Here is a 144,179-nt window from a genome sequence, read left to right on the forward strand (position 1 = left end):
GTCCACTGAATTTCCTTAAAGCTACAGGAGTTACTGGTTACATACAGGTTAAAAATGTAGTCCTTTTACTTAATGACCTGACTGCTTCTTCCATCAATGTTGAGACTAGGATAGTATATAATATAATACTGAGGTCAGGAGTCCAAAATTCCCCTCCACCCGACCACCAACCAAACTCCGTGAGAGAAAAGTATCTGACATTTATTTTTCATAGAATTTGCTTAGTTATTATTTTAACTCCCTACATTATTGTCTTATTGTTGTTTCAAATCCTTACTGACACGTTTTTTACTGATATGTAATCTGGTGAATCCTTTTAATTCAACCTAATCTGTGTAAAAACAGTTGCATTTAAGTTATTTAAGTTTAGCAAAGTATCAAATCAGTTTTAGCAGCACATATGTAATCATATAATGGTAACTCCTTCCTTGTCATGTCGTTAGCCCCTACAAATTTGCAGAAATATGACCGAGGACATGACCTCGGTGTCCTCTGTGGCAGCTATAGCTGCAGTCCTGCGGTGAAGAGTCAGTTACCTTAAACCTCCGTCTGACGCGACTCTGTAGGTGGGGCCAGTGGGTTTAAAAGGTCACCGCCGGAGGTCAAAGTTTATACAACATTTTCCTAAAGGAGGAGTGAATCAAAAACACAGTGAAGGAAAGACAGGCTGACCCTTGTCTCATTGTGCAGGGCGGCGGAGGAGGAGGAGGAGGAGGGAGAGGGGCTTTCCATGGCACTGCGGGCCGAATACAATACCATCTTTGAGTCAAAGACAGATTGCTGCTGGTGGTAGATAGAACAGCAACACAGTCTACCTCTGTGGCTGCTCTGTGGCTTCACTGAATAACAAATGTTAAGGAAATTTACCTGCACATGTCGAGCTGCGATAAGTCTATAATCTGTGGAAGATCATTTCCGCCAAAGTCATGATAAAAAAAACCCCTGCAAATAACTATGACTCATTATTTTGAGAAAGGTCTGTATTCTGTTGTGATACCAAGTCATTATGTTGATGTATTAAGTCATTATTTCGATAAAGTTTGTCATTATTACACCTTCAGAAGAATAAAACAGTTTTTAAATTATCTGCCCTAAAAATCAGTTTATTAAAACTTCCGTTTTGCAGAAAGTTATTTTAGGGGGTCATTTTACGTTTTAAACCCCTCAGTCATGTACTTTTGACATGAGTGGCTCTGACCTCTGAGTCTTGTGGTGTCAATCATGTCCCGTGCCAGTTGACACACACACACACACACACACACACACACACACACACATACACACACTCCTCCTGACTGACTCAGACCAGCGCTGACCCTTAACTCCAGTGTTGTGAATGATTGTGGTCTGCCTTGTAGCATGGATACACCAGCGAGGGACTCTAAATATATCCAACTGGTGTGTCTGAAGCGCTCCGGCATGAAGATCATATACTTACACTGGAAATCTACACCTAACTCCATTACTTTCTCATCTATTGTGTGTGTGTGGGCGTGTTACTGCTTCTCTGTCACATTTACATGTTGAGCATTTATCTGATATTTTTATCTAGAGCAGCTTGCAAATCGTCTTCACTGTGTGGTGCCTGTGTGCTGCTGTGTCTATCTGTTCCTCTTCTTTTAACATTTACAGTTTAAGCATTAAAATGTCATTCTTCTGCAGAATAATAGTAAATTAACCACCAGCAAGTGGACAAGAGAGACCTCCTGACACATTTATCATATAGAAATCAGATATGTACATTAAGGAATATCTTCAAAAATGCAGATCAGCCTAAGTGGCTACAAATCATTTGAGCTCCAGTATTACGTTTGGGTTTCAGCACGCATTCCTCGGTCACCTGTTTTCTCTTAGCAGCACATGTCACAGAGTGAGTGAAGATAAACCCAGCTGCTTTTCGTATTCATTTCAGGCAGCACTTACCAGCCCCTTTTAACTCCAGCCAGCCTTCAACTCTAAGCTCTCAAATCACCAGGGGCTGATATGAAAATAAACAATTTGTAGTATAGCGGATGATGCTGGGGAGTATTAGCATATTCAAGGATCCGGTCTAATTCTTCCCTGTTGGAATAAAGGGACGATTATTAAGGAAACCCATTTCTGCTTATTGTGATGAAAAAAACTAAGACATTTTAATGACAAATTTGTCTGAAATAACTGCTTCGTATCTCAAAATAATGAGTTTGTTTCTAGAATAATTAGTTATATCTGAAAATAATGACTTAGTATCTCAAAATAATGACACAGTATCTCAGAATAATGACTTAGTATCTCTTAATAATGACTTAGTATCAAAAATAATGACTTAGTATAAAAAATAATGACTTAATATCGAAAATAATGACTTAGTTTCTCTAAATAATGACATAGTATCTCTAAATAATGACATAGTATCTCTAAATAATGACATAGTATCCCAAAAGAAAGACTTGGCATCTAGAACTAATGAGAAGGGCAGGCCTATTTCGCTGCTTTTTTTTTAGAAGGGCCAGATTTGAAAAAAGCATTTCCTATGTGTGACTTGTTAGGAATTTAGGAATTTAAATGTATAAAACGATGCACCTTTTAATTTTTTCCTTCACTTTATTAGTTTTCGCAATTAGAAAAGAAACATGATTCACAAAAGTAGAGGAAAAAAAGAAAGCACCTTTATAATCCTCTCCCATTGTTGTTTTTGTCAACACCGTGTTGCATTTTAACATCTTTTTCCATTCAGTCTGACTCGTGATTTCCCTCTGTTTTAACAACCCGAGATCAAACATTTCAAATAATAAAAGTCAGTGCTTAACAACAGACATAACCAATGAACAGGGCTAATTACCCTCCTAATAAAATCATGATATAAACAATGTAAACACCCATAAACTGAGGTCAGTCCAGAAGCTGCCAATTGAATAGGCCTGATGTAAGATCTCACGGTTATAAACAGAGGTGGCTGCAGATTAACACAAAAAACATTAGATATTAATGAGTCAGTAAATTAGTATGTCAGTATATTTTGATGCCAATCCCTTTGTACTTTTACTTAAGTACAATTTAACAATTTTGTGTTCAAGACTTTTACTTGTAACAGAGTATTTCTACACTATTGTATTACTACTTTAACTTAAGTAGAAGATCTGAGTTCTTCTTTTATGGTAATAAATGTACTTAAGTATCACAAGTACAGGTAAAAATTAATTATACATATAAAACATAACTGTAATCTGAGTATAAAGTACAATATTTGTGTCTGAGATGTAGTGGAGCAGAAGTATAAAGTTGCATAAAACAAAAGTACAGCAGACTACTTGAGTAAATGTACTTAGTTACATTCCACCCCTGTGTTGTTGCCTTTGCCTGGCCTCTCCTCTTTGAAGTTTCTTCCTTGTTGAGTAAATTCAATGCCATGCATGACCTATTTTTTTTATACTTAAGCTTAATTATTAGCCTTCAGTTTTCCCTGAAGCATTAATCATATTATGTATAAACCACTTTTGTTGGTTACTTCATATCTTTCACATCATTCATTTGCAGTAGAGCGTTACAGGTTAACTACCACCAGTGTGGCAAAGCAGCACCATCTAGTGGCAAAATACCAGACATGACATCCATATATTTAAAGTTCCCTTCCACTCAAATATGTGTTTTTCTTTTTGTTCCCACAGTTGGATGTTTGAGTTTCGCTGCGCGGTGCGATGAGCTCAGTGAGAGTCCCATTTTCACGGGCGGGCCTACAAGCATGATTTGTGACATCACAAATAGTTTGGAAGGTGATCTTGTTCTAGTATTCAACTTGCAAATCCTCCAGCACACATACGCCGATAATGGGCTTTACAGTGAAGTAGGAAACACCTGTTGTCCAGCAGGAGAACTTATATTTATAGAGTCTGGTTTTTAAAGAAGCAGAGGTTATGTCAAAGCTTAAAAGTAGAGTAATTTCAAACATGTCTGGAGGAGATTTTTCAAGAATGCCCTGCAAGCACATGGCAGTGTCTCACACATGCACGGATCCTACATGCGTCCCTATTTGTGTATTTCTGCTTCAGCTGTATTGAATAGTGTTTGTGCTTCTGCAACATGTCCTAAAATTGTTGCATCACAGGCCGCAGAGGTATATTTGTGATGTTAACAAATCAATTAACAGTGCCCCCTGGTGGGCAGTTACAGCTTCATTTCTGCAGTTGAGCCCCATTATGTTCTGTACAATGCTTGCTGCTCTGCTGTGGGACCACTATCAGTGTGATGTAATTGACCTTGAGTGCCATCAGGATGGTTTTAAAATAGCCAACCTGACTTGCACCATAAGGTCAACGTGAGGACTTGTGCTGCAGGAACATTACTGTAAATGGAATTTGGCTGCAAGTTAAAATAAGGTGAAACTATGTTTATTTATTTAAGATACATAAATGCAATTATTAATCAGACATATTTGCACGGGGACAAAGAGATGAAGATTAAAGTGAAACCTGGTGCTTTTTGACTGCTTGGATATTTAAGTACTGAACTCATGTCAATATGGGCTTAATTATTGTCTCACTTTTCAAAGAATAGACAAACACACATATATGTTTTAGGTTATGGAGAGGATTACTAAGTCCTTCATCATAAACATTATTAATTAAAAATGTGCTCAGGATGTAGTTCTCCTACATCCTGAGCACTACATCCTGTAGTGCTCATAACTCAAACTTCATAAAGTCCTGTGTGTAATTTAACAAATTAACAATCTACCTTAAATTGTGTTATGCAAATTCACACTGGTCAAACACATTCTTAAATTTGATCTCATTTGGATGGAAGGGGAAAAAACTGATAGCATCCCCTCTACTAAACTGCCGTAGTGCACCGTAGAGTTTAAATTCTAAGCAGCAGGTGGAATATGAAACACAGGTTTCCCTGGTAAAAGAAAATGTGATCCTTGTTCTTTCTGTTTCTGTGGGAACTTTCAACTTTTTGGCACATCACGGCTACAAAGAGGACACGTATATAAATATGGAAAAAGATAAGAGATATTAATTCACAGTTATTTTATACATTAATTAATATGCTGGGTGCATTTCAGTCACATAAAATTTTACAAAAAGTATTAAAGTAAAGTAAAAAAAAAAAAATAGTTTAATAGTTCTATGAGAACAGAGGGTTCTGCTTTCAGAGAGGTTGAGCAAATACTTGGGTCTGAAATAAAACGTGATGTAACTGGAATCCAGCTAATTTGATGCACATCAAGAAGAAACTGTGAATTAATATAGACTCACTGATGATTTATTAAGTGTGAAATAATCACATCATATTTCTGCAGTGAGCAACAGGAATGATCCATCCTGCATTCATTAATGCATTAAATTGTCATGAGTCATGCACTGGTTAAGCTTTATATGATTTGTATGCTTATTGTAAAGTGTTCATGGTTCAAATTCTTTTAAATGTTGATGATATTGTAGGCATTCAAAGCAAAAGTCTTTTTCTATTTTTGTAGAAGATTATGCAACTCTTCTGGTGGTAAGTAGATTACAATTACTCAAATTGAGTTCAAAGTAATTTTACATTTAAATTTAGTGAAATTTGATCATTTTATAACAGAAAGGTATGTCAGCTCTTGCTCCATGTGGCTTGAGGGCAACTGACCCTTATTAAACCCCCCTTCCTTTGCACTCTGTGCTCCAATGACAGTTGAACAAGCTCAGTACCTTGGTCAAATTTCTGTTTCTTGTACTTAGATATGTTATGTGTGAGGCTTGTCTACAATGAAAAGAAGACTACATTTTGGAGATGGTTAAAAGCTGTTGCTGGTGGACCTGTAAAAGCAACATAAATTCACATCTTAAGATAACTAGCAAGCCACATTATTATTGCAGTATACAACAATACAAAAAGTTATAAATTAATTTTTAATTGACTTTATCAGTACTTTGTACACATTAATTTCCCAATAAATAGGCATATTCTATACCTTAAAAAAGTCCATCAAAATGAACCCTGGTTCTCACCGGTCACACAGTTGCTGGATGGTGGGAATTATTGAATTTGATACATTCACAAAGGCCCTGTTTGATTGATTGACACCAAATTTTCCTCCACACCTGCACTGTTTTTTAGTTGGTTATAGAGGTTATTTTGCATAGTTTTTAACACAGATATGCCTTGAGATTTTGGCTTGTCCTTTGGTGTGCATTGGCTGCAAAACCCCCCCAAAAAACTGAGTTATCAGATTTAACTAGCTAGCTAGATTGTTAACTAACGTTTTTCTAAAATTAGCTAACGTAAGATGTGACTAGGCCTATATGTTGCTTTTACGAGTCACCAAGCAACATCTTTTAACCATCGTCAAACTTTGGTTGTAGCCCAAGTACAGGACAGAAGAAAATTAACAGAGGTTGCGCTTGGTACCAAGCTTGTTCAACTGTTTTTGGAGCAGTGAGAGATAAGGGGCGGGACTGAGGAAGGGTCAACTGCCCCTGGTCTCCCCTAAGTGACTACAATCATTTTTAATGAGGTGCAGTATTAATACTTTTACTTCAGTAAAGGATCTAAATACTTCCTCAACCTCTGTACAACGTCCTACTCTTATCAGCTTCATGGATTTAGCTTTAGTATTGAAGTATTATAACCCTGCATGTATTACACGCAAAGCCCCCTCACTGCGGGGCGGGCAGAAAGCCGATCCTCCAATCACACGCCCCGCTGCCGTCACGTGTCTCCTGCTGGCCAATAGGGAGGCGCAGATTAGGCAGTTTGCCGCACCCAAGTGGGATGATGGTGGATGGGCGGAGCGGCGCAGGGACGACAAACGCAGAGAGATAAACCCACTCTGAAATCGCCAGGGTCGGGGATAAAAATAGTGAAACCCGCCGTCCCGCTTCCACCGAGCCCTGTTCATATTTCACCACTTCATCAAAGAGAGGGTAAGCGCTGAATTTATTAACACGTTTTGTATTTCACATCGGCATTGTTTGTCAGGCGAACCGTGTGTGTTTTTAAATGTTTATCACACAGTCTCGTTGTGTTTCAGTGTGGCGAGCTCCCACTGTTTTGCTAGTAACGTTGCGTTGCTCGGTGGAGTCTGCAGAGAGGAGGCGCTGCACGTTTTCATACTGTAAAACGAGGATTTCTGCGTTTTAGTGCGATTAAACCGATTCGACTCCGCTCAGACGGTTTCCTCGTGTTGAACAACAACAGCCCAGGGCCACACACTTACTGCCCCGGCGTGTTTTTGCCCCAAGTATGGCTAGCTTGCAGCACGGACAGGCCCGTGGTTGTATTATTTTGCCTTTCACATGCGCACGGTTACTGTTGCTTTGAACATGGACTCTGAGGCTGCTCGTAAGGTTTGCTCATGTTACTGTTTCTGCACTGAGTAGGTCTGTTTCTAGGCTGGGCGTGTTTTGAAGCAGAGGAAATTGAGCTATCTTCAGGTGATGGAGCAGTTTCCTGTTGATCAGATGGCACAATGTCCTGCATGATAATAAATGAGCACATCTGCTTGTTTTAATTAAAAAGCACATCGTTTTCTTTCACTGCCTTTTCACAGTGCATCATGTCACAGTGCATCAGATAGAGTACTTTTTTAATGCCACTGGGAAATAGTGTTGATTCAGTAGCCAAGTCATTGCTCAAGTGAAATGCATTGAACAAAACATGCTATAGAAAACAAAAAATATAACTACAGGTTGATATTAAATTTGTTTTGATACTCTAAACTCTACATGCACAGTATACAACATTAAGGCATGGTAATACACTGTATATTAATAATGCAAAAATGCAATTAAGCTGCATCATGATGTTTGTAATGTTTAATTGATAAGTGATCTGAAGCTAGATGCATCAGTATTTTAACATTTAGAGCTGCGACTAAAGATTCTTTTCTTGTTGACTGATTTGCTGATCAGTTTCTTGGTTAATCGATTAGTTGTTTAGAAAGATATTTAATTTACTATCATAGAGGAGGCAAGAAGCTAGAAAATACTCTCATTTGAGAGGCAGAAATCAAAGAAATTAAATTGCAATTTAGACGTTTTTTTCTCTCAAAAATGACTTAAAACAATGAATCGACAAATAATGGAATAGTTGGCAACTAATCGATTAACTGACTAATTGTAGCTGCTCTATCAACAATTTATCCTCATTCATTAAGAAAATAGTATCAAAAATTGGATGATATTTTATTGGAAGGCTAGTAAAGCAATTGACAGATTAATAAACAATGAAAATGAAAGTGACATCTTCAAATTACTTATTTTGTCCAGTCACCAGCCCAAACCCCACAGACTCTTAAGTTACTATCATAAATGACAAGTAAAGGAAGCAAATCTTTAAATTTCAGAAGCTGTTTGACATTTTTGCTTGACTGAAACGAATCATTGATGATCAAAATAGTTGCCGATTTTATTTCAGTTGACTAATCTTTGCGGCTCTTAATTAAAATAAGTGTTTGTTGCAGCCCAGAGTGTCCAGGACTAATAAGAGTGTCAGTAGGAGGATTGAGTGGTGATAATTAAATTACCTGAGAGTTTGTTTTTAGGCCTAAAACACGACCCCTAAGTTGTTGCTGTGTCTGGCTTCTTTCTAAAATCCACAGCGAAGTCCCTTCCCCCTCGTACTGTACGAGGATTAGCAAAGCCAAACTGCCAAGATAAAGTGTCAGTTAGAGTGTGTGTGCGTGCGTGTGTGTTAAGAGATGGTAACTCCCTGGATTTGGTAATTCTGTTAGAATGAGTGAAATTCCCGAAGGAGGGAGCTTAGCTGTGTCAGTCTGGCTCCATGTTGCCACCCTCTACTCATACACACACACTACACTGCTACACGCATCCATACACACACTCACTCTAGATACAGAGTGTTTGTTTTACTCCCACTCCCCACGCCCACACCCTTGACTGCAGTGCAGCTGAAAATGTGTTCCTCATTTCAGGCCCATTCTCTCTATTTCACTCTTTCCTTCCGTCCTCTGCATATGCGATCACTTAGCGGGGGTTTCAGGAGGCTTTTGTTTAGGTTAGAGATGTGAAAACCGTTACTCTTGAACTTTCATTCACACCACAGAGGTCACTAAAGATCACGTCAATATATGCGCGAATGTTTGGGTCAAATATTTGTCCAGCAGAAGGCTACGCACATGATAGTACAGGCCAGCGTATGAGACCGTATAGGGAAGGGTGTGTTGTTTCAGAGAGCAATCTTCCACCACTCTGTCCCATATGACATGCGACAGCCAGATAAACCCCGAGCCACTTTGCTCACATGCTAACACAACACGGTGTCTGCTCCGGCCTCGGGACAGTCGGCAACAGATAATACCTTTCCCATGCTGATGGTTCCTCTGATGGTGACGCTTACATGCAGGGCATCTTTTAAAAAAATCATGCTGGCTGTGTCTGAGGAGCCATTTTTCTCTCCTGTCAAATAAAACTTGGATGCATCTCTTTGCTTTTATTTATCTAATGATCATTAATTTAATTTTAAGGGTGGAAAAGGTTTGAACAGCTTGGAAAAACTGTTAGAAAGGAGTGATGGTTAGAAAATTCAGTTGAACCAGCTTTCCTTAAACCTGCAATAATGGATTTTTGTTTTTACCACATGGGTCACACGCTGTCAACTTTTAAACTGATACAGTGAAACTGTTGTAGGCCTACATTTACACATCCGGCATTTATGGAGCAACATTAGCATTCATTTGGAGTTGTGTTTCTGGTAGCCTAGCTTAACCAGAGGTCTCTCCAAAGTGCTGGAGAAAGATTTGGCTCCATGCATACACATTCAGCTATAGGGGGGGAAAATGCCCTGCCTTGTTTGCATTTCTTTAAACCAGCCACAAACAAAGTAAGGTCTAGGGGGAACTTGTTTTGGTGGAATATCTGCACGTCTGGAGGCAAGCTCTGGTATCACATCACTACAACAGAAAAGTTAACAGCTGTTAGCTTGTTTACATTTGTACTATTAGCGCCTCAGGCACTAATTTACTGCTTTTGCGTTGTAGGTTGCAACTAGGAGGTTGTTCTTGTTTCCAAGGGACTTTGGAAACATAGATAGCGGACGCCATGATGCTGCTTGTGATTCATTAAAATTTTAAGAAATCTCCAAAAAGATGAAGTGCACATCTTTACTATAACTTAGCCAGTTTCTATATAAGTAACTCACATCTTCAACACAGCTCCTATATTCCAGATAGGATTTTTTAAAACCAAATTTCTCCTGAAGTTACCACTTCTCTTTCCTCTGTTACCATCTCAGTATCTACTTGTCTGTTCAGAAACTATTCAGATAATTGATTAATTGTTAAAGTTATTTTGCAAGCAAAAACACCAAACATTAACTAGCTCTAGGTTCTCACTTGTGAGGATGCGCCGCTTCTCTGTCTTTTTTGATTATAAACTGAATATTTTTGTGTGTTAGAATTCTTACATAATTTGACAAGACATGCAGTTTGAAAATTTGCATTTTATGGTATTGTGTAGCCCAAACAATAAATCAATTACCTGAGAAAATAATAATCAGATCAGTTATAATAAAATAAAAATAATCATTATTTGTGGTCCTGTCAGGTTTGCTTCTAGTCTTGGGTGGTATCATTAAGGTATTACGGTATGTCAGGATATTTATTGATGGAAAATAAAATATAAAATGAAATTAATCATATGATGTTGTAAAAAAAAAAAATAGTTGGATTGTCATTTCTGCTCCATGGCCTATGTCCCATTCCTAATTAATTAAATAAAACCATATGGAATCATGAAAATATTCCCACATAAAACTTTATTTTGACATGACTTCATCTACCTATAAAAGCAGTTTATTAGCCTCATGATAAATCTGTAAATCTTCTCATTTCAGCCAAATGATCGGTTGGTATCCGTGGCAACAAATGTTGCTACAAGACCTAATTGTTTTCCTTAAGTGATGTTGTTCGAGTAGCGAGGTCAGTGATATGCACGTGTACCGTTGCCTCCTCGTTTTGTTAAACGCTGTACTTCGGTTTGTCTGCTGTTAGCTCGTGTCGTGAACACCACAGCTTCTTCGTGTGTGTCAATTACCGTCTGGTCCGCAAGGCTATACATGGGGGCAGCGCTAAAATGACACCTAATGCATTCCTGCCAGTCATGTAGTTAGGCTCTGACACACACACACGCACTAAAGAGCAGTTGCTGGTGGATTCTTCGTCCCCAGTAATGACAGGCATCCCGCTCCGAGATATAAAGAGACATGCCTGAGTGCTTCTCTCAAATGTCTGAAAACTGCTTGAAACTCCAACTGTACACACACACACACACACGCTGTAACTGTTACAGAAAGAGACTCTGAGGCCATCTTTTTTTTCTTAAAAGAAAAAAACCATAATGCTCTTTTTCACTGCTGATTGCTTGATTGGCATATTTTTGGAACAAACTAAATGGATCTTGTTTTTCAGATTTCTTTTCTTTTTCAGAGAGCTTAGTCATGCTGAAAAGATGTTTTTAGCACGAGCTTCCGTCTCTCAACAGAGAGTTATGATAAAAATTGAAATATGTACAATGTACGCTCAGCGTTTTAAAGTCAGCCACTGTGGGAGAGCAGAGAGCCTGGTGCTCCTCTTCGTGTAGGCTAGCATCTCTGCGTTCCTCTCTTTCCATCACTGGCTTACGGCAGCCTCTGTGGAGAGTGGAAACATCTGTACTGAGTGGTGTCATAGCAAGTTCAAGCATCAGTTTTAGTCAGTCATCTAAAGGAAATTCGATGGCTCATTTAATGCTGCAGCATCCCGTTCATTTTCCTTTTCTAGTGTGCAGACGTACGTTATCCTGGTAGACACATACATGTTTTAAGGTCAAGAAGATTCTTTATGATGTATGATGATACTGTAAAAATGCTGTTAAATCTACAGTCAGACATTTTGCCGTACTTTTGGTACAGAACTGTCTCTGGGTATTTTGGGCCATTTTGGTTTGTATATTGTGTTGCGAATCAATTATATGGCATGTGAACCTCTCAGCAAACATGGAAAGGAGCAGCTGAAGATGGCTTACTTGCTGCTTCCATCATCTCTGGAAAAACGATGTTTAGTTCAGCTCCACCATGTAAAAAAAAAAAAGTGTAATGTCGTAGCCAACACGCTGTTGACATTTAAATTGATTTGTAGCTTTAGCAAGTCTAACAGACTTGATTATTAAAGTGACAACTCAAAATGTCTCCTCTCATTCTTCTCTCAAAAGCAGGTGGCATACTGTACTGCATGAATGTGATGTTTGATGCATCATCACAACATTTTCCTGTTGCTTGGAGACGAGAAAACCCTTGGATGCAACAGTCAAAGGGTTTTCCACATCCACAGTGAAATGTAGGCAGAAATAGCAGCTTTTGGTGTGCATAAGCTGTTAAATGTTCAGTGTATCAGAGGCCCTCGGCACGTAAGAGAAGATAAGAGAAAGTCTGACACTTGCCATCAGCCAGAACTGGCAGGTTTCTCTGCCCACAGCCTCAAATCTTGTTTGACTGTTTTTCCTGCAGGCTGGGGTTAACCCAGTCATCGTGTCGTGTTGATATAAAAAATATATTTTGAACATATTTTATTCCTTTGCTGCTTTGGATGAGATGAACCGTCTTGTGCCCCTATTTCCTTACCTGCAGGGCTCTCAGTGGTAATTAGACAAATCAGTATCAGGACCAGATACTGACAGCCAGGGCTGCGTTACATTCCCCAACATTTGCAGAGATGTGCATCAATAGCAGCTTTAGACACACCCATGAGGACAGGGTAGTTTCCAAAACAGATTACTTAATGGGTGCGGCTATAGAAGCCAGGGTAAACCTGCCTTTAGGGAGACAAAATGTTCCATTTGTCAATTTCTATGTTATTTTTTAGTGTTCGGTCTCATTCTATCTCCTAAATAAAGAAGATTCAGGTGGAAGAGATGAGCACTTTCTGGTTGTCATGACTCGTGACGATGTAGCAGTGACTCCATCCTCCACTGATGCACAATGACAGGTGCCTCTGATGCACCGTGACATTTTCAAACAGAGCATCTTAGTTTCCCTGCACACCAGTCTTAACCAGAGTTATTCCAGTTTTGTATTTTTCATTTAGTTTTTAACTTTTCTTTTCAATCCAGTTATGTTTCTGGAGTGGGTTTGTTCCTTTTAGCTTAATTTTTATTGTTGGGAAAGGTTTTGTTTTAGTTAAGTTTATACTAGTATTAGTATTAGGCTTCGTTTTTTAAAATTATAATACTGAGGGCAGGGTTCAACGCTAATAATGTCTTCTATTTTCCTGGTCAGGCAAGTGGATCAGAAATCTACTTGCCCAAAGTCAATATTTACTTGCCCCTGTACAAATTGTTTTATTAGCTGTTATTAATAACAACAGAGAGTAGTTATTTGCCACGTTTAATTTAGAGGTGGAACATCTATTCATGTTAGAAAATAAATGTCAGAAAATAGTGACAAATGTCCGTCCTTGTTTTTCAAAATCCAAGGTGATGTCCTTAAATTCCTTGTTTTGTCAGTCTAAATCACAAAGGTGTTCAGTATAATATATTAATAAATTAAGAAAAGTGGAAAATCTCCATGTTTGAGAAGCAGAAAACTGTATTTTCTGCCATATTTCATGAAAAAATATGAAAATAGTTTAATAGCTTATTCCTTTTTGAGTGAGTTGCCAGATTTACTTCCTCAACATGGATTATAACCTGGTCATGTCATTCCTGTGAGATTGTTTGTCACCTTTGGGATTATTTTGTCATGAATCAGTTCAGCCCTCCATAAAAATGTAGTACTTGGTGCCCAATTTGACTTTATCTTGCTATTTCATTGCACTTTTAATATCAGCGTATATAAATTTGTAGAAATGCACGTGTACTTCTGACCCTGACGTGTTTTGATATGAACGTAAAATGAGTAACACTTTAGTTTGAAGGTGTGCTCCTGGTGACACGGGCTGGCTCGCAGCGTGATGTTGGCCTACAGCTGTTCTGTTCTTACATAACAGCAATCTTTAGAGGCTATCCCTCGTTTCCATGGCAATGTGTTTGGTTTCCATAGCGATTGCACTCTTAACAGGAGTGGAGGCTAGCCGAGCCCCTGCACCTACGTATCTGAGGAGAGATGAGATAATGGGGGGGTGGGGGGTGAGGGGGGGTCTGGTGAGGCGGGGGCGCCCGTGGTGCTGAGATGACAACAATCTGCAAAGAACAGAGACAGTTCCTGTATCTGCAGCCGTTGTTATTGCCACATTGTTCACAAGAAATAAACAACTTTGGGATGTGGACATTTGTTTAAGCGTAGTTTTAAAAAGATGCTCTTGAGATGTTGGTGCTGGATGGTGTGTCTTATTGCACAGCTGGAGTGATTCAGTTAACATTTGTGGCGAGGCAGAGAGCAGCAGGAAATGGGTTTACTTAGACAAACACTCCTCGAGATGGAAGTGGCCTGTTTTTACTCCATTACTAATATTTGTTAATGCACAATACAGCATAATGTATTCCCTTTTAACCTCCCCCTGCTTTGTTTACTCTGACATTGAGGTGATTATACAGACGAAGAGCAGAAAACGCTGCACCACCACAGTTTTATGCACATCATCTGATATCGTCCTCCTCGCTTTTGCTGCTCCTCTTTTATCCCTCTCCCTCCTGCAGATTGAACACATGCTTATAGTTCATTCAGCCTGTATTTGCAGGTGTTAGCAGATTTTGTGGTAGTGTGCACTGCAGTGTTGGACTCTGTCTGGGCTGATGGCAGCCTTGACACAACCAAAAGGATCCTATTACACAACTCCTGCATCGAGATGGATCACTGTGAGCAGGTTTAGCATTAACATCAAGCCTGAATTCAGGCTTCAGTGCTAAAATAATTTCCTCTGCTCTTGATGAAACTTCAGTCGGTCAGTTTTTTTGTATTGCTTTTGGCAACAGTAGCAGCCACAGTGGGCATCTACAAACATGTTACATCCTAACATGTAAAACACAGAAGCTCTTCAACAACTGAAGACATTGTGCAGCTGTGTGGTGCTTAAAAGAAATGTTAACAGTTGTAAAAAAAATCACACTAAACAAACAGCACAACAGTCAAATGATTTGATTTCTCATTGGACAATATTAATACTTAGAAAATGATACATAATTAATTGAACTGCTTAAACTCTCCACTCTAGCCTGTGCACTGAATACAAAAAGGGTTTTAAAATGTGCATCATCACCTGTGTCTTGTGTTGATTAGACTGGAATAAACATTAAAATGCAGTTTTCACCTCTCAGATTGCTTTCTGAGCTCTGCTGCGTTCTCCTCTCAAAGTAAAAAAGGTCAGTCTGAAGAACATGAATGTTTAATCCTTCAGGCTTTTGTCACTTGTTTTTTCTAGTTGCCCCATTTTCAGCAGACATGTTTGATTTGCCTCGTTGCTGCTAGCAATGAACACCAACATGAACAACAGACAGCAAACGCAGCATAAACAAGTCAGACCAAAGGGAATGAGATCAGACTGGCAGTCTGGACGCATTAAGACCATCTTCCTGTAAAGCAGGCTGACAGGGGGCAGCCTTGAAAGGGATGCAAAGGCTTTAGTGTTGTCATGTAACTTTCTTTGACGTCTTAGACACACCACTGTTTTTATCATTATAAACTTTTCTGTTTGTTCAGTGTGACTTTTAAGGATATCTTCATGTGTCTATGTGGCAGGTTTTGATGTGTATCACACTGCTGTTGCTCATTTTCCACCATCAAAACAATCTGAGGTGATTTTTGCAGTGCCTGGATATGCACTTGTATTAAAAGCAGGCCATGGTGACACTCTTTCTCCCTAATGAGGGTATTTGGCACCAGAGCTAATTGCTGATGTCCCTGTTCTCGTGTCAATAACTCACCAGTCAGACAGAACAGAGTTTTCCTTGTTTGTAGAGACAGTAAGCAGCTTGTGTTTTTTTGTAAATTTTCTGTCATAACTGCAGTTAAAACAGTATTTATGATTAAAGGAAAATGGCAGAGAAGAGATACCAAAGAGAAGAATGTGAGAGGATTTGGTTTTAGGAAGTCAGTGGCAAATGTTGTTAGAAAGACGTCGATCTCAACCTCACCGAACTCATCTTTGGACACAGTCTGGGGTTTCTTCACACGTAGAAGGCGTAAGAATTTGTTGAGTATCCTATTTCATTTTAATGTTTGTTCAGTAAATAATTTTAGAGAATCCAGGGCAAGATCCAGAATAACCCACCCAACTTTGACTTGTTGACATTTGTTTCAAAATAGCTTGAATGTTTTTTTATGATATAGCATTGCATCATCATTGCATGTTCAAAGAAAACAGCACGTGCAATTATAGTTAAGGTTGGGTGATGTCAGTCAAATTGACATAGGACAATGAAACATCACGATGGACAACAGTATTGTTGTTATTGTTGTCTGTTACCAGTGAAGGGAGCAGGCAGAACAACTCTCACATCTCTGCAGGACGCGTATCTGATATACATCATATATCTGTAGCTTAGTTGCATTCAGCTTCTGAAGCTTGAAACAAAGTTACCCGTCTAGCTATACTGAGGAAGCTACACTAAGAAAACAATAGCAGAAATAACAACTGCACAATTGAAAGAAACGCTGCTGCCACCAGTGTAACCGAGCGTTTTGCATTTATCTAACTGCTAAGTGGGCAGGTTTGGTATGAAAATAATAAACAGGACATTGTGCAAAGTTCAGCATCAACAGCTCGTTTTTATTTTCTGTCCCACATGTCAAAATGTTAAGTCACACTGTTTGCGGGACGCCCTGGTTGCTCACTTGCAGTCCTCTGCAGCTGCACTGGTTCAATTCCAGCTTGTGACCCTTTTCTGCGTATCGTCCCCTCTCTCTGTACTCCCTTCCTGTTTATCTTCAGCTGTCTCTATTTAATAAAGGCGAAAAAGCAAAAAAAAAGTAATGATGGTAGAGAACTCAGTGGTCAAGATGTTGTTTTTGAAAGGTTTACTGCAAACAGGTGTTGGTACCAAACTTAGTACTTTTGACTGACTGAATCATGCCGCTGCTGCAGAGTACCAATTCACATCAAATCAATCTGTGCCAAATTCGGTACTTTTGACATCTCACGTCTGTGTGAGAGTAATGGAGAGTATAGAGAACAGAAAGAGAGACAAGAACGCCACTGCAGTTTGTTCATCTCACTGTGAGTCAGGTCAGGAGCGAGCCAAAAGCTGTCACAAGTGTGATTAAACTTTAAAAACTTGACACAAACAACACATGCTGCAATGTTTGGCAGGCCAGCACGAGGCGTTTAACAAAACACAAAACAGAGTTCATTTAAAGATGAAGAGTGCACTGTTTTTCATAGCCTTAAAGCTAATAACCCACAGCAGCTCCAGCTGACGTTAGCATGACTGCAGGTAGCGACTTCTTAACAGTGTATCTTAACCTTCCATGGAAGACGAAACTTTTAAGTGAAGCGTTGACGGCGTCATCTTCAGGTGATTTAAAAACAACAGCTCGTTGGATAAGCTGTCTTGGTTGGCTGAGCGTTTTTACTAATGGAGGCAACACAGCAAAACAAAACAGGAAAACGTCACTGACAACTGTCTGGTTTTGCTGCTGTAAGCTAAATTTCAGGCAGGGCAGTAAAGACTGAACTGAATTTAGGTCTTGAACGAGCGCTTAAGTCATTTTTAGATTGATTTGGTTCTTTAACTACTATTAAATATTAGTATTGTATTGTTTTTAAACACATTGTATTGAAAAAATGGCAATGCTTTTGACATCCATGGCATGTAGAAAATGTAGTGTTTGGTATGGTAACCTAACAGTTCAAATGTGTAACCAACCCTAAATGCTGATGAATAAAGATTGGTTCAGAATATTTATATATAAAAACACGTTTTGAATTTTGTGAATGATGACATATATCATATTTTACAGTAAACGTTGGACTTGACAACACTCTGAAGTTATTGGAAATGTTTGGATCGGAAACAATAAGCCGCCACTGGAATCTAATTCTATAAACATAAGTATGAAATAATAGTTGTGTATCCTAATCTTTATCTGCGACTGTGCAGAAAGACTGGGTTTAAATAGAGTGAATAGACATGCAGAATGTCAGTTTTTTTTATTTAACTATTGGGTACAGCCCGCCCTGCTACAAAGTCATTTAATTTCCCTTCATTTAAAGTGTTTACGGGGTGAAACTGCACAAATCATTGCTAGCCCAGAATTAGCCAAACAGCATGAAAGCACAAAAGAACCTTGATTGAAGTGGGTGACCTGAGATTTTGAGAAAATGCTGGGTTTGATGTTGTGTAAAATCTCAGAAGGGCAATCAAAGCGGGCAGAAACAGAGAGGGGCTCTGTCAGCGCTCAGTGTGATACTGGATGCTTCGGGTTTGGTCTGCAGTTGTCATGGTAGTTTTGGCTGAACATTTGTATTGATGCGGACTAATGGGCTGCATCACTTTCTGCCAGAGCAACCCCTCCATTACCCATGCATGCTTGCACACACACATTTCCCTCTCCTCCTTAGTCTGTCTGTGTCCTTCAGAGTCGGAGCTGGAGAAGTCTGTGCTGCTGTGACAGACAGGCGGAGGCTGTTGATCCTCACATACACCCAGCCAGCTGGATGGACACGGATCTATAGGAAATCTGTCTCTCTATTCGCTCTCTAAATCCCTCCCTGTTGTTGTCGAGTGAAGAAGATGCATGATAATATTGAGCCGACCACACAGAGTACAGTAATAGTTAATGCATAACATACATTAGAAATTCCTGAGTGATAATTAAGACTTTTGCTTCAAATGTTTTTTTAGTTGAAAGTAAAGAAACCTCTGGCTGTGATTCCAGTTTTTGTTTTAGTTTCCTTTGCCCAGCCTTGACAGTGGAGTGGTGTTGTGATTCCAGGAAACACATTGTGGAAATCAATGAAAGCCCTCTGAGGCTGGGCTGGGAAGAGTGGTCACATGATCTTGACAGGAAGTAGGGGAGAGTCTGTTCTGTGTGACTGGCTTTCTGCTCTAATGATTAATGATTCTCATTTCCTCTTTTAAAACTTATCTGTGTCCCTCTGTCGGCATCTTGTTTCATACCTGGTAAGTTGTTTATTAATTTATGAAATAATTGGACTTCCTCGACACATTAAGAAACAAGCCCTTTATTGTTTTACAAACTTAAAAGCAGAAAGTGGCCCATACAGAGTTCAAATATGGGCAGTTTTATTGTAGAGAATGATGCTTTTTTCCTGACCGATAGCCAACTCTCCGTAACTGAACATTAACTGTTAGCAGACAAAATTAAAATGTACTATTTAGAAATGGACGAATGTCTGTGACACATTACATTTGTTTAGAGGTTTGTTTTTACATGATCTTGTCTGCTGGCCAGAAATAGCAACATGTTGGCATGCTGTGTGGTTAGTTTGAGACATTCTGTTGATGGTTAGATGGTATGCAGAGATGCCGCCTCGCTAAAGTGACGTAAAAGCTTGTCTGATAAACTTTCCACCAGTCAAGAGGATTTTGATCAGGTGAAGGCAGATTCTTCTCTCATATGTGTCCACTTCTGTGTCTGGGCTTGCTGAGGACTGCTGTGGGTGTCTCTCAGGAGAAACACCACAGCATTGCACTGGTGGTGGTGGCATATGACTCTAGCCTGGGCAGCACACACCCCTATCTTTTACATGCAACAAATGTTAGCGTAATACAAATGTTACATATTATTCATCCCAGAAAGGATTGTGACGAGGCTTTATCCACTTTTGTCTATCTGATCTCACACAGATGGTTTAACACAAACTGTGTAAACTCTCAGATTTAGGGGGAAATTTACAAACAGTTAGTTTAATAGTTAAGTGGTGACGTTATCTGTTTTTTTTAACTTGTAGGCAAAGTTCAAAAGTTTTCTCCCGTCACTCCCTCTTACAGGAGGCCAGCCCAGGATGAACGGCGAGTCAGGTGCCGGGGTGGTGACGGCCCCCCCTCCCACCACAGCCCCCCACAAGGAGCGGTACTTCGACCGGGTGGACGAGAGCAGTCCGGAGTACCAGAGGGAGAGAAACATGGCACCCGACCTGCGGCAGGACTTCAACATGATGGAGCAGAGGAAGAGGGTCTCCATGATCCTACAGAGCCCGGTCAGTAAAACGCACATTCAAATAAATTCATATATCCAGACATTTGCTGCACATTAACTCACAGAATACTGTGGTCACAGTTGGTGAATGCACTCTGTCGTAACCAGCAGTTTAAAATGTGAATAGGCTCTTTTAGTGTAAAGGCAGCAGCCTTCTCAACATCACATGATGGATCCAGTTTATTCCTCATAAACAGTGTGTGTCTGTGAGCAGCTGAATACCAGAGAGCAGCACCGTTTAAAGGCCTATTGTGTGTATGAAACTAAAGCACTGATGTATTCAGGTCCTGAAAAAAAAAAAGGCCCACAGTGGTGAGGTATATGAGGTTTTAACTCAGTGCTGAGAAAGACGTCAAGCTGTTACCTTTAATGACCTTTCTCTGTGTCTCAACCTCATATACTGTTGAACTGGTTTGCCTTAAACTTCGGCATTCCTGTTGTTGAACTTTATTGCTTCATACAGAGATGTGTTTCTATTATTTATCATACCCTCGTCGATATTAATGGGAAGGACCATTCGTTTTATTTTATGCTGACTCACAGGAAGTAGGCTGTTGGTATAAGCCTGCCACTGGCTGACTGTTTCAGTCGGCATTCTCACCCCCTTCCGCTATCTGTGTTTTACTGTGTCTCTCAGTAAAACAACAACATCCAAGCTAGCAACCTACATCCTGATAATGACAAGATTTGACGAAGATTTGGATGTGGATTAAGGCAGCGCTTGCCTCCATATTTGCAAATGTTCCACCAAAACAAGTCCCCGCCTGGTACTAGGGGCGCAAAAAAATATAATAATACATTATGTTTGTAATACTGCATCAATTGTCAAAAACACTGTATCATGACACATGCAAAGACTCATGTCAGTGGTTCATTTAGTGTTGTGTTTAAGCCTCCGACCACTAGATGGCAGAGTTGTTATCTGTCTTCACTGTTGTGTTTGCATAAAAAAGATTTTATGCACATGATGGTGACGTGCATAAAATCTATGCCAGAAACTATGACAGTTTTCCTAAAAAATTAGATTTAAAAATAGAACTATATCACCGTGCTCACAGTATCGCAGTATATATTATAATATATGGAATAATAAATCCTGTACTGTGCTATGTATTGCATCACCAGATTATTTCCAATACACATCTCTACCCGACGCTATTTTGCAAGGGCACCATCTCTGCAACCTTGGCTTGGTGCCACCCAAGATGATTGTGATTGGTCTAAAGAAATCCAAACAAGCCAGAGTATTTTTCCCCCCTGTTCCAGAATAATATGTTATGGCTTCAGTTTGGCCTTTGTCCAACACTGTCTGGTACAGCAATAAAACAAAGTGTGGAGGTCTGGCAATGTGAGACCAGTTTTAGCTAGATACAATTAGATTAAATACATTGTTATCGTCATGTAATGGTGTTGGTGGTAATTATTTTGGCATGGTAGTTCAGTTCCAGCCGAAAAATAAACTTTCCAGCAGTGACTTAAGGGTCAGTAAACACTGTAGCATGCTGTCAAAAATCATGAGCAGTAATGTGAATTTGTAGTAAATATGCTAAAACAGTGGTATGGTCCTAATATTTCCCTCGCCCCCTCACCCTTCTCTGTGTGTGTTTTCCCTCTTTGTGTCCTTTTCTGTTTTGTTTTTGGTTCATTGGGGCCCCCGTGTGTTTGTTTTTTTGCCCTTACATTTTTCGTGTTCCTGTCTGTGTCAATGACCGGCAGGCATTCTGCGACGAGCTGGAGACGATGATCCAGGACCAGTTGAAGAAGGGAAAGACGCCCACCAGCCTGTTGGCCCTGCAGCAGATCGCAGACTTCATGACCACCAGCATGCCTTCGATGTATCCCGCCGCACCACAAGGAGGCATGGCGGCGCTCAACATGAGTAAGCTGAGAGGAGAATGAGAGTGTGTGACTTTTTGACCTCCGTCCTGCTCACAATGAGTAATTCAGCATATGGCAACATTAATGTCTGGACAAAGAGTCAGTAGGCAGACTCAGACTAACTGTTATTATCTGTAAGTGAGTTTTTTCTTTCCTGCTGGCAAAGAATTGGGTTTATTATCCAGTACAGAGCACCGGATTTCTCCATTTTTGCCCTCATCGTGTCTCTTTCTCCTCCTAGTATTATTGTTGTTTTTCCAGCCTCTGTCGTATAAGTGAACCTTGTCTGACCTCGACTCTCCCTGTCAGGTTTGGGTATGGTGACTCCGGTGAATGATCTGCGCGGCTCGGACTCTATTTCCTACGACAAAGGCGAGAAGCTGCTTCGCTGCAAGCTGGCTGCCTTTTATCGTCTCGCTGACCTGTTCGGCTGGTCGGAGCTCATCTACAACCACCTCACAGTAAGACGGACTTCTTTCTTTATAATACAAACGGCCGTGTTGACTCAATTCATCATCCAGTAGTTCAGTAAACATTTAATTCGCAATGAGGATTTTAGTATACCCTTTAGAAAGGGACATAAGGTAAAGATACTGCATGATTTGAAAGAGGCAGGCGCTTGTAAGTGTAAAAACAACAAGAAGTTAATTTATTGCTGTCTGTCAGTAAAAACCTACTGACCGTTAGTGGTCAGTTTTAATCTAAATTCATCCTTCTCTGAGTCATAATTCAGTCAGATTTGAACACAGACATGATGTTCGTATTTTTAGATTCAGTGTGATGTACACTTTCAAAGGACATCTCTGACTAAACCCACTTGCTGTAAAATGATCCCATCTTCATATATGCATACATTTTGGAGCTGTTCCAAGCAAGCAATTTATTGGACTTCCGTGTTTAAGACACTTTCAGAAGTCCTTGAAGTGACTATTGATCCCTGCCTTGTTTTAGCTCTTTTTGGAGTAGACTCTGATGTCTACCCTTTGAGCAGGTTCCAGCTTGATTTCTTGGCACTCTGTACGCTGCTTGCTCGTCGTCTAATTCTACTAAAACGGAAAGACCCAATTCCTCCGTCTCATGAGCAGTGGGTCAGGAATATTTTATATTTTATGAGCTGAAAAAAAAGCACACACTGTGAGGTTCATCTGGCAAATTCTGTAAGATTTTGTAACCTTTTTTGAGACATGTAGAGGAGGAACTAGAATTACATGAGAAACCCTCGTGCAACTATAATATTGGCACTGGCTAAATATCTCTCTCCGATAGACCTGAATTAAATTTTTTGTTTTGACCCTCTGTTTTGTACTGTGAGCTCCGTTGAACATACTGAAGTGTAGTGAGGTTGGGTGTGTGAGTTTGCAATATTAAAGTTTGTTGCATTTTATTTAAGTAATTTATCTTATTTATTTACTTGTTTTTTTGGGGGGGGCACATGATTCTGTGTGTGTTTTTGTGTTTATTACATGAAAAAAACAATAAAGTTTTTAAAAAAGACAAATCGGAGAAAAAAAGATCCTCCCTCCTCCAGAACCAGAACTTTTTCAGTATCAAAGTAATCAAGTTGACAATTGTCTGCAAATCAAACAAATACAGGCTAAAAAAGGGACTGAAGTTTTAACTCACTGCTGGCTAAGTGACTCAAAGCCAACGTTACATCACCCAAAGCCTGGCGAGCGTTTTGCAGGTGGCGCAGTTGTTTCAGTTTTGTCTGAGGGGGTGCACAGTGTCAGACTGCGCAAACAATTTGCTTCAGTGTTTGTGTGCTATTTATAGTTGCAGCACAGACATGTACAGTGCTTTGTGGGTAGATGATTTGGGAGTTCAGTGTATGCTAAGATCGTGTGGTTTGTTCTCTGTAAATGAAATGAACAGTAAACACATCACTGAACAAATAAAACGATCAAATATTGTATCATAAGAAGCCGTTCCACCAATACATATCTTTAATCATATCAAATTAAATTTCATGGATTCCTGATTCGTTCTGTATAGGCTTTAAAAAATGCTTTGTGCCGGCAAACAGCCGTTTAATAATCAATCAGTTCAACTTCAACTTCACTGTGATGCGACTGTCTTCTGATCTTTAGGTCCGGGTGAACTCAGACCAGGAGCGCTTCCTAATTGTCCCTTTTGGGCTCCTGTACAGTGAAGTCACTGCCTCCAGTCTGGTGAGAATCTCTCCTGATCTCTATTAGATTTCTATCAGTTAATTAAACAGTTTCCCTCATCACCTCTCAGATAAGTTCTCTCATTCAGCTTATTTCTTTGAGTAACCTTTTGTCGTCTGCCCTGCTCTCCAGGTGAAGATAAACCTTCAGGGTGAGATCGTGGACCGGGGCAGCACCAATCTTGGGGTCAACCAGGCCGGCTTCACCCTCCACTCCGCCATCTACGCTGCACGGCCCGATGTCAAGTGTATCGTCCACGTACACACACCTGCTGGCGCTGCGGTAAGGGACAGTGTATTACAAACTAACTATCAGGGTTCATACAAAACCTAAAAACTCTACCCAGACAAGGACACATAATAATGTTATGTAATATGTTGTGTGGTTTATTTATTTGGATGCAGGTGTCGGCCATGAAATGCGGTCTGTTGCCCATCTCACCTGAGGCGCTGTCTCTGGGTGAGGTGGCCTATCACGACTACCATGGCATCCTGGTGGATGAGGAAGAAAGCACTCTCATACAGAGGAACCTCGGGCCGAACAGCAAGGTAACAACAGAGTTTCGTTATGAAACCTGCTAAATTCCAATTGTATTACTTCTAAAACACATAGGAGCAATGAGAGTGCTTTTTTTATGATTGTTTCTTTATTTTTCCTCCCAGGTGCTCATCCTGAGGAACCACGGCTTGGTGTCTGTAGGCGAAACAGTGGAAGAAGCTTTCTATTACATCCACAACCTGGTCACTGCCTGTGAGATCCAGGTAGGACACACACTGAGCTCTGTACAGGACGTTCCCTTGGCAAATTTATTAAAATCAAATAATCTTAGTTTTGCTGTAGTTCTGGTATGATGTAGAGAACCTTGTATCTTCATTTGGGTTGTTGTATCTGGCATCATATGTTTGTCTGTGTTTTTCATAACAATTGTCTTTGTCCTTTTTGTCTCTCCTCATTTTTCTATATTTTCATCTTCCTTTGTGTCAATGCTTGTGTGTCTGTGTATGTCCTCATGTCCACATTTTATTTTCTTTCTCTATTCTGGATCCTGCCTGCGGTTTGTCTGTCTGTACGCGCCCGCCACCCCCCCGAACGCAATTTCTTCCAGGTGCGAACGCTGGCCAGCGCTGGAGGGCCAGATAATCTGGTGATGCTGGACCCGGGGAAGTACAAGGCACGCCCACGGGTCCCGGAGCCAGCTGGCGACGGGTCTGCTACACACCCGAAGTGGCAAATCGGGGAGCAGGAGTATGAGGCTCTCATGAGAATGCTCGACAACTTGGTAAGTACACAGAGAAGAGGTAAACTAAAGAGTATACACATTTGATTTCATCCAAAAAACATAAATTCTGGTGTATTTAGTCAACTTTAATGCACTGTTAGCAGTGTGCAAAATTCTTGGATCATCTAGACAGACCTGCATCGTTTAAGTCCTTTGAGTCCTTTCGATTAGCCATCATAAGCTACAGGTCATCACACACCATGTAAGGCTGGAGTAACAAAAGCCCAGAGTTTATTAAATTGAAAAATATGTTTTATTGCTGATAAATTAAGAATGTGTTATGTCTTTTTTTCAAAACTCAGTCATAGCAGGTATGTCGTCTGGCTTTAAACAACCGTTTTCTAACCCGTTGTTGTTTGTCTTCCTGTTTCCCAGGGCTACAGGACGGGCTACCCTTACCGCTGCCCGGCATTGCGAGACAAAGCTAAAAAGTACAGTGACGTGGAGATCGCTTCCTCCGCCCACGGCGGTTACTCATACGGCGAGGACAGTGACTCAGGTGCTCGCTCCCCGCTGAAACACAGCTTCCAGCGCGGCCAGCGCGACAAGACCCGCTGGGTCAATGCCGGCGGCCGGCCCGACGAGCCCTACGAGGACGGGCCCGACGGCAGCAGCCCCAAGTCGAAGCCTAAGGTGTGGACGAACATAACACACGATCACGTCAAACCCTTGCTGCAGTCTCTCTCGTCTGGTGTCTGCGTGCCAAGCTGTATAACCAACTGCTTGGTCTGTGCCTACCTTATTGTTCATAGTATAGATTTTACAGCTACCTTGTTGGTGGAAACGGGTAGGTGGTCGGCATCCTGAGGTTCTGGGGACAGTGAGGAGTAAAACATCCTTTATTGAACCTTTTCATATAACTTCTAGGCTAAAAACAGAAGCCAGTATAATCCTGCTTCTCACTTCTTTTAGGCTTTTTTTCAGGCTCCTTCACACTGTAATTTCAGGTGCCCCATTAACCCACCTTTTAAATGCAGTTACCTCTGCTCTGTTAATTACTTCGTAGCACAGCTGTGATTATGTGTTGACCCTCTCTGCTCTTCTTTCCCTTCTGCTCTCCTAATGCTTCACGATGCCGGGCCAGCTGCCCACAGCATGCCCCACTGCATGTGTAGTAGTGAAATGCATTGTTGGTGTTGATGTTTTTCCCAGAGGAGCGAGCAGCAGGGGTGTGGCATGAGTCCTCAAGTGGGCAGGTGAATGTGGCAAGACACGGTGACTGTTGCTGCTAACCACTCTTATCGCTCACCGCCCCGCAGTACACGCTCTTAGTTTGTCTTTGCATCTTGAAGTTAGCTAAGTCGCTCAAATTTTATAAGTGTGGAGGGTAAAGAAAGCACCGTGAAATTTGAGGCTATACCAAACAAACTCTTCTAAGTGTGAGTTTTGCCTGCACAAATGAGGGAGGTGGCATGTCTGACTGAGTATCTAGAATAATGACAGATGCGTTATAGTTGGTTGACTCTTCTTTGGTCCTGCCTCTTTTTGCTCTGTGGTCCAATTACAGTGACGTAAGCCTGGCACTTTTTTTCCCCCCAGCGTGGCGAGGTCTTAAATCTGATTGGCTATTGCTTGTTGCCTTTGTTGATTTGAGTTGTTTGGGCTGGGTAGGTTAGGCATGAGGAGTGTGTTTGGGTAGAGTTAGGGGAAGAATATCTGGGTAAGTCATTTGGAGGAATAGAAAGGTGGGTCAAGACTTCGCTATCCTGGAAAAAAAAAAGTAAAAAATATAATTATGTACCCAGCCAGCTAAGAAGTTTAAAAGATGTTACTGGAAGACCTGTGAAAGCAACATATAGTCACATCTTAAGTTAGCTAATGTTAGCAACACACTAGCTAACTAGCTAGCTAACAGTTGATATAGATTAGCTAGCTAGTGAGCTAGCTTTTTGTTAATATTAGCTATCAGATGTAATAATAGCCACCATAATATAGATTCTTTTATTTTTGTTTTGTGAGCAGCATTAAGGGGCTACAACTAGCATCTCGTTATATAACCCTTTGTTGTAAAATGATAAATAAATGAATCTTGTAAAATAGCCAAGCAACAGCATGATTTCTCACTTCAGTTCACTTACCTGTGAATGTCTACAGCCGTGGGGTGCAGTGATTTCTGTTATTATAAAGGTCCTATTTTTTCGTTTTGTTGCCATATGGCCTACTGTACAGTCTCAGAAGATATAAATTGTATAGAGTGCATGTGAAGTATTTAGTTTGTCTTGAATCAAGTGCGTTTGCAAGAGTTTCACGAAACCCAGAGGTTCTGCAAAAAGGGGCGGGACTTTGGAAGGGTCAATTGATGAGAAGAAAAACTAATTATTGTTACAACAACATAGCAAAAAATTTTTGTAGTAAAAGAGTTATGCAGCCTGCTTTTCTATCACTTATTCTTTTCTCGAACACCTTCAACTGCTCCCAGTTGTATGTGTCTGTTTTATCTATTATTTTTATTCTCTCTAGTTTCTGGTTTCAGTTTATTCTGAAAATGGTTTTAAGCAACTCAAGGCCTGCATGAGTGGAAAAAAAAACAGAAAAAAAAATCATGGAATTTGACTTGACTTTTAAAATCAATTATCTCCTGTTGGGAAAGTAGGAAATGTTGTGTTGTGAGACTCTTTCTCAGTGAGTATATCGTGTTTACATGTTCATCTCATACTCAACCAACCCAACCAACCCAGCTACTTCCATCCAGAAACCCCTTCCTCATCTACAAGCCCCCTGGTTTGGCAGCTAACCAGCCAAGCTTAACGTAAACGCAGGAATGAAGTCATGAGCTTACGCTTTCCACTGCGAATTACATGCCTAGTTTAAAACGGTTCAATTAAATATTTTGCATGAAAGCTGAAGATTTGATTTGTATATTCACCCGCTGCTCATTCAGTTTGGTGCAAGGTATGGGTACGGACTTTTTTTCCTTCAATCATGCTGAGCATTACCAGGTTTATATATATATATATATATATAAAAAAAAAGTAAATGGGGTGTTTTTATCACATCAAGGGGAAATGGAAGTTAACAAGACAATGAAAGGTTTCATCCTCAGCAGGAAAGAAAGACTCTTGTCTCAGTTTGTAGCGTGACAATGGCCTTTTTTTTTTTTTTTTTTTTTTTTTTTTTGTCCCAACGTGGGCGAGTGTCCTCGGGTGTGTTTCTCTCTTATCTCTGTCGTCCTTGTTGTTGTGTATCAGCCTGGGAAATGACTTTGGTGATGCCAGCTCACCCCTCACTGCCACTCTCGCTTCGTAAGCCAGACTCATCATCTCAGTCACCCACCCAGCCATCCCTCACTCCCCCCTCACCTCTTGCCACCACCCACCCCTCACTCCTCCCTCCCTCCCTTTACCCCCCACCCGTCACCTTTTTTCTCATTCTGTGATGTTTTCAGTTGATCTCCAGTGTGCTCCTTCTCTTTCTTTTTGATTCTAATAGTACATCAATGATGATGACAAACGGTTTTCAGTTGTACAAATACACAGTTAGGTTTTACTGACGCGCGTGGTCTTTTCATCAGTTTCTGACTGAGCATCGCCAACACTGATCACTTCAGAAGAATTAAGCTAAAAAGGCTGTATAACCATGCAAAGGATTATAAAACAGTGTTTTCTCTCTGTGTGGCCTCCTAAAACCTGTCATACAAGATTTACTTCTCAGCAGCTTAGAAAATCATCAACTCCCTCTCATATCCAATATTCTCATGAAACATTTTGCAGCTCAATTTGCACAAAAAATATTATACTAGAGATGCCAGACAGCATGCAAAAGCACCATTTTCAAACATCAGTTCTCAACTACGATTTCACTTATAACTTCCAGCAGCTGCGTGCAGATTTATCCAAGTGTTTTAACGTTGACTTTTATGGATGAAGTAAAAAAATAAATCATAGAATAGCACCATTAGCTACTAAAATTAATCTGTGGTGTAACTTCACCCTCAGGTCTAATCCTGGTCTGGATGAATGAGTCAGGAGTTGCTCAGTGAGGTGGCCCACCCACCTCTGATTACAGGCTATTAACATTATTTTTTTTAAATAGAAATTTAATGACGTTGAAACTACTTGCAGCTGCATTCCATCATCAGCATTGGTTTCGCAACGTTTGGGGCCGATTTAAAACAGTAGATGGAGTGTTGAGCCATTTTCAACCCATAAACTACAGATTTTTTGCAGATTTTTGTAAAATTGGCAAGAAATGTCAATCTTAACACCAGCAATGATGTGCTTCATCACAGAACAGTCATATCTTGTAGTTTGCAGCTCCACAAACGTGTTTCATGAACTCCATTACGACGCAAATGTTCTTTGCTGACATTAAAGTCCTCCAGAGGCTGCAGCGGCCTCAGTATTAAAGCTAGAGTGAAGTCCGAAATTGTTAAACTTTGAACCACATCTGTGTCAGAAACCCAAAACAACTTGTGAGACATAATAGGGCACAGGAGTGGCCAACATGTACTTGCATCATAATTTTTTTAAGCCCTTCAAATTTGAATTGGTGCCTAACCAAAACCCAATATTTATTACTAAGTTATGACTAGAAAAACTTGACACACGGTGCACAGCTGCATATCAAAGTAATCTTCAGGTTCCCAGCTTTGTAATGATGTACACCACTTCTACTGTTGACCTGCTTATACATCTCTTGCCACTAAAAGTCCAGTACCTTGGTGAGCATCATGATTGGGATTTTCAGTAACATTTTATATGAAGGGGTGTACATAAGACTGACAGACAGCTCTCATGAACATGAATGAGTCTTTATGAATGTTAATGTGTCAGTAAGAGTCAATAAGCCAGTTTTAATGCAGTGTTAGGTTTTCCAAACATTGTCAACTTGTGCACTCCTTCAAACAAAGTGTGGACTAGTTTTCCAACATTTTTGAAAAATTCTTTCACAGCTCTTTGCAACATTTTTTCAGTATCACTCACAAAAAAAGGATCTATCATGTATGTGGACAGCTAGAATAAATCATTTAGTCCCAGTCAGTGTTTGTGAACACCACTGCACAAATCAAACATGCTAGACTGAGTTTAATGATATCATCCCACATTACTGGGAAAATCTAATCTTTTGAGTTGATAAGTGTCATCAGAGAGCTAATATAGTTACGATGAAGAACAGTCCCCAGCTAAATTAATTTAGACATCTATAATGATGTATTTTCCTAAATGTGTCTCATCATCATTGGTTCACTTTTTACATTTAAACCTTTTTACAGTCATCCAACGTTTGTCCTTTTCAGTTCAGCATGATTCTTGTATTGTGAAGCCTGCATAGTATTTTGTCTGAATCTATTTTTGTGCTTGGGTTTTTTTTTCATGTCATTCACTTAATTTGGTTTTAGTTGTTTTTTTAACACTTCATGTGGTGTTCACAGTGGACAAAGGAAGACGGACTCCGCCAGGCTGCCGTAGCCAATCAGTTCATCCCAATGAACACCAACCCAAAGGAAGTCCTGGAAATGAGGAATAAGGTATCGCATCCTTTGTCTTTTAGTGCTTTTACTTTTGTGAAATAAAGACGATATTATAGTTTATCCTTCTTTTACGACTTTGCTGTCATTTGTAGATCCGGGAGCAGAACCTGCAAGACATAAAGACAGCAGGGCCCCAGTCTCAGGTTCTGTGTGCCAGCACCGTGGTGGAACGTACCTACACCCAGGTTAGTGTGAAAATATTTCAAACCCCTCCTCGCTGCCACAGCCATCCTGACCTGGAGATGAATACGTATCATAGACTGATTAAATTCTTGAGAGTTTGGTCACTTTTGTTCCATTTAAATACAAAATATAAATTTAAATGCATTCTGTCCAGGTCTGGATTCATCCCTCAAACCAAAATGCTGCAAAGTGTAAATATATGTTCTCAGCTTTAATAAAAGAAATTCAGTCAAAACCCATCCATTATAATTTGACCTGACATTAGTTTCTGAAGGAGTAACTTCACCACTAATTATAACAGAGAGCAACACATGTCCTCCATGTTGTGTCCCACAATGCAATGGGGTGACTTTGTAACTGTCACATTATTCTTTGACCACAGAGAGTGTCAATCTGGCAGGTGAGTAGTGTTTGGGAGAGGTAACCTCACTCTGCTCTCCAAACCTGCCAGCTCAGGTTGTGACCATATTCATACATTGTTCTTTTTTTTTTTCTTTATTTCTTTGTGGTTTTTATACATTTCATCTTTTCAGTAGTTCAGAGTTGAGGCTTTTACCTGTCTCAGCACTTGCAGGCTTGTCATTTTGGTCTCCTGAAATGTTAAACAAAATCCCCACTACAGTCTTATATACTCATGTTCTGTGCATGCGCTCTTTAACCTCTTTGCAGAAGTATAAACTGAAAATTGCAGTTTGCATGGTCTTCCCTGCCTTTGCTTAGCTCCTTTCCATTAGTAAAACCTCCTGAATATTTAACCCAAACACCATGAAGAGCAGAACATCAGCAAATTAAAACAGTGCTGCTAATTATTTTTAAAGTGTTTTAACCAAATTTGAGGGGCGTCTAAAACTTGACTTAACATGACAGTGGTAAGGAATCTTTGATGTGCTTTTTGGCTGGACTGCAGCAAAGCTGGTGGACAGCACTATAAAGGAAAAAGTCTGTGAATGATGAAGTTAGTTGGTCAGTTTAGTGTTGTAGTTTCCCCACTGGCCATTGCTATTTTTAAAAAGGTGCAAACAGTATGTCCTTGGGAGGTAAAGCTTGACACTAGAGCTACAATGACAGCCCGCCTCCTTCATGGATCATGGATGCCACATTTGCAATATTCAGAACTGGGTATATCTGGACAAAACCCCAGAAAAAAATGCTACTGCAGCACACATTAAAATCATGTAACTGGTGAAACATGAATTGACTTTTATTATTAGTTAGTCACAGGAAATTTAACTTCTTTGTCAGTAAGCTCAGCTTTACCACTATGGTGCACCAGAAATTGGCCTACAAACAAAACAGTCAATCATTTGTGGCATTTTTGACAGCGGATCAGTTTGAAATATTTCAGGGAGTGATGGAAGGAGCAGCCACAGTGAGCTGACATTAGACTTTGACTCCTTTGGATGCCTCTCACTTTTACTGCTCACAGGCTCGCTGGCCTCAGAATTCTGACCTGTCGCATGAAACATGAACGACAATGGTGCGAATTGAACTCCATCACTCCTTAGTGAATTGCCTCCTTGGCAGATTCTGAGAGTTAAGTATCTAGTTATAATTATGGATATCAGTGTTTGTTCAGAGTCTGTTCACACTGATACAGGCTAAATAATATTGATTTTGTAAGAAATTGAAAATGTAATTTCTTTAATTTTAAAGTCCAGTTCCCACAGTGTCAGCTTCTTAAAATTCTGGCCCCTGCTGTACACGGTCTAACCATATGCTAGGTTTTGACCTAGTGTTGTATTTTGTTAAGACTCAGATTGTATGAACCACATACTGTACAGTGCCCCCCCGTGTGGATAGTTTGTCTTTACAATGCATGAGCTTGGCTGTTTGTTCCATCACAGCTCTGCTTTTCACCTCCCCACATCTGTTTACAGAACCATCTCTCTCTTTGCATGCCTGTCCAGTGTTTGTGTATGTCTGTATGGTGTGTGTGTGTGTGTTTGCAGAGGTGGAAAGTTACTAATCAAAGATAAAATTAACCCTGCTTTAAATAAGCCCTCACACAGCTTTTTATTGAAGATAAAATGCTGCTAATTTTATTTTTAAAAAAGAAAGAGTCATAGATAAACATGCAGATGGATTTGTATTTTCTAACCAGGAGGACTTGTCTAATTTTAGGATCTTTTCTGAAAGACAGTCTCATAAAATTATGCTAATTATGCTATGTTTAAGTGTGCATTCTCACTGAAATGGTCATGGTGAGTGGGACAAATTGGTCCATTCAGAGTGACCATAAATATCTTTTACCCAAAGTCTTTTTTTGCTTTTACTTGAGCAGTTTTCAACACAAGTATCCTCATATCTGCTTGAGGATTACTTTGATAATAATACTCAAACTCAAGTGAGGTATCTTGGTACTCTTTCCACCTTTGTGTGTGTGAAAGCTGGTATGTTCCTGCACACATTCATGCCTGCCTGACAGACAGACTGCTGATTTGAATGTGCTGGTGTTTTAAGAGCTGGGTTGTGCCCCCCCCCTCACTGGGTTTACTATTGCAGGACGCCCCTCTGTCTGACTGTACAGACACTATTGATGGCCTCGATGTGTCCGAGGGGTCCTATAGTCCTGCTAAATCAATTAGAAAGGTACTTACTGCTCCAGTCACAAATACTATTCACCTGTACTTCACATCATCCTGTAGTCATTCTAGTCTGAGCCTGCAGATAGGCACTTCATATGTCTGGGCCTGTATAGATGAAGCAAATAATAGTGTTAGAACGAGGCCATTTTTCTGTCTTATGTTAGTATGGTTGCACCTGTAGTAGTCTTGTCTACATGATAACGCACTACAGAGCCTTAAAAAATGTTTTTGTTTGTGCCAGTTAGGATCCTTGAGGTGAAAGATCGATGTGTTTGTCTGCAGGAGAGATTTCACTCGTTTCAAAACTTATTTTTGCAAGTTGAAGTGGGCCATAAAGAGGACAGGCATTCGATCCAGTGACAGCGGGCTTTCCTGGATCTTTCGAACAGAATTTTAACAGGATCTGTAATGCTCATTTAATTTTATGCTCCATATTTTTATCCTGGGACTCCTCAAGAGCAGCTTCACATGATTCACAGTTCAAACAATTCCGTATTTATTTCATTACTGGCCCTTGATGCAGCTCCTCAGTTCATCCTCTGTCTGAAACAAGTTCTTTCAACTCCCGTCTCTTAAAGGGCGTCTTCCTGAGGCCTGCCGCCCGCACTGCCTCTTCTCTTGCAGGCGTGTTCAAGAGCAGGCAACAGCTAAGCTACAGCTATGTAGGGCAGTGAATTATAGGAAGCTGCACTTCACTGATTACTGTAAAAAAAAAAAAAAAATTTAAACAAACAAAAATTATCCCACAAGTTTATAACTTAATTCAGTGATTTTTGGTATCAGTTAACAGGGCCGCTAACTGCACAGCTAACTGATCTGACCAGTTAACGGCTGCTAAGTTTCAGTTAGCAGCAGTTAGCGGTTACTTTTGCTACAAGTAAAGCTGTCCGTTGATCAAGAAACACAGTAGAGCACAGAGAGTTCAGGCAGAGTTGCCGGAGGACATCAGAGGGGAAAACCAGAAAATGTTTTCTCCATAAAATATGATCCTGATCAGAGCCCTTAGAACCAACAGACAGACTGAGCGGGTGGATGGGCGCGTCCTGTACTTTGTGGGTGGAGCAGATGACCGATAAAGAAATCCACTACAAGCTGATCTCAGTTCATTGTGATAGAAGAGGAAAAAACATTGGAATCCTAGTATTCAGAGCAGTCTGAAGCCTGAGCTTTTGTGCTTAGAGGGATTGCTTTTACATACATTTATGTCATTATTTGAAACTTTGGCTAAGTTTAATATGCACATCTGACATTGTAATATTATATATGATAATAAAAATAAGGGAAAGCATAATAGGTTCCCTTTACTAATAAGCTGTAAGCAGTAAGTGAAAGAACACAACTATTTCTGTTCAAGTTAGTTGACTGCAGTCAGGCTGTTTTTGCTTCACCTTGACTACCTCTTGTGCGCCTGGTGATGTACTGTTGGCTTCCTCACATCCATCAGTGTTTGGCTTTTGTCTGGCAGTGTTATTGTAAGGAATGAAGAAGGAGAAATGCTGCTCTTTTCTAATATGATTAAAGTAACCTTTAATTTTACACTATAACATTTGCTCCCTGAATTTTAAAATGGCCTGTTAGCTCTAACCTTTGCTGTGAAGATACATATATTCATCTATGGCTGACACTTCTGCTCATGCTGCATAATAGATATGTGTGCCTCTAATCTCAGTGTAATTCTGTTCAAGTTTTAAACCACATGAGATTTTCTGTCACTGCTGTTAGTTTTCTATATATTAAATCCTTCCATGTGTCACCTGCAGTAACTTGTCGTCTGTTTATCTCACCGCGATGTCTCATCTCTGCCTGCTTTCCTTCTGTGTGTCCTGAAGGGGGAGCTGGTGACCGCGTCCAAGGCCATCATCGAGAAGGAGTTCCAGCCCAAGGTCATCGTCAGCAAGCAGGGTCCCAACCCCTTCACCAAACTCACCGACCAGGAGCTGGAGGAGTACCGCAAGGAGGTGGAGCAGAAACAGAAAGGGTCTGAAGGTAAAGGAGGCGAGCGGAGAGGAGATGATGACATGAATCTCAGTATAATGTGAAAAGAAAAAAACACACTTTTAACGCCCCTTCTGCCTCTTTGTTATGGCATTTTTCTGAATTTTTGCCACAGCAGTCAGCTCATATTGAATTTGCCAACTTTTTCATAAATAGATATTGAAATTAACAGGTTTAATTTTTTCACTTTGGCCATGAATTGTGGTTATATTCCATTCTGATTTGATAATGATACGTGCATAATGCAGCATTTATATCAGTGCAGATGAGAGCTTAATCACTGAGATGTTTTAATCCTTCTCAGGGTAAAATTGCTTTGCACATACCAGAGGGAATTGTGTTGTATAATTCACAGCTCTCTCCTTCTGTAATCACTCTTCTTTGACCTCCCTCAAGCAAAGAAAATTACACTGAAATGTCACTTAGATGAGTCCACACACCGAGCAGAGACGCAGGAAAGAATTTGCCCTTTGCTAAGCCCCACCTCAATTAGTTACTGTTGCTATATCTGTCAGGTTTTCCATTCTTACACAGTGAAAACGGTGGCAGATTTGACATCAGTTTTTTTGAAACATGAGGTCTTCAGTTCTACAGTGAAGTAAACAAAAGCAGGTTTTCAATTCTAGTTGATGAACTTGGATTTTGTCAGCTAATATGATGATTCTCACTAGCGGTTTTCATGAGTGTAGATAGTTAATGTGAGCTACAAGATACAGAAAATGGTATAATGTTAATGCTAAAAGACTGAGGCTAAAGCTATATCCTAGCAAACATTAGTCAGATGGTGAAACTTGATATGTATATGCATATAATAGATGACAGAAATACATTGTTTAATGTGGGAAAAGGATGAGCAGGGATTAGATTAAGTGCAGTGGACCTTGAGATGGTCACCCAGACCAGGCAGTCTGAGATCACTTCAGATAAAAAAGGCAGGAAAAGACCTAAGCTGGTGGTTCCCAAACTGGGAGCACAGACATAGAGTTCCTATGGGGGGGGACCAGAGAGAAATATAGAGTAAAACAAGAACCAGGAGTTCACAAATGATATCTTTTATTTCACAAAAAATTTAACTGATTGATAATAAATGTGGGGTGAGGGGGAGTGAACTTTTTAGGACTTCTTAAGGGGGGCATGCCAGAAAAAGTCTGGGAACCACTAAGCTAAACTAACCTGGCCTAGACCTATTAGCTAACTTGCTAGCTGTTTAGCCAGACATGCTAACGTTTGCAGCGTATGTCAAACTACAGACTACGACAAAGTATCACTCTTCTTAGAACCTCATGAACACCATTTCAAAATGTAGAGAAATACAAAATTTGACAGGGCTGCGGTGCCTAGTTACGGTTGCTAGGCTGTGATTGGACAATTGCTGTTTGGAGGAGGGGCTTAGCAAACTGTCAGTTGAGTAGAGGTCACCTGAGCTGTAAGCTGTTAGAATTAGAAGGCATTTAAAAGATACTTGTAGTAAAGGAAAACCTTCCTGCAGAATCATGCAAAAACTTAATGGACTTCAGGCTGGCCAAAATGTGATGTTATCTCTCCACAAACACACACGCACATGAATTCACAGTGAAGGGACGAGACGATAGTACGGACGAATCGGCCTCCTGTCCTGACCCTGAAACGCTACCAGGGGATCAAGCCTCTGTCTCCACACCGCTACGCTCTGCAACTGACTCACCCATCATAGACAAAGCCCCGGCTCCAGCTGCCACACCTGCCACACCGGCCTCTGAGCAGGACTCTCCGTCCCTCGGCCTCGCCAGCAGGGCCGAGCGAGATCGGGACATCGCTGACTTAGCAGAGATGGTCGTAGACGATGTTTTTTCGACCGTGGGTGAGATGCTTTCGACTCCAGAGTCCCCTCATAAGGAGTTCCACTCCGCTGTGCTGCGAGCCCTCAGCAAAGAGCCGTCAGTGGTAGAGGCGGTTTTGGCAGATCAGGCTCCAGGTACACCAGTCGAAGTGGAGTCCTGCCTAAAAGCCGGCCTTCCGCTTCCCTCCTCCCCTGCTCAGCCTTGGCCCGTCTCACTACATAGCGCTGCACTGGGAGTTGTGGGAAATCCCTGCCTGCTGTGTCCTCTCCTTTTTCTGGGGGTTCGGAGTCTGCTACCGTTGTTTTTACCCTGCGCAAGCATCCTCCCTACCCACAGTTCAATCTTCGAAGCCTTTGCTTGATTATTTTTCCCCCTCACCCCCTCTCTCTGATATCTTGTGCAAAGGCATCAGAGTCGTGGCAGATCAGATAACTTTCTGCAGTTTGATTGGACGAGCAGCTGAGCAGAGAGGATGTGAGGAGTGAAAGCAAGCTCATTTTGAGAATTAAAATCACCCCTTCTCGAGTCTAAAAGAGCTTTTGCAGTGGAGTGTGTTGTGCTAACTTGTGAGGAAGCTGTGTCTGAGCTCAGTCATCCAATCAGAGCCTCCCGTGTGTGGACATGAATACTGGTGTCCTCCTTCTCTTCCTGCTAACCTCTCCTGGAAATATCTCCTGTGGTGTCCACTCTCCCTCCTGTGCCTCTGACTGATTTCCGATAAAACTAATGATAGTTTGGTTTGTTTGGGACATTTTAAGGTGGACTTTTGTGGGACTGGTTGGAAAGCTTTTGCAGTGTTCTCCTGATTAAGGCTTCTTCCCTGATTTGTTTCTTTGTCTTGTTCTCCCTTTTCTTTGTGTTGCAATGTTATTGATCAAACTTTTTAAAGGAATAGTTTGGATTATTTGAGGTGGGGTTGTATGAGGTACAGGTTGGCAGTGAACCCGCCCCCAGTTTGGAGAAGCAGAGAGGAGTACCAGCGCAGAAACTCTATAATTGACATTGTAAAATGGCGAATTTTGCCAATGGAGTCTGGTTGAGTGAGACAGAGAGCGATATTTTGCTTATGTAAAGGTGGTTCCACGTTGTAAAGGTAAATCTGGTACTCCTTTCTTTCAAACTCAGGGTGTGTTGATTAATACCCCATATAACCCCACTTCAAATAATCCAAACTGTTCCTGTAAGATTCTTTAAGACAACAATGTGGGGTTCAAACAAAATTAAACAATTTAAATTCTCATCTATTTAATGATTTCTCAATTTATATTCCTTATTTATGTCGTAAACTGTCTCTCACTGTTTCATTTCATTCAGACACGGAGGAGCTAGTAGAGCCTGAGGAGGAGTCCAAAGGCCAGAAACCCACCACGCCACCTAGCACCCCAATCAGAGCAGAGGAAGGTAGGTTGGCCTGACATAACTTGACACACCCGGCCCGCCTGGCTCAGCATGGGTTTCTCCAGTCCGCTGGCTGGGCTTCTGGGGCTTTTCTAGGGTCTACAGAGGGAATGCTGAGGCTCCTGCCCGTCCACCTGCCTGTCTGTCTTGGGGTCTGTTCATGTCGTGGTCTTTAATAATACTACTATGGGTGCTGTGCTGTGTTTCCTGTAATAACAGGCCAAGAGGTTTCAATTAGATAATCAGGTCTATGAGAGAGAGAAAATTACAGGAGCAGATGAGGCTTTAATACGCAGTCTCCAGACGTAATGTCAGCAAATAGTCTAAATTTGAAAAGTAAAAAAGTAGTTTTAGTATTTACTGATCGACCCCAGTGCAGACATCTCATTTTGTTCTTTTTATTTTTTTTTTCTCCCTCTTGGTCTTTATTACTATTGGATTACACCTATGTAAACTGTATCATCCACGATGATACCAGAACAGGCCCTAAAAATACCAAGTAAACTAAAAATAGAAAGAAATGTCATGACATCATAAACCAACGTTAAGATGCTCTGATTGGTGCCACACTTCACTGTCAGTTCTATTGAAGCTTATGGAAGATGCTTTAAAAACCACAATACAACCCAGGCAAATAGAATACATAACATAAGATGGAAAATAAATTGTCACAAATGATATATGGTCCTAAAAGTAGCCAAATCTCTAATAATAGAATGGTCAGAACTGTTCTAAAGAAGGCGCTTCTACTGTCGGTCGTCCTTGGCAATGAATTGTGGGCTAATATTTTGTTGGCAATGTCCAAAACTGCATACAGGTTACAAAAATAGTAGCAGCAAAAGTAGGAGATTAAGGTCTGATAACAGTTTAATGGTAAGTAAAATGCTATTGATTGTCTTTGCTTTGATTTCCATGATTGCCTCGCGGGCCACACAAAACCTTTCAGCGGGCTGCATACGGCCCCCGGGCCACATTTTGCCCAGGTCTGAGTCAGGGTGATATCACAGTTAAATAGTTGAAAACACATGAAACATTAGCAAAGTAACATGATGTGATGTTATGACCCTTCTTTCTTTTTTAGTTTCCTTTTAAAAATACCAGGAAGTTATAATCTTAGTTACTTTTATTCAAACAGTAATTGGCATTATTCCAATTATTATTTATCTGGTTATTACTTGTTATAAGCAGCAGACAGTTATGGTCAGTATGAGGGAGGAAGGGGATGAGTAGCTTTGATCGCAGGTGTAATCTAATAAAAAATGAAATGTTGTTATATAACATATGTCTCTATGTACGGTTTCTCCTTTACCCCTTCACTTCCATTCTCCATCTTTTTGGAGTTTTACTAAGAATGGTCCCAACCATTCTTTTTAAATTTTCTTCTGGTGTTTTTTTTTTTTTTTTTTCCCTTCTTCTATTTCACGTTTTAATTTCTTTTTTTTTTTTATTTAACTCGGTGCCTGTGGTTTGATCTGCATAGACATTTGTTTCTACTTGTGCTTTTTCTTCTTTGTGGCTGCGATTACAATCAGGAGATGGAAATACAAAAGAGTACCTGTTGCCATAGTAAGTACGTACTGTTCCAACTCCTCCACCACCACCAACCCTCCCAATGACCCTCCACCCTCCATGCCTGTGTTTTCATCATTTATTTACCCGTTTTCTGTGCATGGCTTCACTAGTAGAGCTGTTCTGTGTTCTGAACTAACCCGCCTTACCGGGGTTTGATGGTTTTCTCTCTCTCTGAACTTCTCTGAATTTCTTTCTTGGGGTTGATGGGGGTTATTCCAGAGCTCCTCCCTCTCATAAAAATAAAATTTAGCATGGCAAGATATTACAAGAAATATTAATCTTGATACATTTTCCTTACAGTCTTATTTTAGGTGTCATCCTTAGAGCTGTAATATTCATTAAAGTCCCAGATTTACCCTATCAGCAGTCAGGAGTGGAGGATGTTCCTGAAGTAAACCCTACAACCCACCAAACCTTTTTCGTTAGATAACCTCTCTTTTCTTCCTGCCAAAGATCCACTATCAAATTAACCAAACCTCTCTTGCACATATGCACATCCTATCAATGTTATACGACACTGTATATTTTTGTTTTCATGGAAAAATCAGGTAATGTTTTTTGAAAACACGTTAAATGTTGTTTTGTCTTCCAGACGAGTCCTTTACCAGGTACATCAGTGCTTTATTTCAGTGTGGCTTTCCAACCAAACCCGCTGCTGTTGGCTTTGCTGAGACTCGCTGTTGGTTTAGCTTCAAAGATGGTTGGCTGTGTGGTGTTGTTTAGTCTCCATTTTATCTGTTTGTGTGTCCGGCCTCATCTCTGCTCCGACAGACATGAGATGTAAAATGAAGACTGATGCGTAGTGTTTTCTTAGGTCTTGACAAAGGGGTTTTTCCATGCTCGCCTCTGTAGCAGCATGTGAGCAATGTTCAAAATGCACAAAGCTGTAGCTGTTTTGCACCTGACTGCACTGTGTGAGCTTCTACCTGAACTTGAAGTGCAGTGGTTTGGATGCTGTTTGGACCACTGATCTGTGGAGGGCTACTGAAGCTCACCTCTTGGATCCTGCACTTGTTGCTTCTTAACTCTTTTTGCTGGGAGTATTTTTAGAAGTTGACACCGTCACTTTAATAACTATCACCAGATAATAACTAGAAAGCCTAACTTTAGAACATGTTTATTTCAAAGTGTATACATCTCATTCATCTAAAATACATTTTATGCTTTACGTTGGAGATAAAACTTTAATTGGACTTGAAAAGTTGAGCCCAAAAAGGCCCAAGCCTGACAAAATTCTGTCTGAACCCAACCCATATCTGTCCCTCATTAGTGTATTTTAGCCCGAACCAAACTACAGGCGGACAAAAGCTTCCCTCTGTGTATCAAACAGTAGGACAATACATGGCGGGGATTTGAACTAGGGGAGAAAAATTAAAACAAATATTACTACTACTACTACTACTACTGATGATGATGATGATGATTATAATAATTATTATTCTTATAATACAGCCCAAACCCAACATATGCCCGTGAAATAATGCCTGACCCAACCCGAACCTGTTGGGTCCCATATTATTGTTCATATTTTCAAAAAGTATGTTTCACTTTTACAAGACACTTTGAAATTGAGGCACACCAGATGTGTTTTGCTAAACCTAGCTAATGCTATCTGGGGTCATACATTTAACCTTAAATGTCCTCCAATCCAATAAAGACCAAGCAGAGCCAATAACATTACCCAACAACTGTGAGTTGGCTAACAACATGCTAATTCTTAGCCTCGAAGGTGGTTATTAAATTAGCTACTAAGTAAATTAGCCTGATATGCAGTGAGTAGCTTAATTTGGTGCAGATAAACACACCGGAAAGTTGTATGAAAAAGGGACTACATTTGACAAATGTGTTGAGTGATTTTATTTCTGTTACAAAAAGTAAATATTTAATAAAAAAAATCAGTATTTGTGAGTTATATTTCATACATACAAACTTTATGAAAGTCAGATGAAACATATTAAGGTCGTTTCTAAACTCCCAGCAACTGGATTAAATTGCAATCAAATATAATAATGTACTCACCGGCTAAGACTTTCTAACTCTTATTGATAATTTAAGGCTTAATTTTAACATAATTGTCCCTGAGAGCTGCACCAGTTTTGAATTAATTTCCCCTTGACTTGTTATATAACCTCACTTGTGTGGTGATGTTATTTGCAGACTTTCACTTTTCTTTGTTTGTACACACAGGGTGCAAACGAGCCAGGGATTTTCACTCATAAAGATTTCCTTGTATAAGTGAAGGTAAAATGAAAGTGCTGTGTACCAGCTTGGGCCTGTCAAAATAAGAGCGTTAATAAGAGCAAAGTCTTATTTTTAGTTGCGTATTGACATTCTTAAAGGTAACAAGTAAACGTAGTGAGTCTTGGAGAGATGCTTTTCTGTTATGCAATATAAACAAGACAAGTGCATCTTGGTCTGGCTTTTGGTTTTGGTGTCAGGGGTATTATTTTATTTATTTGTTCGGTGCTCTTTTGGGTTTTAGCGTGAATGTTGCCTGTGGAGGTTTCAGACTTTTGTGCTTTAAGGCTCTGTTTAACGTAAGAGCACACTATATTCTTTATATTCCTAAAAGTCAACTGTATATATTTAACTGATTTAAACAGTGACATTTCCAACCTGGACTCCATTTTCCCATGATTTTATTTCTAAGTGGCTAATGGGGGCATGAATTTTTGAAATTGGTCCAGTATTGAGGGAGATCACTGCAGCCGTCAGAAGAAAAACTGAGCAGCAAACATTATTCCTCTGAGCAAATGCTCACCATCGAGGTAAGTCCACTAAAAGTTCTTGTTTTTGCCACTGACAGGCTCAGATTGTTCATCATGGAAGGGATTGCTACAGAGAGAGACCTTTTTAAAGAGTAAAATACATTTTGTCTGACCAGAAGCTCAGCAGACTTCCTCTGTAAAACTGTAATTTCAACATTGTAATCTTAATAATCATAATAATATAGTAATCTGTATTTATAGAGCATTTTTCTGAACATACATTACAAAGTGCTTCAAACAAGGCAGCTACTTTAAAACACTGTGATCATAATTTCCAAGCACATAAATATAATCCAAGAAAACAAAACCGATAACAAAGATGGCAATTACAACCAGTAAAACAAGTTAAACCAGCAAAAAGTCAGTCAGTAAGAATCAGAGCAAATAAAACACATAAAACCAATAAAATACAGTCCACAAAAATCTAATGACATCAGTGTTTGAAGAGGAGATTTAAAAGAAGTCGCTCATTCTGTTGACCTGATTTCCTCAGGCTTTGAATGCTCCATCACCTCGTGTTTTAAGCAGCGCCTCAGGTTCAGATAAAAACCCTCTGCCTGAGGATCTGAAGCTGCTTATCGGCTCATATGTCACTAAGTGGTCAGATATAAAACACGAGGAGAGGCCATGAAAAGCTTTAAAAGTCTGCAGTAAGATCCAAAAAATCAATTCTAAGAAATACTGGATGCCAGTGCAAGGAGGCTGAGCAAGGTGGTTACTTTTCTTAGATCTTGTTAGATCTCGATTCAAACTCAAACTCAAAATAAAACTCACCAAAACCAACACTGGTTTGGTCAAAATAAACTTGTTATTCACTGTGTCAGATGTGAAAATATCGGGAGAGGAGCAAGATGGAGGTCGGACATCGGAGAAGCGGCAGGGAGAAATGGTTTGTATTTTCACATCTACCTCTGTGAATAAAGGGTTTATTCCAACCAAATCACCAGTCTGTGATTATTGGAACAGTGCAACAACGAGCCGAGACGTTTTTGGTGAGTTTTATTTTGTTTCTGTCGAATTTCAGAAAAGAGGTTGATGTGAAAATGTTGTTACTGGTTAAACAAAGTGTATCTTACTCATTAAATAAAGATCTGTCTTTCTGTAATGTTGTCAGACATTTAAAATGACGACGGAGCCTGTCAGTGGCAAAAACAAGCACTTCTAGTGAATTTATTCCCTCAGTACTGGACCAATTTCAAAAATGTTGTCCCACAGATGGGAAAACAGGGTCCAAGTTGACATTTTAAATGCATCATTCTCATAGAGGCCAAGTTGTGTGAGCTCCTGCAGTGATAAGTGGATATTTCATAAGTAGAATATCAGTGGATTTAACAGCTTATCCAGTGGTCGATCTGTTATAGCCTCAGTGGTGTGGAAGCTCAGCAGCACTGATCCATCAGTTTGTCTTCTGTGATCAATAACTGTCTCCTTCCTCCTCCCTCCAGAGTCCTTGCCCGAACAAACCTATAAGGACGAGAGCGACGCAGCCACCCTGAGACAGACCCTTCCAGATTTAACACCCGACGACCCCTCCGACGCCCCAGCGCTTCCTGCCGAAGACTCCGCCTCTGCCCCTGCCGCCGCGGACGCCACCGCAGACGCCGACGCAGACGCAGCCGAGGGGGAGGAACCCGCTGACGCTGGCGACCAGGAGGGCGAAGAGTCTCCGAGCAAATCACCCTCCAAAAAGAAAAAGAAGTTCCGCACTCCTTCCTTCCTAAAGAAAAACAAAAAAAAGACTGAATCGTAGATTTGGAGAATGTCGGATCGGTCCTCAAGGCTGGCCTCCTTTTTCCCGCCTCTTTTTCATTTTTCGCTTTTTGTCTGCTATCATCGCACCCTTCGAGCAAGCCACAGCTACACAGTTACGCTTTTCTGTTGTTTTGATATCATTTGTCGCTGGCTTATTAACCTATTTTTCCTCGTTAGTGTGTGCCAATTTTGTATACAGTGTAAAAATGATTGATTGCATAAAGGTTTTTAATTATTAGAGGCTTTTAGTTGTGAGTGAGTGATGCATTCTGTCTTGTCCACTCCATCTGGCCTTTTATGCATGTCTATTACTACAGGGCCCACACACTTGATGTGAGGTTTTAGGGTTTTATTATCACCCTCGTTTTTTTTTAAAAAAAAAGAGTATTACTAAACTGTCGTAACCACTAGAATGTATTGGGATTGTATCAAAAAAATATGTCCAAGTGTCTTTTAAAAAAAAACAGTGAATGCAGAAAGAGAAGCTTGTAACCCTCTCATTTAACTGGCAGTGAATTCTGACAGTGAGAACTACAAATTGCATAGTGCTAATTTTATCTCTGACGCTGATGAAATTACATGCTAGAGGGCCAGGACAGCTACAGCTGGGAAATACAGTCATAAAAAGTCTGTGTTGATGTTTCCATAATCCAATATTTTGATTAAATCAACTACATACAAGCTAAATCACATCTGGGTCTTCTTTTTTTTTAAAAACTGAAGCATTTATCACAGCCTTAACTTACAGGTATGTTGTATTGTGCTTTAGATTTTTATATTATTTGGAAGTTTGGTTTAATATTTCTCAAACCATATTCATTTGGTGCTGCAAACCTGCAGATGATTTTGTTTGAACCTTGTGATTTGAGTGTTGTTCATAACAAAAGCGTGAGTCAGCCCGGGAAGTGTTAGTAAGCATCGTGTCTGTTGATTATTCCAAGGGTTTGATAATGTATTTGTTCCTGGCTGTAAGTCTTTTAATATGAAGGAATGTGTAAAACAAATTCTAAGTTCATGTTTTTTTCATTTATTCAAATTGTTTGAGCCTGGATTTGTTTTGCATTTGACCTTTGATTTCTTTCTTTTCTGTGAAAGTCAGAAACGGCCAAAAATGCAACATGCGTTTCCACCCAACGTACCTGGAACTTTTAGTCCCAGGAACTAAATGGTTCCTTCCGCCCATTGTTGTCTGTCTTTCCACCTTGGTCTAAAGACTAAGAGTAGGCAAATAAGTCAGCTGACAGCAACGACTGTTTGTTCAAAATATTTTTTTTAATGGTGGCTAAAATGTGAGTTCTCCAATCAACCAATCAGAAATGTTGAGCCCTGCAAGCTCCACCTCCAAAGTTCCTGTAGTTTTGGAAAATACTCACCCTCAAGTAGGAATTTTTTGGGGGTAAAATAATGCCCTCTGGTGGAAACACACCGCGTTCCTAGTCCCTGGTGAAAGTTCCTGCTGTGGAATCACATTGGGTTCATCTAAAGGTTCCTGGTCCCTGAGGAAAGTCTCTGTGGTGGAAACATACCAGGTTCCTCCAAAGGTTCCTAGTCCCTGTGGTGGAAACACACTGGGTTCCTGGGGAAGTGTCTGTGGTGGAAACACACCCGGTTCCTCCAAAGGTTCCTAGTCCCTGAGGAAAGTCTCTGTGGTGGAAACATGGCTATCTGTGAGTTTACATATTTCATTTTGTTTTAGATTGTTTTGTTTTTTTTAACTTCTTGCGCTTTTTCTCACAAAGTAGATTGAGCCATGATTGCTTGCTGTGAGAGAGCACTGTGAACCTTTTATAAACCACTGTCTGAGAACTCATACTACACCTTGCTTTTAGATAGTCACAATCTAACTTCATACACATAGATACAGTTGTTACAGAACATGTAAATGACAATGTCACTGTTATGAAGCTGCATGATCAATCATAACCTGGACTTTCCTGTGTAAAACTCCACTCTGAGCATATGGACATTATCATTGAATACTTGTGTGTTTCCAGTTGCAGTAAAGACACTGGAGAAGCAATTCTTTTTTTTTTTTTTTTTTTTTAATGTAACGATGTGTAATCAAGGAGAATGAGCTGTGCTTAAGGTTGCAGGGCATTAACAGTAAGGCCGTCTCCATGCATTGCTCCCTAACCTGTGTTTATTCATCCTGTTTTAGTGAAGGGTCGGCCACGGTGAACCAAAAGGCTAAACTAACAGGACACTTCACCTAATCATGAGATGCTTAATAAACCTTGGGGTGGTGTATTTACATCTTTACATACAAGCACAGAATGTCTAACTCCTGAAGGACTGCATGTGTAGAGTGCTTATAGTGTGTACTGTCCTTTAAATGACTGTAATTACCCCTCTTATTTCTATTATATTTTATTTTAGCTTTAGCGTGCCGATAACAATACTAGATTCCTTGTAGTCATGATTTTCATTTCAGTCAACCCCTTTTTTTTTTATTCTCACAGCTATGCTGATTTGTATTCTCTGTCTGAACTACTTCCAACTTAAATGTGTCTCATCATTATACCATCTACGGACTTAATACTTCCACCTATCTTTTCTCATGGTTCTGCCTCTTTTACAACCATGAATAAACAACACTACCATGAAAGTCACCACTGTCTCAGTGTTGTCATTTATGTGAAAGCTCAGCCCAAATAATGGAGAAATATACTGTGTCATTTACAATAACAGTTAATATACAGTATATGAGTCAATGTTAAAAGTATTTCTTCAGGTTAAGGATGAATCATCTTCGGTTCAGTTGATGATGAAGATGGATCAATAATATATTATCAACAGTTTATTAGTGCATATACATGCAGGAACAAGTGTTAAATTTTACACACAGTGGGTAGACGTATACCATAAGTACTCGTACAATATCAGCGACGCAACAAATGAAAATATGTTTGTAGTGAAGACTTTGAAGGCATTTAATAAAAGGTATTAAGTGTATTTTCTGGCAAAAAGGAAGTAATCATACAGAGGACTGATAGAGAGCTGAACATTATGATATCACAGTGAAGATGATCTTTGACTTTTGGATATATATATAACTGTCATCACCTCAACTTGTAAGAAGGTGTGTGGAAACCATGTTGCCCCAGCGGCGCAGTCTGTTAGTCACCGTCTTTGGGGATCTGAGGTTTGTATCCACATATGATCAAATCCTGCTTGCCAACAACGTGACAACCTCTGGATGATTGTGTGTTGGGTGTGTCTTATCAATACTTGTTTCTTATAAGCATCCAAATACTTGCAATCATTTTGGACCCCGTTCATTGCTGCTTGTAGCTATATTTTTAATTAGTTTTGATTTCTTATATGCTGCTGAGTAGCCAGATATATAATAATACATTATAATGTAGGCTATGTGTTGATTATATTTCCTGATCTATCTTAATCTGTGAAGCAACTGATAACTACAGCCGTCAGATAAATGTAGCAGAGAGAAAGGTTCTCACAAGTAAAGTACACCTCAAAACTATAAAAACAGAATCTCAAAAATGATGAGAAACTTTTACAAAATTATGACTTAGATACTTACTCAGTCTTTTGAGTCACTTTTTAGAGATACTAACTCATTATTTTGAAAATAAAACTATTTTAAGAATGTTTGTCATCACAATGACTAAATAAACAAATAAATGACACTGGCGGAAATGGTCTTCACCCGTGCCTTTATTTTGAAGGATGAACTTCCACTCACCAACGCTAGAGGCGCTATATAAACTCACACCGGAAGCCGCTCTTTGCTGCTTCTTTGTTTTGAACTTTGACCCCACGCTGTGCTGCACGCTGGAAATGAGTGAAACAACGTGGATAGTGAAAGAATAAAGTGTTATTTATTAAATTAATCATTGGCAGAGCGTTAGTGTCCCATGTTTTCTTCTGTCGGGATTAAATAAATCGACCCGTGAACGCGGCTGAAAGGTAAACTCTTCCTCTGTGTGATAATGTTAGTTTGTTTACAAATTGTTGACGGCTCATAGTGAAGCTAATTAACTTTAAAGTAACTCTAGTTGTTGTCTTTTTCCATATAACTGTTTTTCTTAATTGCATTTGATGTTTTATTTAGTGCATTAGAGTCTCACATATATACCAGTGTTGACTTAAAATGCCTTTAAAGCTAAATGTTTGCTAACGTTAGCCAAAGTAACTTAGCTAGCATGAGGAATATTTACACCTTTAAAAACTAAACTAATGTATGTTCAAAGCAGAGATAGTAAGAACAAACCTGCGTTTTATTCAGTGTCCATTTAAATAATGTTGAGTCTCAAAATGTGACTCATTCAGTTTGTCAGATGGAGGCTGAGTCTGTAGCATTAATGTCAGCGGTGTTAGCTTAGCTTATCATCAGTCCACTGCTCTGTTCCAGATGGGGAAGGCACCAAAGAAGAGGAGCCTTGCTGACAAGGTCCGAAAAACCAAGGCCTCCACTGAGATCAAAAACAACCCGTTTGAGGTGAAAATCAACAGGAAGAAATTTGATATTCTGGGGAGAAAAAGCAAGCATGATGTGGGTCTACCTGGTGTGTCTCGATCCAAAGCCATTAATAAGGTAAGAGAGCATCTCATCATCTTCAGCTTCAACATACTAATTTCCGTCTCAATTACACAGCTAAAATAATTCTGCTACCTTTATTTACAAAATCTTCGAATAGACAAACATTCCTTATCTTTGTTTCATACAAATGAAGGACTCTACAACTTACGGAATTTAAATCCTCATTTTAATTTACTTTATCTTGCTGAGCTTATTGGGCATAAATGCTACCTTATATTTTCTTTTAAGCATTTTCCGCTGTTCAGTACTGTCTAATAAAGTGTATTCATAATTGTAGACTTTTAATCCAAATGACTGTTATTGATAGTATAACATACTTTCTTCCAAACTGAACAAGAAACTGTAATACATCTTATGACTACCCATATTGTGTTACATTCTGGAAAGACAGAAAACAACACATGTAATTATCATTAAGGAGGAAAATGTTGTCACTTATTTTGAACATGAGGATAATTTATGCACTATTGTAAGCTTTCTAAAATTTTTATTAGTTAAATTTCATAGTCACAAGGCTGAACTTCTTAATTCAACCCCACATTTTAAACTGTTTCTAATTTAACTTGAATGTGATTTTAAGTCTTTTATTTGTATTAAATAAGAAATGAATGTCAGAAGTTAATTATGAAATCTACTTTAATTATTAAGGCACAGTATATATTGCGGTTGGCGATTATTTCACATGCATTTAATGAGGGAACATATTTGTGGTTTGATTCTGACAGTTGAGATACTCTGAGTTCATCAGCGCTGCACAAAGCTGCTCTGTAATCCATCATCTCCAGTGTTATTGGATTGTTTGAATTTCTTAATGAGCTAATTGGATTTTAATTAACTCAACTGCCATCAAGTTGTATTATTGAAAGTTCATTATTGTTGTAATTTTACAAAAGGCTAAAGCAATGAGGTGGCAACACCTGCGGCAGTTGACTGACTTCAGTGCTTAGATGCCTTGTGAATTAGTGTTGAAAACTTTATTTATTTATTTATTTATGTTTTTTTTTGTTTTTTTTTTTTACAAATTCCTCCTATTTTAACCAGTAAGAAGACACTTAAAGCTTTAGGATGCTTTGTGAAAATGACCCGTGCTTCTTGGAACAAACTGATCATACAACCCAGGAGCTGCTGCTGCAAATAGAAGTGTAAAAATGTCAGTGTGACACAAATCTGGTAAATACAGCAGAATAACGAAAAGGAAGGCAGACTCTGAATAAAACAAAAGATTCTATCATCTGATTAAAAATGAAATAAAAATAAATCTCTATCCTATCTGGCGGCCATGGGTCACAACTCATCATCCATTTAGCACTGTCTGTGCTGTGAAGCCTGGTGCTGCTCACAGTATCATGCTGGGAGAGGGATTTTCTGCAGGAGAGACTGAGAGCTTCGTAAGGACAGAGAGGGACATGGCTAAAACTAAGCACGAGTTAAAATGTGGACAAAAGTAGGATCTGCTCTGCACACTTCAACTAGACTAAATTTTACTTCAAATTAAGGGTTTTGTATTTACATACATGTGATTTTTGCTGCTTATTAGATCTAATTGATTGATCAATGAAGTTACACTCAAAGGGAACAAATCTGACTTTCTAGGAAGGAATCAATGTTTTTTTTTAGCATGTTGAGGCTTTGTGTGTGTGTGTGTGTGTGTGTGTGTGTGTGTGTGTGTGTGTGTGTGTGTGTGTGTGTTTGCATTAGAGGGAGTGGATAGAATTTACGATTGTTGATTTTTTTGGTTTTGTAGAGAAAAGAAACCCTCCTGAAGGAATACAAACAGAAGAACAAGTCCAACAAACTGATCGACAGACGCATTGGAGAGTATGACTCTAAGATGGCACCCGAGGACAAAATCCTGCAGAGATTCGCAATGGAGAGACAGGTCAGTGATGTCATCATTTATATTACCTGCAAGGACGCCGCAGACATCAGGTCCTGACATGCAGGTTAAATTTAAATAATATAAACCTGGAATTCAGACAGATATGAAAAACAGGGGCCCATTTGCCCCCACTTTGATTTAAATCTGCTACTTTGGCCTTCTAAAATTTTACGAGTCATTTGTTGCACAGAACTTGAAATTAAGCAGTAGATACGTCCGTTTTAGTAGCTCATCTTCCATGCTGCAGCTTGTTCTGTCATTTATTCACATAAATACAAAATTAATAGAGCAAACAATAGCGAGACAAAGAGTTTCTCCCTTTGGCGACAAAATAAAAGCAAACAAATCTCACGATGAATACTAACTCTCTGCCAAATGATGCTTTTTCTCTCAGCGTACCCATGAAAAGAAGGATGTGTACAACCTGAACGAGGAGGAGGAGCTGACTCATTATGGCCAGTCACTGGCTGAGATGGAGAAATTCAATGATGTTGTAAATAGTGATGATGAAACAGAAGAGAAAGGTCTTTTGTCAGGTGAGTGTCACTTGTATCGAAACACCAAATGATTAGAAAATTAATCTAAAGCTTGTTAGTCTCATAAAACACTGTCAGTTTGTTCCTTCCTTAATCCCCGATTTGTGGATTTTATGAATTACCTCATAAATATTCAGTATCAGCTGTTCTTTTGAGTGTTTTCCTGCCTTTAAGTGTACAATGGTCCAAAATGTTTCTGTGAGATCTCTATTTGTCTGTTCCAGTAATTAATGAATATGAGAAAACAAATCAAAAAAGAAATAAATTAAACTTTTTATTATCAAAACACAAAGCCCATGAATATGGTGTCTTTTTAGTGGAGGGTTTATTATTCAAGTCACGTTCTAGATGACAGAGCTGGCACGGTTGTGACACCGTTTCTCTTTCTCGTGCAGCCGAGCTGACTGCTTCCCACTTCGGAGGAGGAGGGGGGCTCCTGAAAAAGAAAACATCAGGTGATCAGCAGGAGGAAGAAGGAGGCCAGAGGGCAAAATCCAGACAGGAGCTCATTGAAGAGCTCATCCAGAAGTCCAAGCAGGAGAAGGTGAGCCAGTAACACGATCATGTTGATTAATCTGGTTCTACACCAAGTTTTGCCATCTGTTTAACACGTATACGCCAACCCTAAAACAATGAATTCACCTTTTTTAACAAGTATTGTCTGTATAGCTAAGGCCTGATATGACTCATTCCTCTGTGCTGTAGAGCTCATTACTTTTTAAAATACTTTTATTTTTGTATAAACAGAACAAATGAGGTCAGGGGCATTACAGTATGATACATAAAAAGAAGAGAAAAGATGGCACAGATACAATCCATAAATGCATATAAAAAGTTTCAGACTTAAAAAGTTTAAGTCTGGATGATTGTGACATTCCTACTTTCCCACTATTTATCTCCCCTCTTCTTTTATAGTTGAAGAACAAAAGTCATTTTTTCCATTGAGTAAATAGAGGTAATTATATGTTAATAGGAAAGCTAGTGGTCAGAGGGTTCCTCCAAATCCAGCATTTTGTAATTTTTTTTTCTTTGCAGCCATAAAAATCTTCAAAATGTTTGAGTCACTTTTATTAACATGTTTTAGATTTATTTCTAAGGAACAAAAACAGAGGGTCTGATTTCAGGTTCAGAATCTTTGACACTAAATGACCTCCTAGTTCCCAAAAAGGCAAGACCAAAACACACACACACACACACACACACACACACACACACACACACACACACACACACACATATATATCCTTTGCTGAAACTGGTCCACATTCCCTCCAGCAGAATTTCTGAAACCCACTGAATTTGGATTTCTGATTGGGGGTAAGAAAGAACCAGATCTATTTTTTTGTCAGTAATCTCTCCAATACAAAGAGTTAGAGGTGGTAGACTGGATTTCCTATACTTGAAGCGACATTTCCTCTGATGGTACTATGTTAGCCTCCTTTCGTCAGCACTTTCTGTAATCGGTTGACTTTTGAATAACTGAGTTATCCCTTGTATAATTTGCCTACGATGCCTTGAGTGATTTTTGGATTACAGGCCTCAAATAAAAGTCTGAATCAGGAATCTTTATTTCCTTTAAAAAGAAGTGGCAGATATGAAGGTTCGGGTTAAAATCCTCTTTGCTCAGCTCATAAGACTGATGTAAATCCTCAAAACCACGAGGAAACCAGTTGTTACTGTTCTACAAAAGGAGGTGGTCTGCAGCTGAAAATAGCCCCCAGCAAATACACTGTTTACTTCTGTTTCAGTAACTTTAACAGATATTCATCCTCAGTGGGAACGAATGGGCTTACTGCTGAGTGCTGCTTCTGGTCCAAATTATCAACCTGTGTTTTCTTCATTTTTAAAAAAACTTTTTCAGCGGGAGCGTCAGGTGCAGAAAGAAGAGGCACAGGAGCTGACTGAGAAGCTCGATCAGGAGTGGAAGAGCATCCAGGCTCTGATGGTGAAAAAAACGCCCAAAGCTGAACGTGACGACAAACCAGAGGAGAAGCCCAAGGTAGGATCGCACTCATCAATCAGTAAAATACGTGCTTTCATTAGTGGCAGGGCCTGATATTTCTTTGTTCTCTTGTTTTGCTTCCTCTGTTCCAGCCGGAAGAGTATGACATGATGGTCAGAGAGCTCGGCTTCGAGATGAAGGCTCAGCCCTCGGAGAAGCTTAAAACCCCAGAGGAGCTCGCCCGGGAGGAGAGGGAGAAGCTGCAGAAACTAGAGGTATGTTCACCTTCGACATTTTTTATCTCCATTTCATCACTATATAAATGTTTGTTTTAGGATTTAATTTGAATCCTCTGGGCTTTCTCCAGGCTGACAGGCTAAGGAGGATGATGGGAGATGAAGTTGGGGACAGTGCACAGAGTCAGGTCCACATGTCTGCTGATGACCTCAATGATGGCTTCATCCTGGATAAAGATGACAAGAAGACCCTGTCTTATCAGGTAAGAAAGAACTGGTTTATTTCTGGAATATGCTTCACTTTTTTGTTGATTTACAGGGATGAAAAAGGGAAATTTAAAGGGATAGTTTGGATTATCTTAAGTGGGGTTTTATGAGGTACTTATTAACCAGCACAGAAGCTAAGCAGTGTATTGCTTCGTCCACCTAAAATGATCAGTAACAGTTTAATTGTACACTACCTTTAGAATATTTTGACTGCTTTACTCTGTAAAATGCAGATTGTGTTTAACTCACATTTCACTTGTGTATCCAGGACGGAAAGTGGAACATCGGAGAAGAATCTGAGGAAAACGAGGATGAAGACGAAGAAGAGGGAGAGAGTGGTGAGGAGGATGGTTCAGAGGTAGAGGAAGGGGATGGAGATGAAGAAGAAGAAGAGGAGGGGGAAGAGGACGAGGAGGACGACGAGGAGGAGGAAGAAGAGGAAGAAGAAGAAGAAGGAGAAGATGGTCACTCAGACCTGGAGTCTGAGCAAGAAAGTGAGGATGAGGAGGATAAAGAGGAGGATAAAGAGGCCAGCACCAAACAGAGCAAGAGTCTGAGCAAAGAGGAGGTGAAGGCCCAGCAGGAGGCGGCTAAAGCAGAGCTGCCATACACATTTACTGGTAACTACACACAGAAGTGAATGAACAAAACTAAACTCAGGGCTATTATAATTAAAATCTGACCTTAATCTGACTTTTAATCTGTTGCACTTGTATTCTGTGTCTTCCTCTTGTAGCTCCAGAGAGCTACAGTGACCTGAAAGATTTACTCCACGGCCACACCCCGGAAAACCAGCGCATCATTGTGGCCAGGACCCAGAAGTGCAACCATCCAAGTCTGGGTGTCGGCAATAAGCTCAAACTGCAGGTACAGCATGGAGTAGACTCCATATTTGTCTAAATTACTGTTGTACTTCGGTCTCTGTAACCTGTTTTATGAACAAGAATTATAAACAATGTTATTTGTGTTCGTCTCAGAAACTGTTTGGCTTCCTGTTGGAGTACATTGGAGAAGTGGCCACCAGGAGTCCACCTGAACTCACCACCATAGATAAGCTCATACCGTGAGTTCAACAAGTGGCTTTTTCTCTCAAGTTTACCTCTGGCTTCAAACTAAGCATCTTTGTTTACTCCTTATCTGTTTCTTTTTTCCTCCTCCATGTAGAGAGTTGTACGCCTTATGTCAGATGTTTCCGGATGCAGCCTGTAAGGCCATGCAGACCATCCTGGGAGATGCTGGTCATAGCATGGAGGAGGTGCTTGAGGTCAAAGGGCACGATGCTTTCCCATCATTGGACATGGTATGGATTATTTGCAGTGATTAAGCATAAATGCGTTGAATGTTCATCAGGGTGCATGAATCAATGTGGCTGTACTTGATATGAAAAGCTCTGCAGCTCTGAATGATGGAGCACACTACAAATGAACCCTCTCAAAAAAACATTTACTTGCCAATTGTGTGATTTAAGTAGCCCTTTTACTTGTTACAGCCAGAAACCATCAAACACCAGAGCTAGTAGATAAGCCATTAAGCAAAATGGTCCTTTTAGTGCTCTGGAATGAGCTATATTAAATCTAATGTTTTCAGCTGCTCCAACTGCATCTGCAAGTAAAATTAACTGTCCAGTGATTTGTATGTTGTATTTATGACAATTTCTGCTTTGAAGACTTTTTTTCCCGTCATAATATCGGGTTAATGGAAGTAAAGTAAAAAAACAAACAAACAATAACATAACTATAGTTTTTGGTACCACATGGTACCATGCATGAATCAAGAGGTTAATCACTGTAACGTGTTCCCTATAAGCAGTTTCCACTGTATTTAGGGCCCGAACAGTACTGGATTTTTAGGACTGATGCCAATATAATATTAGTGAGTAAAAAAACACAACACTGAAACAGTACTACAAACTTGCATTAAGAAAAAGTATCGTATATATACACAGAATGATGCCTGTGAAGCTAACAAATAGTCGAGAGTTTGTGTTATGTTTAAAAAAAGTTTTCTTATCGGTACATACAGATATTAGACCAAAGCAGCTGTCATAGGTCAGTATCAGGCTGATCTATTGATTGGATTGTTTTATATCTTCTGCACAGATACTGGTTTATCTTTGATTGATGTTTGAATCTAGTGTCTTTTTATGAGAATATTAACTGTAAGCAAATTCTTTTTTTAATCCACAAAACATGCAGAGAAGGTGAAAATGCTTATTTGAACACAGAGTAGTCTGTAGTCTTCTACTTGGGCATAAAAGCCCAACAACCTTTTGCAGAAACTTTTATGTCACCCGAGAGGCAAAACCCAGGGCAAAAAACTACAGAAAAAAAAGGTTTTTTAAAAGTGAAGTATGTAGGAGATATATGAACCTCCACCCCCTCCCGATCCCCTGGGGAAATTACTCCCTTCAACTTGCCAGCAAATGAGAATATCTGCTCTTTCTTCTGTACATGACAAAAACAGCTACAGTATGTTTGTTTGTCTGTTTGAAGCTGATCTACCTGAAGGTGACGGCCCTGCTGTTTCCTACCTCTGACTTCAGACACCCTGTTACCACTCCAGCGATGCTTTACATCAGCCAGGCTCTCACCAAGGTACACACTGTCTTCAGTCATTGTGTTTGTTATTGTCTGTGCTGTTGGAGTTGTTTTGACTCTTCTTGCCTTTGTATTTGTGTTTGTGTTTGTGTGTGACTTCTAATGGGAGTTTCAACATCTCTGATTCTGTTTGAATGCAGCCCTCATCCTCTCATTATTTGTCTTGTTTTTGTGTGCATTTTCTCCGGATGAGAAGAGGCTTTTCATATATGAACCTCAATTATTCATCATAAGTTTTCCAGATCACAGCGGCTTTCTGAAGTCACCCTGTTGTTTTTTTTTTGCAGAGCTGTGATTGAAGCTCTCTGTGTTTGCATGGCACTTAGGTTAAAATGAATCTCCTCTTAATTGCCACAGAATCATTGTTACTGGACTAATGGATGTTTGGTTTTCAGGACATAATCATACCTGTGGTTTTGTATGATTTGTTTGTCCTCAGTGTCCAGTGAGATCGTTACAGGACGTGACGTCAGGTTTAGTGCTGTGTTGCCTGGCTGCGGAGTACGTCTCTTTTTCAAAGCGCTTCGTGCCAGAGCTCATCAATTTCCTAACTGGAACGCTACACCTGGCCGTGCAGGACAAAACTTCTCTAGGTAGCAAGACGTTTCTTCACTATCATGCAAGTTTTTGGTAAATCTAAACACAGCTGACGGACTTTGACACTGTGTTGCAGGTTACACCGTGGTGATGCCCTTCAGGCCGTCAGGGAGGTGTAGTGATCTGCTGGTGTTGTCAGACGCAGAGTCTTGCAAGAGCTGGAGCAAGAAAAACCTTCCACTGTCGTCCACCCAACACCTGGAGCTCAAAAATGACCTCGACAGAGATCACCACAGGTAGGAGGTCAAAGTACTACCTTTTTCCATTCTAAAATGAATTAAAGATATATATATTTTTTAGCTGTATATTGATAGGACAGCATTAGATTGACAGGAAATGGGTTTATAGAGGAGGGAGGACATGCAACAAAGGGCAGCAGGCAGGAGTCAAACCCATGGCCGTTGCTGAGGACTGATGGCCTTTGTGCATGGGCCGCACGCTCTACCAGCTGAGCTACTTTAAGCCAAAATCCTCCTCAGGTGTCCTCAGGTGTATCCCCCGCTGTACACACAGCTGACCCCCAGAGACATCCAGAAACCACATAACTCACAAGGCCTTTGAGTCTGTAACAATATCATGTACGAACAGCAGCGAACACTTGCCTGGTGACAATTATAGGCCCAGTAGGAAGAGAGAGAGGGGGAGATAACGTGTGAGAAAATCTTTTGTCTTCCCACAGCGTCTCATGTTCAATTTGGACCAGAATAAGACCACCAAAATGTGAAACGCCAAGACAGAAAGCGATGAAGTGAGACCGATTAATCACCGTTTTTTAAGACAGGAGAAAAAAGAAAAAGCTCAGTTGTTCTTTTGCGAAAAAAAAAACAAAACGGCGAAGACAGTTCACGAAGCTTTACAACACTGTCTAAAAATTAGCATGTCGTACAATGATAGAAAACCTAAGATAAGCCTTCAAACTGATTACCTGTACAGGCTGTGAGGCTCGGAGCTGATACATCCACTCGTGTGATTCTGATGAGTCGCCAGCGTGGTTTCACACAGCAGCTGGTGTGTGGGCACACAGAAAAGCTTGCAAACAGGCTTCAGTGGACCATGATTGTGCACAGTTTGTGAGAATATACATTTTTATTCGTACCCAACTAAAATTAATACTCTTAACACGCCATGAAAGACTCTGACTCAGACTCAAAAGCGGTTTTGTTGAAGAAAAATTTAATTAATTTAAATTTTTGGCTATAAAATAAGTAAACATATGAATCACAAACGTATAATTAACATAATATTCCCAGTTTAGTCATTTAGGTGTCTAATGTCTGTGACAAAGACTATAAATTCAAAATCATTAAGCATCTTTTGTCAGTAATCATTAACTAAAAGCATAACTTAATTTGTTAATTGTATTAAATTAAAGAAGCATTTGTTATACAGTATTTTAATTAATCATGACTCACAATGAGGCTTGCTGTAACCCTGAATACATACTCTGTAAATAATGTTTGAAATGCCTGTAGAGCTGCAGTGATTAATCAATTTTTAACCAATTATTGAATTAATCACCAACTATTTTGATAATCAGTTAACAGGTTGGAGCAAACTTTTAAGAAAAAAAGGTCAAAATCCCCTGATTCTAGCTTCTTACATGTGAATATTTTCTGGTTTCTTTAGTCGTGGTGTTTAGTAGTTTTTGGTCAAAACAAAACATTTGAGGATGTTGTCTTGGGCTCTGGGGGAAACCGATCGACTTTTCTCACCATTTTGTGACATTTTACAGACCAAACAACTAATTGATTAATCAAGATAGTCATGTCATCAGTAGTTGCAGCCCTAATAGCTTGCCTGGTGGTTTGATTCACTCCAGTCTTCTCCACTGTTGCTAACAGCTGCATGCAAACCTGGGTCATGTTCTAATTTGTGCATTCCTTCAGGCCTCAGAGACACACTGACACCAGCAGCTGTGTGTGTGTGTGTGTGTTTGTGAGTCAGGTCGCTGTGGTAATTACTTACCAGGGTGATACAGACTGTTAGGGAAGGACAGAGTGAGTTTACACGGCATTAACTCGTTAAGTAATAGTCTGATACAGATAAAGTAGAAGTAGCTTCCTCTTTGGACGTTTTAACCATTTGCAAAAATCTCGTAGTGTTTTGGCCTCTTCTGGCCTTTAGAACGGCACGATTTTGTCACGGATTTCACAAGAAGGATCTTCGCGCCGTATAATGACCGTTGCTGTAAACTGGATGGTTGCACAGTCTTGCTGTCTTTCCACATCCATATGTGCTCAATAGGGTTGATATCAGGCGCGTCTGCAGAACAGTGACTCGCTCATTAAAAGTTAGCGTTATCTTGGGTCATCTGGTTGTTTTTAGTCATGATAGCGTCATAGGAAGGGCTCTGGTACGGCGTGTCGGTCTGGTAATCGCTCTGCCACTGAAATATGTAAACAACTCTTAGACAGATTGCTACAAAATTCTAGGCTCTTGGCAGATGAATCCTGGACAAAAACAATTTTTACAATCCTTAGCTTTATGATCAAATACTAATTAGCACGTAAGATGGTGATCGTGCACTGTGTTCTGAATCACATGCTAACATCCTAATCATACATAGTATGACATCAAATTGACTATGTTGCATGTTCCAAGTGTGTAGTATGTGGATTTTGTGTACGTGAGAAATGCCCAGATGTATACAAGATTAGCAAAAATTGGAACAGAAGTTGTTTCCCCTCCGCCCTCCAGATCTTCTAAGTCCTACATAGAAATCTTTTATCAAGAGTCGTGATGTTGATTGTCGTGATCAGGACCCACGAGGGAAATCACATTCTGACTGACAGAAGTTTCTGCAGCACTTAAATGCTTCTGAAGTGAATATTATGTCCTTTGGTGTCACAAAGGGCAGAGGCATTATTAGTATTAGATATTAGACTGCAAATTGCCGCGTGTTATGAATAATGGGACGAACAGGTGGGGACAGGACAAAAAGGTGGCGTCTGGTACAGTGATGATTCAGAACTTATTTCTGTAAGATCACTGTCACTCACTTTAATGGACTAAAGAGGGAAAAATAACTGCTTACTTTGTAGTGTCATGTGTAGGGATTTACAGGTAGTATAGTAATTTACATGGTGAGAAGCAATATAATCTGCTATCACCTTGCGTGTCGGCATCTAACACTTTCTAATAGGATAATTTAAATGCAAAGACTTGTGGCATCACACAAAGCAGTCATTCATTTTTTTTAAATTTACAATAAATTCAACACACACACATTCTTACACAGCTATGTGGTGTATTATTGTGCAGATAACAATAATGCAAGTAATTAAATAACTTAAGTAAACAAATAACATTAATCTGTATAAATAAACGAATATTAAATGATTAAAATCACTATCGTTAAGAATATTACTAATGATCAGCTATGTTAAACAGTTTTCTTATCTAAATGAATGCTGTAATGTTATGAAATTGTCTTTAAACAAGGGTTTCTGTGGACATTCATACCAGTCAGTTTGACAGCTGATACAGCTGTGCAGCTCATCATCAGTCACTGACATCTGTTCAGACTGATGTTGTGGAACCGAGTATTTCTCATTTTGCAGATTCATCTCCTTCGTCTTTGCATTTCTTCCTCGCATCTCCTTCTGATATCTTTGCTGGGAGGAGCTAAGACATGAGGAGAGGAAGTGAGTGGAGGAGACGAGGAGACGAATTTGCCAAATGAAAAGCACCCAGGGTTTTAACACCACACTGTGGCTGTTAAAAGGCATGGCTAGATAAAATAATAAAAAATGATGACAAGGGAACGTAAAGCAGGAGCTACTCAGGACCTAGGACATTAAAGTCCTTTAAAATGTTTTATAGACATTCAGTGGTAGCTCGGGCCCCTAATGTGAAGCATTGAGGACAACTTGCTTGAGTATACTAGTAATGGTAAAACAGCTGTAGGGAGGCTAACAACCATGAGACAAATCACAGCCTATAAAACTGAGATGTTCATCCATGTTTATGTCTCTCTCTTCAGGTTGATGTGTCTGTCTACTTGCCTGGACCTAGTGAAGCGGTGCTGCCAGCTCTACAAAGACCTCTTGTCCTTCACAAGCATCTTCCAACCAATCAGAACGCTGCTATCCAAACATATTTCGGCCCAAACATTACCAGAGCTGTTACAGGTTGGTGCCATTGAGGGTTTGGCATTCAGTGAGTTGAGTATCTTATTTTAAGTTTCTCCTTAATGGTCAAGTTTGTTGTTTTGTTGCAGGAGCTTCACAGGGAGATCTTGGAGACCATCAGCAGCGCTCCTGTGACTCACAGTCGACTCATTTTGGACAAGAAGAAGCCAATTCCACTGAAGCTGCTCACACCCAAGATTGTTGAAGTGTAAGAAAAAAAAAGTCTATTTTTACGGGGACAGTTCAGAATATTTGAAGTGTCTGCAGCACTTTTCCATAGTCAGTGTGTTACCTTTAGTAGATGGAGGTTGACAGGCTCCCAGTTTACAGTAGCAGCAGAGGTTCCTGTGTAGGAAGCTAAGCAATGTGGTGCTGTGGAGAGGGTCAGCAGCAAAATGTGTTTTAGCCACCTAACAAGGTCCACCTAAAAAATCAGTTTAAGTGTACACTATATTTAGAATATTTTCATCACTTTATCTTACCTTCAGACAGCATTTTCCTAACTGCTGCTATAGAGGCCAAACTCCATTGACAAAATTAGTAATTTTACCTCACAGAAAACAGGTGTTTCTCGTCTACAGCTGCCTTGATAAGTCAGTCTGTTTGTGTTATTGTGTGACTTCTGTGTTTTCAAAGATTAGTTTGGATACACTGAAGTCACACGACAACACAAACAAAATGATAAATCAAGGCAGCAGTAGACCAGCAACTCCTGTGTTCTGTGAGGTAAAATTGCTGATTTTGCCTAAGAAGTCTGGTTGAATGAGAGAGAGCAATATTTGGCTTATACCGTCCGTTTCTCATCTTAAAAAGCTGTCTGACAGCAAGGTAAACTGGTTAAAATATTCTAAATATAGCATACACGTGACAGACATTGATTCTTTCATACAAATACATTTTACTGCTGACTGGTACTCCTCTGCTCCTTTACCGCCATCTACTCTAGGTAATACACCAACTATTGACAAGTACCTCATGCAACCCCCACTTCAAATAATCCAAACTATCCCTTTAAGAAAATTTCTTGCACCATCCACCTGTGATAAAGTGTTCACATGTGCTGTTAGTGCATCTGCATTAAATATCTTATTTGCTTCATTAATACTTGCCAGGTTGGATTATGGGAAGAAGCGTGGCAGCACCAGAGAGGAGAGAGAGAAGGAGCGACTGAAGCACAAATACAAGAAGGAGTTCAAGGGCGCTCTGAGGGAGATCAGGAAGGACTCGCGCTTCCTGGCCAGAGAGAAGCTCAACGAGGTCATGAACAGGTGCGGATAAACAAACCGAGTCAAACAGTACATGTCTGTGAAATTCTTCGGTCTGTAAAAAGTCCCTAACTTTTTATTTGCTCTGTGTTTCAGAGATGCAGAGAGGAAGAGGAAAGTGAGGGAGCTGTTTGGCAGTTTGGCCACTCAAGAGGGAGAGTGGAAGGCCCTGAAGAGGAGGAAGAGGAAGTGAAACACAGAATCTCAGCCTTCATCGCTTCTCTCTGTCACCTGTTCCCTGTCAAATGGACATCTCACATCCAGCTCTGGATAACGACCTGCATGAGGTTGAAATTTATGGAACTCTGAACTTTACGGATTATTTTTAAACCATGAGGATTTGTTGCAACACATATTTTATACTGTTTGATAAATAACTGCCAGAAATGCACACCGAGTTGTCAAATATCCTGATGTAGGCGGTTGATGTGACGATCAGATATTATTGTTGGTGTCAGTCCACACAGCAGTGAATATTTGGTTTGAATTATTTTTTTTTTTTACGCCAGAATCCATCAGTATAATGTGCTTCAATACAGAAAAAAATAAAGAATATGTTTCTGTTGTTTTCCATCAACAATCTGTTTTTTTTACGCTGTCTTTATGTCCTTATTAGGATCCTCATCAGCACCAACATCTCTTCCTGTTGTCACCACGCATGCAATCATACACACTACAACCACAAACACAACAAACAAAACAGCCCATCTCGTTCAATTAACAACGAATTTCATGAGGTGCACAAACAAATTGTCATCCCTTACAACAGACTTATAATTATGAATTATATGAACTATAAATTAATCACAATTTCCCTAGAAATCATACTAAACTTGATCATTTCTTCATATGTACACATGTCTGAACAACCTACTGAAATTATTTATCCGTCCTGTGCTTTCACACATTAAATTCCAAGAAAATAGGGCACTAAAAAACATTTCACGTTCTCTGCAGGGGGACTTCTAAAGCTCAGTAACATTTTCCCAACATGTTACATAATTTTAAAGTAAATGCCTTTGGAGAGGGGCAGTTGGTAATACAAAGCCAATGACTTGAACATGAAGGGAACGAACAGTCTATGCACATGCATAAAGCTTCATTCAACAGTCATTTGACATGTATGATTACAGATTGTTCAGTGGGCGTCTTTAGAGGGAGTGAAGCCAGTTTTTGTTTTGTTTCATTTTCACTTTTTTCAAGTGAGAATGAAACCACAGGCTTGTTGAAACATAGCAGGGATGAGTGAGCAAAGACGGTTAACAAAGGGTTAAACCTGCCCTGAACAAAGACAGACGGTTGTAGATTTACTGGTCTTCAAGGGAATACAACGGAGTGGGTGTAGTCACGCAGCCATCAGTGAATTGAGACAAGATTTAAGTGGTGGAGTGATTTAGTGTGTTGTGATTACACTGACAGAGATGCGTTTTTGTAATATTTTAAAAGAATTCTGATGTTAATCCACTTAATTTCCTACCATTTCCCTTTAAAGGATAAATCTGCCATTATTCTAAAAAGTCCATAAAAAGCATTTTTTTGGACTAACAAAATAAACTCAACTCTCAATCAGCATGAGGGTGAGTGGATAATGACTGAATTTTCATTTCTGGGTGAACTATCCCTTTAGGCATGTTGTATTCCAGTTAGTTATCTGTTTAATATGTTCTATCACTGGATAGTATCATGACACTAAAGCTGTGATAGAGCCGGGACTTAACTTTAACTATGAATCATGAAATAAGCAAAAAATACAAAACATATACATCATGTTTTTGTCACAGTACCTGTTTCTGCACAACATCAACAACAACATGGAGTCATCGGCCACTCCGAGTCTGCAGGGATGATCCAGGAACAGCAGCGACAGGTGAGGAAGTCCAGGGCCTCTCTGCAGGAATAGAAGTGAAAAGAGGAGAATGATATGACTCACTCTGTTTTCTTGGGAGTATTGATCTTTATGTAAACTGTGATTCAAGCTTCACGAAGGTCATGTTTACATCCTGCAAGAAATACATCTTTAAACATGATTTCTCAAGAGGGGGATTTTTTTTCTCAACCATAGTAAAGGCTGTTTATTTCTTTTTGTGTACATGTACACAGGTTTATAGATGTAAACAGGTTCTACTCTTAAGTAATATAGTCCAACAAGATGCACTGCAGCTGTAGATGGACATTTGCTGAGCAACAAAAAGGTGTTGAGATGCTGGGGGAATAAAAAATGAACATCAATCAGCAGAAAACTGTTGATGCATTGGGTGGTCTTGGTGTTAATGGAGCAGAACTGTCTCTTAGAGGACAGATGCCGGAGGAGTTGGCTGCAAGGACGCATCTTTGTGAGTGCGTGTCTGTCTCCTTTTTTCTTTTGTAACACATACAGACTGTACAGTCTGCTGCTGGACAGCTGGGTACAGCACATAGTCAAGGCCAACATGCTTTATTGTAATAACACACTGCTGTTACAGGCAGGATTATTACTGCCTTTACACCATAAGACATATTTTCCCCTGATGAAATTCTACAAAAAATAACAACACGCCATCACAAATCCTTATATCACTAAATCCTTATAACTGTTATTGGTGCATGAACACATGTTGTCCTCCGTTGTCACCCAGATTATTAATACAGAACTGATACTGAACATTAGATAAAACCAGGTTGAAAATTCTTATTTCATTTTGTTGACATATTAGAGGATTTTTAAATATATCTTTATCACTCCATGAGTCAGAAAATAACTGTAAGCAGCCATAAAAAAGTTGATTTTCACCATGGTATTAAGGATGAAATGTTATATAATTCAGACTATGAATGATATATGAACTAACCCCTCTGTAAAAACCTTAAGAGTATAGATCAGAATAAAACTGGAAAGTTTCATGTATGTAAGTGTTATTAATCAGTGGCACTGTTAGGATTATATTTCGTAGTACGCACATAAACTGCCTGCCCGCTTGTAGGCAATGGTGTACAGAAACAAAGTACTTTTACTTGATTACTGTATTTAAGTACGCTTTTGAGTATCTGTACTTTACTTGAGTATTTGTTTTTTGGAAACTAATGACTTTCACTCCACTACATTTCAAAGACAAATATTGTACTTTTGACTCCACTGCATTTCTAGGAAGGCTGTTGTTACTTGTTACTTTTAGGTTAAGCAGAGCTTTGAAGTCAGCTGTTGCTGTTTTTTCTTTTCTAACATGTGATTGGACACACACTGTGTTCCTCACAGAAGGAAACCAATCACAGTACTCGCTCTTAACTGGGATGTAAAAGCAGAAATACATCAACCAGGCGCTCTGTAACAAGAGCAAGCAAGCTCTCCCTCTTTCATTCAAACTAAACTCAGTAATGGTGACAGCAGGAGAGAAACAAAATTAAATCTCAAGATCTTATTAAAAAAGAGAGATATTTCCAGGTAGGCTTTTAATGTTGGATTATTTTTTATCAGGGTGAAAAATAACACATAATTAATGTATATACTGCTCCTAAAGACAGAAAGAAATCTCACTTATTTAACAGACTTGGAGAACTCCTTACAATCAGCTTCAATCTAATTATGTGTGTGATTTTAATACCATTACGTCAGAAACTGTTTTTGTTTGCATTTCTCTGTTTAAATTTTTACAGGTGTTTCTATAGCCTTGCATTGTGGTTCTACAAGCAGGTCAGTGCTTCATTAGGTGGTTTCAGACAGTTACACGGTTCTGTAAATGCAGTCTGAAAACAATACAGCAATGTATTGATATTAGAAAATGTACTTTGTACTTTTTAATACTTAAGTTTTTTTTTTAAAGTAAGTATTCTAGTACTTTAACTCGAGTAAAATTTTTACTGAGCAACTCTGACTTGTAGTTGAGTAATATTTGACCAAGAGTATCTATACTTTGACTCAAGTACTGGGGTTGAGTACTTCAACCACTGCTTGTAGGGTACCTTTAAAATCTAGGTTCCCACGCACGCCACAACACCACCATAAAACTCTGATTAGCCTACTACAAGCATTTCAAAGACAACAACAACAACAGACCTGAAAACAACAAACAGCCCAGAGAAACAGATTCCCACCATCAACAGTTCAGCATAAAAATACACAGCAACAATATGAAACACCAAGCCCAAACCAGGCTGTTACAGAAAATTAAATATTATTCTTACCTATTTGAAGTTCATTCTGTGTCTCCCTGTTGCATCAAACCCACACCGGTCACTGACGAGGGCAGCTGCAGCGGTAGATTCCTCCCGGGGCTCATCGCGTTGCAAAGCGGGTGGATCCCGGACATGTAGCTAACTGTTAGCCTCTGAGCTAGCAGCACTAACGTTAGCAGACTCGGTGCTCGTACCGCTGCTCTCTGCGCATTCTTCGCTGCTGAGGCTTGTTCGCTTTCTTACTTCAAAAGCCTGGAAATGCTCAGTTGTTTTCGTTTGTTCATTTCTGACTACTTTAGCTAGCTAACTCGCAAGATAGGCAGCACCAAACTTTGCTAGCGTCACAAGAGAGCGCCAGAAATGATAATCACGCACTGACCTCTGACCCGTGACACATTCACCAATCATCGGCCTCCAAATGCATTTGCGTCATAGTGAGTGGACAAAAAAACGCATCTCAGCCACAATCATCATAAAAAATAAAATAAATAAATAAATAAAAGTCTGTACTTGAAAATACAGAGCTTTTTTTTTTTTTTTTTTTTTTTTTTTTTTTTTTTTTATATGGGGACATTTTATTAAATATCTTGAAAGTTACCAACCAAGATGTTTGCTGAGAACTTGAAAATGAGAAAACTGTAAAGTTTTTATGTTTTGATTTATTTTGTTTGTGTGTTAGAGTATGTGTATGTAAATCTTTGTGTTTACCTATTGTTTTGTTGTAATTTTGAAAAATTAAATTTCAAAAAAGAAAGAAAGAAAAAGAACATGCACAAAATTATCAACCCTAACTTGCAGTGGTGATTGTAGTTTGGGGAAACAGAAACAGATTGAATGTTGCTGTTGATACTGCATGAAAAAGAAATGGTTTAGAAAGTAACTAATACTCTGAGTACATCCTGAGAAGAATTCATTACACTTTTACTTAAGTATTTTTCTAACACCAGTACACACTTACTTGTAATTATGCTATATTTCAGTAATGTAACTGTACTTGTACTTGAGTACAGATTTTCAGTACTCTGTCCACCACAGCTGATTTGTGATAATCATGAACACACATGCTGCGTCACACATTCACATGTTCTGCACTCTGTACATGTATCAGAAAAACATCAGAGCAGTGAAACCAACAGAATTTCCTCTCAGACTTGATTGTGGGATCCGTTCTCCCTCACTGTCACCAAGCTCTAACCACTCAGTCAGGCTCCTTTCTCCCATTTACACCATAAAATGTCTGTGTGACCATTACTGCCGGTAATAACAGATAAAAAAAAAAACACTGACAAGGGTCATCATTTTAGATCGTATTACATCGCCATCACTGAACATGCTGTGGTTTAATGGAACAACGTTTGCTGCCTTGAGGCAACAGAAATGGAAAGGAAAGTCACATTTTAGGAACATCCAAAAAATAAAATGGGACTTTAACAAATAAAAACATGAATGTGGGGTTGATCGATGGAGAAGAGAGTGGATGGAGAAATAGATTGATCATTGATGGATTAGGATTAGGGGTAGGGCTGATCGAGCATGTTGCTTCTTTCTACTGCTTTTCAGGCATCAAATGTTAATTTATGTTTCTCATTGTGCGTCTGTTCATTACTTTTACTCGTTTCGTTTGTTACATCACTGTGTTAGGCTGGGTTTATTTTTTGCACCGCTGGGCAAAAAATCCATAGTAATCTTTCAGCATGTTGTAATTCACGTGGCATGAGGGAAAACTGGACTGGGAATGTGCCTCTTGTTCCTGCTCTGTTTTCAGGATTTAGAAAATCCAGCCTGTGATGGGAGACTCTGAAGAATCACAGGTCGTTTCAGAGAGAGAGCGTCTTTTTATTCATTGTTTGCCATTATACTTAAAACCCATCAATTATACTTCTTTGGAAATTCAGGCACAAGTTAATTTGATTCAAGAATGCTAAAGGGATAATTCACCCAGAAATGAAAATTCAGTTGTTCTCTACTCACCCTCATTCTGATTAAAGGTCAGGTTTTGTTTTTTTTTGTCCTCAAAACGCTGCTGGAGTTTCACAGGAAAACAGTGCTGCAGAATCTCCCAAACAACAGAAGTGAATAGTGACCAGTTTTCAAACGTAAAAACAACAACAAAGCAAACTGACACACCAAGTTGACTAAAAAAATTTTATTTACACCATGATTTAGTCAGAATTTTCAGTGTAGATCCTTAGCTTGGAGCCATGTTCATGTGCATATGCACGCTCCAACAGTGTTTTGCAGACTAACAAAATAAACTCGACCCTCAACCAGCGAGAGGGTGAGTAGATAATGACTGAATTTTAATTTTTGGGTGAACTATCCCTTTAAGATAGTCACACATAAAAGTGTCTGTTTGCCTGTTTCTGTGGAGATGATGCATGTTTTTGTATTCAGCTGCATCTATGATTCATTATTTGACCTCTGGATCACATTGATATCCTTAAATAATAATCATGTGTTACAATAGTCCTCAACTCTTATTTCCAAAAGCATTATTGACCCTGCATGCTAACATGGAGATTCATGAATAAAACATCAGCAGCAACAACACACTTTTTTGCATATTTTATTCAACACTTAACTCCAAATAAATTCATATCACAGCGGTCAAGCTGAGTACTTTAACATGCTCTTGGTTTTCAAAAGTCCATCCAACATGAGATATATCTGTTATAGCAGTGATAACTTAAAAAATACAATATGGATGCACAAATAGCTCAGCACTTTATAGTCCACCGCAAAAAACAGTGACAGTATACAGACAAAAATAGAGAATATCATTATGCTTCCATCTCAAACAGATCACTGTAAATTCTTCATTTATATAGAGACACTTAGGTGTTTGAAGTGGTAAATTGTGGTATATTTTCATGTTTGAGTTATTGACATCGCCACACATTTAGACAGGAAACGTACATATACACATACACACACTGATCAGGTGGCTGTAAATGACAGCCGGTCACAGATGACTCACACCTGAGGCCCCTTTCAGCACTGACGCACACTACACACTCACACACACACACACATACACACACAAACAACATGTCTCTTTCACTACATTTACACATATACTGCTGTACACACATACGCACCAACACATACACACAGATGTTGGGCACAGACTCTGTGAAAGGACCAGAAACGAGGCACAACGGGACTTGGCAGAGCAACATGGAATGTTTTTCGGTCATTGATCTTTGATCGTGAGGCCCTCGATCGGTTTAGTCGTCGGTGTCGTCCTGAGAGAGAAGAGGGACAAGAGATGAGCGGTGAATTTACTGTCCTGTATGTAAATGACTGTGATGTGACCATGTTATCCTTTTAACCTTGGATGAAACAGCAACACAGAATAATGATGTTACATCTCAGAGACTGTATAAACAGGTTTGGGAGACAATCCAGACTAAATGTATGCAATTTAGTCAGCTTTAAAAACGAATACATCCACCAAAATGCCACATGATGCACAAACCTTTCAATCAAATACATCTTAATATTTTTTAAGGATGAACGTTCCTATGCAAAAATATTTAAACCTCCTCCTTGTAGCTGTTAGGGGAGTCTCACCTCTGTGACATCAGCAGGGTCGGTGTCAATCGGTGACTCTGCCAAGTTCTGTACCGCTGAGGCGTCATCACCCTGGAGCAAGACAAAAAGACAAAAACTTGTATGTTTATCTGTAATCGGACAATAGAAGAATAATCAAAAAATAATTTAAAGGGATAGTTCATCCAAAAATGAAATTCAGTCATTATCTACTCAGCCTCATGTCGACTGAAGGTCAGGTTTAGTTTTTTAGTCTAGAAAACGCTGCTGGAGGTTCACAGGAAAACAGCATTGCAGAATCTCCCGAACAGTGGAAGTGAACGGTGACCAGTTTTCAAATGTAAAAAAGCAACTGAAAAAAGCATAAAATGCCTCCATACTGCTCGTCTTGTGAAATTAAAATCTCCTAAAGTCCCGATTTCCCAAGTTTAGGTGCACGTGCACACTGTCTCACCACACACACCCAGTTAAGATGGTGTGCTCACACATGAACGTGGCTCCAAGCTAAGGATCTACAGTGAAGATTTAGGCCAAAAGACATGGTGTGCACGATGTCTTTCAAGACAGCTTGGCATGTTAGGGCTGTAGGAGACCTGGAATACACCAGATGAGCAATATGGAGGAATTTTATGTTTTTGTGGGGGTTGTTCCATGTGAGAACTTGTCACCATTCATTTCCATTGTTTGGGAGGCTCTGCAGCACTGTTTTCCCATGAAACTCAAGCCTTCGCTGAGCATTAGGGTGAGCAGAAATTATCACAATAATTTCTGGACATCATTTCATTTTTTGGGGCATTTTATAGAAACTAATCGCTCAAATTGATAATGAAAATAATCACGAAGTGCAGGTTGCAGCCCAACACACAAATGCACCTCCAGAGTATCACAACAAGAACATCTGGATACACTTAAGCCATAATCTATCAATATTACTTTGCTTTGTGGTACTTAGTATGCGTGCCAGTATTTATGGTGTATTTAAATACTGATCATACTTGCATTGCACTACTACAGAGCCCTGAAGATGCATGTGCTTTGCGACCATTGCATTATTCACCAACTTAGGTTGAGGTTTACTCTCCTGATTTAAGAGAAATATTCTACCTGACTTATATAAGGTAACAGCATGTACCCATTTCCCCTGAATACTAGAAAGCTCATCCCAGAAACAGCTCAGACAGTCCACCTCAGATGAATATTTAGCGGGATACAAACTGTGTCCCAATACAACTAATGCTATGCTTCATTTGTTCAGCGCTCTCTCAGCTAAATCCTAATTGCATAATTATTTGGATTCTTAGAGAGCTCCCTTGAAAGAGCGGAGCCCTTTCTGCCAAATCTAACAGGAAAATTCACCACTTTCAGCTTTAGCTTTCTTGGTCAATATTACACTGAGGAATGTATTGCTTCAACTGGCTAAATTTACCAGCAACACTAACTGAACATTCAAACAAAATAGTCAATATTTGGTTTAACTTTGTAAGTGATACACAGATGTTTCATACATTCTGTTTGTTTTGCATACCGGAGGAGAGTCTTGTGTCTTTTTTTCTATGCTTGGAATTGCCCTCCCAGCACCCGGCAGGGTCTTAAAGCCAGGTGAGCGGCGGACTAAACTAAAATAGCTCAAATAAAAAAAGGTACCGTGTATCATCCATGGATCACAACTAGAACACAGAACTAAAAAAAAAAAAAAAAAAATCTAGTGATTGCTTAGGTGTGTCCTTTCAAGAAAAACAGCAACATTTTACATTTTTCTGCAAATACTCATTTACTCAAGCATCAGTCGCAATAAAAAACAAAGTCACAAACTTCGTCACAGGAATCACTTGTTCCCTTTCCGTTTCCTTCTGTCAACGCTGCTTTCCTTTAACAATGACCACTCACTGACCTTAACCTTCTCTGACCTTTATTTTTGTAACCATGACAACAGAGGTCCGCTAACCTTAGCAAGGTTGTACTTTTAACCTTAACCATTGCCCTTTCCTAACCCTGACAATGTCGTTTTTGTGCCTGCACCAAACCTTAACCACAGCCTTATAAGACCGGAAATTTCACAGCTGTGATTCGCAACAGGTATGAAAGGCACTGACAAATGACATTGTCCTACTGATGTCATTCTAAAAGGCGCTTACAAACAATGTTTTTTTGTCTTTTAAACGAGGCATGAAACACTAATGAAGAAGAGGGGTGGTGATGTCTGTCCTGTCTAGCTGCAAGGGTGGCTTGATTACACCGTGCCATTGAACTGACCTTCCTTAATGGGGAGCGGTCACAGTGCGCTGACGTGTGTGCGCACATGCGCGCGTGTGTGGAGTGGCTGACATAACCTTAAACCAGTTATTGCACCTTCTCCTCCTGCTGTTGCATTTAACACCACCCATCAAGCCTCCATCTGTTCACCCAGCAGAGCCAGACAGACGTTCGCTCATGTAAACACACACACACAGGCGCGTGCTTGAACACTGCCTTGTACCTTTGCTGTGGTCAGATTAAACTTTGGTCAAAAAGTTAAAGATTTGCTCACTTTTTTAGGGTAAATCAAACCTGAAATATCTTTGTAAACCGTAGTCTTTCGGAGCAAAATCAAAGTAATACCTCGACTACAATCTCTGTCTTGAAGAAATCCCTTCCTTGGGACTTAAAATACAGCAGCCTCTTTTATTGCATGTCGCTGAAAAGATCTGAGCAATAAGACGTGTTTGTTGAGACCATTTTCTATTTCCTGTCATCAGCTCGCCACCTCTTTATACCTGGATACTAAGAAATAAGGGTTCCAAAAGGGTTCTTCCTGAAGGGCGGGGTCCTACCCAGAACCATTTGCATCTGAAGAACCCTTTCTTGAAGATAGGGTTTGTGTTAAGAACTTTTTTCATCCAAAGAACCCTTTGTCAAGAGTTCTTTGTACCACAATATGAAATAGTTCTCTGGAGAATGTCCTGGGTGGGTTCTAGCTCAAACCCTTGGAATATGAAAGGACTCTTGGTATAGAACCCCCTGGTTGGGTTCTTGTTAGCCCCCTCAGAAGATTCTGGACAGAAACCCAGAAAGGGTTGCTGAATTCCTTAAAGAACTCTTCTGTCAAGGGTTCTTTGTACCATAATATAAAAGGGTTCTTGGTAGAACCCCTGCGGTGGGCTCTAGATGAAACCCTTGGAATATAAAGGGGTTCTCAGTAGACCTTGAAATATGAAAAGGTTCTTGATAGCACCCTTAGAAGGTGGAAAGATTCTGGATAGAAACCCCCGAGAGGGTTCTGGGTGAAACGATTACACCATGGAAGGGTTCTCCTTTAGAACCTCTCACAGGGGGTTCTGAGTAAAGCCTTTTGCAGTTGGTTTCAGGTATAACCCTTTCTGCCGGCTCCTAGGTAGAACCCTCAGAGAGGATTCTAAGTGTAACGTTTCTAAAAGGCTCTACCGGGAACCGTAAAGGGTTCTCCAAGCTGGAGAACCCTTTGACGGTTCTGGTGGGCGCCTTTATTTGTCAGAGCGTGCCTCCCACTTTGCCTCCTCCTCTGTCTCATTGTCATTTTCCTTCTACCTCTCAGCCTTTTGTGTGTCTCCTGATATGAGTCACCAGCAGCTGATGAATTGGTGAAACAACTCGATGAGGAGATTAATCAGCATCCCACCAGCCTCTGTTTGCTGGTGTGTGTGTGTGTGTGTGTGTGTGTGTGTGTGAGTGTGTGTGTGTGTGTGTGTGCGCGCGTCAGACAGTCTTTGATGGGCTCTCTCAACCTGGCATCAATTTTTAAATGAAATCAATATTAATGCCGTTTAATGACGGCGCCGCCCGGGAACGATGGGTAAATGAGGACAATCTGCTGCTGTCTGCATGTCAATCTCTCACTGGGAATACCAGGATTCGTTTTATTATTTATTTATTTATTTATTTTAAATCTTTTTACCGGTGTGTTTATTCCTCTTGTCAGTCAGTCCACCGTCTCCCCATCAGTCAGTCCGCTCTGCGTCTGTTTGTCCATCTGTTTGTCTGTTGTGTCTGCCAGTTTGGCTTGTCAGGGCTCCTCATAATGAGGCTGATCGCATTCCAGGTGGAGCTCCATCAGTGTTTTATCCCTCAGGGTGAACGCCGCGATCTAGCTGCCTTAATAACACGACTGCTAAAAGATTCAATTGGACGTTTGTTGGAAGCATCTTTCGACGGAGAAATCAGTTGCACTGGATGAAAGGAGTGGGCTTTAAAAAAACTATTTTTTAACATTTTGTTCAGATGTCAGTTGGCAGGAAAATAACTTGATGATCTTATCTTTTTTTACAGGGTACTTTTCGCTAATCGCAGCCAATTAAGGCAGAGCTGCGTGTGTGTTTGTGTGTGTGTGTGTGCGTGTGTGTGTGTGTGTGCTCTTATCTCCTGGTGTCAGAAATGTTGTCATGGATTCCCCTGTGTTCCATCGCTAATTAAGGGACGGGAGATCGAGCATCACAACAAACAATCAACAAAGTGTTTCATGTTGCCCAGGGAAATATTTGATTGGCTTATCATTTTCTGCTACTCACAGAGATATTATGAGAAATTAGGGTAATTATGGGTGATTTTACTCACCCTTCAGGGTTATATCATGTTTGAACACCTTATTATTGCAGATACAAACCACGGGGAAGTGTAACTACTGTGATTTGACAACAAACGAGGAACAGTGATACTATTGTTTTTCAGAGTAAAAGCGTGACCGTGAGGGCCATCTGTTCCTCTTGTAAAGTTTGTCTTGTTTGAACATTTTCTGTTCTAATAGGAGCTGGTGTAAAGTGAAAGTGAAACTGAACACATCTGAGGCGAGAATCTTGTGGATGTTGTAATTAAAGGTGCTCTGTGGAGTTTACAACCAGCGTTTCTCACCAAAATACATTTGTTCCAGTCAATTTAACTTAAAAAACACAGGAAAATGGGTCCTAATACCCTCCTGCATCATACTTACATACTATATTTAAACTTAATGGATTTAGTGGACTATACTTTTTTTCTAGGTGAAAAGCAAAGTTTTGTTGTTTTAGAGTGACAAGGTCAGGGTAAAATGGTACTAACATTGGAAAGCGTATGCCTATCCAACATATTTGTTGTATTTTCCTCAGTTTTTGGGGTCAATCTTACCAATAACACACTTTTTCAAATGATATCCTAATCTTCTTTCAATGAAGAAATACTCTCCAGTTCTGATATAACTGATGCTATTGCAATAGCTACGCTAACCTCTTCAGGAGCTGCCACTGTTTGTCCGAGACGTATCGTTTCGTGGACGCTTCCCGCTGTCGGCGCACCTGAAACCACACCCCTAGCCGACAGTAGTCCCTCTGAAGATGCTGATTGGCTCACACTACCTCTGGTGCAGACACGAATGGACAGCTTGGATTCTTGCATGATCTTGCGAATCTAGCTGCCTCACAAGGTAACGGTTCATAAACAGTACGCACAAATTTGTAAACGTGAAATGTGAAATTCATGAATTCATGTCTAATCCACATTTACCGATTTATGAGATGCAGTTTCATTTATCACATGCCAAACAAAGTTGCACATGTTATAGGCCTATTAAATGTGAAATAAATGTTTTCACGTGTTGTCCAAGATTTCACCTGTGAAATATCAAAGCAAAAACACTCCTGCAGACTGTCTTCTACACTTGCAATCCAAAATCGCATTTCAGTGCACTGAAATGTCTTTAATTCCCAAACTTCCCAGAAAACATGACCTCAGTGTCCTAAATGGCCTACGGCCCTGTCTGTATCTGCAAAACTAGAGAAAAGGAGACAGTAAAATACAAAATACAGACAGTAAAAAATAGAATAAAAACTCACAGAGAGAAAAGGAAAATCATTTTTCATATTTGTCTTGTGTAGCGGCCGTATATTGTTTGCTACAGTAAACTACCTCCCTCTCCTCCTCCTCTGGACAAACGATGGCCAGACTGACTGATGAACAATGCAGGGAAGCTAACAACGTGTAACGGCTTTCATTTCAGAGAAGAAAGACACACAGCAGACATGAGAAGTGATGACAAATGACTCAAGGTCAGGAGGCCATTTTGACACAGCGAGGAGTTATCGCTGGCAGCCGGTCATGAAATGGAGGGATGTGCTGTGCAGCAAAATACCTTTTCTACAGGATTTCTTTAACAGTATATGTGTGTGGGTAAGTGTAAGCATTCAGGAAGTGAGGTCAGACAAATGAAAGCATTGAACCCAAAGTCTCCAGCTTTCTTTGATCACAGCAAATTTCTCCCAATTTGGCCTTACGTTGAATATTGTCCAAAATTTGGTTTTCTCCACTGACTGTTTTTGCATTTATGTCAGCTAGACTAGCTATCAGCTAACCTACATCGCTGTCAGATCAAACAGTACTGTCTCTAACCAGCTGATTAGGCTTAATGTTGCTGTACCAGCAGATTTAAATGACAAAAGTAGCGCACAGTCATTTTCATTTCTGATTTTTCCAGGGAAAAAAATATGTTATTGAATTGTACGTGTTATATTATTGTTCTCATCTGCTGCCTGCCTGCAGTTAGTTAATTATCACCCTTGCTTGTGACTTTTTGTAAATCTATTTTTTATATTTTACACATTTTTTTTTTTTTTTTTTTTTTTTTTTTTACAGGTTTGCCATTTATTTCGCCAAGAAAATTATCAAGGGACATTTGGACCCTAAAAAATCACACCAACTTAAGACAAATAAAGTATATTTCTGAATTTTGGTGCTTAGAATTTTGATGAACTTTACATGAACGGTATCTTTCTTACTTGCTTGGCTGGATCCTTCTTGACTAATCCAGTGGCAGCGACAATGTTGCCTGCACCCTCCACAGTCTTCTGGGCCACGGCGGTAACCCCGGTAACCACAGCTCCGCTCACCTGAGACACTCCAGACACAGTTTTACCTGCAACTATGGGGATAAAAGAAGAGGAAGAGAGGGGGTGGTGCATTATCTCGACAGAGCCTCAATACCCGTGAGGATTAGCAGGAAGAAAAGCATAAACATGACACAGATCTCACAATACTGGATTTCAAAACTTCCATACTGATCAGAAGGATGTGACTTTACTGACTTCACTGTCTCTAGTTGTCTACTACTGCCGAGGCTACCTGAAGCGTGTTCAGTTAAGTAAGAGTTCCTAAATACTCTTATTGCTTTTACCTGGAACGCCCTGCAGAATAATTTAAAACAGGATCCTCAACTGAAGAGCCTTTAACTGAGAAGCCTCAGCTACGGCCTGGAGGCATTTTCCTTTCAAAACTCCTCTACATCCTAGTTTACTGTTTGCAAAATGCATTGTTGTGTCATTTGTGATTTTGCATATCGCTGCATCTGAGGTTAGACAAGTTTTTTTTGTGTAAACTTACTCACTGTATATTCAGTGAGTCTTCCTTCCTAAATTAAAGCTAAAATGCCAATCAGTTCTCACAGCAGCCATTTTGACATGATGCAATCGAGTAAACACAGGTGTTACTAATTAAAGTTTTGTTCCATTCAGGTCAAACAGAGTCAGGGTGCTGCTGTTGTGCATGTTGACTCACTGGAAAGTCTCCAGTAATGCCTGTGTTTACTGTATGTCATATCAACATGGCCGCCGTGGAAAAGGGTCTATTTCGACAGTCTCTGTGTGTAACTAATGCGTCTGCAGATCCATTTACATCAAGTGCTCAATTTAGGGTCACTCAGTGCTAAATGCTACCGTATGTCTGATGTCTTGTTTTGTTGCTCTGTACACCAGTGGTTCCCAACCTGGGGATCGGGGCCCCAACAAGGGTGAAGTTGAATTTGAGGGGACGAATGATTATTGGCAGGCTAGGCAGCCTAGAAACGTTTGTATATCACTAAATTGTCCGCAGTCTGGGGTTTGCGTCCACACCCCTGCAAAAAAAGCACTTATGGTAAAGAAATTTTGCGACAAACGTGCTCTGATTAAGGTCAGGGAAATATTGTGATTTTGGGTACGTTTAGACGACAAAAGTGCTTTGATTTAAGTCAAGGAAATATTTTTGGGTAGGTTTTGGCAATAAAAACGCTTTGATTCGGGCAGGTCAGTATTGTCATCTTGGGTAGGGTTAGATGACAAAGGTACTTTGAATAAGGTCAGGGAAATATTGTGGTTTTGATATTGTGACAATTAAACTGGTTTCCTCTGCATACAACCAGTAAACACATAACATTTAATCAAAACTCAGCTGCACTTTGCTATCAGGCATCGTCTCTATGTAGAAAGCAGATCATCAAATCATAGATCTAATAAGGGCTGAGTGACACAGATGAGAAATTGATATCCTCCCTCCTCTGTCATTTATTGTCTTTAATAAAACTTTCTGTCATCATATATCTCTTTTATAATCCAAGCTTCCAACACACTTGCTCCCTTTGCAACAGTACAACAATCCCTGGATGCCTATAACAGGCAGCGTCCCTCAGCTTCAGTGCTTGTTATGTATGAGAAATGGCGAGGGCCGGCCCAGGGGGAGTTAGGCAGGTTGTGTTGAGTAAGGCGGTGAAATATGACACTTACTCACCTGCAGAGTTAAAGTACACCTCTCTCACAGACCACCTGAGGATCCAGATCTACACTCAACAAAAATATAAATGCAACACTACGATTTTCGCTCCCATTTTTCACGAGCTGAAGTAAAAAAACCCTCAGATTTCTTCTGTACACAGAAAGGTTTATTTCTTTCGAATTTTTTTCACTTATTTGTCACAGTCTGTGTCAGTGAGCACTTCTTCTCCTATGCCGAAATAATTCCTCTTCCTCACAGGTGTTGCATGTAAAGATACTGCTGGGACTGGCCACAATAAAAGGCCACTCTAAAATGTGCAGATTTATCTTGTAAAAAATCCTGAATTAACAGATACCACATGTTTTTTCCAGGAGCGTACAGTCAAGACCCACCCTACTCTCCCTCTGATTTGCTCACCCTGATATTCTTACCCTTACCCTCACCAATCACTCCTCATGCTTAAATCTGACGAACCCAACCAATGACGACAACGAGTATGAGCTAATCGAAGGCAGAATAGGGCAGGTCATGATTTTGCCCCCCTGTGAAAAACTCTGTTATCTGTAGCCCTGTGAAATGTGAAACTGCCATTGTTCAGTGCCTCATAAATGTCTTTTCTCAAGATTAAACTGCACTTTTTAGTGGTATTTTATTTAAGTTCTGCAGGAATGAGTCCTAAAACCTGGAAATGAGTTAGCATATTAGCACTTCCAGTTGAAGTCAATGTTGTTTTTAAAATGGGTTTGTGGTTATTTGCCTGAAATAAGCTTAAGAGATTTTCACATTTTGTTCTAGGACATAAAATACATTGGTAAACACACCACTCGTGAATTTCAAAGGTTTCATGTGTCTTAACGTTAGCTTTTTACTTCGCGTGACTGCATTTAGGCTCCAAAAATCACAAAACTGGTGTTCATTTGTGACGATTATATTAAAAAACAAAACGTGTAAGAGCTTATTCTCTGGACTAATCCAAAATCCAATGGAAAAATCCCATTAGCTTCTTGTGGAGGGGACCAGACCACTCTGTTGTCACCAGTTCAAGGCACACCTGTGCAACAATCCTGCTGTTTAATCAACATGACAAAACAGAAGTGCTCACTAAAACGGATTTCAACTAATTTGTGAACAAAATTCAAGAGACAGAGACGCTTTGCAAGCATAGAAGATCTTTTTGCTATTTTCCCGTAATTTTTCCGTTTCAAACGTCTTGACCGTTGCTGCCCACATAACTTCCATGCATCTTATATATTAGCATAGATGCTAAGCTAACTAGAGGGCGCTGCTCAGAATAAAATATCAACCCCCAAAAAGAAGAAGAAGACTGAAAAGTTTCTGAGAACAACAAACATGGCGATTCTGGAAGAGGTTGAATATACCACTTGAGAAAGAGGTCTGTTAATTAAATTTATCACTACACATGAGTGGAGGATTTTTTTTTTTTCAAACAATTGGTTACACTGCTATACTGCCCCCCATGACCAGCGGCGGTACTGCTACATTTCATCCATAAGCTGTCAGAAAACATTCAGAAATACAGATGAAATCAAAGAATACAGACAATAGCCATATCTAAAAAAAAAAAATCTGCTCTGATGTTTTTAAGAAGGGTTGTAAATTTACACATTATTGATTTTTTTTTTCAGACCAAGAAGAGGATAGAAAAGCTGCATTTCAGGATGAATAAATGTGGTGTTACCTGTTGTGACTCCATCCTTTGTTTTGGTACCTGAGAGGAAAAAACAGGTGAAGCTCAATTAGTCGAAATAGGAACACAACAGCCCACAAAAATGACCAAAACGCTGTTTAATTCAAGCCTCCCATGCGTAAAACGATCCTAATAATGAACCACCAACGATTTAAACGTCTCCGTGCCATTTTCTAGTAAAATGTTCACCAGTGAAATTAAATTCCCAGCACCCACCGACAAACATAACCCCATCTTTCGTCATCTCAGCCGCTCCAGTCACTCCCTGCTTGGTTTTCTCCGCCGCTGCCACGACCCCTTCCTTGGCTTTGGTGAGACCCTTGAATATCGACTCCATGGCTGCTTGATTGGCTCCCAAATTACAGCTGTGAGGATGTCAAAACAGGCGCAATGAGACGCGCACGGTAATAAAACGTGTCAAGCACACACACAATAAAAAAAAAAAACGATGCCACCGCCCTACTTTTTCTCTCTTGTAAAGCCAATATCACCGTGTGAAATAATGTGTGTGCAGCTGGTACAACATGAGGCGGCTGAATATCCCACCTGTAGGAATTGGTTACAACCCAACTGAGAAAACATGAATGGATTTACTATTAATTTAAATTAGAGCGAGGAAACCGAGCTGATATCTTGGAATACAAGAGGAGGATAAAATAAAAGCAGCCGAGACACTAAAATATAAAATTTATGCATATTTTCTTTTGCAGAAAAAGAACAAGAAATAGGTGAAAGAGACGCACCTGTTCGCTTCAACTTCCTTCAAGGCGACAATGTGGTGAGTCTTCCGGGATGACAGCGGAGATTCCCCGCAGAGAGGAGCAGAAAAACCGGTTTGTTGTTTCCAAACTACAACTACTCTACTCTAAAGACGGCGTGTCTTTCGAAAAGACGGACGGACGGACAGAGACAGAGAGAGAGAGAGAGAGAGACAGGGAGCGAGAGAGAGAGAGAGAGAGAGAGAGAGAGAGAGAGAGAGAGAGAGAGAGAGAGAGAGAGACAGACGGACAGACGCTCCACAGGTTTGACAGACGCCTCCTACGCCCCGGTGATGGAGAAGAAGGAGAAGAAGGAGAGGAGCGATTAAGCCGCGTGATGCTGATGCGAGAGGAGAGATGCTCCGCTGTCTGTCTGTCTGTTACACACACACACACACACACACACACACACACACACACACGGACACACAAAGATTACGTAGCTCTTTCCTTCTGTACGTGGGTTGCCCACAGCGTGTAGGTGCAGCACGCTCTTTAAAACCATCAGTCGGCTGAATGCATCTGCGGCCAAACTACCAATTAGCGGCGGTGTAATTATGCAAGATAACACTAGTTTGCTGCTCAGTTCCCTCATGTGAGTGAGATGTTAACTGCAGCTGCACAGCAGGTCCACAATGACTTTTTTTTTTTTGCATCATAAAGGCCATGCTGGCTTGTAGTAAATCAGACAATCATTCAAGGAAGTTTGAGTTGCACAGCTTTTACAGTTTTTCTCATTCGCTTTGGATCAAGTTCAAACCTCTGAACAACTAGTTTGCTCACAGCAGATTGGGATTTTCTCATTCATTCAAGCAATTTGCACGTTTTATCATGTGTTCAAAAGAGAGAATACAATTGTCAGTGTAACAGGGTCAGTTAAACAGCAGCACTATGTATAACAAAGTCAGGTATACATTTGCAATATTTAGCCTTATAATAACACAACATGTTTAAGTTGTTATAACCTGACACAAGTAGGCCTCCATAGTCATCATGTGGAATGTTTGAGACTCTGTACCCCTGTGTTCATTTTCAGGGTGTCTCCTGCCTCACCTCTTCCCTTTCGCTGTTGTACTCCATGGGAGAGGTAAGTTTATAAGTTTAATTTGCAGCCTAAACTTACCGTGTTATATGCTAACATATCACTGTGTCACTTAATTTGTGTAGGGGCTCGAGTTATATGGTCGCACTTGCTGGAGGATTTTGTTATTTACCTCTTGCTGTCAGAAATAAACGGGGATCGCCTCCAAAGATATCTGGGCTTCTTCATCACAACTCAACGCAGACAACCTCAGACTCCAAAAATGCAAATTAGCTTGTGATGTTCAGTGGAACCGCTGTGACAATTACACTTACAGTTTTGGGAAAGTTAAGACAAACATGACATAACAACATGAAAATGATGTAGAAGATGTAACAAGACAAAAAGATGTAGAAGATGTGACGAGATGACGACATAAAAGACATAACAAAACAACGATGACATAAGAGGAAAACAACATAAAAGATGTAACAAGACATAACAATATGAAAACAATGTAAGAAGATGTAACGAGACAAAAAAGATGTAAAAGATGTAACAAGATGACAATGACATAAAAGACATAACGAGAGGAAAACAACATAACAAGAGGAACATGACATAAAAGATGTAACAGGACAAAAATAACATAAGAGACATAACAACACAAACGTTGTAAAATATGTAACAAGACAAATCAGACAGAGGGAGAGTCTACTGTGGACAAAAGGTGAGGTTCATTTAGGTTTGCACAGAAACAGTCGGTAGAAATATCCTTCAGAGGGCGACTTCTTACTTTCATGATTTGAGTACATTTCAGAGCCTGTACTTTTATTTGAGTAAAGAAGATGAATCGGTAGTTCTGCTTTCACTAGTGTCTTTTCTTTTACACAAGTATTTGTACTTCTACTTGAGTACAGAATGTGGGTACTTTTGCTACCTTCATTTCCTTCACTTCTGCTAAAAACAAAATATTGGAGACCAGACGAATCTGCTGAGACAGATACGAACAGAATTTCACCAGCCTTAAATCCGGTCGAGCCTGTCACAGCAGTTTATTTATTATGGGGCGGCGTGATTAACAGAGGAGTGTCCTCGGTCCAGATTTTTAAAGTTGCATGTCACACATTTCACTGCTCCGACTGGTTGTAGATCTATCTATTTGCATCTGCTCAGCAGGTCCATCCAGCACAACGCCTCCGGCTCCTGAAACTCAGATCACCGTTTTAGCTGTAATACAAGAAAAGTTGCACCATTACGTGAACTGCCTGGAAACTCACCAAGCTCCGCTATGTCACACGCTCCATTGCTCTGATTGGTCGCGCGTGTTAATAATGCCCCTTGGAAACTGAAAATAAACTGAGAGGTTCTATTCATTTTTGAATAATTCCAATTTGTGAATTAGTCTGGCAATGACAGGCTGAAAAATACTACATTAACAGCACAAAAGGGTTGAGCTTATTCAAGACATGAGCCTTGGCCTCAACACCACCAAGGATGTTCTGCAGCACTTGAACTGACTGCCAGGACCATGAGTTTGTTATGAGGCAGATTTCTCCTTTTCCTACCAAACTCAAATTAGAATATTCTTCACTGAGTTCTTGCACTCATTAGTTACTCCATTCTGTATTCTTTCATTGATTCAGAGGGGTTTTCTACACACTGCAAGTCCGACTTTTTATCCAACCCTATCACTAGGCAACAACACTGTACGAATTTTTTTTATATCCACTGCCAAAATTTCTCGCTTTGCACAGTATCCGTGCATGACAAATAAACTATGGTTACAATAGGATTAGGTCGCTATAGAGCAGTCCGAAATTGTCCAAAGTGGACGTAATTCCTAAGATACTGGACTGGTAGAACAGACACTGAGAGACATTACTGTGAAGCCAAGTATTCACACTGTGAGCTGCCTGGGTGTATCACTCCACTCGAATTCTGGGTGGTGCCAGAGGTTCCAGTTTCATCCTTGCATCGGTGTACAGTTACAAAGTTTTTGAACAGCAAAGTGCTGCATTTGTGTCACTTCGGAAGCACCTTGTTTCATCATTTTTTGTGCATCTCTAGTATTTTAGAAAATCGTGTGTTTACTCCAACAGACTTCAGAAAAAGACATAAGGAACGTGGAAGTTTTGAAAAAGGCTGCCAAATTCTTTCTGCATACACCTGCTGTTCATGAAAACAAAATCACATCAAGCTGGAAACAGAGGAAATCTGACAGGCTGCAGACTGATGACGCCTGAGAAATCTTCACGCAGCTCTGTATCAAAGCTTTTTTTGGCAACTCTGGCAGTGTGCCCTTAGGGATGTCAGTGTCAACTGGTCGGTCGGTCCATCACTTTGGTCGAGACTGAAATATTGCAACAACCACTGAAAGGATTGCCCTCACATTTTTTAACAGACATTCATGGTGCCCAGAAGAATCCCAATGACTTTGGTGATCCCCATCAATAGAGGGTGTGCACTTATTGTCACTTTCCCACTGGAACACGCCTCATCAGTCGGACTGATTTGCAAAACGTCATGCAACAAGGCTGCCTTTAATCAGAGGAGGGAAACTGGGAAACGAGGAGTAAAACAGAATTAAAGGTTTAAATTAAAGGTAGTTGAACATGGTGGTTCAAGGACATTGTAATTTGGCCAGGCATGTACTTGGTTTAGATGGTGGAGAAATACACAAAGCAAACCCTAATGGTAACTCACAAATTATATTCTTCATTATATTAGAATTAGAATTTAGATGAGAGTCTGTCACTTATTGAAGTAATGGAAAAGTCTTCCTGAATGTTACCCCTTGAACTCAGTGCTGGAGCTGGCATCTTTTTCTTGGGAAACCAGATGGCCTCAACACTTTCCCTCCACTACCGTTCTGTAAGTTTCTAGTAAGGGCCCCCCCCCCCACTCAAAGCCCCAGTCCCTGCCAAAGTCTGTTGCTATGTTTTCTGCCTCTGAGTCATCGTCCACCATGAATATCCACAGCGAATTTCGTGGCGATCTGGCCAGTAGTCGCCAAGATTTTGGTTGGACAACAGGTAAACCGTCGTACAAACAAGGGCGGAGAAAAAAAATCTGTCAATACAAGCAATAATGAGATGGATGAAAGGACTTTTGACTTGAAGAGGTCACCCCACCAGGCAACAGATGGTGAAGTACCTACTGCAATGCCACCACAACTGCCAGATGCAACCAGCAGAGATTTGCAAAATTCCACGAACATCAACATGACCTCCAAGATACATTGACCTGAGCTGAAACAACTTCAAACTGAAGCTGTTGTAGGTCACTTGCGGCCTCTAGTGGCCGGTTAAGAAGAATGAGAAGTCAGCTGTTAATGGTCGTATTAAACAGAGCACTCAAAAAATAGAATTACTGCCTCACAGTTGTATTTGTCCACCAACCAATCACGTTACTGTTTACATCCATGTCTGTCCAGACTCATATAATGTATGTAGTGAAGACTTTGAAGAACTGTAATATGGAATTTACCACTATACTGACCTGTAACTTTGAAGGAATTAAAAAAAAGGTATTAAAGTGTTTTTTTTTTTTTTTTTTTTTTTTACAGAGGAGTACTGAGGACTGATAGAGAGCTGAAAATTATGAGGTCGCAGTGAAGTTGACCTTTATTGACCATCATTTTATCCTGTTAGATATTTGTTTGTAATTATAGTTATACTTTACAGCCAAAGATGTGTTTAATGAGCTTGCTGTGACCTTTGACCACCAGAATCTAATCAGGTAGTCTCTGATTCAAGGTCAGTATTTGTGTCAAGTTTGAAAGAAATTCCCTCAATGCTTTTGCGAGATATTGCCGGATGGACTCACTGTGATCTTGACCTCTGACCTTTGACCACCAAAAATTGAATCAGGTCATCTTTGAGTCCAAGTGAACATTTGTGACTGTTTTTTTGAAGAAATTCTCTCAAAGCGTTCTTGAGATATCGTGTTCACAAGAATGGGACGAGGTGTAAACATAATGCCTCGGGCTACAAAACAGACACAGAAAAGTCGTGTAGTGACCTTTTCTTTTCAGGGTACTGGGCTTAGCTATAGATTGACAGACAATTGACACTTACACGCTTACAGTGTAATTAAATTTAATTAATTTTAAATTTACGGCTCCAACACCGTATTTGGACCGCAGTACTCATCTTTGCGTGTACAATTGCTGCATATTTCTCCTTTAAGTGTGCAACATATTTATTAATTTACTATCTGTAGCTCCTTATGTTGCGTTGTTCCTGATATGTTTCAGTTTTATATAGACAAGTGTGCCTAAATAACAAAACCAAACAACAGCTTGAATCATCATCAGAAAGAAAATTAATGAAATACACAGACGACTAAATGACGTGAAAGGAAAACAGCACACGATCAGAGGGATGTTCTAAAAAACATTTTACCTACATGTATTCTCACCTCTCTTGTTAAAGCGTTTTTTCTGATTTGCATGAAGATACCCGTTGTGTTTGTTATGCAAAGGCTCACAGTATCACAGGGCAGAGTCGTGCTTCACTGTGCTGTCAATCACATGCTAGAGAGCAGAGCCATTATGGCCCCATGTCATTTATCACTAGCTACAGGGGACAAGCCAGGCTCATTACTGTCTGCGCCGGTGAGCCCCGGGCTCGGTGCGAGCAGCAGCAGCAGCACAGCAGCCTGCAGGCTCAATTAAAGGACCTGATGGATTCCACACTAATAGCAACGTAACATCGACTTTTCTTCAGACTAATATGTGTAATCCTGTAATCCTCCTTTGGTCTGGATGAGTGTTCAAATCACACATGTGGGACGTTTCATACCGGCCGTTTCCGTATGTTTGTGTTCGTATTGTTGTTACAGGGGGAGACGGTTCACTCTGCTGGACAAACATATTTCAGTGTTACGCTGTTAAAACAGATTTTTAACCTTCAGTTTGAGCACAAACAAGACAACAGACAGAGAGATAGGGAGAGACAAATATACAGACAAATAGCATTTGTAAATGTCCTGAATAAGGTCAGACGTCTTTAAAATGAGACATAGATTTCCCCTTCAGCACTGGTTTCAAACCTTTTCTGCCCAAAGCATCCCAAAGGCAAACCAAAACACACCTGTAGTCACATCCGTGGAAAATAACCTCCATAACACATTATCACTCTGTAAATGTTTTTTTTTTTTTTCACTTTCTGTAATAATGTCAAATAATATATGAAATATTAACAAAACATTTTTTAAAACTTTGTAAAGAAGCAAGCAACAAACTCTTTTAAACCAGACGAGTAATACAATTAAATAATAAAATTAAACATGAGGTAATGGAACTGAAAAGAGGAAGAGACAGACAGAAGGTGTTTAAATATTTTTTTTAGGGTTCAAACTGCCTTTCTGTCAGGATGTTAATGTGTAGAAATGAGTGATAAATAAACTAGAATTAATTCATAACTTTTTATATATTTAAATATTGCAGCCTTTTTGTATTTGTATTAACTAAATTATAGGATTCACACCATCTTATTTAAGAAAGAACTTTACATTGCAGTCCATACATGTTGGTTTTTAAATTATGCATTAATCTCCTGCATTTTGCTCATACTATGCTGGTGTGTTTTTCCATTTTTAGGTCAGAAAGGGCAGGGGTGCCAGCAAAGCAGTCTAATTCATCTCACTGTCAGCTGGACTCGACTACAGATCGTTAAGATAGGCTCATTTTCTCCAACATGCTCTAACGCCATAAATCATTTTGATGATAAAAAATGATCGTTGTTTTTACTGTAATCATTGAACAGTGGTCGAAGGGAGACAAAAGCGGTGGATCATATTCGGCCTGGAGAGAGAGGTATGTCACATAAATGCAGCTTTTTCATCTGCGATGTCAATCAATAGTGAGCAAACCTTAATAACATGCTGCCAGTTCTGAGCCCAGCTGAAAAAAATACATTGAAAGTTTCATTTAAAATTCTCCTTTATAATATGATTGTAAAGAGCAAAAAGTGACCCATTTATTTGTTCTTTTGTGTGTAATTCTCTTAAAGTGACCACCCTCATGAATCATTGAGGCTGATAACAGAACATGAGTCATATACATTTAGTTTTTTTTTTTTTGGAAAAATTCAGAAAGTGCTTCAGAGAAGGCTTTGTCAGGTTTTGTGCATCTATAATGCAGTTTGCAGATTTAGGTTTTGAAATCATTTACATCTTCTGTGACAGCTGAACACAGTGCTATCAGGAGGCTGCAGTGCGTGGACGAGGGGACGGAGACACGGTCTGGAGCTGCACGGTGACCACTGAAGCATAAAGAGGCTTATATGGATAAAGACACATCAAAACCTCAGTATGACTGTGCAGCTCTGCCCTGCTGTCACCAGTGGTCACACAGTAATTGGTGCGTCTCTATCTGTCTTTTCCCCTTTTTTCTTTCTCCATGCACGTGTGTGTGTGTGTGTGTGTGTGTGTGTGTGTGTGTGTGTGTGTGTGTGTGTGTGTATGGGTTTCAATGTGCAGGAAGGCACACGATGATCAGATTGGTGCTGATGAAACGGACTTCACAGTGAAACTTTGATTATATTTCGAGTCTGGCCTCATTAAAGATGGACCGACTGAGATCTAAAGTTACAAAGAGACTGAGGAACTAGGATCTGAAAGTTATTCATAATAAAATAAAACAAATAATTCTATTTGAATAAAAGAAGAATAATACCACTATTTACTGCCACTAATGATAATAACAATAATAATGACACAATTTCATGTAGCACCAAACTATCAGTGTAATTTATTGCATTATTACTTGTTGCATTTTCAAGTTTTTAGTCTTTGCCAAAACAGAGGCAACTCAGCAACTTCTGAAACATCTCAAACCATTTAATGCAAAATTACAGAGAACAGTTTTTCAACCCAGACCATTCATTCCTCCAAATAAAGGAAGATATCAAACTATTTAGAGCTGTAAGTGATTTCCTTGTTAAAGGAGCTGGGATCATTTGGAGGCGATATAACAACCGTGGAGGTATATTTGTCTTAAAGAGGTTCACTGTTCCCAGGAGAGACAGTGGCGAGGCTGTCCAGCGAGCCAGATCTTTGCTAATCTTAGAAATTAAGGGTATAAAGTTAGCTTTGTAAAGGCCAGACAGGGAGGGGGTAATATGTAGGCCCAAGTAGGTAAAACCTGACGGGGACCGACGAAAAGGCTGAGAACACACTTTTTAATCAGTTAACGCTTTTTTAACTTGAAATGACTGTTTTGATTGATTTTAATCAGGCTTTTGTGCAAACCACAGCACAGAGACGGTTCTTAAAAAGGTTTTAGATTATATTCTTTCTATTTATTATAAAATGACCATGACGTGTCATCAGAGATCAAGAAAACAGGCCAAGTTGAAGCACTCGCTTCTCTGTCTCTGTGCTACAGCTGTGGTGTCCTTTGAAAATTCTACTCCTGGCCAGAATGACCATTTCCTGTTTTCATGTTAATTCACATTAATTAATGCAGAACGTTTGCTGATTGAGCAAATGAGTCATGAAAAATCAGCAGTAATCTTTCAGAAGGAGTGGCCGCTAAACTCCGACTCCAGAGTGTATTTTTGTTCAACCAACACTGCAGGACTCCTCGTAGTGTTGCACACGTCTTGCACTCCTGCTGTGTTTCTGCACCATTAGAGAAGGGGGGGGCGGGGAAACAACTAGCTTCAACCATAGATTGTACTTTCAGGTGAAACCTGGATTGTGTGTGGTCAGTGTATTTGGCCAAATTGTTGCACAGATAGTCAGTGGTTGTGTTTATAATGTGTATTCCTGGATATTAAGTGTTCATCTGCAATTTTCTGTAGTGCCTGAGGGAATTACTCACAGTTTATAGTGTTGTGATGTTAAACACAGGGAACCCCAGTATGTGCATGACTTCGCTTTTTTTTTTGTTTTACTTTTATGTAGTTGTCTTGTAATATTTTTATTTTATATTCTTTATATGTGTTTGTGTTGCTGTGATATGCTGCAAATTGCTGTCCCAATCCTATTCCGACCCCTTGCAGCCTCTCATATACTCAAATGCTGCAGGTGACGTCCCCTTAAGCCAGTAAGGGTTCAGGGCTTAAGGCTTCGCGGGGGGGGACATGGGGACTGGGCCTTGTTAATGAGCTGACCAGAATTTGGAGGTCAAAGGTTAAAACGTTTTTGCACATATCTCAAGACTTCATGCACTGATTATGACAATATTTCACACACATCTAATAAGATAAATCGATGGAATGATGACATTTTATGTCGAAAAGGTCAAAGGTCCACTTCACTGTGATGTCATAATGTTCAGCTCTTTGTCAGCCCTCTGTCCTCCTCTGCAAATATAATCTAAAAGTGAAGACAGCATGTTTTTCACTGGAATCACACACGTTTTAACGGTTTAAATTTGTATTGTGTTGTTTCTACTTCACTGTGCAGCACCTTGAATCTACCTCTGCTCATGAAACATGCTTTATAAATAGCACCGTCTTGCCTGGCCAGAGGTGTTTGATATCATGATATCAGTTTATTTCATGTGGTGCAGTGCCACCTGCTGCAGGATGCATGCTATTAGCTGTCTGAACCCGCTGACCCAGACGAGAGAAAACCCAGAGATATTAAAAACCATCGATCACTCAGACACAGAAGGACTGACTGCGCCTCAGAAGTCACACTGTCAGCTGATTTACGATGGTCTTGGAGAGGTGCAAGGAGCCTTAAGAGTACATTTCAGGAAAGTCCAGTGTTTTCTCAAGATGTTCAGAAATCGACGAACATGCTTGTTGTTCCTCTATCACTCTGTTTTCTCTGGCCGTGCGTGCACTTGCTCTGTAGTTGAGTCAACACGAGGAACATCAGGGTGACAAATCCTTCAAATATTTTTTCTCAATGATGAAATCTCAAGGATTTTAGACTGCCAAGAGGAAGAAAAAACACCAACAGCTGCTCAGAAAATATTTTATGTGGCCTCACAAATTCTGGAGCAGCTGCGAAACAAAAACATCATCATTTCAGCTCAGTCAGTATCTTCAGATTTAAATTTGACAACTTAAACACACAGACATTTTCCTGTATGACTGAGTCTCCTTCAGGCACCTCTGTTCAATTATGTAAACTGTCACTTTGCTTTAGTTTTGTATTGTTAAAATGAAATAGTATCTTCCATCGCCTTTAAACATTAAACCGGCTTTTCCCTTCCATTTTATCTCAACATATTTCCTGTTTTCTTCTGGTGTCCCATCCATCCCAGTAATGGCTCACAGACTCTCACCCTCACTGCATTTGCCTGGACATTATCCACGCTTTGAATCATCAGACACTTGGCAGACCGTGCAGGAGAGATGACTGGTTAGTTAGTCACTGTCTGGGCGTTGGTAGATGTTCCGCTTTGCAAGTGGGTGCAGCCGTGAAAAGGTGAAAAGGTGATCATCTGGACTGCCTCTGCGCCTTTTCTATAATTTGTGTAATTAAAAGGCGTCCAAACACACCTCAGAGTCTGTAATTGTGATCAGCATGAAAGGGACGATTGCTGATTTCAGGTTTTGACCATGTATTTGTAGCCGTCTGTTACATTTGATTACGGTTTTCCACCTTATTTTGCATGTATTAATTCTACTGCCTGAAAGCGTCTGACTCAGGTATTTCACAGCAATGTCTCTTTCCAGAAATCATGACCCGGTCACTTGAGATAATCCACAGACCTTCCTCTGAGCAGTTTCATATTATAATCTTATTTCTACTAAACTAGACTAAATCATGACTTGGTTATTTCCTTAAAAAAACAAAAATAACAAATCATTAGATGCAGCCCTGTCTGCAAGGGGGAGTAGGTAACCAAGTTTAGTTAATTTAAAATTTAAAGGCTCAGAAATTATAAAAAATCAAACTAAAATGAGTCAGTCGCAATTTTTATTGATTCATCAGGGACAGTCCACCCCAAAATCAAAAATAGGCCGACATATTTTTCCTCTTACCTCTAGAGTTTTTTCACATTACAACTCACACTAAAACAGTCTAGATGGATAAATAACACCGCTGGTAAGAGGAAAACTACGTATTTCTGATTTGAGGGTGAAATGCCACTTTAAATTATTTAATTACACAGCAAGAAAAAGATAAGTAACACCATTCTTCCCTAAAATTTCAGTTCTGTCCTATTACTATACTCCAAAATATGGAATTTTATGTTTGCAATTCCCAGGTCTGGAAAAGTATGAGGGAAAAAAAGAAAAGACATGTAAAAATGTTTGGTCCCAGACTATTATCCCGGTTCTGTTTAGTAAAATATAAAATTCAAAATTTCTAAAAATAAATGAATCATGCAGTTGTTTACATGAGTTTTTATCATGCCATGTTTGACAGTGGAATGACGACAACTTCCCACGTAGGAGTGTGGAACAAATGGCTAAAGTTTTCCAAGGGCTGGCTTGACATTCCCAATGTAAAGCCTGGTTCACTCAGGATTCAAAATGGGAAAAGGATTGAACGCTGTGCACTGGCTTTGTCTGGGTGTTAACTGATCTGCATGAGCTACAGAAATCTTTTTTCTTTATTAGATTAATACTGGCGACATCAAAACTATGAAACAGGGAATTATGCAGTAACCAAGAAATGTGAAAACAAGGAAAAATATGTTTTATATTTTAGATTCTTAAGCAAAAAGGAAGATTTAATAACATCACTATTAAATTACTTTTTGTAATGTAAAATGTGTAGGGTTATGAGATAAAGTTGGCTTGACTTTAATGTCTTTTGAGTCATACAGGAAACAATTAGTTGATTTTGCTGAATTTCACAGCATTATATAATTGTTTTTAGGGAGTGACCCCAATGACTATGACTAAGTTAATTACACTGGTGGGGTGATACGTTGCAGATCAGCCCTCACCTTGTGCAATACCTCTTCAAATCAGTTTTTCCCTCTCGCCCAGCAACGGTTTCAGACATTCTGGTTTCACGAGTGAAAAGCTCACGCAGTTATTCTTTGATCCAGATGGTATCGCTTCACCAGTTTTATTGTTGAAGTCTTTGCGAACATCCCCGGCGATTCCCACCTGGATTTTCTCACAGCCTCACATGCTTTGCTGGCTCAGTATAATGTAGGTGTAGGATGCCTGAGTTTTTATGGCTTTGACCCACTTTTCATTTTGTGAGGAAACTGAAATCTGTCTCACACAAGTCTGACATTTATTTCATGATGCATTAAAATTTCCTTGTAACATGGCATGAAGAAACTGCCTGCCTGGACAGAGAAGTTTCCACTAGATGGCACCACAAGATACTAAAACAACAGACAATGTCACACATCTTGTAAAGTGTCCCACCGCATATGGAGACTTAATAGGAATCAGGCACACATTTATGATTATTTTTGATTTGCACTTGCATTTGATTTGATTAAACTTACATTATTAATCAAATCAAATAATAATAAGTAATGCAACAGCAGAATAATGTTCCCTATATGTGCCATAAATTGATAGGTAAAGGTAGGAGAAAGTTTTGAAGACAGCACAAATAAAGAAGGAAAATCTTCAAGATATGAGAGCAGGGGATGGTGTGATAAAAGTGTGATATTTCTTTAAGAGGATTTAATAGAGTTGAGTGAATTGTGCAGCTGTGATATCGCCCTGACACAACAGATTTTTGTCTATAACCACCCCTGGATTATTGGCAGTTTGGGCAGGTGGTGGTGGTGTGGTCACTGAGTTTTCTGTGTCTGGCAGGCATTTACCCTAAGTAGTACTGATTAAACATCTTTACTCATGTAAATAAGGAAAGGTGCAGGCTCTGTAAAAGTAAAAAGCAGCCCTCTGAAGGATATTTCTCCTGGCTACTTCAGTGCAAAACTAACTGAATGTTTTAATCTTTTTAGGGCTTTATTGTCGTCTTTGTCTCATTACATCTGTCATGTGTAATGTGCTGATGGATACACCAGGGAATCATCTTTGTGTGTTATTATGTGTGTTATTGTCCCATACATTTAGGTTGAAATCAGCCTTGATGCTGGGCGGTGCACAATGATGCAAAATAAGAACAAATAATAATAATCTGTAAATCCCTTCAAATGCATTAAAACTAAAGTAATGAGCCTGTTTTGAAAATATAAGTAGAAGAAAGTACAGATATTTGTGTGCAAATGTAAGGAGTAAATGTTAAAAGTCCTCAGAAAAATACTCAAATAAAGCACAGATACCTGAAAAATCCTCTGAAGCACAGTAACAAAGTATTTATACATCCCACCTCTACATTTAACTATAAATGATAAACGATTGTGACGATGCAGCATTGTTTCTGCAGTGACCCTGTCTAAGTGCGATGTCCCAGTGATACACAATATAATGATATAAAGTGACAAGATCCCCAAAAAGTGGTGGGAACATTGGGACAACATACCAGCGATGTTTCAAATAACCTGCTGGCAACAAAATCCAGGAATTTCACTTTGTAGGTTGATACAGTGTTACATGTGATGTTACGGCAACATATAACACTGAAAAGTTAAGTTGGCAACTCTGTTTCTGCAACAACTTTGTATTAGTGGGGTGCATGATGTGATGATACATTTGGTAAAGAGAAAAAAAAAGGCAGACTGACTCACAGCAGAGAATGAGTTATATAATGAACACTGAAATCTCCATAATCTAGGAGGGAATAAAGAGGGATCCTCAGATTAGCCATGGTGAAAATCTGCTGCTTCACAACTCAGATTCAAAACAAGGCAATGGTACGTGTGTGGAAAACACACAAAAATGATCAAATTAAAGCAGCCGTATTACAGAAAGTCATGACATAGCATCAAAAAATATTTACTGACGTCACAAAAATGTGATCTCAGTTCTTCCTCCCATTCAAATGGTTCACTGGAAATGTATAAAATCATGTCACTGACATAAACCGAGAGAAAAATGTGGAATATTGTTACCTTGGCCGAAACTAAGCAAATCAAACAAACAAACAAACATGCCTGTTTTGTCTAAACTGCTCTACATTTGGGAAATTAAAATTCTGTTTCATGATTATCTTAAATATGCTTGTTTGGCACTGAGGGCATTACCCAGTTTCTTGAAATGTTCTGTTACATAACAATACAGTTAGCGAGAGCGTCGGCAGTATCACTCTCACTGAGATAAACTTTAATAACATGAAAACATCTTAGTTTCCAGGGAACTCGTGATGACAGAGTGAGATTAGGATTTCTGATAAAGCTTTGGCACGTAACTTACTATGTTTAGTGATTTCTCGGTGAGGACTGTCTTTGCGCATCTGATAAGACACTTTCAGAAGTCGTATCAGTTGTATGGCACAATGGTTTTAGCAATTCGGTGCATCTGTTCAAATCCAAACACAAAACTAGAAGAGGCTGCAAAACCCACCTGGAAAAACACAGAGGCGGCTTCAGGTCAGATCAAAGCGATAGCACACAGCCAAGTTTGATCTAATCTGATGTTTTCTGTCACTTCATGAATGAAAACATGAGTTATGGTTTGTGATATGAGTTCTTCATTGTTCAGGTGAGATCTTACCTCTTTGTTGAAACTACATTAATCACTATCACTGCTGGCAGAATGGGTCTGCGGATGGTTGTGTCAGTTGGTTGTCCGGACTGAAATATCTCAACAGCTACTGGATGGATTGCTGTATTTTTATTTTTATTTTTGCACAGGCATGTACTGCCATCACGTTGAAAGCTACTGACTTTGGTGATTTCCTGACCTTTCCTCTTGTGCCACCGTGACGTTGACAGATTTGTTTTTTTACTGAAATATCTTGGATTGATCGCCATGAAATTTGATACACGTATCTATGTGTCCAGAGAATAAATTCTTTTGTGAACCAACTCATGAACGACTCCTTTGGGTGTCACAAATTACAAAACTCAGCCCACTCATTTCTGACTCAGAGTGCTAACCCAACGCCAAACTCTGGTTCATGGGTCTTCGGTCCTTCGCTCAGTGGATATGTGCTCATGAACGACTTGTGCTTCGGCTCAGGAAGTGCGCACTTTGTGATGGGTAGTTTGCTGAGTGAGTCACTGAGTACCCGCTCTCACTTGTTCTTTGGCTCATGGGGTGTGTGCAAAGAGTTAATTTCAGAGAGAGGCTCTAGAAGTCGGAAGTTCTTACTCACAACTGCACCTGCACCATGCAGAAACAGGATTTTGGATTCATTTATGCTTGTGGAGCTAGACAGTGGGCTACACAACTAAAATTTGATTTGATTTTTGATTTCCGCAAGAAGTTCCTCTAAATCAATTGTACACTACCTGCTCAGCGTCAAACAGCAGACATATAAAGTTAGCAACTAGTTGGTGACCATAATGTAGCATCAAGCAGCTAAAGAGCCAGATATTCCTGTCAGGAGTTGGTGGAGACCAAAATCAGAGCAAGAAGAGACATGCATTTGTTTGTTGGTGAGAAAGACAACTTCAAATAAAAGCCAATGGCGCTCCATGTCAGCTGGATGTGTAAATCGTCAAGTGCTTGCTAACATGTTAGCTGTATGAACTTTACAAGATGATAACATGTCAATGTAAAGTTTATGGCAAGTGGCCAAAACAGTGTTGGAGTTTGGGAACAATGTCAGTGTCAACTGACCCTTTGCTAAGCCCCACCCTCCTTGGTTACTGTTGCCAAGTCTGACAAACTTTCCATTTTTGCACTGCATTTATCCCATTTGCAGTGGTAACAGTGGCTGATATTACATCGGAATTGGGAATAAATGTTGAAACACGGGGTCTTTCGATGCTTAGAGACGTAAACAAAAGCAGCTTCCCATTTCTAGCTGACGACAGTGGATTTTGACGGCTAAAATAATGACTCACAAGCAGATTTTGTAATTGATGTGAGCTAATGCTAACTCCTTGACTCAACCGAAAACTCCAGCTGACGTTTTAAAGTTTCCATCTGACACGTTTTAAAACAAGAACAAGTATAAATGTAAAGTTACCTGACAGCTGTGCACACGGTATAACGTTAATTCTAAAAGACTGAGCCTAAACCTAGCTCACAAACATCAGTCGGATGGTGAAATACGGCAGTTATAGCTACATGATAGATGATAGGAATACACTCTGTAAGGTGGGAAAAGGAAGCGCAGGGATTTCAGAGTTGCTCTTGTGTTCGGATTGCACCAGAAAAGCAGTATGGAGGCATTTTTCTGTTGTTTTTCTCCATTTGAAAAGTGGTCACCATTCACTTTCACTCTTCTTAGGGAGATTCTGCAGCACTGCTTTCCTGTGAAACTGCTGCAGTGTTTTCTGAACTAAGAACCTGACCTTCAATCGACGCGAGGGTGAGTAGATAAAGACTGAATTTTCATTTTTGGGGGAACTATCCCTTTAATTTTCAAGCGATTTCTTAAACTATTTTCCTTTTTAAGATGCAAAGAAATATGCACATATATTCTCTTGTCTTTGAAGGTTATAACTGTCACTCAAATTAGTGTTTTTGTTAAAGAAGTTGACAGTTAAACCCTCCAGAATGAGAGAAGCTTTCTCTGCAGTGTCACCTAAGGAAACCCTGCCCTCTTTTTGTTGTTTTCTCCTCCTTTAGCAACAAGTGTTTTTGGGTTTGCTTTCACCATTAACTTACTTAAATTGAAAGGAGAAGAAAAAAAGACAAGTTAGCCTCAAGCGAGCCTTTGGTAAACAACACTCTCCACTAAATGACTGTGCTGCAGCTCAAGAGGCTCCGGCACAATCTGGACACTGAGTGACTAATAATCCATATGTATTAACTGTCTGCATGGCTGATAGCAGACTGCCTTGAGTCACGATGATAATTCACTCGCACGCCGTGACTATCAAATATGTTTTTCTTTTCTCAGTCCGCGATGACGGGTTCAAAGGGAAGTCGTGGCGTTTCAGAGCGAAGGCGACCGGCTTGATGGATGGTTGACTGTACAGTATATACAGCTGGGATCGCAGCGCTGTTGTTTTGGCGGAGCTCAGCAACGTGGATCAAGAGGACAACCTCGAAGACTTAATTAGTTAAGGATGTCTTCTTCAAAACATTTCCATTAAAGAAAAAGAGGGTAGGAGAAGAGGAGACGAAGTTCAAGTTACTTTTCAGGGGGATGAAAATGTCTGCAATCCAAAGCATGTGAAGATTCCATCGACTTTCGGTATGCGAGGGGGGGAAAAATCCTGCTTTTTTTTCCTCCTGGATTGACCAGTTGAATTACCCTCACCTGGAGTTTTGTTTTGCTGCCAAGCGCTTCTCACAAACTTTTAACACGACAGCGCATTCATCACATGTTCATCAGCCACCATGGCAACCTGTTGCACCTCATTTATCTTTGCTTTCTGATTTCTCGCTGTGAAATCAACAAGACACTCGGTTACAGTTACGATTGAAACCAAATGAAACCTTTTTTAAACCCATAAGCATGTTGGGCCTACCACCACACACATGAAACACACACATTTTCCTGTGGAACTGGATCTGCGCAGCGCTAGAGGAAGGCCTATATGGTCCTGTGCCACGGATTTGTGGTTTCCAATACAAATCTCTGGCAGGCAAAGAGGCATTTTCACTTTGGCCCACTGCTCTACGGCATCAGTCACTGTTTCATAACAACATGCTTCACTTGTTTTCTCAACACAACCCAGCAACAGTGAAACCAGGACCTAAGGCTTTTCATATCTAACTCGCAATCTGTGTGACGTAAAACCATTATAAACACTGCAGGAGCTTAATTTAAACTGTAATGATCTAATTTGCAATCTTAATTGTTCAACATCTCCGAGTTTTTGAGTGGAAATTGTTGCCAAAAGCTCCTTTAGGTTATCACAATATGCAGAACATCTGCCTTGGCCCCGGACTGTATACATTTACGTCGAAAGATGAGGTGCTACAGCCGCTGACACCCAATTCATGATATCATGTAAAGTGTGTGTGGATGTGTTTGTGTGTGTGTCTGTGTGTGTGCTAGTGTTGCTGTTGGAGGGGATCCAGGCTTGCAGATGGCCCTGGTTTGTGTTTGCACTGAACGGCTGCAAGCCTCTCGCCTCCCTAGTGACCATGACAAACCATGTGCGCACACACATACACACACACGCACACACTCCAGATTACATACACTGACTTTTCAAGGGTCGGGTCAGAAAACTCTCCTAAGCCCTCTAAAACAGAGGTTCTCCGTTTTTTCTCAGCCTAGGAACACAAGAAAATATACCGGGGACCCCCTCATGTGAATAATTTGATGTAGCCTTTTTTTTTTTTTTTTTTTTTCTTAATTATGTGAATGAACAGCACAAAAAAATGTATAAGAAGTATATTACATATGTTTTAAAAGTATTTGCACTACATCAACACAATAATGCACACACATCGAGAGAGTGTGTTTAACTGTTACTGTGGTGTGTCCGGTGTTCGTGGAGCAGAAGGTCTGTGCAGTGAGTGCTGAGCTCTGCAGAGGGTTTGCAGAGGGTCCGGTCAAAATATGAAACTCCGTGGTTGCCGTGGAAGTTGGTTACTAGGTAAATGTTGTATCTGCGCAAACTGACAAACCGATGAGCAGCACATCATCAGCGCTGCTGTCGTTTCAGTTCACTTCGTTTACCGTGAAAAGCTTCACCTCTGCGGAGAGAACGGTCCTGTCGTGAACACAACACAGTAACCATACGTTGATTTTAGGTGCTTACATAAAATAAAATGTGGATTCTGATGATTTTAAACATACAATATGTAAGTTCTACTGGGTCTCTCTCACGTTTAAACAATATGAAAATCAATCCTACGTCACAGGATCCTGGAGCTGTTATCTTCACTCTTAAACAACCATCATAGAAGATGAAAATCTTTCTGACATGACTGTCAGATGACTGACATTCATGGACGACGTAACATATTAAGTTTTATTCATGTTGCTCTCTTAAGCAACTAGCAGCTAGCTAGCAATGGCTAGCAGAAAACGCACTGTTACTTTGAATTAATTAGATTTCTCTGCATTTGAAACATTGTCAGACACATTTGGGATACAACTCAAAAAAATACACACATAGGTCTAGTGTGGAAACATTTTGGAAATGTTACATATTATCAATTTAAATAATATACAATAAATAAATAAATAAATATAAAATATATATATAAAAATACAATAATATACCTCGCCTGGGACTTGAATATCAAAGACAGAGCCAGCCTCCTCCTGGGTCACATGTGGGTGACAGAGAGTTATAGATTGTTAGATTTAGAGATGTTGATGAGGAAAAACATGCATTTGTAAAATGCACAAAATTTGCAACCCTAGTTAGATTAGAATGTAATCTATGAATTATTTTATCCTTCAAAATTAATCAATTAAAAATTAAAGTATTATGAGTTCAACTATGAGGCCTTTGGTACATAAATAAATAAACAAATACTGGTCAAATACTGCTCTTAAGTTTCTGTGTGCTGCTTTGATGATCCAAACGTTTCTTTTACAGAGCTGAGGTAATCTTACAAATGATTCAAGTAATGACAACTATTTAAAAAATTTAAAGCTACAAAAAGGAACTTTCATATTGTGTTGATTTTGGAGCCCCCTGTGGACAAAAGCGGTAGTGTCCCCACTACAATAAAAACATAATGTCAAAAATAAAATTATCTAAATAAAAATCTCCTGCTTGTTTTTTGCTGGCACTGCTCACTATAACTTTGTCTGGGGAAATGTAAACACGGGCTCGTTTCATCTGATTTCGAGGAGAAACTGACCAGGTTGCAGGCATTAAGAATAACGATAGAAATAAGCGATTTTCTCGCAGATGTTTTTGTTAACTTATGTAGGTCACATAGAGGCATCGGTAACAAACTGAGCCTGTTTCCTGACCAGTCAGAACTCCTTGCAGTATCCTTAAATAATCATTTCCGTTCATATTCCTCATGATTTCCATGCAGAAACAATGTTTACATATTGTTTATATCTACAGTGCAAACATGCCAAACTGTAAAGTTTTGCGTTCACGGTGTTGTGTCGCTTGTGACGTCTTTCAGGTGTGTCCGCGTCTCTATATAAAGATTGAGTCTAATAATCCTATCTCTTACCCCGAGGTAACAGGTAGAAGTAGGTGTACCTGTTTTCACCTGTACACACTCGCTGGCCGGCAGCCACTACTATAGCAACAACAATAACAACACGGCAGGAAAGCCTTTCTGACTTCCTGGGAGATCCTCTGGTATGCAGCACGCTCAAGTCTGGGCCAATGTTTGTCGACTCAGGAATGTTGTCTGGGCGACCGGAGGCCATGGAGAGGAAAACCCCTTATCTGCTGATGTTGTCAACCGTTGTCAACCGTGGTTCAAAGGCCGCTTAGGTAGAGACGAAAAAAAAAGAAAAAGACACACAGACGCACACCTTAAAGGTTGGTCTACATACAGTATGTGTGTCACCATGGAGATAGTGTTTGGGTGGAGCGTACACTCCACAGGGCATGAATGGCTGCAGAGCTGAGACGGAGAAAAGGGAAAAAAGGGCGTCCCCCTTGGCCTCGAGTCAGAGCTGGTAGACTTACACTTTCGAGCAGGGAACTACAAAGACGTAGATTCATGAATGAGCTGCAAACCATAGGGCCTGTTTATGTTTGTGAAACACAGAGGAGGGCCGGATTTTAAAACCTCGATCAGAATGTGGAATGCGATTGCGACACAGTTTTCTCTCTGTTGTGTTGCAAGCGTCGTTTGGCGCTTTGTGACTCTGTTGATGACTTCAAATCTGGCCTCTGTTTCAAAATGGAGATCTGGGTGTGATGCAGAGAAATGAATCTCAGCCTTTATAGGCTTATGAAAAAATACAAATCAGGATAGGCTCATCTAGAATGCTGTAAAATAATGTATAAATCTTCTTTATGATATAACAAAATGCACTCATTTTGTGTCTATATTCTTTTACCTTCTACTTGCTAATATAAACTTACATTAATGTTCTTTACTTAGAGCTTCTATGGTACCAAAACAGTAAATTAACACATTTTTACCAGATATAAAAGGTCTCAACTCTGAAAGAGGTATAGATAAATTATACTAAACATTTCTATTTTTATGTGAAATTTGTAAGTAATGCATATGACAGTCAAACCAGACTTGATCCTACATTTTATTGTTTTATTGTTGCTCTATATCCTTTTTTAATTTATTATTTTTTTTTACACTTTTTAAATGGCTTTTACTGCATTTTATGTTTTAATTATTGCTGTATATCCTTGTTTAATTTAAAATTTTTAGTTTTTTAATTGACTTTTCCTGCATTTTATTGTTTTGCTTTTTGTTTTTAAATCTTCCTGTCCTTTCATATCTTTTTGTTTTTTATTTTAATGTGTAATAAGAACAACACATGGACTTTTCCTGCATTTTATTATTGTTGCATATCCTATTTTTATGAATTTTAATTTGAAAAAAAAAAAAACTTTTCACATTTTTTTTTTTTTTTTTTGCTGTATATCTTTCCTGACAGACGTGTATGTAGGGACATCATTTTAGTTGACTTTTTTATTTTTAATTTTTCCCCATTTTTTGTTATTGTTGATGTTGTTATTATCATAGTACATTGTATATACTTGAACTCAGAAAACTGCTTAGTGCTCAGTCAATTTTCCCGAGTAAACAATGGCTGATGATGAAGAATGCTGTGTAATATGAAACTTATACAATTTGGGAACTTATAATTACTATATATGACAGTCAAACCACATACAATCTCCTTAGTAGATATGTGTAATATCAAATTTATGAGTCAACCAGCAGTGACACTGAAATCTTGCAAAACCTAACAACACATTTAAGATCTTACATATATGAAACATATATAAGGGTATATATTTATCTATTAAAAGCATATGTCTTTATAACTGTGACAAGTTTAAAGGTGCTATATACAACATTTAGCCTCATCAGATGTTAGCAAACAGCTACTTGTTATGTGAAGATGTAGTGGAGTGCATGTTAGTGCATCTGTGCATGCAGGCGTAGTGTGTGTGAGTGTGCATGTTAGAGCAGATGCATACCTCTACGTCGGAGAGGAGTCCAGCTGCAGTCCTGCAGACCCACTACACTACATAACACATCTACTTCACTTAAGTACGAGACACACAACCCCCTTATATCTTTTTCTAACCTTACACAGGTAGGTTTGTTGTCTAAACCAGCCCACTCACAGGGGCGTATCATGAAGTAGGTGTGTCTTGTAGCTACTGTGAGTCTGCAGACAGACCTGCTTGCTCTGTCCTGGTAATTTACCTGTCTCATATTACAGATAAACAGTACATTAAAATATGTTTCTGAAAAACTTTTGCATGAGAAGGAGACGATGTAGCAACAGAAAATTGATCCATATTTGATCAACACTGCCTAGTTTGACAGTTTGATCAGTTCATGGTAAAACGGACTGCATTTATATATCACTTTTCTAGTCTTACAACCACTCAAAGCGCTTTACAACACATGTATTATACAAATACTATTAAGGCAATGGTAAATTCTTGTTTTATCTGTTTGTTTTCCATTGGATGGTGTTGCCATCATACTACAGAGAACAGAAGGTGAAGAGACAACTTAAAAACGTCACGGCTGGATATCAAAACAGATGAAAGGTCTTTATTCACACATGGCAGCTGACACAACCTGCACAGACGGAGCAGACTGTGTCAGTGCTCTGATGGCGCTTCAGTCACTCCTTTCAAAAATGATCACAAGTGTCTGAGTCCTCAGTTGACCATCCCGGCTCCACGGATCACAAACTGGAGGGTTTTTCTTTGCGTCGAGACCAATCTTCCGTCGCTCGTGGGAATTCTCTCAAATATGCTTATTCATTTGGGTTTGATCTCGTACATCAGAGAAATTTCTGGATGGGAATTTCCAGACAAGACTGCACCAATGCCACATTTTTGATCTGAGAATAAAGGGGCCAAAGCAGCATTGTTGTGCCTCAGATTAGCAAGAAAACTGTTTGCACTTCAGCATGCTGATTCATGCACATAATTAAACCCAAAACAATCTTTTTAGCTGCATTTCTCACAGAGAATTCTGCTCTGCCTTTGCTGAAATCTCTCTCTTTTTGCTCAGAGATCCCTTGTCGACATGGAGGCAGAATGACAGAGGAGTGTGCTGATAAGCTTTAAACGGCTCCTCTGTTCTCCATCGTCTTATAAAATAATAAAAAATCTTTAATGCTTGTTTCACCCTGTAACATCATCTTACCTCCTCCTACGTGCCAAATGGAGCATTAGACAGGCATCATACGCTGCTATGTGTTCGTTAAAAAGTGCTCTCCCTGCCAGGATTAATAATTTAATGCTCTATTCTCAAATCGAATCAAATGTTATATCAACTGGACTCAGTCAGACCCGGCGAGTGAACTTACATCACCCTGCAGAGCACGAGAAGCACTTGTATTCATTGTTTGGCTATAACTTCTATTATCAAAAAGAGCATATTTCTGCTATCAGTACATTCCCATGCCCTCAATCAGAGAAAAGGCCTGTTTAGTTTGGTGCTTGATGTTACAAAAGCAGGCTGAACATTTTGTTGCAGGCTCATGCTGAAAGATCCGTCATGTCACGGCTCCTCCCAACGCTTAATTGCTCAATCTGGATTCCCATTACCTTCCATAAAGTGGTTGCTTGTCTTCCCGGGGTTCACACAAAAGCAATAACAATAAAAAAAACAAACTATTTAAAATGGCAAATGGATGAAATGATTCAAGCCTAGTGTGAAGAAACAACTGGCAAGGACGCTAACAGGAAGTGACGTCATATGCACTGAGAAGCAGATAGTTTAGTCTAGTTTAGTGCGCAGTATATGAGTTCAGACACAGCGATAGTATTTAAATCATTATTCTGAGAAAGTTTCTCATTATTTTGAGATAATAAACCGTCATTTTTGAGAAAGTTTCTCATTGTCCTGTAATGACTTGCAGGGTTTTATTGTCATCACACTGGTGGAAATGGGCTTCTATATTAACTAAATAGAAAATAAAATTATCACAGATGAATACCAACAAAAAGAAAACCAAACCTATTAAAAAGATTCCAGAAACAGCAAGAACTAAACTAACATCTTATGTGAGATTCACCACTTTTTGTTTTAGTGACTTTTTTTTTTTTTTTTTTTTTTTTTAAAAGAAAACTTCTGATCTGTGAGATGCAGCTCGGGAGCAGATTTGAGGCAGAAAGAAGCTCTGTAAAGAACTGAGTTAGTTTTACTGCACTGCCTAAAACCCTAAAATCCAGCAGAACACCAACACAGGCGGATTAACACAGCTGCAGGGGTGAGACATTTTGCAGAGTGTGAACTATGAGTCATCTCACTCTGAACATAAATTTTATGCCTTTTCACTGATGTGATCTTTGATTTGCATGCAGCAGTTTTAATCATTTGATTGTCTTTCTTGATTTATTTGTGCCTTTTTTTCGGTTTGCATGTTCATTGTCTCTTATTTGTAAAACACACATTCACTGATGTTTTCTGCATTGTGTCCCTCTTGGGATGTGTAAACATTTACTTATGAGTCATTATTGATGATAAACCTAATCTGAGATAAACCATTGATCAATATTACACCATGTCTTCCTATGGAGTCCTCAGGAAGATACCCCTGTTGGACAGCCAAATACATCAAGTGACCTTTCCTTTGATAAACAACATTTAAGGATGCAAAGGCACTTAATCAATTTGGATAATGTTAATATATGCGTTGAAATATTGATTAGGGATGATCTACCTCCTATGAGGAGAAGCTCGTTAAAAAACATAATCCCCTGAGCATCCAGCCAGCAGAAAAAGATCAGACGGGGGTGTTTATGCTGAGGTTGACCTGCTGAATTAAAGATCAACAAAAATCTAATTTACCCTTAAATGAGCATCAATGATTTATGCATAAGTCCTGCATTTAAAAACAAGGATTTGTTTAATATATTTATTTTTAAATGGACACTGTCATCTCTCTGAGGTCTGGGTTTTTGACAGCATTGCTTTTCTATAACTGACAAAAACTTAACAATCAAAGTTGGAAAAAAATGAACAAGTAACAGACAGAAGAAAAGAAGAAATAAATTAAATTCTTTGAGGATGTGTGCAGATAAAAACTCAGCAGTCTTTAAGCGCTACGGAGGATTTGATGCCTCCTCACCAGCTCTTTGATGGAGGCAGTAAACAGTTTGCTCCCTGGATTATAATGTGCTGAGCATTATTTTTAGTGCTTGTTTAGCTCAGGGAGAAGCAGCACATCGTGATCCCGCCCGTGGCGCAACATGAATGGCAAGGTGCAGCGCTATAAAAGATGTCCTTTATGTTCCGATTCAGCGAGAGGGAACTCTGTCCAAACAGGTTCATCCAGTTCCTCAAAGCAGCGACGGACAAAGACACCTGGGAACACCGTCGTAAATTCTTTTCGACAACCGTTTCCACACCCTTGTGTGCGGCCGTTGTTTCTATAAAGACACATTAAGTAACACGCGTAATTTCACGTGTGTGTGTGTGTGTGTGTACGTGTGTGTGTGTGCTGCATTTTCCATGATGACAGAGAGGGAATCCTGTGATGCAGCTCTGACGACAAACCGTCTCTAATGTTTACTATCTGTTTGTGGCCGTTAAAGATTATGTAACGCAGCGCATGAGAAAATCTTTATCACCTTCATGTCTTTGCTTATGGAGCTGGGGACAGTTAGCTTAGCTTAGCTTAGCATAAAGACTGGAAGCAGGGGCAAACAGCTAGCCTGGCTTTCTCCAAATTCCAAAGTTTTCATTTCTTCCTTGGTGAACAACAGTTAGGTGCAATGACTTTTATCCTAACTTCACGTAACCTCCTCTTAAAACCACACATTTCTGTTTTTGCATAAATATTCGCATACAAATTTAATAAGCAAGATAGAAATTAAGACTTTGAGTCACTGGTAGGTGGATTTTTAAGCTCTGGAAAGCGGAGAGCTAGCTAGTCATGTCAACTTTCTGAAAAAACTAAACTTCACTGTTTAGTCAACCAGTCATAGTTAACCAGTCACAGACTGCAAAATCACCTCTGTCGACTTTTGTCAGCTCTTTACCTGCTGACATTTTCGACACACGCAGCAGAATTTCAAGCTCTGTGACTGGTTTCTTCTTGTTGAAACGCATGACATGTGTCTTTGGAGCTGCAGTCAATTTGTCCCCCCAAAAGTTTTTTATGTACGTCGGTTTGTACTTCCGACTTTTCTTGGTCAAAGAACCAGATATTTTCTATGATTCATATGATGATTCAGCCAGAGTGGAGTTTCAAGTTCATCCAAGCTGTAGAACCGCTCCAACGGTGAGTCATGTAACACCATCTATGGGAAAAGTGAATGGGACTAATCACACTTTGCAACTTTGTACTCTGCACACAGGTATGAAAGTCGATCTTCTCACCTAATTCATCAAGAAAGCAAATAAGAATATTTCCCAAAATGCCTATTTACTTCTCTTAAAGAATACTCCAGTGGTTTAGTAATAAAGAAAGACTTTCTTTCTTTTTCATTGAGAGTGGAGTCCAGTTTGCACAAATCATTAGTAATAATGAAAATACAAATGTGAGAATTATTGGTGAATATACAAATGCAATATAAAGATAATCAGTGAATATACAAAACTAATACAAACACCATTCTCTTTGTAAGACTTGAAGAGAATAACCCAAAAAACCCCACCCAATCCACCCCCAACAAACCACACCACCCAACCCAGAGACTCAAAACAGAATCAAAAGATCCTACACTATGGTGGTAACAAAAGTCTTTAGACTCTATTTGTTATCTTCTCCTTTCAACAGGCAGACTTAAAAAAATAATAATAATAATAAAAAAAAAAACTAAACTAAAATTAAAAGCCAGAGAGGCTGAGATATTTAGATTTTTCCATGCAGCAATGCAACAAGACATCATCTTTTATTAAAGGGATAGTTCATCCAAAAATGAAAATTCAGTCATTATCTGCTCACCATCATGCCGACTGAAGGAGTTATTTCATTAGTCCATGAAATATAGCAGGAATTTCACAGGAAAACAGCGCTGCAGGATCTCCCAAACAATGGAAGTGAATGGTGACCAGTTTTCAAATGTTAAAAACATTAAATGACTCCATACTGCTTGTCTGGTATAACCCAAGTTTCCTAAAGTCCCTACCTGCTGTTCAGACTCTTTTGTCAGCTTGGCATGCTGGGGCTTTAGGAGACTTGGCTTATACCAGATGAGCAGTATGGCGGCATTGTATGTTTTTGTTTCGTGTTTTTATGTTTTTTTTACGTCTGAAAATTGGCCACTTACATTGTTTGGAAGATTCTGCAACGCTGATTTCCTGTGAAACTCTAGCAGTGTTTTGTGGACTAAAAACTAAACCTGCCAACTATCCCTTTAAACCCTCACTGTCTGGTTAACACCCACCTTCAAGCTCCCAGCTTTTGGTTTAAAATTTGTAGTCACCAAGGACCATGATTTGAGTAATTTTCATGGTCTAAAAGGACTAGTGTGTAGGATTTAGTGGCATCTAGCAGTGAGCTTGAAGACAGAGCACGTCTCACTGAGAAATCTGTGCAAAACACAAAACGCCACATGGAGAACCAGTGCTTGCCCAGTCTGTGCAACTGCAGGAACGTGGAAGAGGACCTGCTCATTCTGAGGTAACAAAAACAGAATAATTCTTATTTTCAGGTGATTTATGCACTAATGAAAACATATGAATATTCTATCATATAATCTTACACACTGGACCTTTAAAAAAAAGACATTTTGCAGCTGTTTTGAGGCTCTCAGGTAAAATGGAGGACTGTCTCTTTTACACAAACTGAGTTGAACTTCAGCTGCACACACCTTGACCTAACTTTGTCTCTCTAATGACCCCACTCATGTTCTCTCTTTTTGCTTCTCGTGTTACTGACTAACATTATGGTGGATGCTCTGCCGGCCTCAGGTCACAGATGGCTGACAATTACAGCTCTCATTGTGTTTCCTACAGTTTTTCGTACAGTATCTCCCCCCTGGCCATCTTGTCCTTTCTATAGCCCAGCTTCCCAGCCTCCGTCTGCCCCCTTAATCAAAGCAGAGTAAGATTTAGAGAGGAGGTAAACACTCTGGTTTTATGATTGGGCCCCTTCTTACAGCGTGGCCTGTATAATTGAAAAGCCCTCGTCGACTATTTTAAGACACTAGTGGGAACAGACTCCCATGTGTGTGCTATGGCTGGGAATGGGGCTCTCTCTTTTTCTCTTGTGTTCGCTGATTGCTAAACAAGTATGGCGTCTTTGGCTTGTCCTCTTCTATGATTACCGTATTGTATTGAATATACAGAAAGTCAAACAAAAGCTTAAAACAAATATTTGTTGTCTTACCACGACAATGATATGTCACTCAAAATAAGAAATTTCACAACTGAGAGAGGGGAAAAAAAAGCTGCACTGTCATAACCGGCTGTGTGCTTCTGAACAGGTTTTTTACTCAGACCATCTGTTCTTCACACCGCTCTGCAATCCCCGACCGCCAACATCCCGCAAACCAAAATTAACGTTGTTTCACTGTGAGTAAAAAGTTTAAACAAACAGAAATATCAGCAGTCAGCGTCTTCTCTCCTGCCCCCGAATCGGCTATAATAGACTCTTTGTTCAGCTGAAAATCTAAACTCTTATTTTGGACGTCGTGTTCATGTGTCAACTGGTGCCTTGTGCGTCACAATGATAAATGCTTTTGTGCATGAGATTTTCACCTCTGCAGAGAGACACACAAACCAATTTCTAAGTTCATCACACTCGAAAACAAAGACACCGCACCAAAGAGAAAGAGCAAGTGAGGACGTCTTTTTACAAAACTCATTACGATGCCAAATTACTCTTCAACAGGGCGATGTGAAGTCGTCTCACTGCATGTAGTGACAGATTTATGTTCCTCACAAGCTTCCTAACCTGAAGTGCCCTCAACTCATTACATAAGATAATGAAGGTGGGGAAATCTGAGCCTGCATACACCATGAGTTGACAGAGCTGACACATATGTATTCCCAAGTCACTAAAAACAAAACTGCCTTAAACATTGAGAATCACACATAAGGAAGCACCTGCTGCTAAATTACTAAACTTTCCCCAGGTTCTCTAATAATAAACGAGACAAGGAGTCAACACCCATGTTAGCAGATATATGAGGCTGTAGTTAAAGGTATATTATGCTGATTTTCCTAAAAAACAACACAGGCTCATGCAAAATAACCACACTAAATCATACCACTTATGACCTGCTAGATGTGTGTGATCATGTCTGTGTCTGCAGAGACCCTGTCTTTGTATTTTCTTATTTTGTCATTATTTTGCCATGTTCAGGACATTTCTGAGCATCACCCTCGGGCTGTAGTGTAGTGTGTAGTCCCCAGTCAGTAACAGCGTGGAAAGTGTGCGGTTAGGACTCTAATATTGCAACGGTTGTCTCCATTGCTTTCCTCTGTCTGCATCAGGGATGCATGAAGAGCTGCAGGTTTGTGTGTCTATTTGACTGAGGGTGGAGCTGAGCAACAAGCATATACACTAACTGCTGTGAAAGAAAGTTTTTTTTTTCACTATTTCACTGGGTCTTTCTTTCTTTCTTTCAACAAATAGCTAACTTAGCAAATATATTAACACTGGCAGTAATGATAATTCACTACCTTTATAAGCTACCACTAAATAACCAACACTAGCATTAAGGCCGTTTACACCAGCCTTGAAGAAATGTTATGAGTTCAGCATCAAACTTCATCCCTTTACTTGCCAAGAGCAAGTAAAGGGATGATTTGCTACCAAATGTGGTTTCTTGCCTTTGGGTTAGCACTACTTCTTCATTCTCTCACGCTGGACTGAGGGCAGACTGAATGCTACAGTCACTTGAGCTACAAGAAGTGGTAGCATGAGACAGGATGCATCAGGGCTAGTTGGTTACCATGCTAACATGCATATGTGCAAAATATTATGACAATCCATAGTTGTCGAGGAATTTTACTCAAAAGCACAAATGTCAGCAACAGGAGAATTGAGGAGAAGAGTGTCCATTGGATTCACTCTCTGGGAACCATGAAAGTGTGCACAAAATCTTCCAATCCATCAGGAAGATGCTGAGATCGGGGTAAGTGAAAACCCTGACCTGCTGGTGGTTCTAGAGGAGAAGTCAGTGAATCACTTGAGTAATCTTTCACCCACTGTTGACCATGTCTGTGCCTGATTTCACAGCAATCCATCCAACAGTTGTTGTTATTTCAGTCTGACATTCCCATCCATAGAGCTATTACGCTCCAGTATAGCGTTGGTAGGTTTTATATTCATAGTTAAAGACAGCTCACAAAAACTCCAAGTAACCAAGGGCTATATCTTCACTACAAAATGCACAGTCACATGAATAAACGCTCCCTGGTGCGTGTGGTAAATAGATCTTTTTTATATATGGAAATATAGTCCCATAAAGCCATTTAAGTAACATGAAGGCAAGGTCCCCCAACTCCAACAAATAGGCCTATTACCACATGAAAGACACGCTCTGCTCTAATTCCATTTGCCATTATAGCCTAACATGTCTTAACTCCCAGCTTTACTGTGTACCTCTTCAGACAGAGGCTCTGTTTATCAGTGTTTCACCATATACTGGCATTTGACGTTGCTTTATTACCAAGAAAAACTCAACGAAGAAGAACCCCAACTTGTGGAAAGTCCACAAATATAAAGTGAAATAGTAAATAAATTAAGAACTGTTAGGTTACCAAGCAATAATGTTATTATCAAGTGCAGATAATTCGCTCCAGCAGAAGATGAAAATAGGTTAGAGTGGGTGTAAAGTGAGGCTGCAATTAACCATCGTAAATTCAATCAATACACATTACTCATTCAACAGCAATCAAATCAAACTGTATAACATTAAGGGACACAAAAACTACATGGCCTTTCCAGGAATTTGTAATTCAGCACTGCTTACACTTTGGTCCATTAATACTCTGCTGTAATGGAGGGTTGACAGTATGCAGGTTTCATTACACCCAATCATGACAGATGAATTCCTGCGCTGATGTAGCTCGACGCAGGGCTCGGTCTCACAAGCAATTAGAACGGATAAAGTGTAGACTCGGGGTTGAACTAATATGTGGTGGTTACACCCTGGATTTGGTGAACTTTGGCATTAGAATTCATGCCATTTGCCATTTGCGAACCGTCATCAATGATGCCCTGTGAGGGAAGGGAGAGAACCAGATACTCCAAAATAAAGGAAGCAAAACTTTATGCAACCAATAGAAGCCACAACACATCCTGCCAGCCGTTACTTCATCATCGGGCTTCCATCACCACCTATTTTAGGAGGACATGTGATAATCAGTGTGTCACTTTCTAGTGTGACCAAGCACTTAAAGGAATAGTTTGCCGTCCTGCAAAGAGGCCTTCTTAAGAAGATTAAAACCACTCTCATATTTGGATAAATACAAGTTTATTTGCAACAATAACCCTCGAGATGAACCATCTTCTTTTTGTGCATCATGCTGTTTTCATCTTATGTTGGAGTTATTGTAATAACCAGTTTACAAAAAACAGTTTTGGTCTCAATAGCTAATTTCTGTTTCCATTATGGCAACTGTACGGGGGGTGAATTTAAATAACAAACCTATAATAGCTGAAGTTATGCATAATTTAAGGCAGTCATTCCAAGAGATCAGGTTGGGAAAGATTTTATTTGGGTGACTATGGAAGAAATTCTGCAAATCTAAGATTTAAATCTGCAGTGCACTTTTATAAAGCATTTAAAGTTTGCATATTGATTTACTGATGATAGGACAAAAATGTGAGCCTGTTAATTCTGCCTAAATGCACTTATTGTGCCTCATTTATGAAGTTGGCTAAAATGTTTTCCAGATGAGTGGAAATAAAAACAATGAGACAGGCTGTTAACTCAGCCTTAAATGCACTTATTTCTCATTTGTAAAATATTTAATGTGTAAATGTTTTAAATAACACTTGTCAATATAATATAAGGTGATGCGGAAAAGGTGATAAAAATGTCAGGAACTTAGCTAGGAGTTAGCTGGGCCAGGCACTGCCAAGGTGGCGATGGCCAGAGCCACCACACTATGAGCTCCACTTTGGCTCCTCAGAAACTTATGGGTGACATCATGGAGGCTACGTCCACTATTATACTGTTTATTTTTGAAAGCTCCAACATAATGACATGGATGACTCAGTCAAAGCCAATCGTTCAGGGTAATTAAACCCAGCTTTAATTTATGTTGTGCAATATTGTCAGTTCATCGTATTTTTAACAGGGCCGACTCCACAATCACACTACTGTAGGAAATGAACCATAGGAAGGATTCCCATATGACATGAACATTAAGTATGGAGATATAGAGCCAGGAGGTGTTTAGGTTAATTTAGCCTACATAAAGAAAGGATGGAGGGGGAAACAGTCAACCTTGCTTTGCTAAAACATAAAAAATATGTCTACCATCACCTCTAAAGCTCAGTAACTACCACGTTATATGAAAGGAAACGTTTCTGAAACACTGCTGGTGAAAGCTGCAGACGTGTGGAGGACGGATCAAAACTGTGGCGCAGAGTGGAATCAATCAGCAAGAAACATCTACAGCACATAATTCCCCTTAAAGCCATACAGTATCTACCCTCAACTCATTATATAAGTTACCTCCTCCTCCAGCTGCATATCAGAATGGTACTGAGCTTTTAATGTAACTCTTGGCACGAAGGCAAAAAAGTGCATTTCCAAAAATGTCAGAATATTCCTTTAATAATCTGGTACAGTGTGTAGACCCAGTGAAAACCTGCTAACCGTCAGCACTTGATGGCACCTCTGCACAAACGAGGCAATGTTGTTCGTAGTATCTCATCAGAACTATGCAGTATTTCCAACAAAAAAAACAGCAGCAAACAGCAGCTGAAGTGTGCCAGTGAGGAGCCGTGCAAAGCAGCTCTGCAGCGAGACACAGCAAGTGTGTTTCCAGATTTCAAAGTTAGCCACAATCATTACATTTGATTCCAGAAAAAGATCAAAGAGAGCAGACGGGAACCCGCACACTGCAGACATCAGGAAAAACTCCTCACCAGAGGTCTGTAAAAATAGATGCTTTTTTACATTTCAACCATGCTCAAAACTCAGCGAGCATTTCCATCAATCTGGATGGATCTTCCACAGTGCACTACATCACGTTCAATGAAAAAGATGGAGCGCAAGAGATCTGGCCACATTTGTTAAATGCAGTAAATAACAAACAAAATTAGAGAATGACTTGTTTTATGGGTGTCCGCTGTGGCAACAACCAGCATCGCCACACTGTCTCTACACAATAAAAGACAGAGGCAGTAAGTTACTTCACAGAGGTTCCAGTCACATTCATTGTTACAAACAGGGACACTCCACATTACCAAAAAAAAAAAAAAAAAGGAAAACAATGTTCATGTAGCTTGTGCAGAAATATAGGTGAGCATGTGAGCATCAGGATGGTAACCTTTGACCCTTCAGACTTGAGTCTGACTGTAGCTTGACAAAATTAAAAGCCTTGCAGTTCAACTTGGACTTTAACACAAATGACTTCATCTGGACTTGAACCTTTTGACTTGAAAATACTTCATATCTTTTCCTTAGTCCAAAGATTAAAAATTACAGATGGACACAAAATAACTTCCAATTTTGTTCGACTTTTGAAGTTGCACAAAAAACTGTAAGTTGAGGCGAATATGAACATAGTTAGCGAGCTAGAGCTTAGCTGATATTAGCATAACAGCTAAGTAACTTTGTAAATCGATGAAGTTGGGAGCTCACTGTTACATTATGACTTCTTTAGGACTCAGAACTCAAAGTTTAGGAGTTGAGATTTGTTTGCCAACCTTGAGACCTCAAAAATAAGGAAACCAAGGCAGGGGGTCTGGGGATCCACCCGCAGAAAAATGTGACTATGGTTCCTGCGTTCTGGTTACTTTAAAAGGAGCAAAATAACAAAAAATAAGTACATATTTTTTTATGCAACAGATGCCTGCAGGATGACCTATGACTGATACTTATTAAAAGGAAAACACAATGGGACCACAGCACTTTTCATCATCGTCCAATAACAAAAGTAAAATAACACAGAAACTTAATATTGTACAGTTTTTTAAGTGTGTATTAATGAAGAAGAAAATGTGTTATACTGTTGTCTGGGTGGAAAAAGTAGACTTAGTGTTGTAGGGCTCATGCACACTGCACAGCGCCAAACATTTTTGCCGTAAGGAAGAAGTGAGGTTCAGCTGTTCTCACAGTTTTCCAGCCAAAGACATCCTGGGACTCAGGATTCAGTAGATGTGATCATTGTACAGTGTGCATACATCAAACTCGATGTCCCACCCAAGTATATTAGAAATCTCACAGTCTATAGGAGGCTTAACTCTGTATCTTGGTAATAAAATGTCATTTTTCACTCCTGCAATCTGCTTTAAACGTTGAACTCGCTTCTTACGTTTTAACGGCAAGAACGCTTTACGAGTGTAACAAAAACACTTTGTGGGAAGTCTTTAAAAGAGGCAGTAATTTTTCAGCTAAGGAGCCAAGATTGTAAATGAAGGAGTCGGATTACAGTCTCCAAACACAGGTAGGACTGTTGTTGTTCAAGGACTGTTTTAGCATTTTGAGAAATATGGTTATTAGTTTTCTTTCTGGGAGTTTCTGAGAGGTTGATGTTAGCCTCTGCTTCCAGCCTTCATGCTAAGCTAAGCTAACTGGCTGCAGCTACATACTTACTGTACAGACATTAGAGTGATGTCTATCTTCTCACCTAACTTTCTCCAAAAAAGCATATTTCTGAAAGCGTTGAACAGTTCCTTTAAGCTGTGCTGCGTGAGATGTATGTAAAAGCAAAAATAAAAGGGTGCACTCTGCAAGAATTACTGTTGAAGACTATACCATGATCCTTAAATTTACTGGCTCTGCATTATAGTTAGCTTTAATTAACAGCCACTTCAATAACAATAAAGCAACAGTAGGCAGGCTAATGAAACACTGAGCTGTTTCCAGTGTGCGAGTCTGACCCAGACTTCACTCACACCCACCAGCATACTTTCCCCTACATCAGCAAACAAGAAAACTGCAAAGGTTTTTTATTATTCATAAAACAAGATAATATAAACTGTCACTGGCACTGCAGACAACATTGTGGAGGGTGTTTTTTTTTAAACTGTGCATTAGGCTCTCATAAAATCCCCCCTTTTTATTCAATACAGCATGTCTAGACTATATTTTTATTATCATTATCGCCAGTAGCTAATTAGGATTTTATTGTGCAAGTCAATTGGGGTTTTGGTGTGCCTTTGTTTTTCTAAGTTTTTGTCATTCCTCGTGTCTCTGGGGGAATGCCAGTCGACCAGTTCGTCAGCCACCCACTCAGATTCAGAGGAACCACAAGGAACCAGGAACCGTCTGAATGTCTCCCTGAGCGTCACACTGGAATAAAAAAGGAGAGCGGTGCTGTGTATCAGACGCATGGAACGGAAACTTAAAGATATTGGTCAGATGATACGACAAGACTGTGCCAGATTATAATACATGTGGGTGAACGCACTGTAGATTGAAAGTAGATTAAATACACTTATCTTCACTGAAGGTTTTTTTTTTAACTTAGTCTTACAAAAACTTCCATGATAATGTGAGCAAAGAGCGGATAGATGAATGTATAAAGAGAAACCTGGATACACAATTTTGCCCAGTGGCCACTCGTGGTATTGCAGTGAAATATTCCCTCAAACTGCAAACATATTCAATTATGCCTCTCTCTATAAGGAATTTTTGATCCCTGGAGGTTTTATATTTCCTCAAGCTGAGAAAAGTAATTAAAAATTTAAAAAATCAGTGAAACCATCACAATGTAAAGTTTTGAGCCAGCAGAAGAAACACTTTTGGGGCCCAGTACCACAAAATTAATACTATATAGACATATCTTTTGGTTCACTGAGCCACTTTCCTCTCTGCCCCTGTAAGCCATTAGGGTTCAGATTTTTAATCATGCTAATCGCTCTATGCATGGAAATTACTTTTGCACTTTATCCTTGTTTGTGTTCTGTGATTGTGAGGTCAACCTGGAGCCACTGTTTGTTTTTTGTAGGCTTTTTTTTTGTATTTTATATTGTCTGTATCTGTCTGGCTGCAAAACCAATTTCCCTTCAGTGACAAATTGTAAGATAAATGCCAACCTGTTAGGTGGTTGATTGACTAAAACAAAAGTTTCCCTTTTGCTGCACCATAATGTCAACATTTTTTTTCTTTCTCTTTCTTCAGTTCATGATCTGCAAAATCAATTAGCCTCATCTATACTTAGTGTTTTGTGCTAATTAGCAATGTGTTAGCATGCTGACACACTAAGTTTTAGTTGGTGAACATGATAAACTTTATACCTACTAAACTTCTGCATGTTAGCATTGTAACTGTAAGCATGTTAGCATGCTGACATTAGCATTAGGTTCAAAGCACCACTGTGCCTTCGTACAGCCTCACAGAGCTGCTATATGAGCAGGCAGTCATGAAGCAAGCAAGAAAAAGCATTGCAGACTGTCAACATCCCCTCTTCTCTGAATACAAACCTCTGTCATCAGGAAGAAGACTCTGTGTGCTAAAGTGCAAATCAAACTGCTTGAAGCTGTCATTTGTTCCAGCCTCCATCAAGCTGCTGAACTCTGATGCTAAACCTTAGTGCAACAGAGCAACGTGCAATAAAGAACTTAAGCACTTTTTTTTTTTGCATTTTATTATGTTATTGTGTTGTCAATGTGAAATGCATACTGAGGTGTTGCCTTCATGTTTCTAGGATGTTTTTGTGTGAAGCAACTGGGTAACTTTGTGTCAGTTTTTATGTTTCTGTGATATATATATATATATATATATATATATATATATATATATATATATATATATGAAGCAACAGACAAATTTCCCTTTGGGGACAAATGACTCTAACTCTCTGGCTCTGTCAGTCAGAGTTTCTGAAAATTTAATCACAGCAGACCTCAAACTTTGATGCTATTTTCGCCTGTTTTTAGCCGGACTGACAGTTGATATCTCACACTTTTGTCACAGTCTCAGTCATGAGACTTTTCACCTAAATCCTATATATTTATTTCGTCACATGATTCAGTTGAGGTCTTATATAACAAAATGTTTTTTTCTGGTGAATTAAAACCTGCAAATGGTAGCACCTTTCCTCTCCCAGTGTCGCTAATGACCTCCCCCTCTGGTGATAGATGAATACGCTAAATGGAGCAGATTTCTGCTCTAGCAGCAAAGTACATGCAAGAATTTAATTTAATGTGTTTAATTAATTGTGGTTGCTGTTGCTCAGAGTTATATGCAAAATCTGTCACTGAAATACTCTTTATAATGTATGAACCATTAACACATTGTGCCATAAAGCACAAACTGGCACTTAAACCTACCCAGTGATGCATTACCAAAGAGTCAAAGTTAGCTGGATTCTGAGCATGGACCACCTTTTTAACTTTCCCCCCAGAGATGCATTCAATCATTTCCAGTGTGCATAAAACCTTGACTTTTGAGCTCATGTGTTCGACTGTAGGTAAGACTGCATACATATTCAGAAACTACTCTGAGACTGACAGGTAGTAGGGGGGGTGAAGGGGGGGAGGGGTGCTGCCGGAGGGTGGGAGCCGTGGAGAAAAGTAGAGTGAGAGTCACACAGATACAAAGAAAAAAGAGGGAAGACTGAAACTGAAAGCAGCCCACAAGCTATATATAGGACAGATGTGGTGCTGGTGATGCTCCTTATAATAGAGGTGGTGGTTGGTGTCACGTTACACCCCCCCCCTTCCCCCCACCTCTCTGTCTCTTTCTTGCTCTTGCCCTGGCTACTTTGGTTCCTGGCTCACAGCTCTTTATTTACCCCGTTAGACCTCACATTTACAGCGCAATTACCCCTGAGGACGTCATCGGCCGGCTCTCCACTCCACAGCTGTCGGTGGTGGCGTCCAAAGGCAAGAGATGGACGGATGTTGGGGTGGGTAGGTGGGTGGGTGGGGGCAGAAGATGTTACCCTCCGTGTGCTTCCTCAAGATTCCCCACAGAATGACTGTTTGCGTGTCGATGACAGAGAGGTAAACAACAGGTGTTACATGTGGGATGCCTGGAGTGATAATCTAAGAAGGGATTAGCTAAAATAGCATACAGTGGATTGGGTGACACAACAAGAAACTTGATGCATTGTTTGGGACGGCAGCGATGCCAAGCTGGCCCTCTGGCACACACACACACACACACACACAGATAGTGGCCACTTGTGTGTACTTTTACATCTCCTGTCTGTTCATTTATTTCTTCTGGGAGGTGGCGCCCCTGCACACGCTGTATTCTTGTTCCTGTCAACGGATGCAGGACAGGCCATTAAGTATTTTCCTCAGGTGAGCCACAGGGCTGCAGCAAACACATCGTCCTGTTGAAGATACTGCAGATAATTCTTAGCCTGAGGAGAAACAGACTAATAGACTGCAGTCCTGAATGTGTTTCAATGGTAAAAAAAAAAAGAAAAAAAGATCTATGATAGGTGATAGATGGGTCATTAGCCAGGTTTCCATCTAAATATGAAGCAGACTTTAAAGTGGTGATCTCTTTTTTCATTTAGATAAATCACTCACTATCTACTGCCAAATAATTTAACACAATGGTGATTGAGCCTATGGCCCACTGAGCAAAGTATTGCAGTGTTATCTGTTGGGTATCTGTTGCCTATGAATGCAGAATGTTAGGGTTAGGGTTTCAGAGGGGAAGTGCAATGAAGAGATTTTTCCACATATGTAGTGACGCCTGTGAGGTAGTGCAGGCAGTCAACCCAAGCAGCGTCACAATCACATGTAACATGCTGCACTTCCTGTAGTTTAAACCAAACGCACCCTTCCAGTCTGGCGGTCCATTTAAACTGCTAAAACCTCCCATCTCTCCCTCTGCCTGTCAGTGCCATCGCTGCCCTGTAACAGCGTCGCCGCCTGTTCATTCGGCCCCACCGCCACCCCAGCATCCACCTCCAGGCTCCGACAGACGGTCCAAGATATGTGTTCATCACTCCTCAATATCTCTTTGTAAACATAATCTGCGAGGAGTGATGAGGTCGGAGCCTTGACGCCAAACTATGTTATATGTTATGCTGCTGCAATAAATGTTCTTAAACGTGAGCTGAAATAAATTTAGTGATTTTTCTCATATAAGTTGCCAAAGACACTACCTGTAACACCATCATGGAAAATGCCACAGTGATTTCATTTGTTATAAATTACATCGCATGGTCATAGTCAGTGAAGAGTGGGACCTCCTCGGCTCTCACTGCCGCAGACAGAGGCTGTTTTTTGGGGGAAGGTGCGCCAAAGAGTCATAGAGCTGACTGACTGGGTTGCGGTGACTTTTTCATAAGTTGCCACATTACTGTTGTTTTTTCTTCTTTCCAGGGAAGGATTTTTATTGTGAGACTCTGCATGTTGTGAATCAGATATTCGTCATGAGATTGACCATAAAACTGACCTGAAGTTACTTTCTCTTCTTGTAGGCAGACTGAGATTCATTCCATCACAGCTATTTATAGCAGTTTTACCGGTACTTGTTGTTTTATTGGGTGTTTTTTTGGATATTTGTTGAATCAAACTTGGTCCAGAAAAGCAACGCATGCCACATATTTCATATCAAATTAAAAAGGAAATCAAATGAAAACTGCTTTGTTTCATTTGTCCATTTCTTTCTGATTTTGAGATATAGCTGTTTGTTTGGATTGAGAACAAAAACGCTCATTTAAGTGACGATTATCAGTAAACAGCAGCAACATTTTAGAATTCTTCTGGGGTCTAAAAGGGTTAACTGGTGAAACACAACTTGACTTTTACTATGAAGTAGTGCAATGTGGTTGTCAGTGAGCGTAACACTGTCGTTCATTCAAAAATGTGTCTGCAAAACAAGATAACAGTCATTTTCCACACTTTTGACAACAGATCAGTTTGAAATATTTCCGGGGTAATGTAACAAGAAGCAGCAGCCACAGTGAGCTGCACAAAACAGCCAGGTTGCCTTTATTATTACACAACTATTCTCCTCAGCCCTGCATGCATATGCTTTTCAGACATTTATTTTTGGAGTGATACCGATACCAGTGGAGTTCTCCTTTCTGCTTTATGAGGATGCTTGCGGTGATTGGCTGTGACCAAAAACCATATAAATGGTCTTTTTTCTAGATCTTGGCACCAAAAGGATTGAAAAAAGCACATGATACTACTTGGTACCGGGCTATTTCAATCGATACCTTAAGGGTATTGAGAACCGATGCCCAACCCTAGAGTCCACCCAGCTGTTTTTATGAAAATGTGCAGAAAATCTGCTGTACAGTAACCGAAAATCATTTTTTTCCCATTACCTCTGTGGATCTAGACTGTACTATAATAAGCCTCTGTGGTTTGACTTCTCATCCGCACACATGCACTTAAATTTGCATAAGTCACGCTCAGCCAGCTCTGACATTAAAAATGAGGCATTCACTGACCACAGCCGCCACCTCAGACCCATGTTAGCATTAACATATGACCTGTGGGTGCTAGAGCGTGAGTTTTTTCCAGTTAGACTGCGATCACTGGTGTATAATTTCTGATACAACAAATGAACACATGAGATTGTAAACTACTTGTACAGATATATAGAGAAACCTGCATTTTGTAGATTGGTAGCTTGTCTTCACTTTTAACAAGCTGCTTGCTTAATGTACACCTCTGGGTCACACCTGCTCAAAGAAAATGGACAAAATTTGAAAGATAACAGCTGGAGATGCTGTAGTCCTTTAATTTTGGTACCACCACAGGTATGGACCTACTGTTCAGATGGTTCTATCAAAGTAAATCACCCATGTGAAAGACAATTAATGCTGTAACATCCACTTGAACAAAAACTGAAACAAACTAGAGACTATCTTGTGATGGGATCACACCAGCTGCAACTGCAGTCAACATGTTGACATTCCAGCCCACGAGCACTAGTCATTACTGCATTGTCAAACTCAGCCATCATTTTGATCAGAACTATAGACACTGTAAAGTGTTGTGACCCTGGTCCAGCAGGATAAATGAGTGGATAAGTGAGGAACTGACCCCACGTAACCTCAACTGCTCCAGTGGGGCTGCAGATCACCAGCAGATCAGACTTTGGTTGTACTGGGCAGCTTTGTCAATCTGTGTTTTTGTGCAAATGTGATCAGGATGTTCCTGCAAAAGAGAGGATTCCAGAATAAATAAAGGTTTAAAACAAAATGTGGGCCAGGGGCGTAAAGTGGAAGAGCCCCTTCCCTCACTCCTACTTCCTCCCTTGCTTGGATCGTACCCATCTTCGAACTTGGCCTTTATTTTGATCTCAGTGTGAAGCTTTCTGACTGCATCTTGGATGCTTGCGATGCTATTACAGTGACAAAATCTGTCCAAAGATTGTGTAAACACATTGCAAAATGCTCAAAACTGCCTCTGTGGTAGTTCCAGCTACAGTAGAACTCCTTTTACACCGGACAAAAAACCCTCTAACGCCCACTAACATCTGGCTTTTGTTTGTAATGGGAAAGGGTACAATCAGCATACACTCCTGAGTCAAATGACTCTGCAGTAGTTACTGGTACTTATCGGCTCCAGCTCCGATCGGCAGTGATGGAAACACGACACCTGAGTGAAAACATAACTTTTTGCTTATGTCAGGGGAGGCAATGAAACCTGCGACTCTTGCTGTGAGTTTGATGGTGATGATGAGGCGCTTGTAGTCATTCAAGCAGCTGAATGGTGGAAAAAAGAACCATCTAATTTCCTGCACATTCTTCACAATAAAAGTCCCCCGTCATTTTGTCGTCTAAAAGCTTTTATTGTGAAGCAGCAAAATCAGGAAATGTTGGGTTTTCGTCGGCAGTAACGACTCTTATCAGCTGAAAGTGAACACGACCAGCGACAGAAACAAAACTTTAAACCACAGAGATTCAGTTAAAAGCTGCAAATGCTAAAAAAAAATGTCTTTCTCTTTGCTTTCCTGCACAGACACGAGTCTTGGCTTTCCAGTGCACATCTGAAAATAAAGGAATGCAAATGGGTATACTGGCAATGGGAAAATGGTCAACTTCCCATTTTTAGCGGGTTTAGACACGTCTAAAAAAGCATTTGTGGTTTAACTGTAAAAATGTCTCCAGGGCCACATTTTGTTATGATGATTCACTCACAGACAAGGCGTAAACATCAACAGCCTCACCGATAACTGGAAATAAGAAATGGATGTGCCAAGAAAATCCATATATTTACTGTATATACTTGACATAAACGAGTTTGTGTTGTCGGTGATAAATAAATGAACAAACTAAATTATGTCTTATGAGGTTAAACCTATAAAGCCCTGATAGAAGGACGCGATTACAGCTGATCCCCTCGAGCACTTCCACTCACAGAGTCATCTTAGAGATGATCTCTGGTTCATTTCTGTCTGTTACTCTTCCTATTATCTCATATATCAGTCTGTCTGTCTCTTTTTCTCTCTCTCTCTCACACACACACACATGCATGCACAGCCGCATGCCAAGCAGTAATCTGATGGGCAGAGCTGTACCCAGATGGTTTAATTCATATTCCTGCTGTTAGTTGCTGATGTTAAACAGGTGCTACCTGACCTTCATTCCACCGCTGCTCTGCCCGCCACATTTTCTCTGAATAAACTCACACCGTATTATTTCTCTTCCCAGCGCAGCTATTTTTGCCGACAGCGCTGTTAACTAAGCTGTAATTACTGGATGGCAATTTGACTTTTAGTGACATACTGACGCCTTTTTATTTTGCCAATATTTTAATCAGAAGCCAATCACTGTTTTGTTTAAACTCGGCTTGAGGCCACCGTCTCCCAGACTGCACTTTGGTGCCTACAGTTATTATGTTCTGTTAATGAGAGCCTCTTTTCCACTGTAGTAAACAGCACGGCGTTGTATTGTAGCCGTTAATGCTGATCAAAACCGTTGGCAGTACTAAACTTAGCGGGCATGCTGGGCACAGACATTGTGAGGCGTGTGCCCATTTAGCCTAATGATCCATGGTGCGATGATTATTTGTCTTTCTCTCTGAGGGAAACGATTGATTAGACAAATATTTTTACTGGAGACCAATCTGATTAAAATTCAACAATTGGGCATTTCAGGCATTTTCTCTAATTTCCTGACTGTTTTGCCTGAGTTCTGTATTTTCTTCACACCACACAAATTAAGACGTAGCCTTATCTAACCGATGTCGATATGATTCAAAGCAGCGCAGCGCTAAAAAAAGCCTCCTCGTTTAATTACTGGGCTTGCGGGAAAGCTGATACCCTCTATTTATTTGGCCAAACATCACAGTTCCGGTCGGGACAGATGAGACACACTCCTGCCATCAGTCCCCAGTCTGGTGATGTGCTGCTCAAGTGTTTAATTATGCCAGAAATTTATGTTTTGAGAAAGCGCATCATTCAGATTAAGTTTGTTTCCCAGGCTCGAGCGAACATCCATGTACAGTAAAAACCTCCCCCCCACGCTCCTCACACACACAAACACGCAAGCTGGTTTAAATAGACCTCTGGTGTTTCCCACATGTGAGCACTGAAGGTATCACGTGGGAATTAACTGGCAACTGTTATTTATTCTGAGTAAAGTGAACTAAGTTGTTAATACTTAAGAATAAAACAAAGGTAACAATTTGCACAGGCATTTCTGAGTGGAATGGAAGTAAAATACAAAGTTAGAATTACTTAAATGAAGTAATTCGACCACTTAATATCAACAAAGCTTTGAAATTAAAATGTTGGTTCAACTTAAATGAGCTTAAAGAGAACAAAGCAAATCTTGCTGGTTGCACTAAATTAGTTGAGTTTGACTGTAAAAGTCTCATGGGATTTACTGATTTCTGATATTTTTTTCCTTCAGCTACAGACAAACGCACTGATCATATTTCAGGCAAATCGCAATTTTCAAATCACAGGATGTGCAATATTTGTTAAAGTATGAACGCTGTGTTCTTGCATTTTATGGATTGGATTTTCAGTGGGACTTTTGTCTGATATTTTTAAATGTCGCATCAAACTGCTGGTTGAACCGTTTATATTGTTCTTTATTTTTTTTATTTCAGATGTTCTTTATTTATTTAATTCAGTGTTTTCGCTGGTTTTGTTCTGCATGGGTATCTGGGATGTGGGGTATTGTGTGTTGTGCTCAGTAAAAAGTAAAAAAGAAAACTTCCTGTTTAACTCATAAACAGTCCTAACAATGACAACAAGCCACTTTGGTGCCTAAAAGCTGTTGATTATACCTCAGGGCCTAAACCAGCTCTAGTTATCTTTCTCTCTGCTGAATGGAGGGATGCACAAAGAGAAGAGGCTAATGTTGTAACCCAAGCTTTGGGCCTGTGTCGCGGGGTAGCGTGCTGACTGTGAGAGGCCTAGATTGCGTCCTGTGTTTCCCGTGGTTTGGAGAAAAGAGTCAATTCTCCTTGGCGGTGTCCGATGTCACTGGATCCAGTGGCTCCTCTGGTTACCCGCGTGTCATAGTGGGGGAAAGCTGAGAGAGAGTGAATGAGGTTTTTTTCTCCACACAAATTCTACTAAAATAAATTCTTCATGACATATTTTCTGCATAAAATGGAGAATTCATGGCAACCTGCAACAGCTTAACCTCTGCTATGAGTCACTAGCTACAGTATATTTTAGCATAAAAAACACATCTTTATGATCATTTTTTATGAGATGCCTGCTATTTTGCAGCACTTGGCAATCATCCTGCCTGTCATCCTACACTTGTCTCTGGGAAGGCCGGGATAAGGTGACGAGAGAGGATGTTCTGGGATAAAGTGACACAAAGCAGCAGGTGTGGGAAGAAATGGCTCCGTCTATTCTGCCCAAACTCCGGCATTTCCCAAGGTGGCCATCAATAGCTTAGATTTCCAACCGTCTATTTGACCTGAGTGTGCATTGATATTGTATGTGTGTGTGAGAAAGAGAGAGTGGGAAGAAAAAAGAAAAGGGGGGAGGAGGGGGGTAAAGGTTATGGGGGGAGAAGGGGGAGAAGCATGCACAAGTGTTACACCTCTGACAGTGTATTCAGGTTAACTTCCTGAAAGGTAACATTTCATATGCAAATCCAGACGCTTGGGGGTGTCAGTTCCTTAACAAGCTGTGCCCTGCTGGTGGGCAGGTCATTGTTTAAATCTATAAAACTATATATAAAATTCTAGTGTACGTCCTGAATTTTCCACACATTCCACATTCGTATAAAATGTGAAATCTAGTATGCTTAAATTTGATGTAATGGTGCCACCATAAAATCATGAAGTCCTGGGTTTGAACAGTTCACTCATTCTAAACTTAAAAAGGGACTTTTTCTTCTAAACACGTTATATAGAACTATGTAGTACTGAATTGCGCAGTTGTGCGGGTACAGCTCGGTGACGAACTATTGTTCCTCCAACACTGTATAAGCTCGATGAACTGTCACACGAACGACAACGCGTCCCCTTCCCCGCACCCTCACTAACAGTCAGTTACAAATGTGCCTTTAGCGACTCTCTCTGTCCAAATTAGACACTCCTCTGGCTCTGGTTGCTCAAATATGTCTGGACATGTCCAATAAAGCGGACACGCCCCCAGTGTTTTAGAGCAGAGAATTTTGCATGATTTTCAGCCAAAATTTATAAACTTGGCGATTCAGATTTGGTTGGTTGGTTAAAACACGTTTCTGTGGTGTGACAAACTCAGAAAACACACTGATTGTTGCTTTACATGATCTTTAACAGATGGAATAAGCTGATGCAGAATGATTCTGTAAGTGTATTATGATGATTTTAAATGTACTTAAAGAGAACTCCTGATCTACTGACAGGTATTGGGGAGCATGTGAAAAAAAAAGTTGTAGGTTATAGATCATTTGCGGCCCCAGAGAGAGCTGAGTCAGTGCTGGCTGGGGTGAAGACTATAAGTCTGAAAATTTAAAAAAAAAATCTGCTGATATGGAGAAAGAAAAGAAGTGAGCTTAAGAACTCTGCACTTCGCTCGAGGCTAGCAGCTCGAGGCTACACTGGCTAGCATATCACACCTGAATTTCCAACAGAACTGCTATATATGTCTGGTTCAGCTGCATCAATTGTGATACTTCTTCAACAAATCTGTGAAATGTGCTGTTTTGCTTTCTTGCAGAAGATGAGAAGCTCAGTACCCCTCTCACGTGAGTGTTATGGGGCTACAACGAGGAAACAGTTAGCCTGGCTCTGTCCAGAACATGTTGTCACCCCCAGCTCATCACACACAAATGCCTGGTCAGTGGTCCTACATTTCAAACAATGATGCTGTAGGGTGCCAGTTCTGAACCTTAAGTTAGCAATGATAAATAAGCTCTCCTTGGTACAGACTTTCAAAAACACAAAAACTACTTGGTTAAGTTTAAGAAAAGATCATGGGTCAGGATACAGTAAGCATGTATGTGAACTTCAGTAGTTACTTTAAGTTCACACAAGTTATAAAGAAATTAACGTTGACTGTTGGTGTCACATGGGACACGAACCCTGGTTTCCTAGGTGAAAGTTGTATGTTTGTTTGGCTCATCCATCCACCCTCTCCACTTTCTTGCTCATTATGCAACGTCATCCGTCTTCAAAGGCACATCAAAACATAACGTGAGAGTGACGCCTCCGACAGAAATGTTGCTAGAGGGCAACCTATAGTGTCACAGTTTGCAGCACTGACGAAGCTGCCATACTCGACGTGCTGGGTGTGAGAACTGTCTCCAAAAATTTCTATTTGTACTGCATTATTTGTACAAGCACCCAGTTCTCTAATTTACATGTGCTACCTTGTTAGACAAATACATACAAAAACTGAGGTGTAAAAACAACAGGTTGTGTTTTATTTGGAGTGGTTATTAGCGGGACTATTTCTTGACCAAGCCAAGCTCGCTATCACTAAACAAACTGTCTCCAGGTTGTAGGCTCTTCTCCTGGCAATAAAGAAAACAAGTTTATTTCCAAGGATGTCATGCTATCCCTCGAGGGGGGAAACCTGTATGTTACGGGCTTATGTGTGCCTGCCTTGTATTTACTCTTCCTCAGCTATTACAGAGGTATTCAGGTATAGCTTTAAGACAAACAAAGCATAAAGTGGATAAAACATACAACATGTAGAAGCCTGTATGCTGAAGACATAGCCTGACAGTCATTATTTGGCTCATATTTCACTTAATATAGCGCTTTACAGTGTATTAGCAGCTTGCGGTTTGAGGATATGTACGTTCATGAGGCTTTGAAGGGCAGAAACATTCTCTTCTCTGATGTGTGTTAAGCTGTTTGGTTCAGCTTGTACCCCCTCTGGCCTGTAATTAGTAGAAATCTGGTGGAGTCCTCACTACAAAACACGGGCTTGTTCATTCACTGCGAGAAATCTGCTCTCATTTCTCACGCTGCTAATGAACCATACCTTGTATCTGAATAAGAAGAAAGAGAAGCAGAGTGGGACATGAAAAGCCTGAAACAGACCGACGACTTGTCACAGTCAAATTTGAACTCAAACCTTGATAATACATAGCAGGCTTATCTTTAGTCCACTGTGATGCATGCTGATGAGGACACTCCAGAGAGTAAAGCAAAATATGCTTACTCAGTTTCCCTGGATTCCCTCTGAAGTATTCCTCGGTGTTCGCTGCCAAACGAACAGCATGATTTTGTCATTATTTCTTATCCTTGTTTTCCCCTTCTCCGTTTCTTTCCTCACTTTGTGGCAGGCTGAAACTCTGGTTGCTGTGATATGCTGCTGTGTTTATGTGTCATCTAAACTTGCTTAAGTAAATGCATCAGCGCTATGTGTTCACTGAACCTCATGGGAAAGCCTTGTAAAATGTCCCAGAAGGTGCGCTGACATCAAAGAAGGCAGTTTATTTGAGGGTAAAGTACAAACAGTGTACAGACTGGAGGACAAGTAGAATGAGGCAAGCGCAGGAGGGAGAGAGTTTGGATGCAAAATGTCACAAACATCTGTTCCTCGATGATGCAATTGCATCGTGCTTGCAGCTCAATGTAGCGAAAGCTTTATGGTTTTATTAAATGGACCAAACCCTTCACCTTGAGGCTGCACATCACTGGCAGACTCACAAACCACAAAACAACATGATATATTTCTCTCTAGAATGCCCTTCTAATGGAGAAAATGTGATAAAGTGCCCTCTAGAGTGCCCTTAAAGTGGGCAAAACATGATAAAGTGCCTCTAGAGTGCCCTCAAAGTGGAGAAAATGTGATAAAGTTCCCTCTACAGTGCCCTTCCAGTGGAGAAAATGTGATAAAGTGTCATCTAGAGTGCCCTCAAAGCGGACAAAACATGATAAAGAGCCCTCAAGTGCCCTCAAAGTGGAGAAAATGTGATAAAGTTCCCTCTACAGTGCCCCTCCAGTGGAGAAAATCTGATAAAGTGTGATCTAGAGTGCCCTTAAAGTGGACAAAACATGATAAAGTTCCCTCTAGAGTGCCTCTCCAATGGAGAAAACACAATAAAGTGCCCTCTAAATTGCCCTTCCAGTGGACAAAACATGATAAAGTGCCCTCTAGAGTGCCTCTCCAATGGAGAAAACACAATAAAGTGCCCTCTAAATTGCCCTTCCAGTGGACAAAACATGATAAAGTGCCCTCTGAAGTGTCCTTCCAGTAACGTAAATGTGATAAAGTGCCCTCTAAAGTGCCCCTGCTGTGCAAAAAACATGATAAAGTGTGATCTAGACTGAAAAACACATGATAAAGGGTCCTTCCCTTGGACAAAACTTTATAAACTGCATCATCACTTTATGACAGCTGGTGCCCTTCTTCTTTTTTTGTTTTGCCCCTGCCCCTCAGACAGCATGCGTCTGCCATTGTCGCATATGAAGGTCAAGTTTGGACTTGTTAAATGTAAACCTGAAAAAGAACTCCCTACACGTGAGCCAGTACACGTGAATCATCAATAATACAGAAGCGGGTTCCCTTTACACGCCCTTTCCTACGCGCCGAGGGAAGCCCTTTGTGTAGCCTTATTGATGTAAAGCATGTCGCTATGCATTTACACGCACAAAACAAGCGTGACACCATCGTCGTCACGTGGCGTGATGCCCAGTAATTCCAGATCCTCTCTCCTGCCACAGTGCCAAAAAGAAGACTCCCCACGCCTTGATCTGGTCTGAGTCAGCAGAGCGAGGATGGTGCCCTGCAGATTTAGCCCGTGTTTGTGTGAGCGGGGCAGAGCAGACATGGAAGAGGGGGGTTGGTTGGAGACAAAATTGAATACACAAGAAACGCAAGATCTGAGCTATGGTTTAGGCAACTTTAATGACATAGTATGTGAAAAGGTATTTAAGAGGTAATTACATAATCACAGAAAAGCATGGGGTTCAGTTCTATTGTATTCTACAGTACAATAGAAGAAGTGACTTAAACAGTCTTCCATGTTATTAAGAACAAAAATAATCTGCTTTGCTTTGCTTTGTCATGCTAAGCAGAAACAGTGGTGGAAGAAGTATTCAGAACTTTTACTTAAGTAAAAGTGCTAGTACCACACTGTAAAAATACTCCGCATTAGGTAAACGTTATGCATCCTCAGCCCTGTTTTCAGCTTTGTGTGCATTTCCACCTAATCCAACTAGTTTATTCACCTCCATAAGGAAGGATAATTTTCTTAACTTATCAGTTTTTTCAACAAATTGGTTAAATACCAAGCATTTTTTGAAAAGTCTGTGTTCAGTTTTGAGTAGTTTTGTAGCTTCTAACTGAATCTCTGTGACTTGAAGTTAGTTTCTCTCCTGTGTCCGTTTGTAATTTCTGTTTGTCTCTGCTTTATTTTACTGTTTCATGTTCGCTTTCAGTTGGAAAGGGGTCGTGTTAAGTTACTGCTGATGAAAACCCAACATTTCCTTTAAGTGGGTGTAAAGTCCACTGTGCTGGGTTGATGCACAAACTGAGTCCAGTCAAACAGCACACATGTATGAAAAAGGTGCACATGAAAATTACCACTGGAGGTGATGAAGCGTCATTGCCGTCATTTGACACAGGAGTAAATGCTGATCGTACCTTTTCCCACTGAAGACAAAAACCAGATGTTAGTTGGTGTTTGAGTGAGTTTTTTGTCCCCTGTAAAAGGGGGCTTGAGAATAAGTACGTAGCTGTCATGTGTGGGGACGGCTCGCAGCAAAAGATCACGTCGCTGAGGCCATCAGGGAGTTGGTGTGCAGAATAAATGAGACCGATGTGCTGCTATTCGCTGTGGTAGAATGTGAGAGATTCAAAAAGCAAGTGATAGTTCGGCACTTCGAGCCCAATTGTGTTATGTCTTCAAGAGCTACCGTGACTAAATGCATTGCAAAACACTTTGGGGAGAAGAAGTATGAGCTAAAAGACAAGCTAGCCAGGACAGACAGGCTAGCTCTGACCTAATGCTCTAATGTGGCGCCAAACTCAGAGACACTGTACACACACTTCAGCTTCTAGATGCCTCATGTATATCATATCATTTTGCCTTTTTCCTGAAATATTAACAGGTTTTCTACAATACTTGTTAATGGATATCAGGGATGCCCTCATTCTCATCCCATAAAGGAACCTTAATCCTTCAGTTTATCAGAAAAAACTTATCACCAGATTGCAAGATACGTGGTTTTCACTCGACAGGACGGGTATGAAGAGATGTAATCTGAAAAGTAACAAGTAACTAAAGGTATCAGACAAATCTAGTGCAGTAAAACGTAGAATACTTGCCTCTGAGGTTGGGCCTCAAATCTGTATTTAAGTACAGTACTTGGGTAAATGTACTTAGTTACATTACACCACTGAGCAGAAATATGAAATCATCACATCCGTCATCAAAATCCGACATTAAGTGAGATGAAATACAATCCATAGTTTCATAGTTTTGGCAGAAGAAGGAGGTTTTTATGCATCAGTGATGAAAAGCGTCGGAGCTGAATTTGATTCAACACTCCTGCTTAAATATCACACATAAATAGGACGCATTCAAATTTATTTGTCACATAACAAAGGACCTCGTCTCTGACATAAGAGCTTGGACCTCGCTTCACTTTTCTCCCTTCGTGGAGGTTGGAAACATTGACACTATCATAATTTTATTGCAGTATTTATTGCACCCGCTGAGACGTACACTACATGTCGCCTGTGTTTTAGGGGCCCAAATTTGTTACTCGGCTCGCTTTAAACAGCTGCTCAGCCTCTCATGGGCGACGCGGGGCTGATGTATTTCATGGGATGTTTCAAAGCATCATTTGGAGATATGAAATTTTATATCAGTCATTCTGGAATAGCTCATGGAAAATGACTTCTCAGGGTGTGTTATTGGGTTCATTGGTAATTTATGGACATATTGAGTGCATAACACTTCAGCTGTTCTCCGTGTTTATTGACAGATGTGTGGAAACTGTAGAGTTGATCAGTAAAGATGTGTGTTTACACAGTGAGACAGCATGCAAATCTGAAATGATCTGGACAGAAATGGCTAAAGAAAACATACTTTTACAAGCTGTAAGCAGCTGTAGAGTCAATATTCATTATTTCCTATTTTACAATGTGAGATTGGCCCAAATGCACTTCTAAGAAGTAATGACATTAAACCACCGTTGTTATTAAAGATACAGCTCATGTTTCTGAAACTTGCACACAGACTCTCCACTGCGGGCTCCGGTCTTGGAATAAGATAAGTCAGGCAGTGTGCCGACACCAGCTGCCATGGCAGGGGTGCTCTCCTGTCGCCTGAGTCCGGGGCCGTCTTTAAAATATCATTCACATAGCGAACTGAGGATTTACCTCCAGCTAGCTTACTGGCTAACTTAGCATGTTGTCATGCACAATGGTCCCGTTACATCACGGGCTGGTTGCCTTGCAATATCACAGCTAAAACCTGCTGGTACCACAGATGTATTGTATGAACTAGATACAGCACGCACAGAGGGCGCCAATTCAGTCCAAAGAGAGTGAGAGCAAACTCCAAAAAAGTTTCTAGTTTCTGGGTTTACAGCCGGTTGAATACGCACAGTAGTGTTTCCCCCTTTCCGTCCGCATCAAGCTCCCACCTGGACTTAACGCTGTAATGATGTCACAGATTTTTTATATAACTTTTTATGGCTGTAGCAAAGCTTTCAAATATAAAACCTCCATCGATCAGTAGAATGAGTCATAATGGAGCTCGTTTTCAGTTCGACATGTGCTGTCAGCTGTTTTACAGACGTCTTATTTTTAATGGTGGCTTGTGGGGGAAATGATTTTAGGGCCACCCGGGTATTTTTCGCTGCAATACTGTAAGCTGCCACTGGGAAAAACTAGAAGCATGGCAGAGCGGCAATGCTTAGATCCTTCTCAAACCTTTGGACAAAGCTAACCCTAGCTGCTAGCCTCTGCTTCCAGTCTTTATGCTAAGCTAAGCTAACCGTCTCCTGGCTATAACGTCACATTTCACTGCAAGAAAGCAAATAACTGTATTTTGCAAAATATTCTTCTGTTAACTTTAAGTTAACATTTAGTCATATTCTTTAAATGATTAATATAAATGATAAGCATGCTCTTGCACACCAGTGGTTTCAATTACTGAGAGAAATCATCTTTACTATATAGTGCACTGCATTTGTTGTCCATTTTATTTAAGCATCCACAATGTGGAAATTCACTCTTAATATTTAAATCCTCACATCACCAACTCTGTAATGATACAACCAGCTACATGATGTAAACATTTATGGAAATCTTTCCATCTATCCATCCATCCCATATGACGTGAACATGGCATTATGCAACGTAGCATATCTGCTCCATATCCCAGCATGCACTGGACAGAAGGCAGGGAAGGCGTCCAACACATTCACACTTCACCTCTAGGGAGAATGCTGAGCCAACATGATGCGATATTACCATGTTGTTTACTTACAATACCTGCATTGATGTGTGCGGTGACCTCTGACTGCCCTGATTCATGCTAGATAATTGTACATTTCTTGTTAATCCAGCCGTTCTGGTTGTGATTTGCAGTTAGTGGAGCTTCCTCAACCCATAGAGGAGCCTGTAATCTTACACAATGATCCAGAATCATGAAAAAGCCCAAACCCCGAGGCACATGGTCGTCTCTAAACAATTACATAAAGAAAACCAAGAAATTAACATCAGTTAAAATGGCAAGTGCTGCATTATTCAAGTAAGAGAAGTATTGTTTCATGTGGCTGTACAGACCAAACGTTTCTGACCTTCTAACAACTTCAAATTCAAGTACAGAGTAAAACTGTGTATACTTTCCTCGCCAAAAGCCAGACACACACTAATGCAATGCACTTTATTTCAAGTGCACCTATTTATCATTTATAAGAGGTATATAAATATTTAATAAATGGTTTTGTTTGCAAGCAGATAAAAACTATTTATCAGTGTATTTTTCAACATCTATAACTCCTCCTGTGGGCGCCCATAAGTGGAGGCTGGACTATAAACAGATAATGGATGACAATAGAGTACAACATGATGACACTTTCTATAAAGACCACATCTATAGGCTAAAACATCTACAACATTATGGATGTGACTTATAATGAATTATAAGTTTAAGTGCTTTATAGCTGCTCTCATAAACTAGAGGTTAACTGATGGGGTTTATAACACATTATGACTACTTATAGTGACCAACAAACACTGCAACAATCAACTACAGTACAGACTCCTATGCTATAATGGTCCATGCAGTGTTGAAAATGATCACTGTATGAAGTGAAGTGCATATTAAAGCATCTATAATAAAGCATCCTCCATCATAATGTATAATTGCTGATGATAAGTAAAGTGCAATGTGTTTTCATGCATTTAAAATAATCTATTTTGCATCTTTTTCTGACGAAGTTGAATATTTTACGTGGGTTTTATACCTTAAGGTTCCACCCCTAAAGCAGACAGATTTTACTTCTGATTCTCTCCAGTTTTACATAATAAACTCACTTACGATGCAGCATAGATTCTAGTCATAATATCTTATAAGCCCAATAACTCACCAAGAGCATTCATAAGACACTTGAACTTATTATACATTAAAAGTCACATATATTTGGCTGTTTTATGACTGTTGATATGGTGCAACAGAAAGCATTATGTGAGCTTGTGAGTGAAGTCATAAAGCATCATAATACACGATGAATGCTCCCGTAACCCACTATGGACGTATAGATGTGAACTTCACAGAGAGTGTTAGATAAACACAGCTGTAAAAATATAGGATTTATCTTCATAGCAGAAGATATACTTGCTAATACATCTATCTATGTTTAAGTGTGTTATAAACCACTTATTACATGGCTTGATGATGTTTCAGTTATCTGCTGTAAAGCTATAGTATAAATAACATAACAGCTGAGTATTTTATGAACAGCATCTGGGGAACATGAGCTTTAATTTTACCTGAATGTTAAAAAGCACAATATCAGACAGCTGAAAAAGGTGTTTTTTGTCAAGTTACAACATATGAGGGTAATAGTTATTTCAATGCTGTGCAAATGTTTGTGATGTACTGGAGTCCGGCCACATCCCTAACCTGATTTGTCATTTGGCTACATAGTTTTTGTTTTATATCATGTTGCTCGTCTGTAATGCATCCAACCGTCTGAGGTCAGAGCTGTTTGTTAGTCCGCAGAGGAAGAGAAAGAGAGAGAGAGAGATGATTGTGAACACGAGGAAAGAGAGAAGCAGATGCTCCCTCAGGAGGAGGGTTGAGCTGCCCACCTCCTCTCTCCCTCCGTTCCCCCCATTTTTAATTCTAAGAGCATATGGACACTAAAGAAAGACCACAGGACAGGACACACGCTGGAGAGGACAAACAAAGGGAAAGCAAACGGGGGGAGGGAAAACCAAGAGAAAGAGAAAAAGAGGCAAGGAGGAAGAAAGAGAGGAAAAAGTGGTAAAAACAGAGAGAAAGAGGTGTGAGAGGGACCGCATGTTTTAAATAAACATGTTTTTTTTTTTCTGAAATTAGAGCTGGAATGAGAGCGAACGATGGAAAATAGTGAGCATAGCATTGCGCACGAGGCAGCAGGCAGCTCGCCTGCTGAGGCAGGGTGCGGTGAGGATATCCTTGACTTAGTTTGCACCCTTTTCTGGCTTGAATCTAATCACTGTCACACTGCAGAGAACCTCCGAGGCTTATCAGTTTAATAAAACCACATGCTTTGATTGGGTGATTGGACATGCAGTTTACAATGACAGTTGTGCTTCACTGAGAGGTTTAAAAGCGTAGACGTCTAAATTCGTGGGAAAACTTTCTCGAGGAGATATCCTCAATTATTCTAGATTAAATTTGCTGTGCTATGAAACTGTTATTTTTTCCAGATAAATCAACTGTATTAAGACTGACGGCTTTTGTCTTTAGGTGATGTATTATGACATCAAGGAATCGACAACAGATGAATTACACAAACTAATTCTTGCAGTCCGCCCAACATGTGTTTGGCTCAGAGGTTTGACAAATTGGAAACAATATTTTTTGCACGTACTGTATAATCAGCGCCTGTGCAAGTCATCCCTCACACGCTGCGAGTAGCTTCCTAATCATTTCACGACATCCCTTCTGAGATGTCACCACGCTCATGGACGTGACATCGCAACACTCGCTGCAGCTGGAGACACTGTGCAGAGGTGCTGGATGGATTCATAAAAAATTATTTAATAAATCCAACGTTCTAACTGCCTGTAAAGCCACATAAATAAATGAGATATAGTGTGGATATGAGAAAGAATATGTCAATAACAGCCATGGGTGACAGTAACTAATTACAAATACTCAAATTATTGTAATTAAGTAGTTTTTTGGTGTACTTTTATGAGTAGATTTTCCAGTCTGTACTTTTGCTTGTTCTTCAGTATGGATTATGAAGCGTAATCTACTTAGTTACTTTAAAAATCATAGTTGAGTACACTTTGAATTAATGATATAATATCCAAACTTTTCGTCTGTAGTTTATTAGCCAATAAGGTGATCTTAATTGCAAACGGGCCAATGAAAACACAGACATACAGACGGAAAACAAAACAAAACGCTGCAGCAGCACGTTTGGAGTAAGGATGTTAATGATTAATCAGTAATTGATTAATTGCATTTAAGAATTTAAACAATTAAAGATGTATTCATGGACATTTAATCAATAGTCATGGCAATAATTTGTGCCTCATTTCTCTTATGGAGCCGTTTGTTGAATAAAGAAAATTAAACTTGAAATTGGAAAAAAATTATCAAACCTTCCCCTGAAAACATAAAAAAAATTAAAATAAGGAAAAAGAAAAATGCTATGTATCTTAAAAATCATTAATCATTAATTGATTTGTTTGTGTTTTCAACTACTGGTTAAGGAAAATTCACAAAATTTGCAAACCTACTTTGGAGAAGTGACGGTGACATCAACGGTTAAAAGACTCTGAGAAGTTTTAGCTACGGATACTTTTACTTTTACTTTAGAATATTTCTAACATCAGTGCTTTTACTTGTGATTGAGTATTAATTTAAGAATTTAACAATACTTGTACTTGAGTACAGATTTTCAGTACTATTTCCACCACTGATAACAGCTGGAGTTGTTGACAGAGATGCTCACAAGTCATTTTTTTGCAAGACAAAGTCTCAAGTCTCTTATAATTGTAATCAGCGTTCTATCATCTGTTCTGCTTAGAACATTGCATTCATATATCTCAGGAATTCAAAGCATGTACTGTATTATCATCACTCTGTTATCTGCTTGTAGATATCAGCACTGATTACTTTTTCAGTGTCTTTCTGTACTCAGGTAAGAAAATGCATTGGACAATAGTCTGAAAATTCATATCAGTGGTATTTGTTGTTTTATTCTGTGTTTATTCAGCACAACAAAGAGCAGAGTAAAGTAACAAAACAAATGTGCTGACAGGCAGAAGGGAGAGTGCACAGCTGAATCACCTGGTATGAATCACTCTGTGAAAACAAATCCCTCAGATAAAAGTGAATCTCTGTGACTAAGTGTGGCAAAAAAAACCACCCACTCCTTTTTCCAAAATATTCAGCAAACACTAATCTAGTCAAGTTAATCTATATTAGGTTCAAAGCAAGTAGCAGGCTGTTAGATAGCTGATGCTGATGTAACTTTAACAAAGTGTCTCACCTGTGCAGGTGCATTTTCAGGTTAGATTCTTTTTTCCAGCCTTGATTGAACTTATAAAATGACACGGTGTGTTGTTGCTGCAGCTTACTGTCATCTGTGACCACATGTACCAGATATGAGCAGACATTTCTTTAATTCTAATGCATCAAAATGTTCTCAAGTCCCATGTCTCGAGTCTTAGTTGTATTACAAGTCTTCTGACGGTGAGTTTTAAGTCTCAAGTCAGTGTGTGCGCGACTTAAGCGTGACTTAAGTCCAAGTCACAGACTCCATCTCTGATCTTTGATGGAGTTGGCTGTTTCCAGTCGCTGTTCCAAAGCTATGTAAACACACTCTGCACGACCTGCAGGCATGAAATTGTTATTGATACTCCTGACCGACTCTGGGCAAACACAAAACCTTATTTATCCAATGTTCCTTTCAATCCTAAATATCTCACTGCTATGCTTAATGAAATAACCATGGTCATAAAAAAATGACAGCACAATAGTCCACCACTGCGTTGTGTTTGATGTGAGGTCATTCTCTTGGTGTGATACGACAGTGTGTTGCCCTGATAGTCACCCTTGGTTTGCTTACCAAACTCTGCAGGAAGTGCGGAGTCATAAAATCCAGTTTAAGGTTTATTTAATTTTATCACAATAATCAATTAGGGTTTTATTACCTGGCAGGGGAATAAAAAGGAATATATATTTTGTTAGCACCAGGACGTAATGAAAAGCATATTACAGCTTGGAAGCATATGTTATGTTTGTTTTCCTCTGGCACTTTATAAAACTGTCGGTTGCTTCCTCTTTATCTCGCTCCGTCCATCTCTCTTTTCTGTACCCACACATACATTCTTCTAGCTGTGTGTTAAAGGAACATATTTTTCTTGTCAGCTTACTGTCAAGTGTTTGTCCAGCATGTATGTGTAGCAGTAAAGCAGATAACTGTGGGTAAACTGTAATTTATTCACCTTGTTTCCTCTCAAAACTCTCAGCCTCACTGAGCCTTCACTATGCTCCTGGTTTGCTTGTTTCCTTTGTCCTGTCACATGTTGCAATTCAGCAGTTTGCACATTATAGCATTTGAAATCACGGATAAAGGAATCCTCCTCCCAGTTCTGCATTAACTGCCGGCTTTTGGGTTTTTCCAGTGGAATAAATGTCCCTTACAGACTGTGCAACAGTGTGGAGACACTCGGTTTCTACATTTGTTGCAGCATCAGTCTGCTTTAAGACCACTTCAGCGAGATGGAAGTGCAGTTTTTTTTATCTCCGCAGGACACCCATAGTGATGTTACATTGATGAACGGATCAGTCTTTTTGCATGATTCTTTAAAAGGAATGAGTTAAGTCAATTTGCAAGCGGAAAATATTAAAAAAGCGGTAGCCAAAAGAGTCTTTCATGACTCAATGAAAGACACAAACCAGATTACTTAAAAGGGCAGATCTCATCGCTAGACAACCATGTCAAAAGCAAGTTACAAATCAAGACTCGAATGATCTGGATTCAATTTTAAGGCCCCCAAAACCTCAATCATCTCGATCAGCTTCTTACTATGAGCACAGCTACATGAACAGCAGTTAAAAGATTTGTTTTCTGAAGTGAGCAAAGATAGATAAAGATGATGTCACATACTTTGAAGCACCAATCAGGATTTTGCGATATTTGAATCAAAATGTCACGACAGTTGTTCGGTTGATTGTTTATATTACGAGGTCATGGTCATTTAAATCTGATCAAACCACACACACACACACACACACACACACACACACACACACACACACACACACACACACACACACGGTCCTTATGAAGCAGATTAGAGTCTTCGACTGTTAAACTAAACCACAGCAAATGTTGTTTTTCAGACTCTCTTTATTGTCAACCCATCCATATACGAGCAAGCACTCGGGGTGAAATACTGTTTCCCGGGGGCATACGGTGCAGCAGACAAACACTAGAAAGTGCAAGACATAAATATGCCACATAAAACATAAATATGCAACAGTAAACGTAAATTTGCAACATAAAAATGGATATAAACTGAGCAAATCTGTGCTTAGCATAATATAAATAGTTGCCAGAGACAAAGGATGTTGTGCAAAATCAATCAATCAATCAATCAATCAGGTAAATCGAAACAACGCCTTCAGGGGCTTTAAAGGCCCTAAAAACATATTTTCTCATTCAGCTTCTAACTGCGAACACACAATTTTTCTTGCCAGCGTTTGAACAGTTTTGGTTATTTTACTTGAGAGATTTTTATCTGACCCAGCGGCTCACTGCCAAATCCCTCACCTATGATCACGAGCTGTGGGTAGTGATCGAAAAAGTGAGATTGCGGGTACGAGCGGCTGAAATGAGTTTCCATCGTAGGGTGGCTGAGCTCAGCCTTAGAGGGTGAGGAGCTCGGACAACAGCCAGCAAAAGTGAAGTGGTTTGGAAATCTGATTAAGATGCCTCCTGGGTGCCTCCCTTTGGAGATTCTATGGGTAAGTCCAACCGGGAAGAGACCCAGGGGCAGATCCAGAACTTGCTGGAGGGATTACATATGTCATCTGGCCTGGGAACGCCTCGGGATCCCCCCCCCCCACCCCAAGGAGGATCTGGAAAATGCTGCTGAGGAGAGGGATGTCTGGAATACTCTGCTCAGCCTGCTGCCACCGGGACCCGACCCCAGATCAGCGAAAGGAAATGAATGGATAGATTTCTATCTGCGTTGTTTTGTTGTCCTCACTGTGGGCGGGACAAACAAAAATACAACCAATCCCATTGGACGCAACCACAGCCACACAGTCCTGATTCACTTTTAACTGTAAATCTTTTAATATTTAATATCTAAAGATGATTGTTTCTGAATTAACTTACGTGTTACATAGATATTTAATGCTAGAGAGAAAAAAACAAGTCCTATATGTGTCTGTGAAGGTGAAAGGACTTTCTCAATCACAACTTTTGTAGTTGCTCATTACAGCACCCCAGATGTTGCCTCATGTGGCACTGATGAGCTCATTTCACTGGCCAAACGACAAATCAAACTCCTTTTCACTCATAACAGTATCTCAAGCTATTGCCTCGGGTCAGCGTGAGTATTATTCGTCAGATGAGACTTTTTAACCTTTGACCTTGGCGAGAAATACCATAGGAGGAGCATGCATTCATTTCACAAGAGGTACGGCTCCTCTGAGCTGCCTCAAGGTGACGCATCGAGCCAAGAATGTGCTGATTTCAGATGTGGCGAATGGCAACCATGATGATTGTCAAATCGTTACAGTGTTGTTATTGAAACCACGTTTCACTCAGCAGGAGAGACTCGATCCGTTTTTTGAGAAGGCCAGCGAGCCACAGCAAAAGTAACAGCAAATAATTAGTAGATCTGAGGGCTGATTTAAAAGCTTGTGATGAGTCAGATCAACACTTGGATCAGGCGACAGTGGCATGTGATCACAGAATGATTGATTCCTCTGATGAAGAGCTCTGCAATTTCAGCTTTTAATCAGGTTTTTTTTTGGAGCGGACCGCCGCATTTTACACCGTAAATCTTTTATTCAGCGCGGGATATGATGTTCTCTGGAATTCGGTTTCCTGTTGAAACGCTGACGCTGGTCTGACACAACTTCTGAGAATCTGCAATGAAGTAAATACTTGCTCGCAACAAATACTTTGCTACTTCAAAATCTAAATCAGCTTTAATCCTTGAAGCAAACAATGGAGGATTAAGCAATATAAACACAATGACAGTGCACATCAAAATAATACAGCATCAAAACAACGCGAGTGTGAACCCCTCTGAGACTTTATACTGGCTTATAATTACATTTCTGCTCCCTGGAATTTGGTATTTTGCCATGATTAATAGTGGGACTTTGTTAAATTCCTGTAGTTGCATGGAAAAAAGAGAATTGTTGAACCAACTTTAATCACGCCATTACTATTATTATTTTTTAACAAAAGCAAACAAAATGGGTTAAATGGGTTACACACACGCACACACACACAGAGGAACGAATTCAGAGTTTTTTCCAATCAACTGTGTTAATCTAACTTGTGAACTTGATTTGAAAAAAATAATCAAATTGCGTGTTACTGATTGTAGCAGTTTTTTTTAAAGCTTTAAAGTTTTTTCAGCGTGGTTTTAAACTAAAAAAACATAATTGTCTGCAAGTTTGTCTCAGATAAGTTAGATTAACAAGATTTCTCTGAAATGTCTTTGAAAAAAAACAGCATTAGCTTGAAAAACAAAAACCCTCCAGTGTGTTTACTTTTTGCATGAATTTTGGGTTGAATCATCTGCAAATGTTGCTTCAAGTTCGTTGTGTTTTTACTGGTGATTGTTGCTCCGCTTATAGATTCATCAATCTGCTTTTTCTCCCGAGAGTTTGCAGTTAGTCATATAGTTTATGAGACGCTAGCTGGTTTCTCTGGTGCATCAGTACCATCCAGTTGTGTGCATCTAACCTCACTACCACACTAAGTAATCATCTCAAACTCATAATATAAAAAAAGAAAGAAGAAGAAAACAAATTGGAGGAGAAAATCTAGCAGTTACACAGTTCCTATGCAGCCAAGCTCAAAGAAGAATGAAAGTTGAGAAAGCTAAATTCCAACTTAACAGTATCATCAATAAAAAGACACAATTCATCCTGTAAAGATTACACTGCAGCCATTTTAAACAAACTGACAGATTTGTTCTGATTGGATCTCTTCCCAACTAGTCCCTCCCACACATTTTTGTCCCATTTGTATTTGTTGACTAAAGCGTCACCAGATTTCATCACAGTTCTTGTCCTCATAAATGATTTTTTATGTGGTTATTGTCCAGTTTTGGCGAGCAAAGAACATTTGTTGACGAAAACAATGGCAAAAATAATTAACACTGCTCCTGAGAATGAAACGAATACTCGCTCCCAGCGAATACTCAGCTACTTCAAGAACTAAATCAGCCTTAATCCTTAAAGCACATTGACAATGGAGGAATTGGGCAACATGAAACAGCAATGACGCTGCACATTAAGACAACTGCGAACCCCTCTGAGACTTTATATTGGCTTATAATCATATTTGTGCTCTCTGGAGTTTGGTATTTAACCAGGATTAATGGCAGGAGTTTGTCAAATTCCTGTGGTTAAAGCCCTCAGAGAAAATCATTGTTTGCAAAGGCTAATTCATTTAGCGAGTAAGAGACATTACAGCTATTGTCGTGTAACTGGTCGAGATGAAGCGGATTGCTCTGAAATTATTGCAACTTATTAGGAATCAGGAATGTTCCCCTCGAAAGGCAATAAATCATTTTCACAATCTTATTGGACAACTTATTTTATAAAAGTCATAATGAATCTTTGTTATATCAACATTGTTGCAGCGTTTCAAAGGATTCCTCGGGGAAACGGTCTGACTGGCCACCATCAATCTTTCTGTGTCGAGGGGGAGAAATTGGAGGTGGTTAGCACATTATA

General features: G+C 39.9%; 3 protein-coding genes and 2 long non-coding RNA genes across 16 annotated transcripts; 3 read left to right on the forward strand and 2 right to left on the reverse strand.

Annotated features, from left to right (window-relative positions):
• Positions 1 to 6,728: 6,728 nt before the first annotated feature.
• Positions 6,729 to 45,604, forward strand: add1 (adducin 1 (alpha)). 12 transcript variants are annotated; one of them, XR_014772665.1, is made up of 19 exons: positions 6,729 to 6,884; positions 19,842 to 20,050; positions 21,766 to 21,928; positions 22,237 to 22,388; positions 24,015 to 24,095; positions 24,228 to 24,377; positions 24,500 to 24,643; positions 24,758 to 24,856; positions 25,201 to 25,374; positions 25,750 to 26,100; positions 30,746 to 30,841; positions 30,937 to 31,029; positions 35,442 to 35,598; positions 37,181 to 37,561; positions 38,742 to 38,828; positions 40,358 to 40,391; positions 40,990 to 41,005; positions 42,585 to 42,638; positions 44,611 to 44,628. XR_014772665.1 is itself a non-coding variant. In XM_084746568.1 (18 exons), exons 1-17 carry the CDS (start codon positions 6,743 to 6,745, stop codon positions 42,634 to 42,636), a joined length of 2,547 nt encoding a protein of 848 aa, XP_084602694.1. In that variant the 5' UTR covers positions 6,729 to 6,742; the 3' UTR covers positions 42,637 to 42,638; positions 44,611 to 44,749. The 12 variants fall into 12 exon arrangements, 10 of the variants coding, with proteins under 10 accessions (XP_084602694.1, XP_084602698.1, XP_084602699.1 ...); XR_014772666.1 differs by lacking the exon at positions 40,990 to 41,005 and having other exon boundaries at positions 44,611 to 44,660; XM_084746568.1 differs by lacking the exon at positions 40,358 to 40,391 and having other exon boundaries at positions 44,611 to 44,749.
• Positions 45,605 to 46,330: 726 nt separating this feature from the next.
• LOC146308679 (uncharacterized) lies at positions 46,331 to 46,881 on the forward strand. The gene is made up of 2 exons (XR_014772667.1): positions 46,331 to 46,458; positions 46,538 to 46,881. It is a non-coding gene; the product is annotated as an uncharacterized LOC146308679 (long non-coding RNA).
• A 1,807-nt stretch (positions 46,882 to 48,688) lies between these two features.
• Positions 48,689 to 63,495, forward strand: nop14 (NOP14 nucleolar protein homolog (yeast)). Its single transcript, XM_084746117.1, has 19 exons — positions 48,689 to 48,847; positions 49,293 to 49,475; positions 51,226 to 51,360; positions 51,755 to 51,896; positions 52,292 to 52,440; positions 53,758 to 53,895; positions 53,991 to 54,113; positions 54,206 to 54,337; positions 54,610 to 54,961; positions 55,078 to 55,208; positions 55,319 to 55,404; positions 55,506 to 55,641; positions 56,834 to 56,935; positions 57,378 to 57,531; positions 57,612 to 57,771; positions 61,518 to 61,665; positions 61,755 to 61,873; positions 62,778 to 62,933; positions 63,027 to 63,495. Exons 2-19 carry the CDS (start codon positions 49,293 to 49,295, stop codon positions 63,121 to 63,123), a joined length of 2,643 nt encoding a protein of 880 aa, XP_084602243.1. The 5' UTR covers positions 48,689 to 48,847; the 3' UTR covers positions 63,124 to 63,495.
• On the reverse strand, positions 52,289 to 67,420 carry LOC146308681 (uncharacterized). The gene is made up of 3 exons (XR_014772635.1): positions 67,089 to 67,420; positions 64,715 to 64,818; positions 52,289 to 52,332 (listed from the first exon to the last, which is right to left on the reverse strand). It is a non-coding gene; the product is annotated as an uncharacterized LOC146308681 (long non-coding RNA).
• Positions 67,421 to 69,629: 2,209 nt separating this feature from the next.
• LOC146308682 (uncharacterized) lies at positions 69,630 to 81,201 on the reverse strand. Its single transcript, XM_084746379.1, has 5 exons — positions 81,058 to 81,201; positions 80,833 to 80,862; positions 77,387 to 77,529; positions 70,653 to 70,724; positions 69,630 to 70,324 (listed from the first exon to the last, which is right to left on the reverse strand). The coding sequence occupies exons 1-5, from the start codon at positions 81,176 to 81,178 to the stop codon at positions 70,307 to 70,309; spliced, it is 384 nt and encodes a 127-aa protein (XP_084602505.1). The 5' UTR covers positions 81,179 to 81,201; the 3' UTR covers positions 69,630 to 70,306.
• Positions 81,202 to 144,179: the final 62,978 nt, after the last annotated feature.

The sequence above is a fragment of the Lutjanus erythropterus genome, chromosome 20 (genome assembly GCF_056507025.1).
Source record: "Lutjanus erythropterus isolate fLutEry1 chromosome 20, fLutEry1.hap2, whole genome shotgun sequence".
Classification (NCBI taxonomy): Eukaryota; Metazoa; Chordata; class Actinopteri; order Lutjaniformes; family Lutjanidae; genus Lutjanus; species Lutjanus erythropterus.

What these genes read in the sequence shown, in the direction of transcription:
- add1 (XM_084746566.1), top strand. Translation starts at nt 6,743, where the DNA reads ATGGGCGGAGCGGCGCAGGGACGACAAACGCAGAGAGATAAACCCACT. An exon ending in AAGTCACTGCCTCCAGTCTG is followed by an intron (nt 24,096 to 24,227) that starts GTGAGAATCTCT and finishes CCTGCTCTCCAG; the next exon opens with GTGAAGATAAACCTTCAGGG. An exon ending in TGGAACGTACCTACACCCAG is followed by an intron (nt 31,030 to 35,441) that starts GTTAGTGTGAAA and finishes TGTGTCCTGAAG; the next exon opens with GGGGAGCTGGTGACCGCGTC.
- nop14 (XM_084746117.1), top strand. Translation starts at nt 49,293, where the DNA reads ATGGGGAAGGCACCAAAGAAGAGGAGCCTTGCTGACAAGGTCCGAAAA. An exon ending in AGAAGTCCAAGCAGGAGAAG is followed by an intron (nt 52,441 to 53,757) that starts GTGAGCCAGTAA and finishes AAACTTTTTCAG; the next exon opens with CGGGAGCGTCAGGTGCAGAA. An exon ending in GCTGCCATACACATTTACTG is followed by an intron (nt 54,962 to 55,077) that starts GTAACTACACAC and finishes TTCCTCTTGTAG; the next exon opens with CTCCAGAGAGCTACAGTGAC.
- LOC146308682 (XM_084746379.1), bottom strand. Translation starts at nt 81,178, where the DNA reads ATGGAGTCGATATTCAAGGGTCTCACCAAAGCCAAGGAAGGGGTCGTG. An exon ending in AGATGGGGTTATGTTTGTCG is followed by an intron (nt 80,863 to 81,057) that starts GTGGGTGCTGGG and finishes TTTTCCTCTCAG; the next exon opens with GTACCAAAACAAAGGATGGA. An exon ending in AAAGGATGGAGTCACAACAG is followed by an intron (nt 77,530 to 80,832) that starts GTAACACCACAT and finishes TTATCCCCATAG; the next exon opens with TTGCAGGTAAAACTGTGTCT.